The 144,179-nt window shown below is 33.7% G+C and overlaps 9 protein-coding genes, 3 long non-coding RNA genes and 1 pseudogene across 14 annotated transcripts in view; 8 read left to right on the top strand and 5 right to left on the bottom strand.

Moving 5' to 3' along the window:
* Positions 1 to 775, bottom strand: part of LOC115982506 — a 1,821-nt gene extending 1,046 nt beyond the window's left edge. Inside the window, exons 1-3 of the long non-coding RNA XR_004089640.1 lie at positions 662 to 775; positions 420 to 584; positions 102 to 277 (exon numbers count right to left, since the gene is read on the bottom strand). This is a non-coding gene — a long non-coding RNA (uncharacterized LOC115982506). The remainder of the gene's footprint in view (positions 1 to 101; positions 278 to 419; positions 585 to 661) is intronic.
* Positions 776 to 17,226: 16,451 nt separating this feature from the next.
* Positions 17,227 to 19,117, top strand: LOC115981429 (probable leucine-rich repeat receptor-like protein kinase At1g35710). Its single transcript, XM_031103563.1, has 2 exons — positions 17,227 to 19,065; positions 19,112 to 19,117. Exons 1-2 carry the CDS (start codon positions 17,227 to 17,229, stop codon positions 19,115 to 19,117), a joined length of 1,845 nt encoding a protein of 614 aa, XP_030959423.1.
* Positions 19,118 to 19,224: 107 nt separating this feature from the next.
* Positions 19,225 to 24,686, top strand: LOC115979750 (MDIS1-interacting receptor like kinase 2-like). Of its 3 annotated transcripts, XR_004089192.1 has the most exons (5): positions 19,225 to 20,902; positions 23,302 to 23,701; positions 23,808 to 23,915; positions 24,107 to 24,161; positions 24,378 to 24,686. XR_004089192.1 is itself a non-coding variant. In XM_031101812.1 (3 exons), exons 1-2 carry the CDS (start codon positions 19,444 to 19,446, stop codon positions 23,682 to 23,684), a joined length of 1,842 nt encoding a protein of 613 aa, XP_030957672.1. In that variant the 5' UTR covers positions 19,225 to 19,443; the 3' UTR covers positions 23,685 to 23,701; positions 23,808 to 24,686. The 3 variants fall into 3 exon arrangements, 1 of the variants encoding a protein (XP_030957672.1); XR_004089191.1 differs by having other exon boundaries at positions 24,107 to 24,686; XM_031101812.1 differs by having other exon boundaries at positions 23,808 to 24,686.
* Positions 24,687 to 56,670: 31,984 nt separating this feature from the next.
* LOC115978881 (protein root UVB sensitive 3-like) lies at positions 56,671 to 57,493 on the top strand. Its single transcript, XM_031100763.1, has 3 exons — positions 56,671 to 56,832; positions 57,150 to 57,190; positions 57,279 to 57,493. The coding sequence occupies exons 1-3, from the start codon at positions 56,720 to 56,722 to the stop codon at positions 57,476 to 57,478; spliced, it is 354 nt and encodes a 117-aa protein (XP_030956623.1). The 5' UTR covers positions 56,671 to 56,719; the 3' UTR covers positions 57,479 to 57,493.
* Positions 57,494 to 57,733: 240 nt separating this feature from the next.
* On the top strand, positions 57,734 to 58,523 carry LOC115982748. The gene is made up of 2 exons (XR_004089723.1): positions 57,734 to 57,825; positions 57,932 to 58,523. It is a non-coding gene; the product is annotated as an uncharacterized LOC115982748 (long non-coding RNA).
* A 3,347-nt stretch (positions 58,524 to 61,870) lies between these two features.
* LOC115979972 lies at positions 61,871 to 62,570 on the top strand. Its single transcript, XR_004089254.1, has 2 exons — positions 61,871 to 61,968; positions 62,277 to 62,570. It is a non-coding gene; the product is annotated as an uncharacterized LOC115979972 (long non-coding RNA).
* Positions 62,571 to 76,025: 13,455 nt separating this feature from the next.
* LOC115981428 (NAC domain containing protein 50-like) lies at positions 76,026 to 78,014 on the bottom strand. Its single transcript, XM_031103562.1, has 2 exons — positions 77,409 to 78,014; positions 76,026 to 76,085 (listed from the first exon to the last, which is right to left on the bottom strand). Exons 1-2 carry the CDS (start codon positions 78,012 to 78,014, stop codon positions 76,026 to 76,028), a joined length of 666 nt encoding a protein of 221 aa, XP_030959422.1.
* Positions 78,015 to 80,072: 2,058 nt separating this feature from the next.
* On the top strand, positions 80,073 to 84,972 carry LOC115978980 (probable disease resistance protein At5g66900). The gene is made up of 5 exons (XM_031100913.1): positions 80,073 to 81,309; positions 82,099 to 82,496; positions 82,913 to 83,274; positions 83,772 to 83,977; positions 84,070 to 84,972. Exons 1-5 carry the CDS (start codon positions 80,397 to 80,399, stop codon positions 84,906 to 84,908), a joined length of 2,718 nt encoding a protein of 905 aa, XP_030956773.1. The 5' UTR covers positions 80,073 to 80,396; the 3' UTR covers positions 84,909 to 84,972.
* A 1,456-nt stretch (positions 84,973 to 86,428) lies between these two features.
* On the bottom strand, positions 86,429 to 87,130 carry LOC115981427 (senescence-associated carboxylesterase 101-like). Its single transcript, XM_031103561.1, has one exon. The coding sequence runs from the start codon at positions 87,128 to 87,130 to the stop codon at positions 86,429 to 86,431; it is 702 nt and encodes a 233-aa protein (XP_030959421.1).
* A 31-nt stretch (positions 87,131 to 87,161) lies between these two features.
* LOC115978995 (senescence-associated carboxylesterase 101-like) lies at positions 87,162 to 90,969 on the bottom strand. The gene is made up of 4 exons (XM_031100935.1): positions 90,878 to 90,969; positions 90,329 to 90,725; positions 87,533 to 88,026; positions 87,162 to 87,253 (listed from the first exon to the last, which is right to left on the bottom strand). Exons 1-3 carry the CDS (start codon positions 90,892 to 90,894, stop codon positions 87,811 to 87,813), a joined length of 630 nt encoding a protein of 209 aa, XP_030956795.1. The 5' UTR covers positions 90,895 to 90,969; the 3' UTR covers positions 87,162 to 87,253; positions 87,533 to 87,810.
* A 7,415-nt stretch (positions 90,970 to 98,384) lies between these two features.
* Positions 98,385 to 100,947, bottom strand: LOC115981426 (annotated as a pseudogene).
* A 3,807-nt stretch (positions 100,948 to 104,754) lies between these two features.
* LOC115981425 (probable leucine-rich repeat receptor-like protein kinase At1g35710) lies at positions 104,755 to 105,600 on the top strand. The gene has a single exon (XM_031103559.1). It carries the CDS (start codon positions 104,755 to 104,757, stop codon positions 105,598 to 105,600), a length of 846 nt encoding a protein of 281 aa, XP_030959419.1.
* A 2,043-nt stretch (positions 105,601 to 107,643) lies between these two features.
* Positions 107,644 to 108,426, top strand: LOC115981424 (MDIS1-interacting receptor like kinase 2-like). The gene is made up of 2 exons (XM_031103558.1): positions 107,644 to 108,052; positions 108,134 to 108,426. The coding sequence occupies exons 1-2, from the start codon at positions 107,644 to 107,646 to the stop codon at positions 108,424 to 108,426; spliced, it is 702 nt and encodes a 233-aa protein (XP_030959418.1).
* The last annotated feature ends 35,753 nt before the right edge of the window (positions 108,427 to 144,179 follow it).

The following is a 144,179-nucleotide window of genomic DNA, read 5'->3' as shown; positions in this document are numbered from 1 at the left end:
ATAAGATATGCTTCAAAAGTAGATTCTATAAACACAAAAGAATAAAAAATGTTAATTGACAGACAAAATCAACCATGTGCAGATTTATAAAATACTCTTACTTCGTTTTCATCCATCAGAAGATTGGCAGTCTTGAGGTCCCTGTGGATTATATTTTTTTGGTGCAAATTTCTCATTCCCTTGGAAACATCAATTGCTACTTTGAGCAGAGATGGAAGCTTAAATACACCCCTATGTTTATGCAGAAAGTCGTATACACTCCCTCTAGAAATGAATTCTGATAAAACACAAACATTAAGAATAAAAAATTGAAATCAGTAAGCCAAGTCATCTTACAAATATTAATAAGAAATACTTGATACATTTTATAGAAGAAGAGGAGGTTTTGTGTGTCAATTTCATCAAGAAAAAGAGATCACCTATTAACACTGTCAATCATGAGCTCTAGAAGATAAAAAATGAGAGCCTTGATTATACATTCATAGATCTTAAAGATTCTCGTGGATTTACTAGTCACAATGCACAGGTTTGGAGGCTGTGTACATGCACCTATGAATTGCACGACATTCTTGTGATGGACTTTCCTGCAAACTAAGATATGTCATTACAAGAAAAGGAGGAAACTTCCAAAAGAAAGATGCAAGCAGAGACCAGAAACTACCTCAAAAATAGAAAGACAAGTCAAATACCATCCACTGAGACAATCTTCTACTTTTATCACTTCCTCAGGCTAAGCTCTCCCACACCTCCAAACTAGATTAAGGATTTTCTGTTCTTTTTATTTAAAAAACAAAAATTGTTTTAGCCCCAAGGGGGAAAGTAGAAATTTCAAATCAGGCTTTAGTAACCCTTCATATATATAGCCTACTAAAGGACTACAAGAGAACAGTTGATACAAAATCTTACAGTGCAATTGCTACAAAAGAATATGGTACAATACAAAAACATATAATAATAATAATAATAATAATAAATTGAATGTGCAGCACTCGCAAAACATAGGATACAAGGGAATATTTATTGACGCCTATAAACTTCATAGAATTGATAGGTCAGTCTTGCACACATAGAATTGATAGGTCTGGTCCTGAACGATTCAATGATGGGATCAGCCTAAGGGATTGGCTTAAACCTGGGCATAGTAAACTAAACAAAGCTGAAAGTGTGCTTATATTCATTTAGTACACTCATGTAGAACACTGAAAGTCTTTCCCTTAATAGAAAATAAAAAACCTAAAAGACAAGCACAACTAGACCAACATTCTAGTAATCACCGAAAAATATATATTAACTAACTAACTAAATTGATCAAAACCCAGAATCAAATTATGCATAAAAATCACAAATTTACAAACAAAAATACCCACAAGCTGAACATGCAAGCTGAGCGAGACATACCTTGTGAGAGGGAGATCGAGAGCGTGAGCAACAGCGCAAGAGGGAGACCGAGAGGGAGACGGCGACGGAGAATGAGGCAGATTGTGAGATTGAGAGGGAGAATGAGAGTATTTGCGAGATTGAGAGGAAGAATGAGAGTATTTGTGTGGAAATAGCTTTAGATTGAGAGAGGGAGATAGCAAGATTGAGAGGTTTCGTGTTTGTGGGTATGTTTTGCTCTGTTCTGGGTTGGGTATTGTGGGTAACAGATGGTTTCAGTGTGGGGTAATAGGAGACATGACTGAGCAGTACTCGAGCTTCATGAGCTCGGGTACCAAGTTTATTTTTTAAATTCAGATGCCAACGTCAGGTGCCACGCTGGAACAGAAAAATGGGGTACTCAAGCTCACCAAGCTCGAGTACCACAAAAAGTGGTACTTTCCTATATATTTCCCAAACAGTGTTTCGGGCCTAAATATTTCAAAAATTAATGCTAATGGGCCATTTTGGCCGAATTGAACTCCTCAACACTATGTTTCATCTTATGCAGATTCCAATTTGGAAAGGCGTGCGATTTCTATTCCATACCTCGTAAAGCCTTTTGGGTGAAGTAGCTTCTTGTGCTCCGATTGGCATTAAAATCAAACTGCTTTTGACGAAGATAAGGGGACTTATTAGGTGTTTCCTAACTGTTGAAATGGAAAGGGACAATCAAAAGCATCATAGCAGAGAGAAGAGCAATGACCAAACACAAGTGGCAGAGTCAATCTGGGCTAGCAAGGAGTTGTTGGAAGTGATTGAATCGGTGCCATATTGTGAACAATTCATCCATTGCTTTGAAGAGATGATGCCACGTGGCTTAGGAGGCAGTTAGTGATTGAGCTACACGTGTAATGCTTAGATAGGATCCTTCTTGTAACTGATTTTCCCTCCAAAATAGGGAGTTAGTTTTTCTGTTTTTCCTTTGCTTGCTTAGACAATGTATATATAGAATTAGGTGCTATATATTACTTAGTTGCTTGTATTCATTTTTCTCAAAATCAATAATATCTGAGAGTTGTATTTAGAGAAACTTCTACTAGAAGTTTTACATGGTATCAGAGCATAGAAGCTTGAAAAGCTCAACAATGGCGTCTCCTGAAGCAAGCAACCATTCTGATCCTTCTAATAATCAGTCTGCACAATCAGGCTTGAATTCTAACACTGAGTCTATCCCCTCCAATCCTTTCTTCCTCAGTTCTAGTGAGAATCCAGGCAATATTTTGGTTACTCAACCACTACTTGGAATGCAGAACTATCATTCTTCGTCTAGAGCAATGGTTTTAGCTCTCACTGCCAAGAAAAAATTGGATTTGTGAATGGCAAAATTTCAATGCCAGATCTTCATTCACCTCTATATGAGGATTGGCAAACTGCAACACCGTGGTTCTATCTTGGTTGATCAACTCAATGCACATAGATGTCTCCAGCAGCATTATGTACTGCAAAACAGCGAGAGATGTTGATTGAATTGAAGAACCTTTTCTCTCAGGGCAATGGTCCCAAGATCTACAATCTGCAGAGGGAGATCTCTCATATCTCTCAAAATTAGATGTCTGTCACATTTTATTTCACTAGATTCAAGAGGCTTTGGGATCAATTGCTCAATTATGAGCCTCTTCCAGAGTGTTCTTATGGAGCTATAAAGACTCTAAGTGCTTCACATGACAAAGCTTATGTCATGAGGTTCGTAATGGGACTCAATGAGAACTTTGAGACTATTCAAAGTCAGATTCTCATGTTTGAGCCTCTCCCTTCAATTAGAAAGGTGTATGCTTTGGTCCTTCAAGAGGAATCACACAAGAATCTTGGACATGGAAGTTCTTTTTCACCACAACCTGATTCAGTTGCCATGTATGCTAATTCTAAAGGCAATTATGTGAACAAAGAAAGCAACAAGAAGGAGAGACCCTTGTGCACTCATTGCAACACGCTTGGGCACACTATAGATAAGTGCTATAAATTGCATGGGTATCCACCTGGATACAAGCCCAAAGGAAGGTCAAATGCCAATGCAAATCAAGTTTCTTCTCAATTTTCTTCCAACCAAGGCATTGTTGTTGAGAATTCTTCAACTACATCTACTCAATATCCTATTTCTAAGGCTCAATGTGAGCATTTACTAGCTTTTCTTAGCACTGGAACAGGTCTTGGTGATGGTCATCATGCTGCCAATGTAAGCTTAGGTGATGGAGTTCCTGGTATGGTTTCTGGGGGATCTGGTGTCACTGCTACTGCTGGTATGGGCACATCTTGGGCACACCATAGATAAGTGCTATTGCCCCTATCATTAGTGCCTTTTCCACAATCACACATATTTTGTGTTTTGGTCGATATGAAAAGACGAGTGTTACGTCCACAACATTTTCAGAATAAATCATAGATGTTAAGTTGTTATTAGTTCAAATTTGAATTTACAACTTAAATTACTTTTTTGCCCAGCTTTAACAATCAATAACAACCTACCACTTAGAATTTGTTGTGAAAGTGTTATGAAAATATTGTAAACATAGCATTTCTTATATGAAAAGGGTGGTTAGAAAATAGAGGAAAATGTGATTATTTACTGCTAGGTAAAAGTCCCTAAATTTTATCAATATTTTTTTTTGGGTCCTTAAAACTTTAAAAAGTTCTTTTTTCATTCTAAAATTTTGTAAATAATTTTTTCAATAGTTTATAAACCAAAATAGGGATTGAAAAAAGAATTTTTTTAATAATTTAGGGATGAAAAACAACTTTCGGTAAATATTTTTCAAAATATGTTGGAGACAAAGTTCAATACAGTAGTACACTATTATTATTAAGAAAAACAAATCAAAAGGGGAAAGATGCCTAACTTTAGAATAATCAACCATTAATCAAAAGGAAAAGGTAAAATATTGTTCTCAAAAGGAAAAAGGGAGAAGACCGTACCTGAGAAGTGGAAGAATCTAGCTCAAAGGAAGAAAAATGCATAAAAAGAATAGTAGAATGGGAAAGAAGAAGAAGAAGAAGTTTGAAAAGCTTCCTTGGAAAACCAAAACCGCAGGAAGCTCAAGAGTTTTCTTGAAAAAAGTGCCACTACTAACCAATCAGAATGTGATACGTGGCCACGACACGCACAACTTCATCATGTCGCAATAAATGCAAAGAAAAAGGAATGTCAAAAGCCACGATTGACAAAATATGACCCTTCATATTCCTATGATTGTCATCACACATAATTATGATCACGGAATAAGGGGGTCGCTGATGAACCAAGTAATTCCTTTCGTCTAGACAACCCACACTAGACAAAGAAAAGCACCATTAAACGGACATTTAATTGGAAGCCGTTACACACCAATAAATTCAGGAGATATGGCTATTGGAGGAGACATCAGGTTGCCTCATTAAGTCACCAGAAGGCATTACGAGAGGGCATTCAAGCCACCATTGAATACCACCAACAACTAGAAGGGAAAAACCCTGTATAAACAAACACTAGACTCCTACAAAAGGTACACACACATATATTCTATTCTGATACAAAGAAAGGCTTGCATACCATCATTATCTTTGCTCATTTTTACTCTATCTTCATCTGATTTTATCAGGGCCGGTCCAAGATAATTTGAAGCATAAGGGGAAAATTTTAAAGAGGTTTTTTTATATCTAAATATCACTTAAATGATATTTATTTTATTTTTATAATATAATTTATTTTATTTCAAATCTATTTTTAATTCTTACTAATTAATAAGACTAATTCATCCAAAGTGAGCTAGTGATACTTATTATGTAGGTTTCACAAACTGACGAGTCATCAATAAATAAAAGTTATTCAAAACATTCATTTATTATATTGTTTGATCAGTTTGTAAGTTTTTTGTCGTAAAATTTGTATTAGCTATAAATATTACTATAAAAAGCTTACAAACTTATGTGACATTTTAAGAAAAGAATAAATGAATATTGAATTATTTATTGTGATTGGATATATCAATTTATAAGACCTATATGACAAAAAAAATGTGCAAGTTGCACACTCTTTTTTTTATTAAAAAAAAAAAAAAAACCTTACTAGCCCCATTCTAATTTGGGGGCCTTTCTATGTTAGGGGCCTTAGGCCATGGCCTAGGCCTAGGGCCTGCCCTGGACTTTATCATCGGAGGTTAGGTGGCTGGCACTACATCGGTGACCAATCGAGTAGAGTCCCATCTCCTGATCTTGTGCAGGGTTTCCTGAACTAACAACAACGCACTCCGTCTAGACGAATATAAGTAGCAGACGATTTTGGCATCATCAATAATCTTATTTTATTTTGCCCTAATAGGGGTATAGTAGAACTACCCTTGCGTATAACTTCTTATGTTACTTACATACTAATCATGCAATACAACAAGTTTGTCATTTGCGCAATTAGTGTGTCCTCTAATGCACGACCAAAGTCGGTGCTTTACTTTTTATACGTGAAAAGATGCCTTTAATTAAGGCACCGGAAGTTAAGTCAAGTCTCCTTCCTTTCCCCAAATGCACGGTCAGTTTAGTTGTCCTTCTCCACTAAAATACATTAGATGACCAAGAAAATCCTCCCCCAAAATACACGGCCAATTTGTCAAGAAAACAATTGAGAGCACACCAAACATCATAAAATAACTTCTTATTGACAAATGACAAGTAGAGGGACGAATTAAGGCAATGGAAATGACCCATGAGTGCCAATCATGCTTGAGAAGGTGCCAGTTAGTCCTTCTCCACTAATATACATTACATGACCAAGAAAGTCCTCCCCCAAAATACACGGCCAATTAGTCATATGCCCCTAAAGGCCAATTTGTCAAGAAAACAAAGTCTACTCTAGCCAATCAAGCTAGAGAAAATAAAATCAAAAGCATACAACAGATTAGTGCCTTTTCCACAATCACACGTACGTATTTTGTGTTTTGGTCAGTATGAAAAGACGAGTGTTACGTCCATAACATTTTCATAACAAATCATAGGTGGTAATTTTTTATTGGTTCTAATTTAAATCTATAACTTAAATTACTTTTTTGCTCACCTATAATAAATAATAACAATTTACCACTTAAGATTTGTTGTGAAAGTGTTATGAAAATATTGTAAACCTAGCATTTCTCGTATGAAAAGGGTGGTTTGAAAATATATAGAGAGGAAAATGTGATTATTTACTTCTGGGTAAAAGTCCCTAAATTTTATTAAAATTTCTTTTTTGGTCCTTAAACTTTAAAAAGTTCTTTTTTCATTCTAAAATTTTGTAAATAATTTTTTCAATAGTTTATAAACCAAAATAGGGATGAAAAAAATATTTTTTTTAATAATTTAGAAATGAAAAACAAACTTTCAGTAAATATTTTTCAGTATATGTTGGAGAAAAAGTTCAATACAGTAATACATTATTATTATTATATTATTATTATTATTTAAAGAATGATCTAACTATCTTTTACTTACAAAATCATTACTCAACTCTCTCAAAAAATGCTTCCAAATGTAGTTGATAAAGAGAGAGACTCATGTAAATGATGACGAACTTAAGGTGTATACATCAATCGTAATTAATCCGTGTCCCGTATGTGTATTCTACTAGTACTAGTTGTCTCCTTCTCCCCTCTGTGTGTGTGTTAAAATAATTAGTATTTTTTTAAAAAATAGTTGGTTAATCCCACATTAAAAAATGAGTATGAGTTAAAGAGGTTTAAAGTTTGTACTATGTATCCAAGAGTAAGACCCTTTTGGATATACACCACAGTTAGTTTTTTTAAAACTTTTTTCCTTCTACCCATGTATGTGAAAATACTTAGTATTCTAAAATAAAAAATAAAATAAAATAAAAAACTAGTACTAGTTGTCTAGTATCCACAAACATAGAGTTCTCACGTGCATGGTTATGTCATGTATTTCTATCAACAAAATGAATGTTGATAATGCTAAGGCCTTATTCGCATACTTCCCTTATTTTGTGGAAAACAATCAAAACATGATTAATTGCAATTATTTTATTTTATATAGAATCTAATATCTTATCTAATATTAGTGGAATTTTGTGCAGGGGCTATAGCAATAAGGCTATGAATGGATTGAATATTCAACTCCATTTAACACGCTCCATTGGCTCTTTCTTACACTTCAACTAACTCCTCAATTGTCTATGGAGAATTTGTAGTCTTATCTTATTACTTTAACTAACTCCTCAATTAAGTTACGGAGAATTTGCAGTCTCATCTTATTTTCATGGTTCAACAATTATAATCAATCATCCAATTAATGTTGACCTTAGTCCTGAATATTCAATTTTACACTACGTACGTTTATTTTGATGTAAATATTTCTTGAATGTATTTTCACTATTTTCAGGTATAATAATAATAATGAATTTTCAGTTAGCTATATTATATTTTGTGAAATTCATAGTAGATTTTGGTATTGCGGATTTGTTGTACTATGGATTTGAGTTATTAATGTTAAATTTTGTGAGATTATTGTTTGTAAAATGTTGGAATGGTGATTTTTTTTTCATGGATTTTTTTTTTTTTAATTTCAACATGAAAATATGATTTTTTAAAAAAGTTTCATATAAACAAAATATTTGAAAATATTTTTCAAGGCATTTTCAAATATGTAATTAAATCACTAGAAAAAAAAAAATTGTTTCCTTGAAAATATATATATTTTTAAAAAATTTTACTTTGAAATAAATTTCAATCTCAATAACAAATTATGATGCTTGAACAAGTCAGTCCTTCTCATTTCCCACTAATGCAGCATGACCCACTTAGTCATTCCCCATAACACACGGCCAGTTACTTGCACCCTAATGGTTAGTTAGTCAACAGAACAATTGAAAGCAAATCAACATAAATAATTAAGAAAGTAAAAAGGTAGAACAATTAAGTCAATTTTGCCTAGCCTTGCACTTCTTTTACTCTTCTCTCTTTCTTCACCTCTTCTATTTAGTTTCTTTTTCTCTAAATTTTAAAGTGGCCGAGGAAAAAGTGCAAAAAGAAGCAAAGAACACCTTTTGGATTTGGATTAGTTTTAAGCAGATCTCTTGTTATATTAATTTTCTATTATTGATCCATGAGATTTAAGAATTGTACAATTTGACCCCTATATCTCAATTCCATTAACTACAATTGACAGAAAATAATCATGTGTTGTGTAAATAGCTATCAGGGGAAGAACCAACTCGCCGTGTATTTGAGGGAAGGACTGACTTGGTCATACATTAGTGGGGAAGGACTAAATTGGCCGTGTATTTGGGTAAAGGAGACTTGACTCAGACTTGGTCATGCATTAGAGAGGACTAAATTGGCAGTGGCCTAAGAAATGGAAAGCAAGAATTATGCGCTACATCATCATTATGAGCTCTTTATTGAACTAACTGGCCGTGTCCTAATGTTCTAAAGTCATTTTCTAAAAATGTTAGACAAGAGAGTCATGATTATTAAACTCTTGGAGGGTCTATATTGTAATCATTGTACTCTAACTTATTCACCGATGGATTGATTCGGCTTAAAGGGCCGTGGAGATATTTTTTCGCTGAGCTCTTCTGTTTTTTCTTCGATAACACATCGCAGTGTTATCTTGTATTTGCATCTCTTCCCTTACTCCTTGTGTTTTATACTTAATTGTTAGTTATGTATGCCGATGCACTAGGTAATTGTCCCGGTTAATTGCACACTAACATACTCCTATCCTGCATCTAGTTGAGTAGACTAAAAGCAATTAAGCCATAATTTTAGAATTGGGGGTCTAAACTTGCTCTAGTATTTTTACTAACAAGCTTTCACACATTATACATTAATGACAAAAATAAGTGATTAAGTGGTTAACAAATACAAAACTAGAGCTCATAAAGTAATCTTTCTTTAATTTATTTTTTATTTTTTATTTTCTTATTTTTTTTCACTATTTCATTCTCCTCCTCTTTAACTGAGCTCAAACCCTCCTAAAAAAAATCGCTCACTTAGTTCTCTTATCTTCTTTCCATATAGCCCTTAAAGTTGGATAAAGGATATTTTGTATCCCACATACGTAATCGCCTTCTCATAGAGGGGTAAACCCAATAAGAGTGATATCCACTCCTATAAGATACATTTCATACTCTCTCCTTAAGTAGGGTCAAAACCCATATTTTCATCAACAACAGAAATTTGGTCGGAAGAATGAGTGTCCTAGAGCATTGATTAAGGTTGAATTTTATAATGTAATCTGTAAGGACGCGATTCGTGGCGGACCGTAACAGTGTCGGGTTCGCACGTAAAAAAGGCCCCTAACAATATCATTTGTAGAGCGTGGGTTTGGAAGGCTAGGCTTTGATCGACAGGCGGTGGGTTTTCGCGGTGTTCGTACGAGTTTAAGTTTTCCTTCACCCCTGGAGTCTTTCTCCTGGAGGTGGGCTGGGAGGCTCTGGTTTTTGGCCATTTTTCCCAACCCCCTCTATAGATTACTTACTCTTCCTTTTATACTAGCTCGCGTCCACTGTCCTTCGTCCACGCGTAGGGTTAAACTTTCTAAGATTGATACTTGTCCCATCAGTCCATACTCAAAGTCGTTAGGGATGGTTGTAAAAGCCAAAGAATGCGGCTCTGTCAGGTTCAGAGCATTAAATGGCAGTAACAGCAGCTTTCCCTTGATATTTTAGATCTTTCTTCCAAGTTTCAGTCCTATACCGTCTTTACCCTTATTTCTTTTTGGGGGGACTTTGGGTCTGCCGAGGACTGAGCTGTCCTCGGCGGTATCCAAAGGCTATTTTGTCGAGCTTGGGCCATAACCCTCCTCGGCTTGGGCCTCTGGATTCTCCCCGGGTAGATGGGCCTGGCCCATAGATCATTTGGGCCCCACAATAGCCCCTCAAAACCCGGCTGTCCAACCTCTTGGTTGGAAAAGGGGGTTTTGGTGATGTCCAACCTCGTCCTACGGCCCAATCAATTTGGCCTATTAATAATGCTGGCGGCTCTTCATCTGTCCAAGAAATGCACCGGTCTATGAGACGGTTTTTTGATTTCGCGCTTGACGCGTTCTTATCGTTTGGGTATCCAAAACGCGCTTTTAATGACCACTATTTACGAGACTACTTTAATTCGGCGGTTTGTTTTGATGGGGTGGAGAAACGGAACCGGCATGTTTGTGTTGGCAGATTCCTTTGGAGATCTGAACCTATTAAATGTCTCCCGCTCCACCCTCTGTATAAGAAGGAAGGGAGGAGGTTATTGTTTTTGTAAAGAATTCCTTTTCATCCTTCTGAGATTTGAAATACTTGGCCTCCCCTAGGGTTCATTTTTCCCACTGGTTCACAAACTAAATCGTGATACACTTTACCATAACAACGAGTGATGCAGGAGCCAAACCCCTCCCATAAACGCCATGTTCTAATAAAGCTCATTATGGCTCGATCGGGACAGGGATGGCGAAGACTCAAAATCAACCTCATCCTTCTTTCAGTCAAAATCCGAAGCAGGGACTCGTCACGTCAAACTTTTGGCGTGACCGAGTCGAGAACACCCATTATCAGTACCAACCGCTCTCCTATGAGCATACCTAGTATGGCTCCAGTGTGTTGGGAGTCAGAATCGAGGCAGGGACTAAGTGTCTCTACTTCTTCCTCTCTTCCTTCACTGGTGCTATCCTCCGTCTCCCTTTCTTAGTCTTCCCAGCACCAGTTCCATCCTGGTGCTTTCAATTCTCCCTCTTTTGCTCCTTTTTCTTTCTTTTCATCTCTTCTCTCTTCTTCTCCTCCTTCTTTACTCATGTCCTCCATCTTCTTCGTTCATCTCCTCCATCTTCTTCATTGATTTCTTCCTTACTATTTCCTTCTCCTTCATTTTTTTTTTTTTCAAAGAAGATTCTTATCGTAATATGAGCAGTATTGAGGCAGAGATTGGAGAGACTTTGAAGACGAGTTTAAAAGACGCCTGACAGTTTACTTATCTGTACTACGGATGTAATTAGTTGCTTAGGCAGTTCATATTTTGTATAGGCTCGTTTGAGCCCCTCTTTGTACGTTGTAATAATTTTTCGTATTTAATAAAAGTTGTTGTTATTTTATTTCGCATGTTTTGTCTCTATGCCTTCTTTTTTTTTTTTTTAAATTTATAAACGCTGTTCGGCACAATAATATAGCATCTAAATCAATGAAGACTAAGACCAAAATACTTGATAATAAAAAGATGTCGCCATAACTTTAATAGAAACGCTTGGCACAATAAGGCCGACCAGTGAAAAGTAATACTTACCCCGTGCTAGCCGAGGAGTAAAACGAAGGTTTGATGCCGTGTGAGGAATAACCATTTGAAGATATATCACCCACCAAATGAACAGCCTTCTTATACGACTAAATGCTGGGGCGTTTCACCACCTTCCTTCCAACTTTATTGGTTTTAACCTTTTAGGGTGTTTAAGCCGTGGATGAAGTGACCTGATGCTTTTATCAAGTAACCCATCTTACGAAATTCAAACTTTTTCTTATCCAAGTATTTGGTTTCCCCATTGGCTTGGGTCCGAGGACCATGCAAGGCCTTGGTTCTGTCCAGAACTTGTAATTTTTTCCTTTTTGTACTTGGTTTCCCCATAGGCTTGAGTCCGAGGACCATGCAAGGCCTTGGTTCTGTCCAAAACTTGTAATTTTTCCCTTTTTGTACTTGGTTTCCCCATAGGCTTGAGTCCGAGGACCATGCAAGGCCTTGGTTCTGTCCCTGGGCCCATATGCCGAACGGGCCTGGGCCGCGAATTTACTGGGCCCACAAATTAAGAGGTATTTCCGTAGTCTTTGATCACGCGGTACTTTTTGGCGTCCCAGTGTTCGAGGTGCGCCTTTTCGAGACTCCTTTAGCCTCAGGGTTGCAGACGACGTTGGAAATCGAGCCAGAGACGCTTTGTCTGTAGCGTTCCTTGGGACGCTGCGTGAATTAAATGCCACCGGTTTACTTCTGGGTATAAATGGGATAGAGGATCACTTCACTTGCACATGACCTCTCTTGTTCCCTTCAGAACCATATTTCTTCCATATCCGCGATCTCTCTTTCTAGTGCCACTGCCTCAAAGCAAGATGTTTGAGGCGTGGATGGGGATGAAAGGTCTCCGCACGCTCCAAAGGCACCGAATCCTCAAGGTGATATGGTATGGACAAGGATGGCACAGATTCAAGCCAGTCCTCCGTCTTGACAGGAGGAAGATGGTATTCCTCTTTCTTTTAGTCAAAATCCGAAGCAGGTTCTAGTCATGCCAGATTTTTGGTAGGTCAGAAAAAGGAATTTCCGCGATCAGCGCCGTCTGCCTTGTAGCAGGCAAATTTTTGCGGGGGCTCCCCAACTTCCGGCTCCCTGCACCTTTTCTGTAGATGGTGTTAGCCTGAGGTCAGGTTCCCTGCACCTTTTCTCCACCGGTGCAGGCCCCAAGTTGGGTTCTTTTGCTGCCTGAGATATGGGCGTGCAAAAGCATTGAGGAGGAATAAGGTCTCGAGGCAGTAGCCAACTTCTCCTCTGTGCTACCTCCTCGGCTTTATCTTCACTCTCTTATATTTTTCGTTACGTACGTAGTTAGCTTCAATGTAGGCTTTGTTTCAGCTTTTCATTGTATACTGTACTGTTCCTTTGTCTTAATAAAATATGTGTCTATTTCTCTATACATATCTTTCTTCCCCGTAACAACTACTTTATGCATGAATATTAAATATAAGCTTGCCCTTAATGATATTCCAGGCAGAAAAACGCCTTAACACAGATTCCTACTAGTTTAAACTTTCAAATATTATCAAGCATAACAAGGTTAATCATCAATAAATTGAACTCTTGGAACTAACCGGGATAACCGCTGAGCGCTGCGCGATGCATGCTAGAGCGATGTCCGAGAACGATAAACTCTAAGTAATTCGTCCGAGAGGGTAGCCGAGTAGCGAGGGACTTTGGTTGTGCTTTTGGGTAATACGCTGCGCCGTATCGCATCAACCCCTTTGATACTGGGGATCAGAGGGTAGACCGAGGAATCCGCGCAATCAAGGTATTAACCCATCCGTCAACGCGGAGTTCTTCTCGGATGTATTTTGAGGTTTATATGCCATTTTTTTTTTTTTTTTTTTTTTTTTTTTTTTTTTTTTTATAGTTGGTTCCTCATCCAGGTAGTTGATTTTCCCATAGGCTTGAGTCCGAGGACTATGCAATGCCTTGGTTCTGTCCAAAACCTAGTTTTCCTCATCAGGTAGTTGGTTTCCCCATCTTGAGTCCGTGGACATACAATGCCTTGGTTCTGTCCAAAACCTAGTTTTCCATCATCCAAGTAGTTGGTTTTCCCCATAGGCTTGAGTCCGTGGACCATACAATGCCTGGTTCTGTCCAAAACCTAGTTTTCCATCATCCAAGTAGTTGGTTTCCCAGGCTTGAGTCCGTGGACCATACAATGCCCTGGTTCTGTCCAAAAACCTAGTTTTCCATCATCCAAGTAGTTGGTTTCCCCATGGCTTGAGCCGTGGACCATACAATGCCCTGGTTCTGTCCAAAACTTAGTTTCCATCATCCAAGTAGTTGGTTTCCCCATAGGCTTGAGTCCGTGGACCATACAATGCCCTGGTTCTGTCCAAAACCTAGTTTTCCATCATCCAAGTAGTTGGTTTCCCCATAGGCTTGAGTCCGTGGACCATACAATGCCTGGTTCTGTCCAAAACCTAGTTTTCCATCATCCAAGTAGTTGGTTTCCCCATAGGCTTGAGTCCGTGGACCATACAATGCCCTGGTTCTGTCTAAAACCTAGTTTTCTCTTTGTGTGGGATCTTGGCTTTAGGGGAGTTAGCTCCTCAACCAAGCCCCTAGAGTTTATCCATACGATTAACGCTATCAAGTGCCTAGTTTGCTCTTTACGGGAGACCTTGGCTTTAAGGGAGTTAGCTCCTCAGCCAAGCCCCTAGTCAAGAAACGTAGCCCCTAGCAGAACTTTATACTAGAACTCTATAACCAACGGTTAGAAATAACGAAGAAACTCTATCGACCCACATCCTATACCAACACACAAGCCTTTCCCACAGACGGCGCCAATTGTAAGGACGCGATTCGTGGCGGACCGTAACAGTGTCGGGTTCGCACGTAAAAAGGCCCCTAACAATATCATTTGTAGAGCGTGGGTTTGGAAGGCTAGGCCTTGATCGACAGGCGGTGGGTTTTCGCGGTGTTCGTACGAGTTTAAGTTTTCCTTCACCCCTGGAGTCTTTCTCCTGGAGGTGGGCTGGGAGGCTCTGGTTTTTGGCCATTTTTCCCAACCCCCTCTATAGATTACTTACTTTTCCTTTTATACTAGCTCGCGTCCACTGTCCTTCGTCCACGCGTAGGGTTAAACTTTCCAAGATTGATACTTGTCCCATCAGTCCATACTCAAAGTCGTTAGGGATGGTTGTAAAAGCCAAATAATGCGGCTCTGTCAGGTTCAGAGTATTAAATGGCAGTAACAGCAGCTTTCCCTGGATATTTTAGATCTTTCTTCCAAGTTTCAGTCCTATACCGTCTTTACCCTTATTTCTTTTTGGGGGGACTTTGGGTCTGCCGAGGACTGAGCTGTCCTCGGCGGTATCCAAAGGCTATTTTGTCGAGCTTGGGCCATAGCCCTCCTCGGCTTGGGCCTCTGGATTCTCCCCGGGTAGATGGGCCTGGCCCATAGATCATTTGGGCCCCACATAATCGATTGATTTTTTATAAAGAGTTTAGCCATTTTGGTTTTAGTTTCAAGGACAAAGTGATGAGCAAGGAAAGAGTCCGTATAGGTTTTTTTTTTTTTTTTTTTTGTGGGGGGAGGGGGGGGGGGTGTTAGATTTTAGTATTTTACCATCAAGAGTGTTACATTTGCTTTGTTAAAAGGTTGGAAGTCTTGAATATTAGAATTTAAATATTTAGCACATTTTTTTCTTTTAAAAGAAATGAGCTCATAAAATTTTGGGGGCCAAAGCTTATAATATAAAAATTTTAATTATTTTCCTTTTGAAAAAAATTCAACTTATAAAATTTTCGTGGGCCACCTTCAGAACAAAAGTAGGAAGATGTCTTTGGCAAGAAAAACCAAGAACTAAAATGTTTTATCATTCAAGAAAGAAATATACTAAAATTAAAAACTAAATTAATAAATGAAAAATAAAGATAATATCTATTCAGTATTAACAAAATATAAAAATAAATAGATAAAAATATAAATAATCGTATCTTAATACATTTCAATTCAATCGTTCATGATATATTAAAAGGAACTCAAAATACTTTTTAATTATGATAATATTCTATGATAAATTTTTACCAAATTTTTACCAAATCAGGTTTTTGGGCACACCTATATTTTTGAATATGCTTTTAATCACATGACTTTAAGTTAATTTGAAGGTTCTCAATAGTCTTGCAATTCAACTAGTCTTTCTCGGTTTCAAAAAAAAAAAAACTAGTCTTTCTCAAAAGTCTTTTAATCATGGGCTCACGAATTGGGGTCAAGTGAGTATCCTCCAAAAGGATTTAACCAAAATTTTATCCAATTAAATATTCTATTCCCTTCTATAAAAATGGATGAAATGATAAAAAAAGTCTCCTTCACCCAAAAATGAGAATTCAACAATCTCATAAGACTTCTTTCTCACATATCCTATAGACCAAGTTAGTCTTTCAATTGAGTGGATTGAGGTGCAATTTATATAAAGTATTTACTTATTTTTCTTTACCTGATAGTTATCTTTCTAAGTAATAGGTGCACTTGAGAAGGTTGATAACTTGATATGATCCACATCATCTAGTTCTATTTTCTTTTTCTTTTCCTTTTTCGTTATTTTGTGGTGATGACAAGATTTGTGAGCTTTGGATTGTGTAAACCTAAAAATATATGTAAAATTTTACTTTTATTTTTGAGTATTTTGTTTCTTTATCATCTTATTTGTAATAAATGAAAATAAAGACTTTGTTATTATTATGTGAAAATACAATTCAACCAGTAATCAAAATTAACCCAACTCAAACCAATCAACTCAACCCGTTTACCAAGTCTACCACTTCACACGTGAGTCATTAAAAAAAATCAAATGCATATTGTAATGGACCCACATGTGAGATGGTAAGCTATTTTTTTAAAGTACTATGAATTTTCAGTGTGTCCCTAACTTAATCCGCATAATTATTGTGTTGTTTCTTTGCAAAATCTAGTTGAGAGAGAGAGAGAGAGAGAGAGAGTAATGTAAAATTGTAAATGATTGCCCCACTTTTAGTACGGTGATTATGGAAAAATAACAGAATCGTAACAAAAAAAATTCCAATATACGTCATAAAAAATTTATGATATTGAGTTTTGAGTATGTAAGTAATGGGTTAAAAACAAATTCCAATATACATAAAAAAAATAATTAAAAAAAATTGAATAAACTAATTATAAGGACTGAAATTTTCCTCCAATCCGCCAAAGGACACAGAGCAATGAAAGCTGCCAGATCTATCTATCTATCTACGGACTTTGATAGGTAATGTTAGCGCTGTTATCTTGTTTAAGGTGTAGTTCAGATTGAATATTCAGCATGAAGTCATTCATCCACTCCCATAGTCCCACACTCCCACCTATAAATTAATACCTCTTTATCCATTTCAACTCATTCATCCACTCCTTCCAACCTTACTTTATCCTTTCCTTCCTTCACCCTACATTATGACTTCCCTTTCAAACAAACCTCTCTTCAACCAATTCCTTTCATCTCTACTCTTCTTCCACCTTCTTCTCATCATCCTCCATTTTGTTTCCTCATCCACTGCTTCTGTTTCCTCCATATCTTCACCTTTTGCTCACTCTAACAGTAAGGTTAAGATAGCAGAGGAAACAAAGGAAGCGATGGCTCTTCTAAATTGGAAAACTAGCCTTAACAACAAAAGCCAGTCTCTCTTGTCCTCGTGGGTTGGAACCACTCCTTGCAATTGGGTCGGAATAAATTGCGACCACTCTGGAAGCGTCACCCATCTGAACCTTTCAAATTATGGTTTGAGAGGTACGCTTCACAATCTCAACTTTCAATCCCTCCCCCATTTACTCAGTCTTAACCTTTCTCACAACTCACTATCTGGAATCATTAACTCAAATATTTCTCACCTCTCCAAACTCTTTCTTCTTGACCTTTCTGGTAATCAATTCACTGGGAGAATTCCTTTTGAAATAGGCAAATTAACTAGCCTTCATGTCATTGACCTTTCTGCGAACCATATGACTGGCCTTATTCCTCAAGACTTAGGAGCATTAAGTTCTTTGAGTAAGCTTGATTTCTCATCTAACAATCTCACAGGTGTCATCCCGACTTTTCTTGGAAACCTAAGCAACCTAATTATTCTATATCTTCATATGAACCAGCTTTTTGGTTCTATCCCGCAAGAATTAGGAATGCTAAGTTCTCTAACCAACCTTGCGTTACAATCAAATAACCTCATAGGTGTCATCCCTGCCTCTCTTGGAAACTTGAGCAAATTGACAAATTTATATCTTTTTGAAAACCAACTTTCTGGTTCCATCCCTCAAGAATTAGGAATGCTAAGTTCTTTGACTGACCTTGAGTTATCAACAAACAAACTTACAGGTGTCATCCCTGCCTCTCTTGGAAAATTGAGCAAACTGGCAACTTTATATCTTTTTGAAAACCAACTTTCTGGTTCCATCCCTCAAGAATTAGGAATGCTAAGTTCTCTGATTGACCTTGATTTATCAACAAACAAACTTATAGGTGTCATCCCTGCCTCTCTTGGAAACTTGAGCAAACTGACAACTTTATATCTTTTTGAAAACCAACTTTCTGGTTCCATCCCTCAAGAATTAGGAATGTTAAGTTCTTTGACTGACCTTAAGTTATCAACAAACAATCTCACGGGTGTCATCCCTGCTTTTCTTGGAAACTTAAGCAACCTAACCACTTTATATCTTCATACGAATCAACTTTCTGGTTTCATCCCTCAAGAATTAGGAATGTTAAGTTCTCTGATTGACCTTGAGTTAACAACAAACAATCTTACAGGTGTCATCCCTGCCTCTCTTGGAAACTTGAGCAAACTGACAACTTTATATCTTTTTGAAAACCAACTTTCTGGTTCCATCCCTCAAGAATTAGGAATGCTAAGTTCTCTGACTGACCTTGAGTTATCAATAAACAATCTCATGGGTGTCATCCCTGCTTTTCTTGGAAACTTAAGCAACCTAAACACTTTATATCTTCATACAAATCCACTTTCTGGTTCCATTCCTCAAGAATTAGGAATGCTAACTTCTCTGATTTACCTTAAGTTAACAACAAACAATCTTACAGGTGTCATCCCTGCCTCTCTTGGAAACTTGAGCAAATTGACAACTTTATATCTTTTTGAAAACCAACTTTCTGGTTCCATCCCTCAAGAATTAGGAATGCTAAGTTCTCTGATTGACCTTGAGTTAGCAATAAACAATCTTACAGGTTTCATCCCTGCCTCTTTTGGAAACTTGAGTAAATTGACAACTTTATATCTTTCTAAAAACCAACTTTCTGGTTCCATCCCTCAAGAATTAGGAATGCTAAGTTCTCTGACTGACCTTGACTTATCAATAAACAATCTCACGGGTTTCATCCCTGCTTCATTTGGAAACTTAAGCAAACTAACCAGTATATATCTTCATACAAATCGACTTTCTGGTTCCTTCCCTCAAGAATTTGGAATTGTAAGTTCTCTGAGTGATCTTAAGTTATTGTTTTACAATTTCGTAGGTATAACTTTTTCTTCTATAGTAAGCTTAACTAAGCTCACTTATTTCAAATTGTTCACTAATAATTTAAGCAATCTCATTTCATTTGAACAGAACAATTTTACTCAATTGAAGGAGCTCCAAATATCTAGAAACCAATTTACTGGTCACTTGCCCGAAAATGTGTGTAGTGGTGGATTGCTTGAGAAATTCATCGCAAACAATAATCATTTTATTGGTTCAATACCAAAATCCTTGAGAAACTGCACAAGCCTCATTAGAGTTCGACTTAATGGAAATCAACTTTTTGGAAATATAGGAGAAAGTTTTGGGATATACCCACACTTAACATACATGGAGTTGAGTTATAATAAACTTTATGGTGAGCTTTCAGCTAATTGGGGGCAATGTCAAAACTTGACATGCCTGAAAATCTCTAACAATGACATTTCAGGTAGATTGCCTCCTGAGCTTGGAGAAGCAAGTCAATTACAAGTGCTCATCCTCTCCTCAAATAAGATACATGGGAAAATCCCCAACAAATTAGGTAAGTTGAAATTTTTGTTAGACCTTTATCTAGACAGTAACAAATTTTCTGGACAAGTTCCTTACAATTTCGAGATGCTATCAAATTTGGAGCAACTTAATCTCGCCAATAATAGTCTAAGTGGCCATATTCCTGACCTAGGGAAATGTAAAAAACTTTTTCTCTTGAATTTGAGCAACAATCACTTAAGAAAATATATCCCAATTCAAATTGGCAATTTGCAGTATCTCCAAAATCTTGATCTTAGCCAAAATTTTCTAACAGGAGAGATTCCACAACAACTTGGAGATTTGAAAATGTTAGAAATCTTGAATCTTTCCCACAATGCACTTTTTGGCAATATTCCATCCAGTTTTGATCAATTGTTAGGCTTGACATCCATTGACTTGTCCTACAATCTATTGTGGGGTCCTATTCCGAATACTAAAGCATTTTGTGAGGCATCAATAGAAGCATTTAGAAACAACAAGGGCTTGTGTGGCAATGCTACTGGTTTGAAGACTTGCCCCTTTGCAATTGGCCACAATCTTCATGTCAAAAAGGGGAAAAAAGTTACTACAATAATTTTAGCCCTTTTGGGCATTGTTTTTCTTATTTTTATCATTGTAGGAATTACAATCGGCGTTTTCTTTAGAAAGACGAAGACAAAAAATAATCCAAAAGAAGTAGGGCCTCAAAATATGTTTTCAATATGGAGTTATGATGGGAAAATGGTTTATGAAAACATTATTGAAGCAACAGAGGATTTCGATTACAAATATTGTGTTGGTGTGGGGGGGCATGGAATTGTTTATAAAGCTGATTTGCCAACAGGTCAAGTTGTTGCTGTAAAGAAATTTCATCCACTCTCAGAAGATAGTGTGGCCAATCTAAAATCTTTCACCAGTGAGATACATAGTCTAACCGAAATACGACACCGCAACATTGTAAAGCTTCATGGTTTTTGCTCACATCCACGACACTTGCTTTTAGTTTATCAATTCTTGGAAGGTGGGAGCTTGGAAAAGATACTAAACAATGATGAATTAGCACTGGAGTTTGACTGGCTAAAGAGGTTAAATGTTGTTAAAGGTGTGGCAAGTGCTCTGTCTTATATGCATCATGACTGCTCCAGTCCAATAATTCATCGTGATATATCAAGCAAGAATGTTCTACTAGATTCAGAATATGAATCTCATGTCTCTGACTTTGGCACAGCTAGGATTATGAGTTCTGACGCATCTTATTGGACTTCGTTTGCTGGTACCATTGGATACACTGCTCCAGGTATGTTATTTAAGTAATGTTGGCAACATTAAAATTTTCACAATTGCTAATATGACAAGTTATGATTGATGTAACATCACTTATACATATACTTTCTTCTTTTTTTCTTGCTTTAGATAAATTGATAATTAGGGGTGGTGGAATTTGAAATCTAGGTATTTCAATTGGAAACATCAGAAGATGCCAGTTTAGCTATAAGGCTTTTAGCTTTTACATAGACTTTCTAACACCGCTTTTTTTTAGTACTAATTATATATTTTAAATCACAAATTATGTAAAATATTGTGTCTCTAGTCGTATTCAAAGTTGTCAATATCGTACGATACATGGCATGTATTGTACGATGTGTATCGTATCGTGTACAAAAAATTATGTATCGTAAGTGCTCAAAAATTGTCCGATACATAGGTGTGTATTGCATAAATTGTATAGTATTAGTGAATCTTACGTACGATGTATAGACATGTGAGTTTAAAATGAGTTTTTTTTTGGGTTAAAATTTGTGGTTTTATTTGATTTAAACAAATTGTTAGACTTTTTTTTAACACAATTATTGAGAAAACAAGTTCTTAGACTTTGTTTAAACAAAAAATTATTGGGAAATTTAATTAAGTCTAATAAAATAACATGTCCATGAGGTTTTCCCCCTCTTCTCTTTCTCCGACAAAATTTGGACTATGCACATGACAATTTACTTTCATATTTGCAAATTCTTTTCTATGCAATGAATAATGTATTGAATAAAAATATAATTATTTTTTTTATTTTTTGTTATAAGTCTGAAAAGTTAGAATGCCAAGAAAAAAATATAAAGAAAAATTTATTAGAATAAAAAAAATATTGTAAATGTTGATAATAATGAAGAAAATGTCAATGAAGAAATAATTTTGCAAGATGATTAATATGATAATAACATTGACTTAGATGAAGTTGATTAGACAAGACGATGAAGAGAAATTATTATTTTGGCTCATATATCATGTACTGTCACTTCTGAGTTTAATTGAATGTGTATGTTATAAAGTTAATCTCTATATATTAAGAGGATTTAGAAAGTTAGTTATGACTTCAAAAAATGTCAAAAATGCCCCTAATCTAATAAGAAAATCATCATTTCTAAAAAATAAAAAGGGGTTAAAATTGTAATTCAACAAAATTAATAAACAAAACTACTAGAAAATTTTTTTTCCTAAAAAGTTTACTGCTTTTCAAAATCCTAAATTTTAACTTCTTACAAATCTCTTCACAAATTCAGATTTAAAAATTACATTGAACACAAAATAAAAAAGGTTCTCACTGCATGTGCGAAGCGCGTGTAATGAGGCTAGTTTGATTTATTTAGTTAGCTTTGTTAAATATTATTACATAAGTAATCATTAAATTTCTAAAAAAAAGTAATCACTAAATTGGTTATAAATTGAATATATTCCAAATTTATAATGAATATACATTTTATGTATGTATATCTATAATTTTTTTATGATTTTTTATATATGTATATCTATAATTTTTTTTTTTTTATAATTTTATTGAACATTCATGTATCTTACAATACACGACATAAAAAAATCAAAATTCGATTCATAATATAATTCACATTTTAATAACTATATATTCTTATTAATGTTATTTCAATCGGCATTGTTTGCCTTCAAAGAGGCCTTATTGAAATTCATTGCATGTATAGTTGTCACAATTTGAGCTAATAGGTTCGATTAATAATTATGTTTCAGAGGTTCAATTAATAATTAGAGTATTTTGCTTATTTATTGACGAAAAATGAATTTTTTGTAGCATCTTGATTGGCATTAAGGAATGGTAGTTGCAAACTACGATATTTTATACAGTCACTTCATTCTTTTTTAATTGTGATCATAATCACAATTACAATTAAAAAAAGGTAATGTTTAAATTTAGTTAAGATTTTAATCTATTTGACTAAGTCTTTTTTCCCTTTTTTTTTGGAATCCTTTTAGATGAAGTTAATTGTGCATAAATACCCCCAAATAATTCATGGTTAAAGAATCACATTTTACTTCGTGAAACTTTGTTTTCTCATTGTACAATTCTTTCAAACTGGATAATTATTTCTTATACGGCCTAGGTTCAATGCAAAGTTTTTAAGATGACATAGAGACCCGCACTTGCTCTCTCCAAAAATTTAAAAAGTATTACCCTTAGAAGTTGCCTTCCCCACCTAATTCCAAAATTCTAATATTTTTAATAGTTTAGTACTTCCAGCTTAACTTGTAGAGTTGTTTCTATATGAATATATATGTTAGTATATATTACAAATTTGTATAAACTTAAAGGAGTACATGTACCACAACCAAAAGATTGTGTGGTAAATTGAATTACTTGGTGAAAAGAAGAATTTAACTCTGATATTTTACTTTCAGAGCATGCATATACAATGGAAGTAAGTGAAAAGTGTGACGTTTACAGCTTTGGAGTAGTCGCTTTGGAAGTAATTATTGGAAGGCATCCGGGTGATTTGATCTCATCATTTCTATCATCATCATTTTCATTATCGTCCCATGATGTGCTACTAGAAGATATACTGGATCAACGTCTTGCACATCCTACAAATAGAGTTGCAGATAAGGTGGTTTTATTGGCAAAGATAGCATTAGCATGCTTACACACCAGTCCACAATCTCGTCCCACCATGCAACAAGTTTATCAGAAGCTATTAAATTGGAAATCTCCTTTCACAAAGCCTTTGCGCATGATCACATTAAGAGAGCTCATTGATCTCGGGAATTTGAATGAAGCTTCATAAGTGTTTACATATCTCATGTAAGATACTTTGCTTATATACATTCCATCCTCATGTAAAGTCTTTGATACTTATAAGGCCAATACTTCAAAAACCACAATTCGCATGACTACTCATCTTCGGCAGCTTCATTGTTCATCTTCGACCCATCCAAGCCTCCATCTTACTATCGGAGCCTCCATGCCTCTTGACCTATGCTCTTCAACCCAAATAGAAGTCGAGCTCTTTCTCAAGGTGTGTGAAACATAGTTGGTCAAGGTTAATCAGAACACTGGCTTTGAAATTATCATCGTATGTTCTTTGGGTTCCTTCTATTTTATTACAATTCTTATTGATTATGTTTAGTTGAGATTGCTATTTGAGATGTTGTATCAAGTTCTAAAGAATTAGTTCTTCTCAAGTGTCTCACTCTGCCAATGTCGTAGGTATCTTCACAGTTGCTTTCATTCTTTCTGACCACACAATTCATCGACAAGACAGGTATGAAAACATGCCAAAAGTAATTCGTTTATGCCTATGGCAATGTAAAATGGGATTCCGTACGTCTAGACAATTATGCATTGAAAGTTTCTTCCAATGAGAATGAAACTTTCAATGCATAATTACCTACTTTTATTGATTGAGATCCTTTTACAGCCCAGGTAGTTTTTTCTATATACATTTTAAGCTCAAGAATTGTAACAAGTTTTACAATAGATGTTTCAGGTGCAGGTGAACCAAGCCTGAGAAGATTGGAATACAAAAACACTAGGTAGGACCAGGTGCATGGAATTTGTATCCATGTTCATGAAAAAAGTTTTGCCTACTTAAAAACAAAAATTTGTATGAAACAATGGCTAGACTTGGACAAGCTATCAAGACAAACTTGAATGTCCTGGCTTTATTTATGAATGGGTGGTATGAAATTGTCAAAATTTTTCTTTTGTCCAAATAGTCTTAGAATTTGGATGACAGAATTTTAGGTGTGTAGAACTCTCACGTAACTGCCCAACAACTAGAAACATTTTTTTTAAGCTACTAAAGGATATTAAGAAGAAAAAAAAAAAATTAAATCCCATCTTTAAATGTAAATCTTTTACTTCTATCAATTCCTGCTATGATATTGTAGCTAGAAATTTATTCTAGATTTGGTTGTTGTATTAGTGTTTTTGACCTTGTGGAGTTTTTCTTCAATTGGTTTTTGTGGAGGCGGTCATAGATATTTTAAAGACAATGTTGAAGCTAGGATTAGATTACAAGGATGAAGTCCTGGGAGAAGAGGTGGATACTAAATAAACCATAATTTCAAAATTAATAAGTAGAGCATAATTGGATGCATTTTGCTTGTATTGGCATATTTGGAATTACTTTGGGATTATGTGCATGTTGTTCATTTGTTTGGCCTCTAATTTGGTTTTAAGATCATTTTTGAATGCATTTGGAGCCTATTGGCATATTTGGATATAACTTGAACTTGGGTCTTTTGGTTTGGCTTAGTTTTGATTTGTTATTTGAAACATTTGTGGCTTGAGAGAAGTCTCTACAAGGTGGACAAGAATTTGATTAAAATTGGTGATCTAAAAATTTCTCCATTGTGGAGAATGGTTGTAGAGTTTGGCAAAATTTATAATTTTTGTCTTTGAATTAAGGAGAAATTATTTAATAAACTTGTCTAAAAGATTGTATGGCGAAGATTTGTTAGATTTTGCGTTATATTCATATTTTGAATATTTGGGGTTTGCAATTTGAGATAACCAATAGGGGCTTTGATGAAGGTGACAAAGGATTTTTTGCTTTTCAGGTTTGATTGAATTCAAGTAAAGTTGGAGTTTTGTCAAATTTTGGCTTGACCATTCATGCGTGGCTTTAGTTTCACTTTGGTTTCCTCTTGATTAAATATATATCTGATGCTCTTTTATTTGGTTTGTGTGGCTAGTCTAACAATTTGGGTGTAGCAGAAATTGTACAGGAGTTGAGTGGCAAAATGCAAGTGTGAGAGACCTCTTTGAAGAGGGCTGTGTGAAGGAGGCCGTGCAGCAATTTTAGAGAAGCGAAAACTTCTCCTTGTTTTAGGCGCAGTCTCGAGCTTTGAATTCAGCCCTATGCTTTGTATTGAGAGAGAGTGCTTGTGTTAGGTTCTAAATATTTAGCATAAATGTTTAGATTCTAAATTTGTGTATGTTGGCAAATCGAGAACAAAAACATGTCTACTTTAGGTGTTAGACATTGTTCAAGATTATTCAAGTCAAGATTCAAGAACAGTTAAGTTGCAGAAAGAAGAGTGCAGATTCTTTGGAGCTTGACTGATCGAAAGTCATTTTCTGCGGATTTTAAATCAGGCCCAAAGCCTGTGAAAATGTTTAGGGTTTCAGTTCAACATTATAAGGTATAAAAGGAAAACTCTAACTATGTTTTAGAAGCTCTTGGAAGTCTTGTGAGTTACTCCTGTAAGATCTGAGAGGTTTCTGTAATCTTCTAATTCAATAAGCATCTACCAGAACGAGATCTACAATCAAGAACTGGTGGAAACAAGTTTCTGCATAAAGATCAACTATTGAAGGTGATCTAAAACTTTTGATTGGGTTCTCAAAGTCATAAACGGGGGTGTTTGTGTGCTGCAGATTCAAGATAGAAGAGTCTATGGATTCATAGTTGGACGTGGTTGTGTGAGTAAGTTCTACATGAGGTAGTTTTAGATTTTAGGGAGAAAGCTATTGTAAACTTTCATTCTATCATAGTGAATTTCTTTACCTTGAGGATAGTTAGGATAAATCCTCCTCAGGTTTTTTACCTTGAAACTATTGGTTTCATTGGTTTTCCTGGGTTATCATATTACTGTCTTCTTTACTTTTCCGCACTTAATAATATGATTGCATGAGTTTAACCTAGATTTGGAAAATCAATCTAGGTAACTACTTGGTTAATTAATTAGGTTAACGAAACTGATTTATAGGGGTCTAAACAAACAAACAAGTGGTATAAGAGCAGGTTCACTCTAATTAGATTAATGTCCTGAGTGAGATCCTTGATCCCTGCTATCATGGATAATTTTAAATGTCTTACTACTTTTGGCTGTGATAATTTGAATAAAAAAGACACTTACGACAACTCAAGTTTTTGTATAAAGTTTTGAAAAGAATTTATACTACAATTTTACCTTTTATTTAATAGTTTTTTTTTTTTAAATGGTTATTGGTATACCTTTGAATTATGGTTTTGCTTTTAAATAAGAATGATAATAACTTTGAATTTTTTTTAAAATAATTTATAGCTGTAGAAATATTAATGTTGTAAAGGCTTAGTAAAAAATTGAAAAAGGTTCCCAAAAAACATCCATAAGTTCCACACAATATTACTATTGACACTGGTTATAATTTATACAAATAACAATTTTATAATGTTTTACTGTACATAAGGATATGCACAAGAACTATCATTTGAATGCATATTAGGTGCCAAAAGTCTTATATCTCAACTAGCTTGCACTTCCTAATTGAGTGTCATAGATAATTTTCATAATAAAAGGATTTGGACATTATAAAAAAAATGTTCCTATATATCAGCAATTCCACAAATATATAATCTTCTTAAAATGTTTGGTACATGCAACTTAATGAAATTATAAAGCTAGAAAAATAGAGGGATAATAAAAAATTAATTAAAAAAAAATCCTAATCCACTTAAACCATTTCATGCCTTGGAGAAGTTTTATGGGGTAGCACCCATTTTTGGCACCAAGCATTCTGGCATATATCAGTCAAGTAGGAGGTTCCATTGATGGAACAATAGCAGAGGTGGCACTATGTAATCATTTCTCAACTGGATCATTTTGTAGTCTTTTTTAGACTTAGATTGAAACTTGAAAGTGGAAGATGTTATGTTTCCATTAGCATTTGCTTTCAAAATCTTATTTTGAACAAAATATCGTATCCCTGAAATGAAAAATATTTATTTAAAAAAACAAATGAAAAATATCAGAAAGATTTTTTCATAGTCATGGAGAAAGATTTGAAGCGTTTGGGGACCAAATCTTATATCCCTCATTTGCAGACCATGGGCAAACTAATGGGCCGGGTGTGACTAAATCATGTACGGATCAAAGCCCACTCCATGACTGCTTAATTAAAGACTAAACCGCCAAAGGGGCCCAAATCCAATTGACTCAGGTTTCTGCTATGATCGAACAGGTTGAACCCTATTCTCCCTATGGACCCAATCGGATTATCTCAGCAACACAGACTGCATTCTTTCCTTCCAGTTCCAGATACACTCATCCCGTGTAATGCTTTAATCGCTCTTAAAAAATCCTACGTTGTCACAGGACCCATTATCACTGCTAATGTTGTTTGTAATTGCTAGATTTCTTAAGTTCATATCATAGAATCCTTATCAATCCTACTTTGCTTTGCGAAATCAAGTTTCCTATACAGAAAAGCAAATTGATTATTAAAAGAAAAATCCATTTTCACTACAAAACTTACTTCATTATATAGATTTAAAAAGACCCATTAGTTAATAAAACAAAATTAAACCTCTAATTTCCATGTCAAAAAGAAAACCAATTTTGTTAATTTCGACCAAATTTCCAAATCATATCGTATTCCAACCGCAATTAGATAATTCCAACCACACAAAGCCAATCAATAACCCAAAAAAAAAAAAGATGACATTTTTAACCCAAAAAAAGGGTCCTTTGGACCAGGTGAGCCAAGAGACAATATCATTGCTGAATTTGTGTACAACCATGGAGTTATTCTGTAGCACCATTTGGAGTCCCCACCAGTGAGAGAGGACTAGGAATATCCCTTCCCTCAATATTGACAGACCCTCTGCTGACAAAGCTCTTCAAGGATCACCACGTAAATCCAATGGAGACTCTCTCAGCCAAAAACCCTAAACCTCAGCTTTCAGTTTGATTAGAATCATTCAGACTTGGCAAACAATCGGTTGGTCAGGTCAAGTCAATTATGATGTGAACCTCAATCGACACGCTTTAAGACCCAAAAAAAATATTGGAATACTTGCCCAAGAAAACTAAAATTCAGATTTTTGATAGAAACCCTGACCTAACATTTATAATCGAAATGCGAACCAAAGGTATAAGTGTAACACCTTGACCCAATGATTATAATTGAATCATGAAGCAAAGGTATAAAGTTTGAACGCCACAAGGAAGAATCCCTGATAAGTTCACAGTTCTTGAAGAACCAAAAGAAGAGCAAAGCCTCACCTTTTCTGATTTTTATTCAATCATTCCCCTATTACAATGAGTGCATGCTATATATAAGACATGACTAAAAATAGAAAATATAAAAAATGTACTAAATAATAAAACCCTAAATAAAAGTTGATTTGGTTTGAAATTAGTAGATCCAAAATAGGAAAAATAGCTAAAAACGTTGTAAATAATAAAAGTCCTAAATTAAGGTAGATTTGGTTTGAAATTATAAGCTCTAGAATAGAAAAAATGTCTATTAACTGATATGAAGCTGAAAAGTCAATCATCCATTAATCCACACCATAAATCACGCCCAATCAAACCAAATTAGCCCTCAATAGCTTAAATTAAATTTATTACACCTTCATCTTCCTTTGGGCCAAGCTTGGGATGTCCTACGCTAGAATCAACCCAAATCTCTTGAATCAGCCCATTAAGTGCTTCTTTGATCTTCTTGGATCTTGCTCTAGTAATAGGCCTAACTGGAACATGCAATGGATCCTTGAATGCTTGTTGATTCTTATCAAATTAGGTTGCAAGTAAAAAGGAATTGAGTTAAAAATGGTCAATTTAAACAGGTTCGAGCCAATTGGGTTGTTGGAGTGTTAGTCAGGCCAACCGGTATTTTCACATAAAAAAAAAAAAATTTAAATAACCATTTTTAGGGAGAATGAATTAAATCAATAAAGGAAAGGAATTTTACCTAATACCATTTGTATTTTTTTTTTTTTTTGATTAAGTACTTAATTATTATTATATTATTTGTGTTATTATTATACATGTAAAGGAAAAAAAAAAACAAACAAACAAAAAAAAAATATAAAGTTTTAAATATCCTTCCAACTCTAATAGTTTTGAGCATTATTAAAACTAGTGTGTAGCCTCGGGCATATGCACGGGTACAATTAAAAATTTTAGAAGATGTTTAAATTATACATGGTATTAGTTTACACTTTTTTTTAAACCATACATTTCCAAAATATGTAATAATTTATCATTTATATATATATATATACATTGTTAGGACATTTGTGGAACATGTTATGAACATATGTCATTTAGAATTGGCTTATCCTTTGACAAAATGCACTTTACTTGTATTTGGGTAGATCTAGGATGTGTTTAATACTTCAAGGAATAAGAATTCAAGTCCAAATATTAAAGCCGTGCAAATCTGTCCAAGAATCAAGTGAAGAAGTATTGTTCATTAAAGCTCGACAGATAGCTCGACAGCTATATATATCGAGAATTACGAAAATCAGTTTTTCAGATCTGTTTTTCACTCATATCCAAGCCATGTGTTTTGGTTTTCTTTTCTCATAACCCTAGACATATATAAGGATTATTTTAAGAGCCGTCTCACTTGATGCAAAGGTTTTATTCATGCATATTGTGACCAAAGACAATTTGCCCTAGTTCATCTTTCTCTTGAAGAAGCTGCTGTGTTTGTACGCCGTAGAGTTTTGTAACCAAGGAGCTTCTTGATCTTCATCGTCTAGATGAACTAAAAAACTTTGCAGCCAACATCCTTCTCAAGTTGGTGTGTTAGTCACGTACTTGGATCTGTGCATCAATTGGTTAGTCATGCACTGGGAGCCGTGTATTGAAAGGAGAAATTGTCACTACATTACAAGTGCAATTGTGTATTGGGATAAGGGTTCAACTGTAAGTTGGTATAAGGTACTGAGATTTCTTTACTTATAATTGCTTGTTTTGATAATAGTGGATTCTCGGGAGTGGTGACCTTAAATTCACCTGGTGGGGTTTTTGTCTCGAAGGTTTTTCCCATTCGTAAACAAATCACAGTGTCAAATTTATTTTCTGCTGCATTTAGTTATTTGGTGATTTGTTTGTGCTACCACGTGTATTGCATATTAATTGACTAAATTAATTCACTTGGCTAATTAATTGGTTAATTTACCTAAGAGATCAATACATTATTGGCCTATCAAGTGGTATCAGAGCGGACACACTGTGATTAGGGTTAATATTTGCTGTGTGATTCATTGACCCCTGTTTGTCATGGATAGAGGAAAATCTTTAATTATACCTCCTTTGTTTGATGGCACTAGCTATGTATACTGGAAAGTACGCGTGAGAGCTTTCTTGCAGTCTTTAGATGAAAAAGTGTGGCAAGCTGTGGAGATTTGTTGGACTAAACCAAAAGAAGCGCCGGTTGATTGGGATGATGCAAAGATCAAAGAGGCTAACTTCAACAGCAGAGCTTTGAATGCCCTATTCAGTGCGGTCACAAATGAGGAGTTTAAGAAGATATCTTTCACTGAAACTGCAAATGAAGCATGGACCATCCTCTAGACAACCTATGGAGGACCAAGGATGTTAAGGATTCAAAGTTTCAGAGGCTTACCACAAGATTTGAAGAGATTAAGATGGAGGAGGATGAGTCATTCGATGAGTTCTATGCCAAGCTCAAGGACCTAGTATGTGATGTCAGTGGCTTGAACTTATCCTAATCCTAGCTTGTTTTGGAGTGGCGTATAAGACTTGATGTCCTATTTCAAGTGCAACTATAATTCCTAATTGTTTTAGGACTCTTAAATTGATTCCCAACTGGCTTAGATATCCAAATCCAACTTGGAATCTGTTATTGTACACCACAGCTCAACATTAATTAGCCAATATAGTGGTATCCTACAACAACTCTAATACACAAGCAATGATCACCTAGCCGACTAACTCTATGTATAAATAGGACATAGGTGTTGCGGCAATTGAATAGAAAAGAGTGAAAATAGAGTGTGTGGGTGTGAGAAAAAGATGCTCTCCTTTGTTTGGTTCTTTGATATTTGTGGGTTGCAATTTGGAATAGTGAGAGAGGTTTGTTGCTGCTTGGTTCTACAATTTGGTGATTTGCTCTCTCTTGGTACATTGCAACTTTTGGATTTGTTTTGTGGCTCTCTCTTTGGTTTGTGCACCATTCGCATTTGGTATTTGGTATTTGTGAACCTTTGGTTTTGTATTTGTGAGAGAGAGTTATTTGGGTGTATTTGGGATTTGGGTTTGTGAGAGTGCCTCTACACCAATTTATATTATCCCAAATTTGTTATAGTGAAATTTGTTTGTTGTCGCCCGTGGATGTAGGCTATTGCCGAACCACGTAATTCCTGGTGTTTTGTGTCTATTTTCCATTTGGATTAATTTTCTTCGTTCCTATTGATTAGTTTGGAGATCTTTTTCAAGCCTAAAATATTTTCACAATCAATCTTGGTGATTTGAGCTTCCATTATTTTACAACATAGTAAACTCTGCAAAACAATGTGTGTTTTGTATACATTGGTACTTGTGTACCTTGAATGACCATTGAAACAAAGTTTTCTAAACTTTATATCTTTTGTAGCTTAAATGAACATCTCTATGCACAACTAAGCAAGTGAGCTTTGTGACTCGTGTTTATGATGAGTAAGATTAGGTAATCTTTTGTACTTAACACTCGTATCACTCTTTTTGACGGGAAGGACTAGAAAATCCTAAGAGAAAGGCATAAATAACAATCTCACCACTATTACCTGCCAATCATGAAATGACATTTGTATGCTCCGACATAGCAAAAGTGCAATGTCAATGACATCTGTATACTTTGGCATAGCAAAAGTGCAATGTCAAAAGCTTAACATAATTGTGTATTTCTTTTCTCTCTCTTATATGCTCATGCATGATATACTTAAAAGAAAAATATGCAAAGAAAAATAAAAGCAAAAAGAATCAAAATGTTTTATATATGATTGCAAGTGTGTCTCTAGGAGATGTGAGAGTTATAGGATGTACCTCGAAGGTGATAGTCACCATCAAGCAGTTATGATTGTGTGTGAGTTAAATACACATCCCAAACACCTACATGACAATGGTAGCAGCCTCTTAGATTTTTCTCTTTCCTTCTCTTACAAATGTTTTGTCAATCTCAGGTATTTTATTTTAGTAATGGTGAAATAGTACATTTATTTAATAATCCACAACATTATTGTGTCTCTTTATCTCTCCCCAAGGCCTTATCTGGTTAGTTATATTAATCCTTAATATTTTTTCTTTAGTTTTTAATATAACCTACCTACTATCCTCAAAACACACATTCTGTAGACCAAAAAATAATAAGTTCTAGGAGGCTTGCATGTAAAACACATGTAACAGTTCCTTAATTTTGCACCATTTCAAAAATTAAGTATCTAGGAACACAAAGTTATATTTAGAGTAAAGTCCTCGTAATGCGTTCAACAACTACAACAATAGATTTTCTTATATATTGTGAAATATAGTAATGTAATACTTACAATTGACTAATTTATCCAAAGGAGAAAAAAAGTAACTACACCAAAAATAACAATAATAATAAAAAGGCGAAAAGCACATTTTAGTCCCTACATTTTTAGGCGATTCCCATTTTAGTCCCTACATTTTATTTTTACCGCTTCTAGTCACTGTCCTTAAAAACGTTTCTCATTTTTGTCCCTGCCGTTACATCAGAGACAGAAAATGCACACGTGGTAAACGGCAGAATTCAAAAATATTAAAAAAAAATTATTTTATTTTAAAATAAAATAAAATTTTAGTTATTAATAATTTTAAAATAAAAATATTAAAAATTTTAGTTAAAAATATTTGTTCTTCATGTTCTTCCCTAAGAACATGATTGCCCAGAAATTTAAGAATTTCTTCTCTTTTTATTTCATTTTCTTAGCATCCAAACAAGCAAAAACATATACAAAATCATGATCAAACTCAGATACTCTAACACAATCAACTAACAACGATCTGAAAAAAAGAAAAGAAAAAAAGGAAGAACAACTGACAATGCCATCAGCCAAATGCATATCAATATTGCTCAACGAAAAAAAAAATTTAGCTTCCAAAATCCACACCATAAACCCTCAAATCACTTCACACTAAACCATGAACAAAAAATTCCAGAAACCCAATTCATTTGAATGACACAAGCCTCCTTCTATATCACCCACCCACCAAACTCAAAAACCCAATTTCCTTTTGGTTTACTGACATTTCCTGAGCTTTCTCGGCAACCAAACACCCAATAATGAACATAAAGAAAAATGAAAGAAGACCCACAAAAGAAAATTTGAAGGGGAATTTGATGAAAGCTTGAGAACCTTGAAGAATTTGCCGAAGCAGTGATGGATATGAAATCTCTTCCATGCCATTGAATCTTCTTCTTTTGCCGTTGTTGCTCTTGTTGTTGTTTGTGAAGAGGGAATTGTTGAAGATTCGTAAGGGAGCAAGTGGTAGCGAAACGATGGGTCGTTTTCGACCTCTGCTCTAAGTTCATCCCATTCGAAGTCCTTGGAGAAGTACTCTGCCTCTGCTGCCTCCATTTTTTTTCTACTTCTCCCCTTGTTTTTCACAAAGCAACCCCTTTTTATATTCTCATTAAGTTAGTATTATTTAGTTTAAAATTTTATTTTTCCAAAAATATAAATTAAGGACAACTGTTTGAAATTTTTTTTTGGATAGTTGTTAGTTGATTGTGCCATAGTATCTAAGTTTGATCATAGTTTTGTATATGTTTTTGCTTGTTTGGATGATAAGAAAATGAAATAAAAGAGAAAAAAATCTTGAATTTATGGGCAATCATGTTCTTGGGGGAAGAACATGAAGAACAAATATTTTTAACTAAAATTTTTAATATTTTTATTTTAAAATTATTAATAACTAAAATTTTATTTTATTTTAAAATAAAATAAAATATTTTTGATATTTTTTAATTCTGCCGTTTGCCACGTGTGCATTTTCCGTCTTTGATGTAACGGTAGGGACAAAAATGAGAAGCGTTTTTCAGGATAAGGACTAAAAGCGGTAAAAATAAAATGTAGGGACTAAAATAGGAATCACCTGAAAATGTAGGGACTAAAATGTGCTTTTCACCTAATAAAAATAGTAAGTAAGATGTTGCAATTGGGCCTTGGCTCAAGTGGTAGAGGGATGACTGATGAGATATCAGGTAGTACTTAGCTACAAATCTTGCTTAACAAACATATGTTGAGATGATGACCACTATTTTCCTTCCAACATTAGGTTTTTAGTTCCAAGCTACCACTTAGGATTCAAAGCAAATTCAAATTAGTAAATTACAAAATGCTTGACATGGGTTGAATAAGTTAGCTACAAAAGCTGGGACACCTGCAAGCATGTACGCCACACACACATATTGGTACAAACATATCTATTTATGAAATGTTCACATGTGAAGTCATTTAATCTTACCCATAGAAGATTGAAAGAAGCAATAAAAGATATTTCAAGATATACATTACACTATTAGCTTACTGCATTAACAAAACACATGATCTCCAAATTGCAAACAACACAAACTCCCAGGTCCAGCAACACATGAAATGCCCCCAACAAATTGGAAACTTTATATAGATGCAGCATCAAGGTAAAGAGTAGCATCTTCAATGTGCTCTGATATCCAAAGACAAAGGTGAATAAATAATATTAGAATAGATCAACTAAATGTTGGACAAAAGTAATCACATGTCAAGTGAATACCATCATTAAATTCAAAGCAATTGCAATATTGAACTCTACTTAGTGCCTCTCAAAGGCAAATACAAAGTAGGAACTTAAAAGTAGAAACGCATTCAAATACATGCATATTAAGAAAAAAGGAAACTACTTTTCAGCTAGACAAAAGCTATGTCAGTGATCAGGAAACTATCATTAGACTTGTGCTTATGCCTCTAGTAATAATGTGCCCAATAAGGATATCAAATTAAACACACATAGAGAACAATAAAGGCATCATCACTCTGGGATAAAATTTGTTAAGTTACAACTTATAAGGCATCAACTATTTCACAACCTTCACCAAATTCATTTTGGTCTTCAACTTTGTGGTGTCTTCAACTTGAAGCATATAAATTCATTTAGGTGATTTATAATTGGTCCTTGTCGCAAAAGACTAATCACTGTAGCCTAGGTGTCTCCTCTACTTTCCAAAGAAAATAACAAATGGACACTAAGAACTAAGAAGGCATCATCACAAACCTCTAACATATGCTTGTTAGATTTAAATCAGACTACATATATCCCAACTCTTTTTACAAAAATATTTTACATAGGCAATTCAAAGAACTATTTAAAAACTTGAGACCAAGAATAAAATAGCTTTCACCTAACGCTATACATAAAACGGGTTGACAAAATATTGCAAATCAATTTTCATATTGGTTATCTCTAAAACAAGGAACATGAATTGGTGTGTATCTTGCTTTTTAGACATTGAGCTTGAGTCCAAGCTAATGAGTGTCTATATAATCAGCTAAAGGGGGAAAGACCTTAGCTTTTCTAACTTGCCCATGCTTGCTCCTACTTTTTCACATAAAAGTACATTACATACCAGATCTTGTATATACTATCGGAAGAAATAAAAATGTCCACATAATAGACCTGCAAAATGGAAATTTTACAAAGTTAGATTCTACAAAAAGAAGAAAACATTCAAGTATTTTATCAAACAATTTTCGTGCATGTAATAAAAAGTTTGTTAGTTAAGTCCACCCTAGCAGCAACAATTTTTTTTTGAGATAAGGGGTTGATTTGCAGAGAGACAAACAAATTAAACTTTATAGAATAGAAAATAATCAAACCTTGAATTAGCAGGTGAAATCAATGTGACCAAAACATGCTCCAATTGAGTTAGGGAAAATAGCTGTGAGAAGGAGATAAAACGCTCCAGGCAGAATGGCATCGAATGAGTAAAATGCTTTGAGTGTGATATATAATTGGCTGAAAGGATAAGGGAAAGTGGCTGGATTGAAGGCCAAAAGACCAAATATTGAAATCTCTTAATGCTTCTTTGCATTTATCACTTCAAATAATCAATGAATTTGGACTGGAACTCAAAGAAGTCGAAGAGTGCTGTCTAAGGGCAAGGTCATTGCTTTCATTATACTTGGGGGAGACTAAGTTGGTGTGCACAATCAAATTGCAATTGTGCTCTTGGTGGTTATTCTCTAGTCATGCATGGATATCTTTTGTGATTTAAGTTGTGAATTACCTAATAGGAATGTGAGTTTCTAATCTTGCAGATCACCTATCACAAAACTTAACTACATTGACTTGCTAAACAAAATTACAAACAACCATACAACTGTAATTTTCTTTTGGTCTTCATATAATAACTTCGGAATATTGTTTATCATATTTTACAACAAAAAAGGCATTGAATGAGGTAAATAACATAATGACATATTACCCAATATTGTGGCTTCTTCAGTTTACTAAAGACATATTACCCAATATTGTGGCTTCTTCAGTTTGTGAATCCCTCTATTTATAAGCTTTTGCTATGGTGCTACTGTAACACCCCAACCCAATTGCATAATTAATTTTATGGGTTATATGCTTGTTATTATCTTAATTACTTTTAAGCGCATGAAGCTTTGATATTGTGATATTATAAAACATATATACTCTTTTAATGTTGAAGAAATAAGTTTTATTAAGGTAAGGATATATATGCAAAGTTATATTATTCTTTGGGCCTTTCTAAAAATATAAGCTTATAAGGGGTGAAAAGTATAATTGCCAAAAGTTGAAAAAGTGGGATTGTGATATTTTTCTCTTAACATTACACGTATCCCACCCCAAAAGTCTACTTCTCTTATCTTCTTGGCTGCATCAGATCAGACAGCTCCTTTTCTTCTTTCTCTCTTCCTTTTTCTTTGTTCTTGTTTTTTCTTCTCTCTTTGCTCTTACACGGCAGCCCTCCCTCTCTCACCAAAACATTATATCCCTCCCTAAAGAAGAAATTAAAAGGGTTAACACTAAAGTTTAAGCTTCAAAGTTTGTGAGTAAGTAATCAAAACTTCATTTGATTTTGGGTATGTTGATAGAGTAATTGTTTTGTTTATTTTCCCTTCTTTATCCTCTGTTATGATTTTAGAAGCTGAACTTGTGATTCTGTTTTAATAATTTGAAAGTTTGATGATATTGTGGTCTATTGAATGCTTATTAGGGTATATAAATATGTATTGTATAGGTATAAAAATACCCAAATGAAATGAAGGCCAATTGCTATTTGTTGATGATTTTAGTAAGAACATCCACTGAAGCTGTCACTGTGACAAATTTGGTGTTTACAACAAGAAAAATATGTATTAAATCATATTCTGTGAATTAGGATGCTAGGAGTAGTTTTTATGAATTCTAAGACACACATGGTTGTTATAGAAGTGGTCTCACAGAATTTGGATGAGTAGAAAAATAATGGTTCAATTTCTAAGTTGCATGAAATTCTGTCAAGACAGATTTGAGCATGCTGCCTTGTACGATTTTTAATAAATCATGGTTTTATTCTTTGACTCCGAAATTTTTATGGTATTTACTAGACATACAGGGGAGTAGCTTTGTAAAATTTCATGACATTTAGATATATTTGAATAGCCCATTCGTATTTTACAAATGGGGCTTTTGCTGTTGAAATGAGCAGTAATTAGTGTAGGATGGATTTAATTTTGAAGCTAGGGTGAATGTTTTGAGTTATAATTTAATATACTCATCTTTTGGTATGTTTGAATCATATATAAATTTTATGCCTTGGTTTCTCTATGGTTTGGGTACATAATGTGTTTGATGATTGTATCATGTGCTTTGGGGAACCTTGTGTGATGGGAAGTAAGGATTTTCATGAGTTTGAGAGTTAGTTTGTGATTGAGGTATAAGTTTATATACTTAGGAAGAGTTTGTCAGTAATAAGTTTTGGTTTTCATTTAGGTGGCGAGAACGAGAACACGGATACTTGAGCTCCTTTTGTACAACTCTCTCGCGTCTTTTGTTTTCAGATAAGGGATTTGTGACATGTGCTTTTGATAAGTATAAGCATTGTTAGAAGAGTATCATGCCTTCAAGCTTTTAATTAGAGTTATTACCTATAAGCATGATTTAAGTAAAATATGTGTTCGTGAGTTGTTCAATCTCATATACATGATAATTTTAGCCTATGAAGCACGAGTGCATTTCGGGACTCGGGTGCGGGTGCGGGTGCGGGACTCGGCAATTTTTGGAAAAGGTGGGTGCGGGTGCGGCGGGACTCGGCGATTAAAAAAATATTAAAAATATTTTTAATATATTACTAAGCATGCTTTTTTATATAATAATAATAATAGAAAACTCATATAATAATAATAATATTAATAATAGTATAGAAATAATAATAATAAAATAAATAGATAATAATAAGTAAAAAAAAAAAAAAAAAGGAAAAATGTGGCTCTCACGTTTGGTCAGAGAGGCACAAAAAACAAAGAAGAGTTTTAAGTGTTGTACTTATCAAAAAGAGAAACAGAAGTTATAGAACACTTCCAAAAAAAAAAAAAAAAAACAAAGAACAACTCAGTCCACCGGCGACAGAGAAAAACAGACGATGCAAAGAAGAACATGAAGAAGCAAAGATACAATTTCAGTCCACCGGCGACAGTGGCGTATCAATATCCAGTCCAGTCCAATCCACTGGTATTTTCGGTTTAAGTTTTTGTTTTTTTCCTTACCGGCCGATTTCCTTTTTCCGGCCGAAACACACCGATATTTGGCCGATACGATCTAATTCGGCCCGAATCGGCTCGAATCCGTCCGGTTCGGTGCAAATTGGCACACGTCGAAGTCGAATCGGCGCGAGTCAGGAAATCCACGTGGCACGACGCGGCACAAACGCGCGGTCTGTGGCGTCCCTCTTGCATCGCCGCGTCGGACACGGGTGTGCTGGGTCCGGAGCCTCGTTCGTGCATCCCAGATTTTAGCATATTGATGCTATTATTTATATCATGAACACAATATTTAAGAATGAAGTGGATATGCTACTGTTGTGAAACATTTATGTAAAAACAAAGTTATCAAAAAAATATAGTTTTCAGTTATTCCATTGTTATGATCTGAACTCAGCCAGTAGGGGTTATAGTACTGGTATTTCCATGGAGATTCTGATTGGCCATTAAAAGTGGGACTAGCTCCGCTGTACCCGCCCTTGTTGGTAACAGCCAACTTGTGGAGGATGTTAACTTATCCCCATGGTTGAAAATATGTATTATGATATGATTCCAGAATTACCTAGCATTGTGGGGAATGCTGGATGCCTGGCACTCTGTGCTGGAAGCCTTCCAAGGTTGTGGCAGACTTACAATTGGATTGACTAATATGTATTATAAATAAGCTATTAAGCTATTTGGAAATTATAAGAAAAGTATGATGATAAGTCTGATGAGAAGTTTATGATAAAGTGTTTTATTGTCTATTCAAAGATAAAATTATTGAATTATATTTAAGTTCCTTAATATGTCCTTTTATTATTATATGAAAGAAAAATGAAGTATTTTTATCTGAAAGTTCATAAATTATGTTAGGTTCTAAAGACTTAGGATTTATGTATTTAGAACTCTAATTTATATTGTTGGCAAACCGTGATCAAAATAATGTGTTTAGAAGTGTTTAAGTTTAGCTCAAATTTGTGCATCTATGTAAAGTTGGAATCGAGTTAAAGCAGGAAAGGATTATGCCTTTCGGCCTGGCTCGATTGATCGAAGCTCGGGCAGAATGTTTTTCTGCAAATTTTTCCAACTCAGCCCTAAGTGTTTTTAAAATGTTTTTAGGGTTTTTTATTTGTCCTAAGTATAAAAGACAAATCCTAGCCATGTTTTAGTATTGCTCATAATTGCGGTTTGTGTAAATCTCTTGTGAAATCTAGAAGAGCTTTCCTTTACACAAACTTAGGGTTTTCAAGGAGAAGATTTATCTACACCTTGATGATCAATTCAGTTGCTGCCATTGAAGCTTAAAGAAAACACAAGCGAGTGTGCTTGTATCTGGTGGTGAATCCAAGAAAGAAGGAGTCCGTGGATTCGGAGTTTGCACGTGGTCGTGTCAGTAAGTTCTACTAGTTGGTAGCAATAAGAAGTCAAGCGTGGGAGCTTGTAAGTCTTATTGTATGAACTTTGATTTTTTCAAGATAGTGGATTCAAGTTTACCTTGAAGATAGCTAGGTCAAATCCTCCCCAGGTTTTTACCGGTTTGGATTCCTGGGTGATTATATCTTGTGTTATTTATTTTTCGCTACTTTGGTTGATTTGATCTTTGTTATTGTGATAACCTAGACTTGTCAATTTGGACTAAGTAACAACTTGGCTAATTACCTAGGTTAAATCAATTGTTTTAAGGGGTCTAAAAACCATCAAGTTATTTTAAGAACAACGTGAATAGTATGAAGGCTATTTTATTAAAGCTGGCATATCCATAAAATATTTGATTTACATGCATTCTTATTAAAGGCCCATGGAGCTTAAAACCTTACTGGGTTTCGCAGCTCACCCTATTATATTTCAATGCACAGGTTCTTCCTGGAAGCAGCGAGAGTGTTAGAGGTGGCAAGGATTTCGTGTTTCTCGTTTGTTAGAATGTATAGTTAGTTTTTTTTATTTTTTTATTTTTATTTTTTATTTTTATTTATTTATTTTTTTTTTTTTTTGTATAGTAGTTTAGCTCTTGAGCACAGATGTAATTCGATACCATAGTTTAGCTAAACGTTTAGCTATGTAATATTTACACGAATACCTTAAGTTTCAGCCAAGTGGTAATTTTCCAAGTTCAAAGGAAATGAAATTTCAAGGTTTCCATCATTTTGTATATTGTGGCTTTTATGCAAGAAAATAAGCAGGAATTCAAGAAACAAATTCTTGATAAGCACCTTTAGTTTAGGTTGGTTCGTGTTAGTATTAAGGTAAACTTGATATTAACATGCCGGTCATGCTCTAAATCCTGAAGTACAGGATTGGGTCGTGACAGCTACCCATCATAAATCTCTTCCAAGATAGACCTTAAAAGTATAAGAAGATTAAGAAAACTAACACAAATAACTTCATATATTACACTATAATTTAGGTAAATCATATACTTCTATCATTCACAAATTTAGAAGAAAAAAATCTCAATTGAGTTAAGTACCATATAAAGCCTTAAATTTACTAAATTTTCTCACGTGACTACATGACAGATTCTCTACTTACTCCTCAACTTACTGAAAGTCTGAAATTTCATGGTATTTAAATATCAAAATGAATCCACAATTAGCAAAGTAATTAACAAACGTAATTGAAATTTGAAACAAACAAAAAAACAAAACTTTAGAACTGGTTGCAATTCCATTTACTATTGTTTAATTTTTTTTTTTACTCAGTACAAAACAGATTCCTAACTAACTTTCAAGAAGAAAAAAAAAAAAAAAAAAAAAAAACATTATAAACACCAAAACCAAAGCTTAGGAATCTCTTAGAAAATTAATCTTTGCCACAACCTAAAAATTAATCAACTTTGTACAAAGAACATTATACTTACAAATTTCACAATTTGTACTCATTAAAACCAAACATCAAAAACAACAAAATCAAGACTTAAAAGTCTTTTTTTTTTTAAATACCAACTAAAATCTACAAAGTAATAAACTTAGTATAAAGAAAGTTATACTATCAGATTTCAAAATCCCACAATTTCACTCACCCTTACCAAAAAAAAAGAAAAAAAAAAAGAGAAAAAGGTAAAAAAAGGTAAGAGGCCATTAAAAGTTTAAAACTGAGGTAGGATTTTCATATTGTGAAGGGTTTTCCTTGATTTTAACAAACAAAAAGGGTTATGAATCCAAATTCCTAAATTGACAGCATACCATAATGGAAAAGAAATTAGTACCTTTGCTTTGATTAGATTAGAGACTCTAGATTGTAGAAATATTCCACTTCATTTCTACAGAAAAAGAATTTGAATGATTTAAATCCAAAAGAGAAGAATTCAAACAAACCGATTACCAAAATAATTTTTTGAAAATAGTCACATATCATAATTCTGATTTTCTTAACCCTTCTTGTTGGAACGAAAATCCAACTACAATTGTAAAAGTTGAAAACATATAACAAAACTAATTTAACTTTATGTTTGGGGAAAAAAAGTCAGAGAAAGAATAGTAACCCATAAAAATTCAAAGGGAACTCTTTTTAGTCGGCTTCATACTCCTACTTCTTTGTTTGGAAAAATCAGAAATCAAAAAGGTCGGTTTAGCGTAACTGGAAACAAAGATTTGTTGAGGGGAACCGGCCCTTCTTTCTTGATCAGAATCTTTGGAAACAAAGATTGAAGCGGATCGAACAAAATCTGTCATAGAACTAATCTAAAATAGATAAAAATTGAATAGAAACTTGTTAAAAATTAGTCATATGCAATAGAAAATTTTAAGAACTTAAAACAATTATTTTTTCCTATAATTTTAACCTAACATGAAATCAAAACATGCATAAAAGGAAATAAGAATAAGACATGAAGAAACAATAATTGTAGTAAGTATATGACCAATTGACAATCAAAATCAAATTAAAGAAATCAAACTTCTTCAATCTCCCTCTCGCTCTCTAATGGAAGGAGATGTCTATTTTTTTTGTCCTCTAAATGGTATTTTAGAGTGTATTTTAGAGGGAAAAAGGTAAAAAAGGAAGACAGGTCTTGAATCAAAATCAATTCCATTAAATACCCAAACCTAAGACTATATCAACTCAAACGTTTAAAGCAATATTTAAAAAAAAAAAAATTACCAATAAAGGTTTCTGGTGGTCTAACCAAAAGATGTTAGATTTCTCTTGTTACCAACACTCTTTCCGAATAGCGAACTCACGTTCTCTCTTATTTCTCTGTCTTTGCCCTCTCCAAACCTAAATCATATATAACCCCAAATTTCAAAAATTCAAATCAAAACCTAATGTAACCCATATACCTAAATAAAAATCAATCCAACCAAATTTCTCAAAACTAATTCATATTTCATACCCAGATCTAAGGAAAAAAAAAAAAAAACCTTACCAGTGGTAGTTCTCTCTATGTTTGTATCTCAACTCCTACGTGCATTACCGGTGCCAATTCTGGTGGTATAAGTTTGGCAAGGAAACGAATGATGGCGGGAAAATGATGGTAATGGCTACCCATATGAACACTGTCTCCTTCTCATCTCTGTATCATAAGTTTTTTTTTTTTTTTTTTTTTTTCTCTCCTTCTCTATCTTTGTATCGCAAGCGTAACAGTATTTTAACCGGGTTTATTTTTTTTATATACTGAGAAAAACGGTGTTAAGATGGTGAAACATTATAATTTATCGCTTTTTAACTTATACGTGGCAGAATTTTATCTTTCATGTTAATAACTCATAGTTTGTATCAAAAAAAAAAAAAAAAAAACTTATAGTCAAAAAGCTTTTAATTAAAAATTTACAACTTGAAAGAAAGATAGATTCTAAGGAGCACCAAAAAGTATATATTTTAAATTTACACACTTCAGATTCAGAATTCACAAATGATATGAATTTTTTTGACCTTTTCTTTTACATTAGCTTTTTTGTGCAGGTTAGACTTAGTGTTAGTAACTTAGTCTTATAATTTAACTTAGCTTTAGACATATAGTAATATAGACGTGTAGTTGTAGATGCTTTTTCCTTTTGTATTTGTTTTCCTTTTAATTAATTTTTTTTAATAAATGGGGGTATACCATTGCCACTAGCGGCTACTAAATAGCTAGATAGTGCAAGTGGAGTGCTTTGTGCTTTTATGTCTATGTACCTAGCACCTTGGCATATAGTCTAAATATTTTGTATAAAAAAAAGTTAACCAAAAAAAAAAAAAGGTTGAGTCATAGGTTAGTAGGGTCGAGTTAGGTTGGCCAACAAAAAAACAGGCAGGTCATGGGTTGGCCTATTTTTTATTTAGGGAAAAAAAATTCGGGTTCAGATAGGGTTAAAAAATTTGGATTCGTATAGGATTAGAAAATTTCAGCCCGTTTTGCCATGTATAAGTTTGGTATTCACCATTCAATAACACAAAAAAGAAACAAAAAAAAAAAAATGTCGAATAAAATAAAATTCACACATATGGTTGGAAAAAGTTTCTTGGAAACTCTTCAAACTTTGCTAATGTTTTTTTTATTAAATGTGAATTTTGAAAATATAACTGTTGGATTGCATATTCTCATTGTATCCTAGATACTTGAAAATTTTCAAGAAGATTAAAAATCAATAACTATGTCATCAATCAAATATTTAAATTTCAAGTTTTATGATATAAAATTGTGCGTAAAAAATAAGTTTATTAATCAAATAGTAAATAAAATCCGATTTGAATGAAATTTTACTAACGTATTAAGAATATAAGGTATATGAAATCCTACGGTTAGGTTTTCAAAATTCACATCCCATGAAAATATTTAGAAGAAGTTTGAAGGGTTTTTCTTCAAAATAGTTTGGAGAGAAACTTTGTCTCATATGGTTATTAGTAGTTAAAAAGGTGACATGAATTTAGATAAAAATCAATAAAGAGTAAAAACTTATCAATTCAACAGTTGTAAAAAAAAAATTAGAGGATTAGATCAACAATTAGTGGATCAGATAAAGAATTATAAGATTTTTTTTACTAAATAGATCATAATAGTATTAACTAATCACAAATACATTTATTACAAAATAGCTCAAGTTTATCAAAAGTGAGCAAAGGTTCCACCATAGACAGTGGTTCATTCAAAATATAGAAGTCTATTAATTGTACGGTGCCAATTTTAGCTTAACTATTGGCACATCTATTTGCTTCTTTGAATGTATGAGTCATGGTAGAGTTAAGGAAAGCCCTTAGCAGGTTCCTACAGTCAGATAAGAAGGGTTCCAACATAAGGTTAATAGTTGATGGACTCGTAAACATATGAACAAGAACTTCAGCATCCATTTTTGCATTAACGTTAATAAATACCAACTACAGAGATAAAATAAGGTCATTTTTAAGGCCCAGAGTTCTGCCTTAATACTAGAAGTGGTCCCTAAATTTCTAATGAATCCCAATATCCAATCACTTGCACTATTACGAAGAACACCACCTCCACAAGCCTTTTTGCAGCTCCCCATGACTAATCCATCTATATTGATCTTCACCCATCTTGGCATGGGTTTGCTCCATTTCACTTGTACCTGGGTTCTTGGGAGGTTTGATAGAACTATTTGTTGCAATTTCATAAAACTCTGCTCCTTTTTCATACAATGGGAGTGGATGTTTTTCTCAATCAGCCCTTATGTTACCTTCAAATTTATTCTTGTGAAGCCAAACAAGTTAGATAGCTATAAACTATAAAGTCGAATCATAAGATCTCACCTTACAAAAAAATTGATGTAAGAAAAATATGATATACGTTTAATAATAATTTGTATTGAGCAATTTGTAATAACATTTGTTCTTCAAATTTAAATCATCATATCTAAACGCAACCATTGCTTCTTTTAAAAATAATGGTTTACTAGTCAATTAATATTCGTATAATGCATTGAAAAGTTTAGCAAAATATGATTTTTCTTTCCATTTTCTTTTAATATTTAAATATAGAATTTGATAATAATATTTATTCATAAATATTTATACAATTATGTTTGTATATATTTATTATTTAATCATCTATTCTATTATTTAAATTAAGGGCAAAACTTAGATATAGTACCTTATGTACTATTCCTTAGATACTCATTGTTGAGGTCCAAAAAATCACAGCACCCAAGCCCAAAGAAATAAACACAAAGGGCCATGGAAAATGAAAAGAGATGGTAAGCCCAAAAGGCTTGAAGCCCAAAAAACATAAAGAAAAAGACAAGCCCGGAAGCTTATGAGAAAAGAAAGAAGAAAAATTGGAAAAATTACGAGTGTAAAAAGAAAACTGAGTCGGGATCCTCAGAGGCTGCCAAAGGCTCAGGATCCCCATGGCGTGTTGCACAATCAAGAGAGGATTAAGACAGCTTAAAGGAAAAGCCAAAAAAACACAAGAAACAGAGGACAGATATGTCCTTCTTAGGTACCAAAGATCCAGCAAGAAAAGAAGAAAACCTAGAGTGACCTCTCACAGCGCAAGTGGACGGTACCTTGAGGAACCAGAATGAAGGGCTATGAAAAGAGGAGTAGCAGCAAAGGACTTTCGAACCAGCAGAGTGGGATTTTGCCCATTTGAGAAAAAATGTAAAGAAGAAGGATGGCCAAGAGCTGAACCGTAAGGACCGTGACATCAGTGCACTCCGAAATAGATAGTCAACCATGGACTTTCGGGGAAACAACACTAAAAGGAAGAAAAGAATAAGGAACAGGGAAAACTGAACCTCCTGGGCAATGGGCACAAAAACAGGCTCTGGTACCCAGGGGCGAAACAGGGGAATCAATAGTTCCCCGGGACTCCAAAATAACACTATAAATAGGGGGGAAGGATCGTGAAGAAAAATAGAGAAAATTTACAATAGAATCATTGAGAAAGTTCTGTCGAGAAAAAAACTCAGAGAAATTAGTAAATTATCTCCCGATAAACCAGAAACAGCCAATATAGCACATACTCGGATTCAAAAAGAATCAATCTTTGAAAATCTTAGAGGCTTGAATAGATATCTAAAACTGTAATTTTTGAGCTTACTTGAACCTTGTATTACGTCTTAGTGAGCACACTGTAATCATAATAAAGAACATTCAATGAAGTATTTCTTATTAATTTGAGGATCCCTAACCATTACTTTGTACATTTACTGTTTGATTTGCATCACTTTTGCTGTTTTGATTGTTGTCCAATACAAATATCCTCGTTTACTAGTTTATGTGTATTGTAGGAAGTATGCCATGTGCACCACTTGATTCTTAAACAGCTAGCCCTTTAGCTGCGGTGAATCAAAGCCCAGTCCACCAAATTACAATCATTTGGCCCAGGATCTTTGGGCCTGTGTGCTAAAGAAAAAAAGCACTCTCACACTCATCTTAAATTTCAAAAATAACTCAGCTAATTAATAGGAGTTAACATCGTCTCTTTATTTTTTTTCTTCTTTTTTTTCACCGTCTCTTTCAATGAGAAAACCTGATAGCTTCTCAGACTTGAAACTTCTCACGCACAATCTCAGAAGTCAGAACTCAAAAGAATCTGATGGCAATTATGCTTCTAAAACCCAAACTCTTAGAGTTCTAATAAAAATCAAGCAAAGAATGGCAAAGGGATTGGCTCGTGAGCATCACATCGACAACAAACTCAAATTTTTCACGCTCAATCTCAGAACCCAATGGCTTCTTTAAATCAACAATCCTTTACCAATATTTGGCAAGTGTTAACGAAATCATTTAATTAGACAGGTGTCTGTAGCTTAAAAGGGGTACTTAATGAACAGTACATAAGGTATTATATCTGAGTTTCCCTTAAATTAAACATGACATTACAATATTTTAATGGAGGTTATAAAACATAGGGTGTAAATATTTAAGCTTTCAAAAACTTGTATGTCAAAATTAACAGAATACAACAAGAGTCAAAACTTTTGACTTTATGTGTGTGTTTGGCAAAAATTATTTTTGTCAACTTATTTTACTATTCAACTTATTTTTGTTACTATTCATGAGTCTCACTACACTTTTTAGTACTATTCATGGGTCCTAATGTACTATTTCAGCTAACTTTTATCTTTATTTACAGTATTTTTAGCAAAAAGTTTTCGGTTTTAGTAAAATAAACGGATCCCAAACAGATCCAATATATAATTATAAATTATAAATTATACATGGAACACAAATTATGAATAAATATTAAGTTCAAAAAAGAAAGAAAGAAAAAAAAAGCATTCACATTTAGTAATGTACAATTTATCTATTTTGGCTCTCTAAAAAAATTCTACTTAACTAACTATTATAATACACTACATCTCAAATTCCGTTCCTTTACCACTCTAAACGTTCTTTCTTTTTTATATGTTTATATTCGCCATTCAACTGGAGCAAGTTTAATACGGCATATTGGTTTGGTAGAACTATTTGTTGCAATTGCATAAAACTCTGCTCCTTTTTTTATACAATGGGAGTGGATGTTGTTCTCAATTAGCCCTTATGTTACGCGACCATAATGTTTTGTTGCCTTCAAATTTATTCTTGTGAAGCCAAATAAGCTAGATAGCTTGTGGGAACGAAATCTTCTAGGGAATTTGCTGATACTTGAAAGTAGCGGGGGATTTATAGATGGAGGAAGCCCAAAAAACATCCTGTTTAGGTCCATTGATAACCAGTGCTCCCCAAACTCTTTCGGCCTCATAAGATCTTACCTTACAGAAATAATAATGTAAGAAAATATGGTGTATGTTTATTAATAATTTGTATTGAGCAATTTGTAAAACATTTTTTCTTCAAATTTAAATAATATCCAAGCGCAACTGTTGCTTCTTTAAAAAAAAAAAAAAAAAGAGTTATTAGTGAATACTGTGTAATGTATTGAAAATTTCAACAAAATAAGATTTTTATTTCTATTTTACTTTTAATATTTAAATATAAAATTTGATAATTTTGATAGTTATTTATAGATATTTATATGATTGTGATTTTATATATTTATTATTTTATTATTTAAATTAAAAATGACAATATTTTAATGGAAAGTATAAATATATAAGTTTTTATAGAAATTGGTATAGAATTTAAAGTTTTAAACTCAATCAAAAAAGGACAGAATTTGGCATGAAACATGTTTAGAGTCTTGGGCTCCAACTACCAGTAGGATAGAGTTTTTCAAGTTTCTCATCTTTTACTGTAACTATCAAATTATTATAATAAAAAATAATGCCAAGAGCCTTATTCTTGAAGTAGAATTGTGCTTTGGTTCGCAACTTTGCATGCATCCTCTATTTTGTGGAAAACAATCAAAACATGATCAATTTCAATTATTTTATTTTATTCAGAATCTAATAATCTATCTAATATTAGTGGAATTTTTTTTTTTTTTTTGGCTAAATAAAAAGAGGGGGTGACCATTGTGACTCACCCCCCTTAAGTGTGACCATAGGGGTACCCCCACTAAGAAATGTTGAATTGAGTCATAACTACTGTGATTTGGGGTGATCACAGGCCTCACCCTAGCACCTTGAAAGAGCTGGTAATCAAGGACTCACCCCACTTGAATTAGGGACCACAAATTTGATTCACAGATTCCAACCACCAAGCCAGCCCTTTCGGGGCAATATTAGTGGAATTTTGTGTAGGGGCAATAGTAATGAGGCTATGAATGGATTGTATATTCAGCTCCATTCAACATGCTCTACTAACTCTTTCTTACACTTAACTAACTCCTCAATTGTCTATGGAGAATTTGCAGTCATATCTTTCTTTTCTTTTTCTTTTTTTGACAGCAAAGATAGAATTTTTATTGGATCAAGTAATATAGTACAAGTAACACCAGGCCAACGTAATACAGGAGTTAAAATATTGGCTTGGCATGAGTATGCATGTAAGAAGCCGTTGGGCAAAATAACAAAACTGTGCATACAAACAAAACAACTACTACCACTGGTTTACATATTCTATTCATTGGCAGAGCCTTTGGTAGTCTTGTAGCAGTGTCATTGCCCCTCGGAGAATGTTGCTGGGGTGGGTTTGTTTTCTGTCAAAAATGTACCTATTTCGTGCATTCCATATAGCCCATGAAACTATAGCCCACACTTCCATTTCGTTCTTCGTCAACACGGGCGTCAGTTCTCGCACCATACTGTAGAAATCCTCTGCAAATGAGCTTCGTTTCTGCAACATCCCTTCCACCAACGCCCAGACATTTCTAGCCATGGGGCATCCCCAAAAGAGCGTGAGCCACCGTCTCATCATGTTGCTGACAGATTGCACATGCCGGGTCCAGTGGGATCTTCTTTCGACATAGATTCGTGCGGGTTGGGAGTATGTCAAAGCACGCCCGCCAGACAAAAGTTTTAACTTTGGGGGTACCTGTAGCTGCCAAATACGGTTCCACAACCTTTTATCCCGTTGTGCCGAAGAATGCTCCACCTGTTCCGTTTGCCTCATGCTTATTGCTACTCGATAGGCCGATTTAACCGAGAATACGCCCTTCTTGCCTTGGATGGTGTAAATGAGTTCACCACCAGCTTTTAATTAAGTTTCAAGCATAGCATGACAGTAGCAGTATACTAAAGTTGGTTTTGCTCAATTCATTTGGAGCTGGAGTACAACTTGGAAATTGGATATTACCTTGATTTTGCTTTTGGACATTTTTTTGTGTCAAGTAAATTAAGCTATCCACTCATTGTATTACTTTAGTGGCAAGGAATTTATAATGATTTTTACCTTGTATCTTGTTGACTATCAAAATATTTGTATTTAATTTGTAGCTCACTCTTGGGTGAAGGACATATTTTGGTTCCATGCTGTTAATTTGTTACTTATTGTGGGTTTGGTATATTTTGGAAACCGGAGTTTCATGCCAGGTCGTTACGGGCATTAGAATCTCTATACACAGGCAAAACTTAGGAACACTTATTTAAATGTTGTACCCTAAGTTCTTCAATAAAATCCAATCAAGTAACTGCATTGGCCAGTGCAGTACAAATGATGTTGCATTTGTAGGGAATTTAACCAAAAATTCCTAACCTGTGAGAAACAAAACAAATAGAGAAAACACACACCAAAGAAAACAATCACACGCACAAGACAATATTTACGTGATTCGGCAATTTGCCTACGTCCACGGAGTTGTAGGGATTTCACTATTATCAGGGAAAATACAATAGTGCACCAGAACACTCTCAAGAAACCCAAATCCCAATTACACCCTAGCACTCTCTCACAGAAAAAATAAGAATAGAAGCTAGTTGCCTCTCTTTTCTCTATTTTCTCTCATGCGGCTGCTCACTAGGTCAATTGGAATTTTTTCTCTATAATCTCATAGTTGCTCTTTTTTTTTTCTCAAAACCTAATATATATATTTATATATATATATATATATATATATGTCAAAGTCGGCTAGAGCATTCCTTTTACAGCTAGGATTCTATCAACTTACGTTGACTTGGGCTTGGCAATTCAAGTCACACACACAGCCCATTTCAACAAATCTCCACCTTGGCTTGAATTGATCAAGCTACACGAGCAAACTCCTCCATCGCCTCCACCTTAGCCCTTAAGGGCTCACAAGCTGCAAACATCAACCACAATCCTCCATAACACAATCCCTCATCCCTGCAACTCATCCTCCTATCCTCAAGCTAGAAGACCAATTGAAGTTGCGCACAGCTTCAACTTCTCAATAGTGACACCCTTAGTCAACATGTCTGTCGGGTTCTTAGATCCACAAATCTTCTCAAGCATTACCAGCTTATCTTCAACAAGGTAACGAATAAAGTGGTATTTTGTCTGTATGTGCTTCGACTTTGAATGAAAAGCTGAGTTTTTGGCAAGAAAGATTGCACTCTGACTGTCACTGTGTAGAATGCCCATCTCCTGCTTCTTACCCAATTTATCTAAGAAACCATGTAGCCAAATCATCTCCTTTCCAGCTTCAGTTGCTGCAACATATTCAGCTTCTGTAGTAGACAAAGTAACAATCTTCTGTAGATTTGAAGCCCATGAAATTGCTGTACCACCCAGAGTAAAAACAAACCCAGCAGTACTCTTTCTACTATCAATATCACCAGCAAAATCAGCATCTACATAACCTTGTAGTTTCAAACTTGCACCTGTGAAACAAAGACATGTATCTGATGAACCCTTCAGATATCTCAGAATCCACTTGATTGTCTCCCAATACTGCTTTCCAGGCCTACTCATGAATCTGCTCACAACTCCCACTGCATGTGCAATGTCTGGCCTTGTACACACCATAGCATACATCAAGCTGTCAATAGCTGAGGCATAGGGAACCTTGCTCATGTGGTCCCTTTCTTCTTCTGTCTTCGGTGATTGTTCTTTGCTTAGTTTGAAATGACTACCCAAGGGTGTGTTCGCTGGTTTAACTTCATTCATGTTGAACCTGCTGAGAACTTTCTTCACATACTCTGACTGTGAAAGCTTCAATGTACCATTAGCCTTGTCTCTAATGATTCTCATACCAAGGATTTGCTTTGCAGCTCCCAAATCCTTCATTGCAAACTGTTTAGACAATTGCTTCTTTAGATTATTAATCTCCTCAATGCTAAAACCTGCAATAAGCATATCATCCACATACAACAGTAATATGATGTAAGAATTGTCAAAAAACTTAACATAGCAACAGTGATCAGCTTCACATCTCTTAAACCCAATTCTGTGCATAAAACTGTCAAATTTATTGTACCACTGTCTAGGAGCTTGTTTTAGGCCATACAAGCTCTTTCTCAGTTTGCAGACTAAATTCTCTTGTCCTTGAGCAATGAACCCTTCTGGCTGAATCATGTAAATGTCTTCCTCCAAGTCACTATGAAGGAATGCTGTCTTCACATCTAACTGCTCAAGATGTAAGTTTTCTGCAACCACCATTCCCAGTACTAGTCTAATTGTTGACATCTTCACAACTGGAGAAAATATCTCTGTGTAGTCAATGCCTTCCTTCTACTGGAACCCTTTAACAACTAATCTGGCCTTGTAACGTTTGCTACCATCATGCTCATTTTTTATTCTGTATACCCACTTGTTGTGCAAAGCCTTCTTTCCTACTAGCAATTCAATCAGTTCCCATGTCTGATTCCCCAACAAGGAATCCATCTCATCCTTCATGGCTAACTCCCACTTGCTTGAATTCTCATCTTGCAAGGCTTCATCATAACACTCTAGCTCACCACCATCAGTCAACAGGAGATAATTTAGAGTGGGTGAATAATGCTGTGGAGGTCTAATGTTTCTGGAAGATCTGCGGACTTCAGCTACATGTGTACTCAGATCTACTTGTGAATTTACATTCTCCTTATCTTCTTCACCCCTTTTCTGGGCAGTACCTTCAATCAATTCATCTAAGTTGACAAACTCAGATTTCTTTTGATCTACCCCTGTAACATCTGACACTACAGTTGATCTGTCCTTATACATAACCTGTTCATTAAATATCACATTTCTACTTCTAATGATTTTCCTGTTTTGTTCATCCCAAAACCTATAGCCAAATTTCTCATCACCATAGCCAATGAAAAAACATATTTTAGACTTTGCATCAAGTTTACTACGAGTATCAGAATCAATATGAATATAAGAAACACAACCAAAAACTTTTAAGTGTGAAAACTTTACCTCTTTACCGCTCCAAACCTCCTCAGGAAGTCTGAACTCCATGGGAATTGAAGGTCCTTGGTTTATCAGGTAAGTTGCAGCGCTAATAACATCAGCCCAAAAAGTTTTTGGTAGTCCAGCATGCAACCTCATACTCCTAGCACGCTCATTGAGAGTTCTGTTCATGCGCTCAGCCACACCATTCTGCTGTGGTATCCTAGGAATGGTCTTCTCTATCCTAATTCCCTGTGCAGCACAATACTCATTGAACCCTCCATCTATGTACTCTCCTTCATTATCTGACCTTAAACATTTTACTTTCAAACATGTTTCTGTCTCAACCATGGCCTTCCACTTCTTAAAGGTTTCAAATACATCGGATTTATTTTTCAGAAAATAAACCCATACTTTTCTGCTTGAGTCATCAATGAAAGTGATGTAGTACCTTGAACTTCCAAGGGATGCAACTGGAGAAGGCCCCCACAAATCAGTGTGTACTAACTCCAATTTTTCAGCCTTCGGTGTCCTGCCAGTTTTTAAGAAACTCACCTTTTTTTGCTTTCCTAAGATGCAACTTTCACACATGTCAAAATCAATGGACTTCAATTCTGGTAGTTTTCCTTTTGACATCAGCATCTTCATCCCTTTCTCACTCATGTGACCAAGTCTGCAGTACCATAGGCTTGTATCAGTATTTGCATCAGCAACTGCAATTGTGTCTCTTAGACTTGAGGTCATGTACAGAGTACCGGTTTTCTTTCCACGAGCCAATACCCTAGCTCCCTTTGTAACCTTCCAAGTACCACCAACAAATAGTATTGCATGCCCTTCATCATCAAGTTGTCCAACAGAAATCAGATTCCTCCTTAGGTCAGGAATATGTCAAACCTTCTCCAGTAACCAAACAGATCCATTAGGCAACAATATCTGAACATCTCCCATACCCACAACATCCAAGGCTGAACCATTAGCCAAATGCACCTTACCAAAATCACCTGCAACATAATTCTGTATGATTTCTCGGTGTGGAGTGGTATGAAACGAAGCTCCTGAATCCAAAACCCAATCATCAAGTGGACTGTCTACTGTAAGAAGTAATGCATTCTGTACCTCTTCTGTTACAGCATTAGCAGAATCATCTTCATTCTTCTTCTTAGGACTTTTGCATTGATTCCTAAAGTGACCTGTTTTCCCACAATTCCAGCATTGTACTTGTTGGCCTGATCTAGATTTACTTCTGTTCCGATTAGAATTTCTGGATTTTGATCTGCCCCGATTTGAATTTATGTTATTACCTCTGCCTCTTGTCTCAAGGTTTAGGGTAGAACCAGATCCTGAGGATTCAACCTGCATCTCTTCTGTGAATCTCCTCAGCCAGAATTAAATCTCGTATATCATTGTACTTGAGTTTTTCCTTTCCTGTAGAATTGCTTACTGCCATCCTCATTGCCTCCTAACTGTTTGGCAAAGAAGCCAAGACGATCAGAGCACAAATCTCATCATCAAAATCAATTTCTACAAACGACAATTGATTTGTGATAGTATTAAATTCATTCAGATGTTGTGCTACTGATGCATTTTCTACGATTTTCAGATTAAACAGTTTCTTCATCAAGTGCACCTTATTGTTTGCTGACGACTTTTCATACATACCAGACAAAGCCTTCATCAGATCTGCTGTGGTCTTCTCCTTTACAACATTGTGTGCAACAGACCTAGACAGAGTTAACCTGATAACTCCTAGTACCTGTCTGTCAAGAAGAGCCCATTCCTCAGCCTTTATAACCTCAGGTTTTGTCTCCAAAAGAGACAGATGCAATTTCCTCCCATAGAGATAATCTTCAATCTGCATCCTCCAATACGCGAAGTCTGTGCCATCAAACTTTTCTATTCCAGACGCCTTTCCTGCTTCCTCTGCCATTGCTCCCACTCAAACCTAACCCTAGGCTCTGATACCAGTTGTAGGGAATTTAACCAAAAATTCCTAACCTGTGAGAAACAAAACAAATAGAGAAAACACACGCCAAAGAAAACAATCACACGCACAAGACAATATTTACGTGGTTCGACAATTTGCCTACGTTCACGGAGTTGCAGGGATTTCACTATTATCATGGAAAATACAATAGTGCACAAGAACACTCTCAAGAAACCCAAATCCCAATTACACCCTAGCACTCTCTCACAGAAAAAATAAGAATAGAAGCTGGCTGCCTCTCTTTTCTCTATTTTCTCTCATGCGGCTGCTCACTAGGTTAATTGGAATTTTTTCTCTATAATCTCACAGTTGCTCTTTTTTTTTTCTCAAAACCTAATATATATATATATATTTATATATATATATATATATATATGTCAAAGTCGGTTGGAGCATTCCTTTTACAACTAGGATTCTATCAACTTACGTTGACTTGGGCTTGGCAATTCAAGTCACACACACAGCCCATTTCAACAGCATTCCCATCAACCCTGGGGGAAATAAAATGCTCTCTTTTGAAGTTCCACATCAACACATTTGTTATTCAATTAACTGATTTTTATTTTTTCGTTTTGTGTTGACAAAATCCATGTGCTATGTCACAAGAGTACAAGTGCAATATCATTTCTTTTAGTTTTAATACAAGCTCTCCATCTGCTTTTTTTCCTGATGCTTGATTTAAATTTCTTACGGTCTTCATTTTCCAACCCAAAGTTTTGGGATTGAGGGCTTGTTATTGTAAAGCCTTCATCTTCTGTTTCAATGGGATTTTAACACCGACATCTGAATTCTTTTTCCAGTTCTCTCACCCGAAACAGTCTCTAAAATGGAACATGTGTTGTCCATATGGACCACTTCATTGAGCTCAAGGAGTGTTAAATCAATGCACATGCAAGTACATTTAGGTGTGAGGGTATCTTCACTTAATCACCTGGAACTGTAAGTTTCAAAATTCATAAGTCTATGAAATTCACATTGAGGCTCCTTTAGACTCTGGGTTTCCTTTTCCATCTAGAACTATTTGTTGTTTAAAGAGAAGTGATGCTCTGATGGCAGTTGTGCAACAACTTGTTTGGGAAGGCATCTCAATCATCAAATTACTGCTTTGCATATCTCAAAGCATTCCCCATTCAAGAAGACCATGGCTTTACTCAATATATATAATAAAAAAGCAATGAGCTAGCTCCTATAATCATTGCTCTCATAATTTCATAATGTCATACAAAATTGACAAGTTGGGTAATATTTTTTAATAGGATGGACGTGTTGCATTCTGCAGGATCTCATTACAAGAAAGGTTGAGCTCTAATCAATACTTGTCCTATTATACAAATTAATTTTTTATTATAATCTCTAGCTCATTATTTGTTCTTTGGTCTTTACAGCAAAGTACTTGCTAGTGGAGAAGAAGGGAATCATCAGTGCTATTCTGCACAAAGATTCGACATCTAAAGATGTCTTAAAATCATTTTTTCACGCACTAGTTGTGGCAAACCTTACAGATAAAAATAAGCCTGCGCAATTGGAAAGCCAATCATGGATGGATAAACAGTATGAAGTTTTTATTCCAAAGGTACGTCTTTGATGTTTTTCCTTTCCTTGTGATAAGTTGCATATTTGCATTTTCACTGATCCAACAACATGATGTGTTATGCCCAGCTGGATGAAGAGCAAATACATCATGATATGAGGGGGCAACTGGAGCACTTAAAATACCATCCTTTTCTATAATAATAGAAATCCATCTCCACTAATGGCTGGGATATCCAATACACTACTAATCTTTCCAGGTCTGTCACCCATTGTGCTGATGCATAAGATCAAGAGTTATTGTGTATTCTCCATATGCTGGAGAGCATGCATGCTATTTTTCATTTAATGGAAACACTGAAGAAATTAAAAAGGAGCTGAACTCATGAAAATAATTTTACTGTGAGAATTTAGAAGCACAAAAAATGTTATATTATATTCTTACTTCCCTTTATTTTTTGTCTCCCAAATGACATACAAGTTTATTCTTTCTTTCATTTTTTTGCAGCTAAGGTCTTCAGGTTGGAAAACGGAACGTCTTCTATCGCTTTCTATTATGTGGAAGACAAATTGGATCTGTGGACCTTTGGATGCAAAGATTGACTAGGTAATTTCTAGTCTATCGCATAAAAAAATGGTGATAAGAGGTGAAACTGGTACAACTTGCTATGACACGAGGCCATTGATCGGATCTTGGTGAATTAGAGTAGAGAGAACAGTTAGGTGACAGAATCTTAACAGAAGAACATAACTACCAATGAAGGGTCTAGTGAGATTCTGGCAGGCTAAGGATCTACCCCAAGCCTTTAGGCAAAAAGGGACCTTTTTTATAACCATTACATTATATTTCTCAAGAAGTTGCATACAACATTGACCTTAATTCTTACCATTTTTTTTAGACAAAGGTTTCAACACCTCTAACAGATAAAGCTTTACTTGCAACATGCCTTGGATGGTGTAAATGAGTTCACCACCAGCTTTTAATTAAGTTTCAAGCATAGCATGACAGTAGTCGTATACTGAAGTTGGTTTTGCTCCATTCATTTGGAGCTGGAATACAACTTGGAAATTGGATATTACCTTGATTCTGCTTTTGGACATTTTTTGTGTCAAGTAAATTAAGCTATCCACTCATTGTATTATTTTAGTGGCAAGGAATTTTTAATAATTTTTACCTTATATCTTGTTGACTTTCAAAATATTTGTATTTAATTTGGTACTTATTCTGGGTTTGTTTAATTGTTTTGGGATTAGATCTCCTTGTGCATGGATATTTTGGAATCCAAATTTTCATATCAGGTTGTTACGGGCATTAGAATCTCTACACATAGGCAAAACTTAGGTACCGTTATTTAAATGTTGTACCTTACGTTCTTCAATAAAACTCAATCAAGTAACTGCATTGGCCAATGCAGTACAAATGATGCTGCATTCCCATCAATCCTCGGCGAAATAAAATGCTCTCTTTTTGAAGTTCCACATCAACATTCTCTAAGTACATGTATTTCTTAGTAGTACATTTCAGACTTGATAATAGTTGTATTTAACACATTTGTTATTCAATTAACCGTTTACATTTATTTTGTTCAAAGCATTACATTAAATTAATATTTAATGCATTACTTTTACACCTTCAAATTTGGGGAAATTGTCAATTTTGTTCTCTAAAATTCTAATTTTGTCAATTTCTTTTTTCGAGTTTACAATTGTTATCAGTATGGTACTTCCATACATGAATTTTAAAACATTGCAGTTAACCCTCTCTAAAAAAGTTTTTTTTTTTTTTTTTCTTCTTCTTTCTTTCTTATTACAATTGTAATACTAAAAATAGTCACTAACTTAAATTTTTTTTTTTTTTTTTTAAATCTATGAATTTTCGTCACAAATAAAAAGTGGAATTGTAAGCTCATACAAATATATCCCAAGTTAAAGAACCCGACAAAATTTATTTATTTGTTTGATAGATATTATGGGAAATACACTTTCTGCAGACGTGTCCTCCCCAACTGCCAATGCCACAAAGTCAAATTATCAAAACATGTATTATTTTCCCGCAAAATTTGAGAATACCAGTAGTAATTTTTTTTTTTTTTTTTAGAGAAAGAAAGTGTTTTTCGGAGAGAAAAAGTAAGAGAATGGAGACATATAGTTGAAGTTGAGAGAGTAAGGCAAAGCTTAAGAGAGAGATAGGGGAGTCAAAGATTTAGGAAATTCTACATTAATCAAATTTATAACAGAATATTGATAATGTACATCATGTGCAAAAAAAAAAAAAGGCAAAAACCAAAATGTCATTTTGGAGGCTGTGATCAATCACAAAGACAGGAACTTTTTAAATAAGGAATGTAAAAGGATTAATGAGGAGGGAATATTTGTTTATGAGATGCGAGTATGTAACTATATCATAAAAAAAAAAATGATTATAATAAATAAATAAAAGATATGGGTTTGTGTAATTGACTGAATTGGGAAAAATGGACAGAAGTGGACGAGTTGGACGGAATAGAATAGAATAGACCGAATTAAACCAACATAGACTGAATAGAACCGAATGGACTGAATAGTATCAAAGTGGACTGAATAAGAACAAATGGACCGAATAAGGACAAATGGACTAAATAGGACCAAAGTAGACCGAATAGGATTGAAGTGGGCAGAATAGACCAAATAGCACCAAAGTGGACTGAATAGAACCAATGTGAACCAAATAGGACTGAATGGGACCAAATAAGATCAAATGGACCGAATTAGACCCAAGTGGACTAAATAGGACTGAACTACACGATAGAAATATAAGAAAATATATTTTATCAATTATGTAGTTTGTTTGTGTTTGTTAGAAAATAATCACATCATTTAAGAAGGGTTTGTGACTAAAACTTATAAATCTCATTTACTATTGTCATTTTTCACTTAAGAAAAAAATAAATCGTTAATTTTTTTGCACATCAAGTGGATTTGCAACTAGTAACTATTAAAACACTAACGTTAACGCTCTCTCAAAGAGACAGTTTTTTTTTTTTTTTTTTAAATTGTAAATACTATAGTTAAACTTTTAAAAAATAAATCTATGAGTTTTATTGAAAAAAAAAAGTGGAATTATAAGTTCATACAAATATATCCCAAGTTAAAGAACCTGACAAAAAAAATTATTTGTTCAATACGATAGGATGGGAAATACACTTTGTCCATACATGTCTTATCTAATTGCCAAGGATAAAGTTTGGTAACAAACTTAATTGTAACTTAATACTATAACTCTACTCAATATATTTTTATTAGATATAAATTTTAACAAATTTACCATTGCTTTACATTTTCTTCTTATATACTCGTTACTTATAAAATTTCAAGAATCAAAGATCAATAACTATGTCATCAATTAAATGTTTAAATTTTAAACTTTTGTTGTCTAAAATTATGTATAACAAATAATTTTATGGATCAAATAGTAAATAATATCTTATTGGCACAAAATTTGACGTGTGAGTTAACAACATAAAAAACATGCAATTTAAAATTTTAAAATATGTAGTCATATTAATTTTTTTAATGGATTCATAACCTTAGGCCACAAGGTCAAACTATCAAACTATTTATTATTTGCATGCAAAAGCTTTTGTGTTTAATGACACCAGATTTTTTGTAATATGAAAAGTTAAAAAAAAAATTCTAGAGCCCTATAGTGTCATTTTTAAGGACCTATAGTGGCGTTTTATAACCCGATTTCATGGATATTGGGTTATAAAATGCCATTATAGGTCCTTAAAAACGTCACTATAGGGTTTAACTTGATTTTAAAAAAGTTGAGTTTCAAAAGAGGGGCATTTCCCTAATTAGTTTGGGAAAAGGGGCATAAAACTATATAATTTGGGTGAAAAGTGCATAAGGCAATTTTGTCCTAGCCTTATGCCACAAAGTCAAATGATCAAACTATTTATTAATTTGCATGCAAAAGCTTCTGTGTTTAATGACACCAGATTTTTTGTAATATGAAAGTTAAAAGTTCAGATTTGCAGTTAATTAAGACACTTTGCATCAACGATCAATAGTTATATTATCAATCAAATGTTTAAATTTTAAACTTTTATTGTCTAAAATTATGTATAACAAATAATTTTATGGATCAAATAGTAAATAATATCTGATTGGCACAAAATTTAACATGTGTATTAACAGCATAAAAAACATATAATTTAAAATTTTAAAATATGTAACCATATTAATTTTTTTAATGGTTTCATAACCTTAGGCCACAAAGTCAAACTATCAAAATATTTATTATTTGCATGCAAATGCTTCTGTGTTTAATGACACGAGATTTTTTGAGATTTCAATTGGATTTGTTGCAATATGAAAAGTTAAAAGTTCAGATTTGCATTTAATTAAGACACTTTGCCAGCCTGTCATCACCTATATAACATATGGCATAGTTTATCCCTATTTCAGGCAGTAAATTGATTAATCAAACATCCCAAAACTCAAACATGGAAAGAGCTTCATTCAAGTTGGCTTTGTTGATGGCAATCTTGGCTTTTGCATATGGTATGCTTTTTCTCTTAAATTTTGGAACCTACACAAGTGCAATTTTATTTTTATATTTGCATAAGACAATTGTACCTGCCAAGAGAAATTCTCTATCTTGGTAGACTAACTCATTGCAATAACTAATTTATTTATCTATTTTGTAATCTTTTACAATTATGGAATAATATTTATCATAATATAATGTTGGAGGCAAATCCTATCTTATCTTTAAAAAATAATAATAATTTGGAGGCAGCTGGAGGTTATCTAATTATTTTTCTTAACTATGAGTGATATACATTGAATGGTTTAAAACTTGTTGGCAGGTTTTCCATTGGGAGGTGAAGCAAGAAAAACACCCACAATGCATTGTGGACCAAAGGGTGACTGCAATGGTTCATGTCCATCTCATTGCCAATCATGCACTTGCCAACAACCTTGGTGTGTTTGCTCTCACTACAAGCAACAGTTCCTGAACAAAGCCATTTTTGGACAAATGGTTGAGCTAGAACAAGAGCCATCACATTAAATCAATGATGCATATATAGGGTATACCATAAATAAAACATGTAACATGTCAGACAGCCCAATTATGTAATAGACTATCTTGCCTTTATAATGCATTTATTATTTGTGTTTTCATTTTTTTTTTTCCTTTTGGAGTTTTATAATTCATCAACTAAATTTACTACACATCCACACACAATTTAAGGTATTATAATTTCCCCCCACTGAAATCCCTATCGTTCATGTCAAGACCCACATGGTTGTGGCTATGACACCAAATTTTCACAACCTTATAATGTGCTATCCAAATTTATTTTATTCCCCAAAAGGACTAGTTCCAAATTTCCAATTAGACTTTCTCTAATTGCTTAAACTGATCCAGTACACGTTCAATATGGAACTTGGTACATGCCTCCATAATGCCTTCATAATCCCAACTTTACACAAATCACACACTGGAAAATTTCAATCACATTCTAATGCATAAAACCAGATCACAATACTAATTAAGATAGCTGTGTATAAAACTAAGAACGATCTTTCACAGGTTGGCTTATCTTAAGATGTTATTACATCAACAACAACAACTAAGTCTCAGTCCCAAAATTTTAGGGTCGGCTAAAATGTATTCTTGAATCACCAACATGGTGGCACAATTTCCTCATCATACTCAGCAGAACAGATCATCAGCTACATTTTGTTGAATCTCTTTTTTGGTGATTGACATTTATCTTTCCTGAACTGTCTCATTCCTTTGAAGAATGGATCAACATGTATCTTTCTTTTAACAGTCATACTACGCAGCTGTGGGGGATATGGCAGCAGGAAAAGTGCGCAGTTTCAAGTAATGGTGTTGCGATTTGAACAGCGAAAAACACCCCACATGAAGAAACTGCCATCTAGTTCTGTTGCAAAATTTACAAACAACATCATCAAATGTCAACATTAAATAAATAACTTTTCATAGAATAAATTCACAAACAGACTATTCAGCCATGGCAAGCTGTCTCGCATACTCTCAATACATTGATTTAAGGGCTGATTACACTGCCTAAAAGCAAGAGACTCTAAGCACTATACATGCCAAGAGTATGTCCAATTTCCATCCCATGATTTGGTACTGATTAACTTTATTCATTCTACATGATTTAATATGACCTCAAAACCTCACAAAATACTAATTAAGGAGCTTGTTCTAACCTAACATTTTTGGGTCCTTGTAACTTCAACTTTTGATTGTTTGCCAACATGTAAGCTTTGAATTATATGGCTGTACACAAATTATGTCCCAGACAGAAAAAAAAAATGTAAAAAAAGAAGAAGGAAGAAATAAGAATTTCTCCTAAAAGCAACAGCTATGACAATGTATAGTAGCTAATTTGGAAACTTTCATCCATTGAGGTTCTATTAGTTGCAATCAAATATAATCCTATGGACACTAACAACTCTGCCTAGCCCTTAAGGAAAATTTTCCTCTAAAATGAAACAGGAAAGAGAGTCTAGATGAGGTATTAATTCCAAGTATGTTATTTAAGAATTTCCAATGAAACAAGCCGCACTAAATTTTTTGTTAAGTCTCACATCAGAAAATATCATGAATAAAAAGTATGCCCTCATAATCAGAGAGACTAGAAGTATAGTCAGCTGAAACAATACTGACAACTCAGGAGTTCCACAGAACAAACAATATATCCAGTAATATAATCAATAATGGTTTCCATCCGGAACTGACTAAGAAACTCAACCATCCATATGACTCATAAATTTCCTCCTTTACATTATTATTGTACTGGTCTTCCATTCACCCCTATCAATTTCTGCCAAGTCTATTAACTTCTGTGATAAAATCACTCTAAGTAATGAAACATAACTGCAAACAACCTTGTTATAAACTGAAAGCAAGAAAAATAAGACTTGCTAACTCACTTTGGGAATTTTTGTGCAACAAGCTAGATGGAAAAACAAGTAACTCCACACGTCCCATGAGACTCTTCAGTGCCATATCATTCTGTTCTATGAACTTCAAAAGGGAAGAGTATTTCTTTCTCGACCTACAACCAAAAAATCCTCTAAGGTAATGTGACAAACTATTATATAAATTCAAATTAAGCTTTAAAAGAAGAAGAAGAAGAGAGGAACCAAAAAAACCTTTCAAATTTTCCAGGGTAAAAGTACAAAGCTACATCATTCCCATCAGGAAAATTGGTCCAGAAATTCTCTGGCCATAGATCACAACGAGGGTGCAATTTAAACTGCAGAACTCCAGCAATCTGTTTTGAAAATTCATAAGCTTTACGAGAAACTTTTACTGGAGGATGAGCCAAAAATCCCTCATAAAATCCAGCATTGAGGGCAAAATCAAGAACCTCAAAGCAGCCCCTACAAAAACCAAATAAAGAAACTTAAGTGGAATAAAGTAATTGAGGCAACAGCACATACCATGAATACCACAGTTTCCCAAAAAAATCCCCCCCCCCCCCACTCGGCGCCAACCAATAGTCAGTATATACAAATAAATATACACATGTGAGTGTGTGTGCGTGTGTATATTACAGTGGTTTTGAACATTAAAGATTTTGTAAATTTGAATGAGGTTCTAAAGCAGAAAAAATAATCTAAGAGGAACCCCCATTTACAAGTATCAGGAAAAAGGGAAATTCACAAGTAGGTGAGAGGTCCATTCAGTGAGAAGGAGCAGCTTGTCAAGGTTAATGGTGTTGAAAAAGGTCATAGCTGACCTTACAAATGGAAACTTGCATTTGAATTCAAATTCTGTTATTGAATAGACTTTACCAAGAATAGACAAGATTATGGCATTGACCTTATTGGAAAAATGAAATTTTATTTTTTCACATATACATTGTCAAAAAAAGCAACTTGCAAGCACAATCAATATCTTATAAGTAAGTTGGTAACACAGGGTTTGAATTTCATAAACTGCTTAATAATGCTCTCCAATTTTTAATGGCCTCTCGTTCAAATTCCTAAGCAATTCCATCATTGGGCTTGTCCATGGTCTTACTCTGCCTGTATAGAGTGGAAGAGTATATTTGCCCCTTCCTACCAAAAAAGAAGACTCACCATCTAAAGTTCCATCTTTCAAAAATACACATCAAGTTACAACAATTAACAAAGCTCACCATCTAATGGGCCATATATAGTAGAACAAGTTTATAAAGTATCAGTATTTTTATTCTTATTTTAAGTCTATAAACTATCGGTCAAACAAGCTTTTTCGTTTTTGGTTGAGCAAAGGTATATAACATCAGCCAAACTTCCCTGCACTTACTGAGAGTGTAAAAATGTAGATAATTTGAATTAATCCATAAATTTTAAGGTCCAAATCCTATCAATTTCCAAGATGTTCTCCATTCAACTCATCTCATAAATTATGCACCACAGCACAAAGTTGAGTTTATTGATTACATGGAGAGAATCACTGCATTCAAACACATCCTTTTTTTCAACTCAGATCCAAAACCAAAAATAGTGGCATTTTCTAGCAACAACATAATCGAGGCAGTCTCCATAAATATTCTAATTAAGAATCAAAATAGATTCTAAAGACAAAAAAAGTGCGTGGTAGTGTATGTCTCCGGGCCATAAAATGGTTTAGCTTCCTTTCAACTACAACATTGCAAAATGGGTTGCTGATGCACAACACAGCCATAAATAAATGCAATCTAAGTAAAAGTGTGTGTGTGTGTGTGTGAGACAAGATAGAAATTCACTCTGATGACTCCATATTGTCAAGGCTTCAGTGAACAGTATCCAAGGGAATCCATCATTCTGAGAACTTTAAGGACAAGAACTATGGACTGCGATTTATCAAATTAAAAAAAAAAAAAAAAAAAAGAATGAATGATTGAGTGATGATTAAACTACGATATATAGCAGCACTAGTCAATGTAAAAGGAGCATTAATTTTGTAGACTCGTCTAATTTAATACCAGTCAATTATGATGAAGAAACAACTATCCCCTTATTCTCAGTATTCATTTAATAGATATTTTAGAAAAAAAGATAAGGATATCACAGCATGAGGGAATAGTTACTCACTTCCAAACAATTTCTAAAGAAGGTCCATTTGGAGGATATTTCCAATAGTTTGACATAATCATTGGTGAATTTCTTTCTTGAATCTCAAGATTACTGGGAGCAGCACCTGTGGAAAGGGTACCACCTACATAAATATGCATTAGTTAATTGTATAAGCAAGGTCTTTGTGCAACTTATCAAGCATATTGCTGCATTGTGTAACAATACATTGAGATTATGGTAAAAGACACAAATGTACAATTGACATGTTCAGTTGCAATTCTTGCTGTTTAGGCCTAATAAAACCACTATTATTTGGTTTTCTATCTACAGAAGGGGGATTCTAAATTATATGAATTTGGTTTACCATTTACAGCAGAAGCAACTGGTTTTCCAGGTCTATCTTCCAGTCCAATAGTTTTTAGCCGTTTAGCAGTAGAACCAAAACGTGTATTTTTTGTCAGCGGGTGACACTTAGAAGTGACATTCTGAGCCCCAGTAATAGTCCTCTTGGATACAGAAACAGATGGAGTACCCCAATTACTGTGGTTAACCTGTCTTGTTTTGGTGCCAGGTATAAAACTGATGGCTTCTTCAGCTGGAAGAAACTTTACTTTTGCCTTTTCAATGGCTTTTTGCACTTCAGGATGAACTTGCATGTTTTTGTCTCTGTTCAATATGCTAGGTCCTGAAGAACATAGAGCATTAGATTTGACATTTTCTTGATTGACCATGGTACAGGAGTTTAACATTGGATTCTTAAGCATCTATTTGGATGGGCGTATTTTCATCTTGAAACTTAGTGATCACATTTTCAAGTTACAGCTGTACTTTAACACAATAAACAAAATAGCTCATCCAAACACAAACATGTTATTCTTTGAACCAGATCATGGTGAAACCATTCTACTAATTGATTAGCATTCTTCAAAAACCACAGGCTTGGAACTTTCTTGGGTAGAGTTTTCATGGAATATTCTAAAGCGAAACGAAAAATTATGAATATTGTTTTTTCAATAACAGAAGACTCCAAACGTCAATGGATTATATAAAGAGATGGCAAGAAGAAGAAAAAATTGCATTATAACAACCATCTAGTGGCATTCTTAATTGAAGTACACCAAGCAATCAACTCTACCCTGTGCTGAGACTAATCGTATATATTAATTGCAGGAAAAAAAAAAAAAAAAAGAATTCTACTTAAGAAACCTTGTTCTTAATAAAGTCATATTAAACAATCAACTCTAACCTATCAAGGGCAAACCCTGTGATGTCCAAACTGGTATAGGACATATGCATGCACAGTTTACTACAAGTGTTCAATATGTTAAAAAAAAAACTACTTACACTAAAAGGTTAAGTTAGTTGAGATCGGTGCAACATTTGTATTTATCGCGTCATGTGTGGCTTGCACATAGACGTTGATATCAGATGGAACCACATGTTATAAGGGATGTTTGAATGCGTCTCGTAGAAATAAATGTGCAAACAGCATTATTCTGTACAAGCTAAAGCTAGCAAACAATGGTAAAAAATTGCATTTAACACACTGATATCTACAACGGATAAGTGTGCTATATATATTGAATAGGGATAGAATAAGGATGGAAAGATGGATGAAACAAGACAAGCATCTAGGGGTCAGCCCTAAGGGATTATTCCCTGTAATGACTTGTGTGCAGGATGGATGGACTACACACACCTGGGAGAATCGTCAGGTGCTCCAAGAGCTTTGGACATCAATGTAAACAAAAAATGACAAGCAGGGACAGAAATGAAAAATGAATATATATCAGAGAAGATAGTGGGAAAATATTTGAGGAGAGGAAATAGAAATCGAGTTCAAAAGGTTTTGTCATTTGCAGTGAAATCCCCTGGCAGGGGCTGTGAGAAGCACTTGCAAGCAGCTAGACTAAGACAACAAGAACATCACTCTAGGCAATGAGAAATAAATCAAAACAAGTCGGTGAACTTAAGAGAGAAACTTTACACAATTGTCAATGTAAGTAAAGAAAAAAATTATTATCAAAATTTCAGAAAATATAACAAGAAATACATTCCCTGTAAAAGATTGTAATGATGTAAAAAGGTATCTCCATAGAACATGTAAGAAAAGACAGAAACCAAAAAGAATATATTCACTTCATCTAGAAAAAACCAAAATAACAAAAAAAATCCAATAAGGTTTTTCTTAAATTAGCTAATCCCTCTAAAGCTTTTAAAGGGAAAACATCTAGCAACCTAATAGGAGGACAAAGATAGTTAACAAACCTTTAGCTTTAAAATATTTTTCTGCTAATATCAATAATTTAAATTCTTGTTTGGCCATTCTGACTTTGGACTCTTTAAAAATGCATCTAGTTCATAACTTACATCAAAAGAAATTTCACCTAAGGGATAGATAATGGAAATCCCTTATTTTATAAAGGTGGAGCACTATCAGAAGAGAAACTATAATGTACGCTACATTCCGTTGTTTTCCTCAAGACATTACACAACTTGTTTTTAGAACATTAAAATAATCTGTTAGACATCAATTGCATAAAAATTGAAAGGAAAATAAAGATTTGTATGACATGGTTATTAACATTCATCTAAAATGTCAGATAGATCTTAAAGTATATCAAAGAATTAGATATAAAACAACAAGAATCCATTCCATTTTAAAACCTAGATTTTAATAGTGGGATCAATTTCCTTTGCAGAAACTTCCGACAAAAAAATGATGGACATATTTCAAACCAAAGCGTAATATAGTAAAAAAAAAAAAAAAATCAATAAACCTTTAAGGAAGGCATACAGTTTAAGTTCATAAACTCAAAACCTCAAAAGAACTTAAAGCTATGACTTTGAGAGTAATTATTCATCAAAATTTGTTTTCTAATAATTGTTTAGGCACACAGTGCTTCCTCAATGCAAACATAGGGAGACATAAAAGTGGTTCTCATTGATGTTGCATAGCCTAATGAAACTTTTATTTTGGTGTCTGTGCTCCTCCACTAAAGGGTGCAATAGACACCAAATGGGATGGATAAATCACACACATAAAGGAGAATGAAATAAACACACCAGCGATAAGGCACTGCATGTAGATCAAATGAAAATACCAGAGCACCTACCCATTTCATATTAAACCTGAATATCAAGTATCAACAAAAAAGGGATGTCGGACTACGGAAGAGATATCAATGATTTTTGCCATGGTCATATACGCGCAATCCATTACAATTCTCATAAAGTGTATGGTAAGTTTCAGCTACTTTTGGAAATCTTAATCAGATATATTGTGTGCATGTGCGTGTTCATGTGTGTATTTAATAAGATGGTATTGAAATAATTTGTTGAACCGTACATAGAAACTAATAATGTTATTACCCATAAGGGCAAGAATTGTCTCAAGCTTTATGATTTCTGTTTATTAGTTACGCATCATCTACGTCAAATTAATAGAAAACCAGGTGTTTAAATTAGATGGAAGTACAAAGAGTCGAGTTCAAAGTCGTTTGAAATAATTAGAGGGAAATGGTGCTATTTAAATGATGACTGAAAGAACATTTGAAAAACAAAGATTGAATATTGATAAATCATCATGCCATTTTAAGCGCTGAGGAGAAAAAAGAAATGCAATGAATTGATATCTAATTAAAAGCTGAGTCAGACAGCTGTTTGAAGATTCCAAGTTTTACTAGACAACCAGATGAGCCATACAGACCAGGGGATTGATGAGAATAATTTTTTTAATATAGAACTTTAAAAATATAATCCCATATTTCATTCTTCAAGATACCTTATAATAATCGATGAATACATGAAGGAGACATCTGAATGCTGTACAGAATTTGTGAAGATTTGGTGTCTGTCATGCTTCATATATGTATGACGTGTAATTCATTCATCTACAACTATTAATGCCATATTTCCAGTCACAATTAAGCACTTCATGACATAAAGCGTTTTCCAATATTCCAGCTAGAAATCCCAGCACTCACTTTGCACCAAAACATAGCAGTCACCTAATAACCATATGATTTGCAGGACACTTCTATTTGATATCAGCATATCAGATGCTTATATACATGATACCCATCTCCGCCCTTATTTTGACACTCATTTTAAGACTTACTAAAAAAATTACTTTCATTCACTGCAGAAATGGTTATAATTTTTTTGCCAAGAAACTAATATATAACTGTGATAATTTTTTCAAGAACATGCTAACACATTATACATACATGTTGACAGATAACAACACACACACACACATAGAGTTTGTGCCTAGATTTTACAAAAATGTTATTTTAGTGTCCAATCACTCCCATATCAAGACAAAACACTAGTGTTTGCTTCCATTATTCTTACATAAGTTTTTTTTTTTTTTTTAATAACTTTTTTGTACTATTTTGCATGAAAGTAACACTCCCAACACATTATTCTTTTGATGATTCAATTGTGATAACAAGTGGGGGAGGGAGATTCGAACCTTGGTTCACCTCATAAAGGAGACCAAGTGCGGGGATAATAATGCGTAAGTGTATATATTACACAAAGAAATAAGCATATACACACACGCACATGCGAGCACAGACGCATATATATATATATATATGTAACCCACCTTTGCAACCCGGTTACTATTCACCGAACAGTACCCGTACCAGCAAAGCTGTAGAGAACCTGAGCCAAACAGTAATTCCCGTTGAGCCAGGAGAGCGTTAGGATATGAGCGAAAAGATTCGTGTACGTCAACATAGGGATAAGCGGCAGTAAGTAGTAACAGTATTCATCGAAGGCATCAGTCTTTTTGAACACCCTGTTTTAGATCTAAAGTTAGATCTAGGATTTTGGAGATATAGGTAATTAGGATATAATTGTTTAAATTAAGCTTTGATTCAGAATGATGAATAAGATGTTTAAAAGGAGTGATTCATCATATATATATATATATAAGTAAAAACATTTGTTTACAAGCAATAACAAATGATGATGAGCATTCGATTAACTTAAAGAATTACAAAAAAAATTATGCACAAAATTTAAGTGATTTTATGAAATCTAGACTGGTGTTACTATTTGTAAGACACCACACATGGAAACAATCCAAGAGTTCGAATTAGCAATGATTCCAATTGATTCTTTGAACTGTCTATACCTTCAAAAGTACAGTTATTTTGCTCCTTCTACATTACCCACGTCAAACATAACAGGAAATAGATCAAGGTATCCAATGAATGCAAATAAGAATTTTAATAAAACAAGGAGTTCGTATGTACACTTGAGTGTGTATAAAATCTCTCCTAAAGATTACAAGAAAAAAAATATAACTCCTTAACAAAATATAGAAAATAAGACGCATGGATGCAGGTAAAAAAAAAAAAACACTCATTTTTGTGTCAAAATTGATACACAATACTCATGCTCAAGTCCACAAACCATGATTGATAGTTTACAAAGATCATTTTTCTTTACAGGTAAACAAGTCAAACACATGTACGAGATTAAACAATGACCCCAACCTCCACCACTTAATAAAAGGGAAGGAGATGCCTTTTGATCCAAAGACCATTGCCTAACATGATGATGATCATGACAATCGTATTAAGAAGAGTAAATTATAAGGTAGTCATATGCTGCACCACCAAAGTTCCAACCAGTAGCAAAAGTACCCTCCTATGATATTTATTACAGCCCATGAAAAAGATCAAGTAACTAAATTACCAAAGGAAAAATTTTCAAGTATGAAATCCTCACATATATGCTACAATTTTTAGGCAGACAATCGAGGAAAACTATGAACCTAAACATGCAATGAAAACTATATAGTTCGACAGTCAAATTATGAAACCCAAAACCATAGACTATTGTGATTATTGTCATCAAATGTAAGAGTGAAATCACGACTAATTAAGGTAGGACATCTTTCTTATGAATTTTGAAGAGAAAAGATTTATATGTCAAATCGTTATATGTAAAAAAAAATGCTTTCTCTTTCTTTCTTCCTTCCTTTTTTCCTTTCTTTTATTGTTGTCATATAAGGCTACATTGCAAAATCTTGCATAAAACTAAAAGGAAGAGAGAGAATGAAGCAAGAAAGAACTATAGGAAAAATTGACTGATTCTACCCACTTGCCTTATGGCATGGTGGTGTGCAACACTGCAACTCCCTCATGGTCGAGAAGAAACTTTTCATGCATCCCTGAGGCAGCCTAAGAAGTGTGATGCAAGCCTATTCTACGAGGTCACATGGGATTGCAATTCAAATAATAATAACAATAACAACAACGATACAATACAATGAGTATAGAACACCCGTACTCCTTTCATCCCCTTTTTGCTCAAATTCTCCTTTTGGTTGTACCAAAATATTATCAGTTTTGAATACAAAGTAAATAGCTTTTCACTTTCAAAATTATCCCCAAATCAGAAATCCTCTTCTCCTTAGCTCCACATTTTGATCAAATGATAGGGTAACACTGGAAAAAGTTGAATGGGTAAACGTGAATGTACTAGTGGCAATCTGCTTATAATGTTGACTTATATAGCAGACTTGTACAATTACCACAACTCTCCAAATTGTCAATAATGCAGTTTTCAATTATACTTGCATTATTAACTTTAAACTTTATTTTTTCTGATTAGTGAGTTTTTGGCCCAAGGCAGAAGTTTTAGTGCTGCACAGTGTAAGGCTAGCTGGCTGCAATTTACCATATACGGTCAGAAAGAAATACGAGGTTCCATGGTGACCAATACATAACCGAGGACCATCATCTTTGCTATAAAATGGAAAGTTCGAGCTCGTATGGCAGCTACTCAATATCACAACATAAAGTCATGTAATGTGTAATATGCAGCCCTTAAAAAGGATAAATGAAGCTTTGTCATATAGGGTAAAAAAACATACAAGATCTATTTAAAAAAAAACCAGCCACGGGTGCAAATGACTTCGTGTATTTAATCATGATCAAACATTTCCAAATCCTACGTACAAAATTTGGATAAGAGAACAAAGAAACAGGCTAACCATGTCTCCAAACTTGTGTGCAAAATCTCTCCATGTCTTTCTTGAATGTAGGCAAACATCAGGTGATTCATACAGAGCTATTCAGGAATTCCATAGAAGATCTAAAGAGTATGATAGGATGGCCCTCTTGAACATCAGTATCGTCTCCACGCGATGCGATAATTGCATGGGCAATTACTCAATACTCATAGGATCAAGAATCAATATAAAAAATTTACAAGATGTGAAGCCCATGATGCAAGAAATGTAATGCTTTTGTTTTCTAGAGAGAGAGAGAGGGAATTCACAGCTCAATCTAAACTCAAAACTGAAATTTACTAAAAATCTATCTTTTATAACAATGCATGTATATGGATATTTGTAGCCTAAGAGTTAATTATAAGTGATGACATCATCCACAACTAACCCACATTTATCACTTGCTACTAACATATTTATCACAGGCAAGATTTAGTAAAGCACAAAGCTTCTATTTCTAACAACTTCCTAAAATCTAGCATATGCATGTGCCACTAACTAATTTTTCCTTCAATTTTCAAATACTACAACAAACTTGGCACATGTGGCACTTGTGCCATGTCACCTCCCCCTCATGCCATGTCACCATGCCACATCATCAAAATCAAACATGTTATGCATTTGATTCCTGCATCAGTCCAAGTCATTACACACACCTCATGCCATGTCACCATTCCACATCATCAAAATCATACATGTTATGCATTTGATTTTCGCATCAGTCCACATCATTACACACAAAAAAATAAAAAAATAAATACTTTCCTTAAGTTCCTAATTGCTCTTTTTGATAAGAAGTGTTCTTCTGCACAGCATGGTTTAAAGTGGGACACAATGGATCACATAGTCAGTGGGTCATATAAGATTTTATAAAGAAGAAACCGTCACTGCTACAAAATTTTAGTTTTTATAAATGGTGGAAACATATTAAGAGACTAAACCTAAACTGATGAGTCTATAGCTTAATAAGTGGTGTGAGTTATTTAAAAAAAAAAAAAACCTTCTGTAAGAAGAAACCAAGGAAACTGCTCAAATTAAATCAAACCAATCAAAATTGGAGCAGAGCAATTTATTTGTTTCACCCAGAATAGGCTAAATCAGCTGGCAACCCAGCACACCAGCAATCTATGGGATTTGAGGTAACACATGTTCCAAACTTCAACTTCCCTGTTTTTCCTCCTTCCCTACTGACTTTTTCAACTTAGCAATCTCCTAAATTAGTAGAATTTTGTGTCAAAATATTTTCCCCAAAATTTCCTCAGTAAATTAACACCTCCATGCCATCCAAGAGACCTACATAGCATTATTTAGTGACAACCACGTTCACCATAACCAACTCAATGCCATCACAGCATATAATTCAAATTAAATCACATAAAAGAAACACATATCAGAAGAAACCTTACACCTTTGTACTCTTTATTTATTAGCACATTGGTGAAAAAATTAGTAAAACTTTACGATGCCCATAATTTTATACTAAAATGTCCAACAGAACATCTGGAGTCACTTAAATGCTACTACTGGACAGATCAAGGATGCAGATGTGAAATCCATGCTAGACATCAAATCAATAATGCAATATTTCCCCAAAGCTTCTATTCAGCTATCCCAACTTTAAATCATCCAAAGCCCAAACGTGAAACAAAAAAAAACAAAAAAAAAATTCTCTTTTCATGAAACACAAGTACTACAGAGGAAAACTTTTCTTGAGTCCAAACTAACCAAATAGGTTGTTCCAAAACTTGAATACTTGGTACTACTGAATATATGAACATCCTTGATCAATTACGCCAACATTGTCTATTTATAGTGAGTTCAAACACAATTATCACAACACTGTCATGTTTTGAGACATCCATTAAAATAGACATGTATTGTTTCGATTAATAGAACTACTAACAAAACTTCACACATTCAGCAACCTAATAAACTTGTTTAACTGAGTACTTAAGCTAGTGTTTGCTACAGTCTACATGACTTTCTTTGAAGGCTTTGGACCACTTCAAATTAAGTAAATTAAAAGATAAAAGGATAAAAGAATAAATAAAGCATCCAAAAAAAAATATATAAACAAGCTCAAAGAGGTAATTTAATGACAAACCACTTGCTTTAAAAGCCATGCCAAGCCATGATGCATTGCCCAAACAATATTAGTACAAATCCAGGAAGCCCTGATTGAGTTCCACCAGCTGTCTAGTGACTGAGTTTACTTGTATGGATATAAGGAATGTAAGCTAAAGTGATCAGTAATTTCTGTGATACATTTCATGTGAAATAAGAAATTCCACATACACACACACACACAATCAAAAAAGAGAGAGATATCCTAACAGATACAAAAGAAATTTCTTGGTTCATATTGCTGTCATCTTTCAACCTACCTATTTTTCTCATATTGCTTTTGTACATAGAGTTTCTGATTTCGCATCAGGTTAGAGTGTTCACCAATATCATTCATATCAACATCATCAGCCATCTCATCAGGAGATCTTCAATGGTTATTCCTCCATTTTCCACTATATGACAGCCGGCAAACAACATACTCATTGGACTGCAATTAAATATGTAAATTAGAAATAATCAAGTCAGCAAAAGTTGGATTGAAATCCCCTGGTATAGAGTACTGCATCATGGACATAGAGTTCTTAAAATCTTGAGCATTCATTAATAAACAAGTATAGGATTTAGAACCCTTGAAAATTATTAATGTGCTATAATTCTGAGAATTTCTTCCATGATATATAGGTGTCAAAAAAAGGCTAAAGGAGGAAGAAGCTAACACAGAACAAAATTAAAGAATGATAAGGTACTGGAAAATAATAACTCTAAAATTATTACATCATATATATGAAATTTTTTTAGACTTCCACAAAACTATAACAAATTAACAAAGTAAATTACAATCCACACTGCCCTCTCCCCCCCCCCCCCCCCCCCCCCCCCCCCCCCCCCACCCTACCAAAAAAATAGAAGCAATTTCAATTTGTCCATACGCATTTAATTGTATCAATTTCATCCTAAAACTATTAAAATGGGTGAACTTTAATTGTGTCAAATTTGTCATTATACATTCAATTGTGTCCATTTCATCTTATTCTTTTCAAATTAGCTCAACTTTAATTGCGTTAATTTTGTCCATTACATTTTAAAATCAAGTCAACTTCTAAAGATAAAATGGACTTAATCTATTTTCATGCATAATATATAGTTCATTGAAATAAATGTAGTAAACAGTAAAAATGACTTAATCTTGCAAGTTTGGTAGGTAATATAAAATTCATTAAAATAAATGCAAGAACAGTAAAATTGACTTATTAATCTTGAAAATGGAGCCACAAAATAAACATAATTAATAGCTGAACAACCTTGATTTGAAAAATAAATAACGAAATAGATATGAAATTATACAAAATTGAAACCAAAATCATAGTTATTTCAATATTGACTTAATCCTTTTTTTTTTTTTTTTTAAGTAATACAACAAAATTCATTAAAATAAATTAGTCATTTCAAATTTTTCCATCATACATTTAATTGTACCAATTTCACCCCTAAACTTTAAAATTAGAACAAATTTACTATTGTGTCAATTTTGACTTTATCTTTTTCTGATAAGGAATATAAAATTCATTATTAAAAAAAATTTCAAGAACAGTAATGTTGATAGTTGAGCATAAAATTAACACAATTAATAGTTAAGCGACATCGATTTCAAACTTATAAAAACAAAACAAAAACAATAAAATTATACACAATCTTTTCTTTATTCATTAATCTTGATAACATGCATTAACCAAAATTAAAAAATTTTAGGAATTGAAAAGAAAGAAAGAAAGAAAGAAAGAAAGAATAGGCAAAAACTAACTATACTCACATCTTGATTTGGAGGGTTCAAGTCTTTGTACTCAATCAAATTCCATTTACCATTTCGTCCCGACTTCGAGGACGACGAAGAAGACGACTTCGACGACTTGTCATCGTTGTTTTCATAGGTAAACCTACTTTTCTCAACCCCTACTAGGCCCGGAGTCTTCAACTGATGTTCCTTTTTCCACGTACCCGAACCCGAACCCACCCTTCTGTCAATGCGTCTGCCATTGTTATAGGTCTTGAGCTTCGTGAAGAAATACAGTTCTCTAACAACGCGTGATCCATCCACGGCGGAAAACATGTCCCAGATTTCCCAAGGCTCTTTCTTGCCGTACAAGTCACACTCCTTGACAGCGTTGAAAGGGGTTGGTTTTCCGAGATTCCTGTTGCGGAGGAAGTGAGTGACAAGCTCGTCGTCCGTGGGGTTGAACCTGAAACCTACAGGGAGTTCGTTCTCCATTATCATGTCCTCGATCTTCTTCTTCTTCTTCTTGCTGGCCACAGGCACAGTAATAGCCATTGATGAACGTGTTTGAGTCTTTCTCTGTGTCTCTCTATGATCTGATGATGAAGAATGAGTGTCTCTCTCTGTCTCTTCTCTGTCAGCCATTGTTTGGTTTCTTTAGGGTTTGGGGGGAAATGCGAAGAGTGTTTTGAAAGTTTTTGAGTTTTGAAGGTTTTGTATGTGGCGGGAGTTTTTGGGCTGGGCTGAGAGGGTTTGAGCTTATTATGGGCCTTTATTCACTCATTTCTTTTCTTTCCATGTCTTTTTCTTTCGTTTTGTTTTAGATGGAGAATCAAATTCTAAATTTCGTTTCATTAACACCATTAGCATTCGCATTGGGCAAGGTAAATGGTATATGTTAAAGAATTTTGCCATCAAAGCAAAAAAACAAGCCAACATTCAGTTTTGTATCTGTCTTATATCCTAAAAAAGTTTAGAATTGTGTTACAATATCATCACAAATTTGTAATGGTATTATAGTGCGATTGTAAAAGGAAATAATATTTTTTTTATTCATTCCTCTCTACTCTCACTTTTTGTCTCACATCTCAATCTCCACTTCTCTCTCCGTTTCTCATTTCTGACTTTTATTTATGTTTTGAAATATATTATTTTATTATATAAATATATTATTTTAATGTGTTTTATCATAAAATAAAAATTAAGATATTAGGTATATTGTAAAATAATATAATATAATAAATAAAATAATTTTTTAAGATGGTAACTTTTAGGTTAGTAAAGACAACCTTTCCTTTACCACAATCGTCCTCCTTTACAGTGTTCTCAAAATATTAAACAACCGTCCATTTGGGTACCCAAAAAAAAAAAAAAAAAAAAAAACCGTCCATTTATTCGTACAAGTAATCACAGGTTTAACCCCCAAGTATATATATATATATATATAAAAGAAGCGGATTTTTTTAGAAAATAACAATAAAATTCAAACAATATCATTAGTTAGGAAACGTTTGAAACTAATTTGGAATATAACAACTCGAGTTCAGAGGGGACGATTTGTACGCTATAAAATCGAATATGGTTTACTTGATTTTCCTATTTTGCACTGTCCTCAAGGTGGGTCTGATATGCCAGAAATCGAGTTCGTAGGAGTCGATTTGTAAGACTAGAAAACGAGATTAATGAACTCGGTTTGTATTCTTGCAAACCGAGTTTATTGAAGTAAATTTTGATACGGATAAATCGAGTTCAATGAACTCGTTTTGTAAGACTGGAAAACGAGTTCAATGAACTCGGTTTCCATTCTTGCAAACCGAGTTCATTGAACTCGGTTTGTTTAAAAAAAAAAACACCCTCCTTGTACGTGTCAACCATCACAGGCCACTCACGCACTCAAAAAAACCAAACACACACAAAGCACTTCAGCAGAATTAGCACACACCAAACACACACAAAAAAAAACTAAGTTCAAACTCTCATTCCCTCTCACTCTCAGTCTCTGCCAACTCTCAGTGAGTGACACCGAGTTCAGTGAACTCGTTTTTCAAGCTTAGAAACCGAGTCCATTGGACTCGGTTACGCTAATGCAGTACAAGTGTTAAATTTCAACCTTCTGATTTCATTTTTTCTTCCCTGCACCTTATGATTTCATTTTTTCTTGTTCTTGAGTCTTCTGATCAATTGCAATTCATTTTTTCTTGTGAATTGAGTGTTGGAACGACTGGTTTTGTCAATTTTTCCTTACACCTTCTGATTCTTGAGTCAGGAACGAGTGGTTTTGCAGACAAAGAAACCGAGTTCAAAGGAGTCGGTTTCTAAGCCTGAAAAACAAGTTCATTGAACTCGGTTTTCAAGCCTGGAAATCGAGTTCAACGCTGTCGGTTTCCAAGCCTGGAAACCGAGTTCATTAAACTCATTTTTCAGGCTTAGAAACCGACAGCGTTGAACTTGATTTCTGCCTACGTGGCCACTCCGCCAATTGAGAGCTGCTGGTAAATGATAAAATAAAAAACCCAGAAATCGACCCTGCTTAACTCGAATTGCTAGAAATCAAAATAGTTTAAAACGTTTCCTAACTAATGATATTGTTTGGGTTTTGTTGTTATTTTCTAAAAAATCCCTAAAAAGAAGCCTCCAACCAAGTACTGAAAGGTGAAGTACCACGGTCAACGACAAAAAGTGCTTACTCGGAAACTCCAGAAAATATCTTACTCGTTACTCATACTGGACGGCTTGACAACAGCCACTCGTAAACAGAATGAAGCATAAATTCTTCTTCTTCTTCTTCTTTTTTTTCTCACATTGTTTTGCATCAAAGCTGAGAGAAGAACAAATTGAAGAGCTTTGAGATCAAAGCTAGCTTCTTGATCGATCGTTCTCTCTGCACTTTCATTTGTTTGAATGAAAATCTAATTCATCCAGGCAAAAAAATTGGTGTCCATTCCTTTTTGTTGTTGTTGTTGTTGGTATAGTTCGGTAGATAGTTCTGGTATTGTATTTCTTTCTTAATTGAGGTTCCAAAAAGATATGCCAGATCTTGCTGCAGAGGGTGCTGTGGGGGCAGCTTTTGGAGTGGGATTTGGTAGTTTGCATGATGCAGTTAAGCACGTGGTAGGCCGAATCATCATGTTCAAGTCGGAACTCAAACGCTTAGAATCCACGCTAGATGGCGTTGCAGCAAAGGTCCGAGAAATAAAAGAATTAAGCCAAGCTCTTAATTTCCCAGAAGAGGAAACAAAGAGCTTGATCGAACAAATGAAGAAGGGCACGGAGCTGGTTGACAAGTGCTCCAAAATCAAGATTTGGAACTACTGTTTCAAAGCCTATTCTTATTCGAGCAAACTGTCCAAGTTAAACGAGGATATTGAAAAGTTCTGTCAGGTTAATTTGATAGTGCAGAACACAAGGAATGGGTTGGAGACATTGAGCTTGGTGATTCAGAACACAGAGATTGGGTTGGAGACTTTGACGGGGGTGAATCAGAACACAAGGGTTGGGCTGGATACTTTGGCCGAGGTGAATCACAACACGAGGATTGGGTTGGAGGCCTTGACTGAGTTAAATCAGAACACGACGATTGGGTTGGAGACTCTGGCGGATGTGAATTACAACACGAGGATTGGGTTGGAGACATTGGCTGAGGTGAATCACAACAAAAGGATTGGATGGAAGACATTGACGGAGGTGAATGAGAACAAAAGGACTTTGGATCTTGTTTTGAAGCATGTGGAGAGTCAGAATTCGGACATGAAGAAGAAATATGGGTTTTCGTGTGCGGTTCCTAAGCTCAGGGATTATATTGTTGGGTTTGATTTGCATTTGAAGGAGTTGAAGAGGGAGCTGTTGAAGGAAGAGGTGTCTGTGCTTATAGTGACTGCTCTTGGAGGTTGCGGGAAGACCACATTGGTCAAAATGCTTGGTTGGGATGAGGAAATTATAGGTACTTTTTTTCAAATGAAAATATGTCTAGTGAATACAATTTTTTTTTTTTTTTCATTTTTGTTTTTCCAACTACTAACATGTCTTGATCTGATTGGTTGGTACTTTTATGTTACATAATAAAAGTGATCGACACTAATGAATCCATTTTGAATTATTATGAAAATGTTGTGTTCGTAACATTTTTCTTTAAAGGAACATGAGCAATACTTTCATTTTAGTTATATATATAATGATAGTATTAGTATGTGGATACTCTATAGTAAAAGTAAATGGTTAGGTCATTTAAAAACAAAATAGATAGAGAACTTTATTGATGAATCTTTAAATGTACAATTGCTTGATTATTTTATGTTTAACCATAATTGGAACAAATGGAAATACTTTATTCAAACAGAAGATTCCAATTTATGCAAGTGAATTGAACTATGTTTTGAAACAAATATTTGGGCCATTAGGTAAGATGTAGTACGACATTGCTAATTGTATTCATTCTTTTGTTTTAGTCCTTTCTCAAAAGCCATAGCAGTGCTTTTGGCATATTTCATCCTTTAGAATTACTGCCTTGAGAAGAGTAGTGATAAAGAAAAGATAAGGATAAAAAAAAAAATGAATTTTCTTATATTCATAATTGGTGTAGTTTTCTAGAAAATTGCTTTTGCTCACTTCTTAACCTGTGTTGGGAATGGGAATTTTGTTTATTTCACTTCATTATGCATGTAGACGTATAATGTTATTAGACATGAACTATGCCTTGGTGGCAGCTTTCTAACTACATTGTGTTGGATAGGCAAATATATGGGCAATATATTTTTTGTCAACGTTTCAAAAACTCCCAACCTGAAGGTCATTGTACAAAACCTATTTAGTTATATTGGTGATGAGTACCTTGAGTTTCAAAGTGATGAAGATGCAATCAACCAGCTGGAGCAACTGCTGAATCAAATTGGTCAACCCATATTGTTGATCTTGGATGATGTCTGGCCTGAATCTGAATCCCTTATTGATAAGTTCAAGTTTAATATTCCAAATTACAAGATTGTGGTGACTTCAAGAAAAGCATTTTCAAGATTTAAGTTTACATTTAAATTAAATCCATTAGATCAAGAAGATGCGATGAGACTTTTTTGTCACTCAGCATCAATGCAAGATCGGAGCTCTTACATACTAGAAGAAGATATGGAAAAGGTACTTTGTCAGTATATATATAAAAGAAATATGGTTAATTTTGTTTGTACATTTGCCTTTTGGGTTAAGGTGTGCATATGACCAAAGATATACATTCTATTTTTGGGTTGATGGATCCATATACCATATATACTTGCCCAAATCATGTTTTCATACTTGCACATGCATTATATTTAAGCTTGTTTGTTTTGTTTCCGGCAAACCAGTTGTCCCCAAAATCCTTTTTTTTGAGAAAGAATTGTCCCCAAAACTTGAGTGAAGACAAGGGAAAAGAAAGAAAAAAAGTCATACAAAAGGCAATTTTCACATTTCCAAACAAACAGTGGTTTAGCGTTTGGACAAAAAACAGTCTTGACCAATATTACCCTTGTAACCTATGGACAAGAACTAATTTTATTTGGTTCCTTGAATTGCAGATAGTGAGATACTGTGGGGGGTTGCCAATAGCCCTTGAAGTGATTGGTGGTTCACTCTGTGGGCAGCCTGTAGAGGTTTGGCAAAGTGAAGTAATGGGATGGTCTGAAGGTCATTCTATTTTTGACTCTGATAATGAGGTGCTTGCTTGTCTCCAAAAATGTCTAGACTTTTCTGCTGACAAGATCATCCTCAAAGAGTATTTCATGGACCTAGGTTCATTTCCTGAAGACCAAAGTATCCCTGCTACTGCCCTCATTGATATTTGGACAGAATTACATGAACCAAGCAAGAATGATGTCCATGCTATTGCTAATTTGCATGAACTCAACAGTCGGAATTTGGCTAGTCTTGTAATGAAAAGGTTTGTTCAGACTTCTGATTTCTAAAGTGTGATTTTCTTGTAGGATAAGTTCTTCATTTGATCATTTCTAGTCGCTATTTGTGATGTGATATCTCTATACATGACCTAAGGCCCAAAATATTGCATTATGTCTTCTAGCTTGATCAACTTCTGGCCACAATTGATAATATATATATATATATACACACCAAGGATGCTAAAGGTGATTACTTAAAAGAGAAAAAAGGAATTTTATATCAAACGATAAACAATAAGGGGTCCAATTACTCTGCCCAATAAAAGAGGGGAATTTCAACTTTTAGTAGTCTATACATTTTTGCTGCTTATCTTATAGCCATTTGATTTTAATTGGTACAGATAGAAACTGATTGTCTCAATCCATGTCTTTGTTATCGAATCCACAACTAAGTTCAATTGCCATAGAATGTATATTTTTCTTATGTGAGGACTGAAGCATTTGAATCTCTTATAAGCTTATACTTTTGGTCATTCACCAGGAAAGATGCAGAAGAGGTCAGTTACTATTACAATGAAGAATTTGTCACCCAACATGATCTTCTTAGGGAGCTGGCTATCCAATTGAGCAGCCAGAAGCCAATAATAGAAAGGACAAGACTGATTGTGGACATCAGGGAAAACAATCTACCAGACTGGTGGATGAAACCACAACATATCAATGCACGCTTATTATCTATCTCTACTGGTTGGTACATTTTTCTCTCTAACAAAGGCACACACACAGTAACCTACTAACGAGTATCTTGTCACACCATATGGAATTTTTTTTTTTTGCAGATGGGGAGTTTTCGTCAAGTTGGTGCAACATTCAAGCACCTGAAGTTGAGGCTTTAATTCTGAATCTTCGAACAAGGAATTACACCTTACCTGAGTTTGTGAAGATTATGGATAAACTCAAGGTTATAATTGTCACTAATTATGATTTCTTTCCTGCTGAATTAAGTAATTTTCAGCTACTCAGTTCTCTCCACCATCTAAAGAGAATTAGATTAGAGAAGGTTTCAATTTCTTCCCTTTGCAATACCCTTGTACAATTGAGGAGTTTGAAGAAATTATCTTTGTTTATGTGCAATATTGGTCAAACTTTTGGGAATTCTACTATACAAGTTTCAGATTCATTTCCAATTCTAATGGAGATAAACATTGACTATTGCAATGATTTGGTGGAATTGCCTGCATGGTTGTGTGAGTTTCTCCACCTAAAAAAACTCAACATCACCAATTGTCATAAGTTGTCTGAATTGCCTGAAGAAATCGGAAAGTTGGTGAATTTAGAAGTGCTAAGGCTTAGGTCTTGTACCGAATTGTCAGAGTTGCCAGAGTCAATCAGAAGCCTCCATAAGTTACGCATTCTTGACATATCTGACTGCATAAGTATTATCAAGTTGCCACAACACATCGGTGAGTTGCATAAATTGAAAGAGTTACACATGAAAGAGTGCCTAAGATTGCGTAAGCAGTTGCCGTCATCAATTACTGAGCTCAAGGAGTTGAGGCTTGTGGTATGTGATGAAGAGAGGGCCAAGTTATGGGAGCCTTTTGAGGAATTCTTCTCCAATTTAAAGGTAATTGTGGCTAAGAAAGATATCAACTTGAAGTGGCTTACCAAATCATGATTCTGAGACCTATTTCTTTTTGAAATTTTTTGTAAATTTCATCATTTTAGATTGTTCTCTTCCATTCTTTGTTTCTGTTTTCTTTTTTTCTTCTGTAATGATTATGAAACAAGTAGCTTAGTAGACCAAAACAAGAATATATTTTTAAGAGTTGCAGTTTTACATATGATAATGTACCCTTTAAAAGTATTGAGAAAATTTAGGGCTGAGGGTCGTGAATGTGATTGTTTTCGTTGTGTATGGTGAAATGGAAAAAGAACTTGTAAACAATGTGACATTGAATTTTTTTAGTTCTTTTATATATATATATAAATAAATAAATAAATAAATAAATAAATAAAACCCCTTGATGGTTTTGTAAAGCGCAAGATGAAAGAGTGTTTTTTTTTTTTTAATTAATCGTTTAATACATTAAAATAAAATATTCTTATTGGGTGAAATTGTTTGTTAATATGGCTAATCCTAATATATGATATTGAGCTTTTCAAAAAATAAATTATACAATATATTCCAAAGATACTACCTAATTAAACTAGTTTAGACTAGGGGTGACAAAATTGAACACGACTCGCTAATCCGACATGACACAATATGAAATTAGTAGATTATGGATTGAGGCTTAATGTGTTTGTGTCATATTTGAGTTGATATGACTGACCTATTAAATAAACGGGTTGGGTTAGTGTCCATCACATGAAACCCGTTTGACCCGTTTAAATAAATGACATTTTACCAATATACCCTTCAAACCCTAGGTATATAAACTTATTAGTTGTTGTGATTTATTTTCTTTGACATATTATAATTGATTATTTGTGACATTGAGATATGCTTTAGTTTTGAATAATTATTTGTGATGCCGTTACTCGTTAGTTCTGAAATTTATATTATAAATATTTATTTATTTGATTTTTCATAATTCATATCAATTTGGTTAGTACTAAAATTAGTTTTTTTTTTTTTCTTCATTTTGATAAAATCTGATAAACAGGTCGACATGACTAACCCGTTTAATAAATGGGTTGTGTTAAGGTTGAGGAATTTTGACCCGTTTAATAAACATGTCGGGTTAGAGTTGACCTATATAATCGAATACTTATGAGTTGACACGACACAAACTCGACCCATGAACACGAATCACCACCTCTAGCTTAGACCCCAAATTTATCGAATTACGAACACGAGAAAAGCCTCACACGGCTTGTAACTTCAAGTTTGTGAATCCATTTCAGTTGCAGAAGGATTGTGGGGGTGAAATTAAGACTCTAGGGTTTGGCAAAACATGAATGGTCTTGTTGAGGAGAATTATGCTCATCCAAAATGTGCTCACATACATCCAAGTATCCAACCCAAAAATGGCAAAAGCAAGACATGAAAATTTTATAAAAATAATAAAAAAGTTGAAAAGATGATTTTCTTTAATTTACAATCTATTAGGGAATGGCTTCAAAATACCATAAATGTTTGAAGGGAAGTGCACACATAATTATTGAAATATGTGATCAAAATCATATAAACCTTCAGGGAATCACCAAGCGGCCCTTAGCGTACTTGTCATAATTCTCTTCATTATTCATTAAGCTAGTGAGATGTGAATGATAAAAAGTTCCCTTAATCTCTCTATAGTCTCTCCACCATGTCATGAAGCTGCTCCCAGGTAAGAAAATCTCAGAAGATACTGCATAATTTTTCATCAAACCGTATACATAGTTTTCAAACTCAATCAATTTGTTTCTTTCTTTCTCCATATCATTTGATTCTCCGCTACTCAGCAATTTGCATGAAATGCGAGCCTCCTCAACATGTGCCCAAAAGCAAGAATCCTTTGTCAGACTTGACGCCACATTCTGTTTCTTCAATTCATTTGGACCACTTGAAGGTTTCTCTGTTTCTTTCAGCAATTGCTCTAATATTATGTAACGTTTTGACCTTCCTTGATTTATGTAGTCTTGTTTGCCTGCCTTGTAGTAATCAGCTATGTCCAGTGGTTCAATCATCCTTCGGTAATTTGTTCCCCCAAAGAGTGAACGGGTACGAAGGGAGGCACCTACTGTCTGAGGCCTTTTCTCTGCTTGATCAACCATTTCTTCCCAGTAACATGTGAGGCATCTCATATACTCTACCACCTTAATATCACTTGTATCAAGTTTATTCTTGTATCTATCATAGTATCCAACTCTCTTGTCTTTAGACACCTTCTTATACTGTTCTAGATAGGCCATATACACTTTAATGTCATTCAACCCCCTGGTGGGATCAAAAGCCTACTAGTTTAAAATTGCCATAATTTTTGCCTGTTTTTCTATCTTTGTAATGATAATGTTGATGTCAACGTTCTGTTGTTGCTGCAATATATAACTTGTAAAAATGAGTTGGGCTAGAAGGGGAGTTTTGAGACATCACAAGGACAAAGACAAAGATTTCAAATTGTAGTAATGTTTATCCATGTAAGAAACAGTAAAGGCTTTGGTTAGTTATTAATACTTAATTCGTAAGTATTTCATTCATTACATTATTCTATTTAGTGTATTGCCTAGGTGTAACATTATCTGTACCATACAATGACATAGCTCAAATAAGCATTCTAATTATATATGATCCAAAAAGAGTTGTAACTGAGTTACCTGTGATTGCACCAGTCCGATTGCTACTAGTTGTGTAATAATGCCTGCCCATAATGGTGTTGTAGTCCAATCAATTAAGGATCCTTCACAAATGTTCCATAGGACTCAAAAACTTCATTAGGATCTTGATTTTCAAGAGTTCCTCAATTGGTTGCCGTCAACAACTCCAAAATGGTTTGATGGCCCTCAAAACAAGAAAAACCCAACTTTGAACAGAAGAGAAATGTGCCAAAAGGCTGGTAACCGTTAATTAAGACTCTGGGAACTAGATCCTGGTTTTAAACTACATGCAAAAAGCGAGAGTTCCATGCTGCATATTTAGATATGGCTTCTTGCAAATTCTCATCACCAATAAGGGGTGAACCAAAAGTGATGCGAAGTGGACCTTTGGTTTTTGAAAAATTGAATTTTTCTAGCAGTGATAAGGTGAACAAAGTAGCAACAGATCCTCCCAAAGAGTTTCCAGTGATAATTAATGGTTTGGAATTGTCAATCTGCATTATGATATGAATCTTACAGTGTTAACAACTAGTCTTGTGACATTCTCAAAGTTAAATAAAAATTACATAACATATTGTACACGTTGTTAAATGTTATTATGCATGCCATGGTAACTATGAATGTTAGTCACCAACTCCGTGTGATTCAAAGGAAATATAGACATACATTAATTATGTCAAAACTAATAAATATGAATTCCTAATGTATTCGAAGTATATAGCTTCAGCTCAGTGATGCATTATCTAAACCTAATATTACTACCAAATTAAGTTTGCATAAATTAATATTAAAATCTTCATACTAATAAGAAATGCAACTTTTGAAATTAATCTTACAATAGCAAGTGGGGAGCTACTTGGAATGGTAGACAATTGTAGTAAAGATTTTACTCCTTTGAACCATATTGCACGAAAACTTACAATCTGACTAACATGTGAAAATAAGCTTGGAGATATTACCTTATTTGATTTGTTCCATTTGACGTAATCTTACAAATGCTCCAACTAAACTATATTTAATTTGGATATGATTCTCACAAAAACAAAAACCCCGCCCTAATTTGATTTACAATGTCAACTTGATTTACTATAGAATCTATTAGATTAAAGACAGCATAATACAATATAAAAAGAGATAAAATGTAAATATAAATTAAATTATGATGTCAAAAGTCATGAGTATGCAAAGTCAAAGAATATACTATTCAATAATAATTAATCATTCTTAATGGTTGACACCAAGAATGGAGAGGTGAATTGATTTACAATTTCAAAAGCCATGAGTATACTGAGTCAAGAATGAGACCATTGACATGGAAGAGAGCGAGTCAGAGAGAGAGAGAGAGAGAGATATGAAAGAAACCCATTAGACAATGAACAAATCAAAGTAAGACTACAGACCAAGTCAATCAAAATGAACAAAACTTACAATTTCAACGAACCTAATTAAGCACAAATATCATAATTTAATATAAAAAAACACAATTATAAAATAAAAAATAAAAATAAAAAATCTTGAAATTGAGAATGCTAGAAGTCGAAAGCTTATGACATTGGAATTCTCTCTAGAACTGATATGTAAATGATTATACTCTATCTTGTTGACCTTTAAAAATCAAACTTTTAAAAAAGACATCATTAATTTAGGAGGATTGATAAAAGGCATAAGTTCCAAAAATTATCCTTTTTAATTTAAAAACATATAGTACAAAACAAAAGGACAAAAATCAGTATGCTGTTCTACCCAAAAAAAAAAAAAAAATCAGTATGTTGGAACATACTATAAATTATAAGATAGTGGACAGATAAAATTTAAGTAGGAAAATAGTTTTTTCTTTTTTAAGAGAAAATTACAATACGCTGCTAACTCCGCAGTTCGAACCCTTTTCCCTTAAACTCTCATAACTCAAATCTTGCTCTTCCTAAACTTCCAAGCACTTTGTGCATGGCAATGTGTCAATTCTACTACAAGGTCTTTGACAATGAGAGAAATAATTTTAAATATTGTATCATGATATTTCATAATATCTTGGAATGGATAATGAAAAATGATATCAATATATATCTTAAAATTGTGTCAAGAAATACCAACAAAAAAATTTCAAATGCAAAAAGACCCCATTGGTTGGGTTTAGGTTGAGCTATCAATTTTGTATTATTTTGATTTTTGACTGGAAGTTTGAAAATTGTCCAAATAAACCCCTTTATTTGATTTTTGTTAACTATAATTAATTAAAAAAAGGGTTATATAGCGTGCACATGACCACTTAACACATCAATAACACAAAATTGGTCCCCCCCCGCCCCCCACCCCCACTTAATATATTGGGTTACGGATCAATATATTGGAAAAATACGGAAATCTATGAGAAAAATCGGAGTATTAAATAAATAATTAATAATCAAATATCAATCAATCCTCACGAAAAAAAAAAAAAAATAGTGGTTGACATCTCAAATATTCACGAGATATTATTTTTGTCATACCGATTATCACTTATCTGACATCATATCAAGGATATTTTTTAAAATTTAAATGTTGATAATTATTATTAACTAATAACAATAATAGTACTTGACAAATGAGTACTACCGTGTACCAACAACTCTGTTTCTAAAATCAATGAATAAAAAAAAGTAGCTCGTATCAGGCAGTTGGTTTCTTATAACCTACGGTTGAATTAGAGACTTAACTGCTTGATCTTTTGCCAAGTTTACAAGTTCTATGACCAAAACTAAAAATTAATAATAATAAATAATTAAATAAAAAAAGATTTTTCAGAGTATAGAGAGGTACCTCAAATTTCGGGAGCGCATCAAAAATGGATTTAAAAAGCTGAAATGCAGTTTCGTTAATGGAGAAACTTGGGTCATCTTTGGGTTTGTTTTTTTGATTATCTGGGTCTTTGGGTCTGGGGCACAGGAAATCAAAGAAAGGAAAAGACCACTTAAAAGTTGAAGATGAAACTAAATTTCCTCCTCCACGACACTGAACAGAGTCTTTGCTACTAGAGGGCCAGGTGAAAAACGCTATAATGGTATAGTTTGGTAGCTCATAAACTTTGAATCTCACGAAGGAAGATGGTCCTTCATTCCGACTGATTTCTGTGTATAGACTCCAAATTGCAGTCCATGCATCGTGCAAGATATCAAGGATCACCACGAAATTTGCCAACTCTAAACCACTGCTATACCTGCCATCATGACATGAATCATAGGAAAAATAAGCTAACAAATGATGATGCATCGAATTTATTGGTCAAGAAACAAAGTTGAAAGGAAGAGGGAAAGAGCGAAGGAAAACAAAGACAAAAAAAATAAGGAAAGAAGAAATGATTTGCGTTACAATTGAGTTTTGCTCATCCTCTCGATCTATTGCTTTGTTAGATCTGCTTTAGGAAAAGATCAGCCACAGGACTAGTTGTGCAACACTCTTTGCTAGTTATGACAATGATGAGAATGAAAGCCAATGTTAATCCATGGTCTCAGGACAGAAACTTCGTAGGAAAGAACTAAAAAGCATCACAAGACTTCAAGTCAATGTCTGTATTCTACCTATCGAATATTTATTTATATATTCCTCATCATTCTCGAACTTGCTCTGGCCCATTACCCTTTATTTCTTCCGGCTTTTAAAATACCATACCATATTTTTTTTAAATTTTTTTTAGGGAAAGGTAAGGACTAAAAGACCATACTTTTTTTTTTTTTTTTTTGTTTCAAGGCAAAATTGTAAAATTGACCCTTTAATTTTCATATTTTTTTTCATTTCAGTTCTCTAATTTTCAGTTTTATTAATTCAGTCTTCTAATTTTCAATTTTTGTCAATTCAGGGATCCGTTACAACTCAGTTATAGCTGCCGTTAAAACCACTAAAACAGCACCGTTTTGCATTTTTTTTTTTAAATTCGGAATTAAAAGAAACAAGAAAAATCTGGAAAAAGAAAAAAAAAACAGAAAAAAGAAAAAAGAAGAAAACATTAAGGGGAACGATGTCGTTCCCCTTCCCCTAAATCAAAACAAAACAAAGGACCCAAAACAATTTAATCCTTATAACATCAATTCAAAGCAAGAATCCTGTTTAACTATCTGGGAATTGTATACAATGAATGAAAAAAAATAAAATCTACAACAAGCAATAGAATAACATAGAACTCGTTCCCGCTTTTCTTTTCTTTTTTTTGGTGAAAGAGACGATTACATAAACTAAGAAAGAACTACAGAAGCAGGACACAGCCTGTTAAAACCCAGACCAATAGTGTCTTGTTCAAAGAAAACAGAAGCGTCCACAGGCGGACTATCAAAAATTCTAAAATCTAAGTCTTGATTAGCACCTAACCTTGCAAGAGCATCAGCACATTGATTCGACTGGCGGAAGCAGTGTCTAAATTGCACCTACTGGAACTTAATGATCAGCATCCTACAATCATCCAAAATGGGAGAGATTACATCATTTACATAACCCGACTTGCAAAAAATTTCCACAATGGATTTAGCATCCATTTCAACAATAAGAGAGGGGATGTTCAGATTACTACACATGAATAACCCATCCCTTAAGCCCCATAATTCAGCCACAAAGCTATTTGTGGTCCCTATATGCCTTGAAAATCCGGAAATCCATTCCCCATGACTGTCACACACAACTCCACCACAACCAGCCAACCCCGTACTGCCTGAAGCACACCCATCCGTATTAAGCTTAATCCATCCCTCAGGAGGCTTCTCCCACCGACAAGTGACTACCACCCTTGGCACGAGACACCTTGGAGAGCTAACACAGTACATGAACTCAGTGCACATATTCTCAATTTCATAAGAAAGCTTCAGACTCTGAGCTTTGCCAGAGAACACCGCCTGGTTTCTGCTTTTCCAGAACATCCAAACTGCAAAAGAAAAGAGGATACTCCAATGATTTCTACCATACATCACCCTGCTGCCCCTACTCCCATTCACACTTAGCCACTCTTGAAGGTTACTGCCCCAAAAGGATTGATTCATGTAACTAACTCCCAATTGCAACCAAATAGCTCTAACCCGAGCACAATCTCGAAGAGCATGCAGAACCGACTCCCTTTCTTCTTGACAAATAGGACAAAGATCATCATTACCAAAACCCCTCCTAGCCAGGTAGCCCTTGACACCAATGCTATCATGCATCCATCTCCAAATAAAAGTTTTTATTCTAGGTAAGGTGTTCAGCTTCCAAATCCACCCCATAGATAAGGCAGGCACCAGATTAGAGTTATCAACTAAATTATAAGCACTTTTAATATCAAAACCACCTCTAGTACTACCTGCCCAAACTATCCTGTCAGCCCCTCTACTTGTGATCGACACAGGAGTGGCTTGAATCAAATTTTTTATTTCCACAGGCAGCACAAAAGGAATACGATCCCAATCCCAGCCCGAATCAGACAAAACATCCTTAACCTCAAGTAATTCAGCTTCACGGGGCAGAGGGCCTAGGATCCTATGACGAATGGGACCCCCTTTGATCCAATTCCCAAACCAGAAACTTTGATTGCTGTCTCTTCCCACCAGCCACATACTACCTTTGTTGAAAACCTCCCTTCCTCTCTTTATAGCAGACCAAACCTGAGAGCACGGAAGACGGTCAGCGTTAATAGCACTTGCTCTCCTACCAGTATAGTATTTCTGCTTCAAAACCCTTGTCCAAAGCATGTCTTGCTCTGTATGCAATCTCCAATTCAACTTTGCAAGGAGTGCAGTATTCCTCCCTCTTGCCGTTTGAAGACCAAGGCCTCCTTCCTCCTTAGTTCTAGTGACTTTTTGCCAACTAACCCAGTGCATCTTTTTTTGATTCTCCATAGTACCCCACAAAAAATTTCGGTTCACCCTATCTATACCATCCAAAACTCTACCCGGAAGGGCAGCACACTGCATCACATAGGAAGGAATAGCCACTAAAGATGCTTGGATAAGCACCGAACGCCCCGCCAATGAGAGCAAATTTGTTTTCCAACCCGCTAGTTTTTGTTTTACTCTATCAAGAATAAAATTGTACTCTCGAGAGGACATACCCGGTTGTCTAATGGGAATACCCAAATATTTTCCTAGGTAGGAAGTAGGGGCAAAACCCAGAATATCACAGAAGGCCTCCCTATCATCCAAATCAACATTGGAAGAAAATAAAACTCTCGACTTAGCTTCACTGACTGTTTGCCCAGACATCTTGCAAAACTCATCTAGAACATCTCTGATGGCACAGCAATTAATATTATCTGATTTAGCAAAGAACACCAAATCATCCGCAAACATCAAGTGGGAGACTGAAGGGCCTCTTTGAGAAACTTTGATCGGCTTCCAAAGCTTGGTGCTACATTTTTCCTCAATTAGCTGCCCAAGAAAATCCATGCATAGAATGAAGAGATAGGGAGAAAGAGGATCCCCTTGCCTTAGCCCTCTAGACGGGTATATCGGATCCAACGCTTCCCCGTTAAAAACAATCGAAGTAGAGACCGTCATCACACAACTCATGATGGTTTCAATCAGATCGGTAGGCATATTGACTCTAATAAGCATATCTCGAATGAAACTCCACTCCAATTTATCATACGCCTTCTCAAGATCAATCTTTAAAGCCATATAACTTCCCCTTTTTTTTGCCGAGGGAATGGATGACCTCTTGAGCTATTATGGCATTATCAATACCCTTTCTCCCTGGAATGAATGCCGATTGGCACGGAGCATTGAGCTTGTCCAAATGCGGTCTCAACCTGGAAACAATAATCTTCGACACAATTTTATACACCGTGTTACACAAGCTGATGGGTCTGTAGTTGCTGAGTGTCTCCGGGCCTTGAATCTTAGGAATGAGTGCAATATGTGTAGTATTAAGATAATCCGGAACTCTCCTATCAGCAAAAACTTTTTTAACTTCATTAATAACTGAACTACCTACAGTTGGCCAGAACCTTTGAAAAAACCCCGCATGAAGCCCATCCGGCCCAGGAGCCTTAAAGGCTTTTAAAGACCATAATGCAGCCTTTATTTCCTCCTCCGACACCTCTCCATTAATACAATCTTTTTCCTCCTCCGAAAGTCTAGTCTGCCAAGGAGAAATCCTAGGGGGAAGGGCCGGAACACTAGAGAAGGAAGTAGTATAAATATCACAGTACCCATTCTTCACAAAATCTTTGACATCGAACAAATGGTGTGCAATATTTTCAGTTTAACCATGAAACAAATTCTGGAAACAAAAAGAGACAGACCCAGAACACAATAGTCAATACCATGCTTTGGTTTGGCTACTGAGAAGAAAAGACAAAAACTTCAATGGAGTCCATTACTTGCCTTAGTTGATTGCGTGGAGGCTGATTTGGGTCCTTTGTTTTGTTTTGATTCAGGGGAAGGGGAACGGCGTTAATGTTTTTTTTTTTTTTTTAGAATTAAAAAAAATGCAAAATGGCGCCGTTCTAGTGGTTCTAATGGCAGCAATAACTGAGTTGTAACAAAACCCTGAATTGACAAAAATTGAAAGTTAGAAGAATGAATTGACAAAATTGAAAATTAGAGGACTGAAATGAAAAGGTGAAAGTTAGAGGGTTGGTTTTGCATTTTTACCTTTTGGTGACTTGAGTTGAGTTTGTAGTTAACTCAGATTTTGTTAGGTTACAGTGATGGTAAACCATAATTTATATCATTTTAGCAAGTTGACGAATAATAAGTCTAATAGCAATCACACATGAGCTGGTTATTAGTTAATACCAACACTTATCTATCAATTACATCTTATTATTTGCTATTTATTTAAGCAAATCGTTAAAAAAAAAAAAAAAAAGAAGTTATGTTCATGGACCTATACGTTTCTGTATTATAGTTATTTTATTTTGTTTTATTTTTATTTATTTTTTAATGTACGTGATTCACATGGCCACCCTTTGTTGTATACAAATTCTAGTTTAATGAAATAAGAAAAATTGAAGATGATCACTGTTTTCCAATTTTTATAGTGAAGAAAAGAAGTAGGGGCAGGGTGAACCTAGATTTAAGAGAGTCCATAATCTTTCATTCTCTCATTAATGGAGCTTAATTGGTATGAAAAAAATAGAGAGAAAATAGTATGAATAAGTAATTTTGACATTTTCACTCCAACATCTTTTCTTTTTTTTAATAATCGGTCACTCCTCCAATTTATTAAGAACAAATTAATTTAGACAATGATGTATTAAGAATTTAACACCACACACGAATTTTTTTTTCCTTTTACTTTTTTCCCCCTCTCTTAAGTCTTAACCAAAAACTTCAAATTGAAAATAAAAAATCTATATTTCTCTCTTTTTCACATCTTCCTTGAACCCTACCTCTGCCTTGCCCAGTACAAGAGTCAAGTAGCACTCAATCTTAAAATTTAGAACTTGTGAACTAGAAAGTTCTTAAAGTAGTGACTTTTTATTTTTATTTTTATTTATATATATAGGAAAGTAGTGAGTCTAGTGACTTTGATTGTGTAGAAAAGCAGCGACTTGTTGAAAACGAAATAACAATTGAATTTCTTCTGTCTTTTTCCTTTTATGTGGCATGAAACCCAAATGAGATGTCCGATTCTTTTTATTAGAAAAGCCAAATTTATGGCAATTTCGTCACTTTCACCCGCCACTTGCACCTCACATAATTTCCACCATTTTTCTTCCGAGATAGTGATAGTGTGTGTGATACCTAGGAATGGCAACAAGCGGTTATCCTATTCCTTGCCCCCGCTCCACTTCTGCTTTGGGACGGTTTTTTCTTCTGCCCCACCCATCTTGCCATGCACACTCAATTTTTATATATATAATTTATTAAAAGCTTACTTTGAGTATATTAAATTAAAACTCATAAAACATTAAAAAACAATTCTAACATAATAAAACATTCTCAAAGCATAACAATATAACAATTTAAGTAATAATAAATACAAAAACAATTCGAATGTAGAAATGCAACAATTAAAAAAAATATGAACAAAGTTAAAGTAAATATTAAAACATAAAAGTATAAATTTAATAATACAATATAAAAAAAATCATAAATTTAAAGTTAGAATTCTAAAAATACTTATATGTCTTATAAAAAACCTATAATTTTTTTTAATTATTTAAATATAAACGGGGCGGGTGTGAGGGAAAAATGTTAACTCTCATCCCCGCCTTATTTGTTATGTGGGGTAGGTAAAACCCGTCCATTAAGGATGAGTGAGGCGGATACTCACATGTATTGGTTTAAATTGTCATCCCACATATATCTCTTTTATACCAAATGTCTTTAACCAAAAAAAAAAAAAAAAAAAATTTGAACAAAAGCATGTTATTTACAAAACTACTATAAGATATAGGGCTATAAATGAGCCGAGCCAAATATTAAAAGTTCAGACTTGTTCATTTAATTTTATTTCGAACACAAGTTGAGCTCGAACTCATCATCAAACAAGATTACACGTCCAAGTTTAATTCATTTACTTGCTGTAAATTTAAGATTGTTCATGAACTACTTGATTAACTTATTATTTTTCTATATATAGTAAAACCATAACTAACATGTCTTACTCCTCCATAAATTTTTGATTTTTTACTACAAATGCATGGTTTATGTTATGAATAAACCATAAATAATTGACAAACTTATATAACCCAATTATAAATCTATATAAATCTATATAAATATATTTTCAGAAAAGTATACATATAAATATATAGTATTATATATAGTTAATTTGAGTCATAATGTTTTCAAGCTTGTTTATGAACGCGTTATTATGTTTAAGCTTAACTTGTTCAATAATCAAGTTTAAAGTTGGGCTTGAGCTTGGTTTGTTTAATAAATAAACAACATAAACAGACTTTTTCTTGAGCAAAGCTCTATTTGTTCATAAATAGCTTGATTCATTTATAGTACTAATAAGATATTTCTTAGACATACACCTAATAGAAATCTCTCTTATTGGAGGGGGCAAAAAAGTAGAAGGAAGAATATAGCGTTAACCAGCTCACAAGTTTTGTTGTCATACTAATTTGGCTTTTGTAAAATTCAATGTTTTCTTATTTTTACTCCTATTTTTTTTAATAGATACAATAAAATTTTAATCTATGACATCTATTTTATGATAATTATCCTTTATTATTAAGCCAAGATACCAGTTATTTTTTTGTATAAGCGGGGTTCAAATTCTAAATTCTTATGCAACGATAAAAAACTTTATTCAACTATCTATAACTTACTTTATTTTTACCATTTAATAAAAAGAAATTCAGATAATGATATATAAAGATTCAACTTAAGAAATTTTATTTTTCCCTTTCACTTTTTCTTTTATCCCCATAACCAAAACCTTGTAACGAAAATATAATTTTTCCTATTTTTTCCACATCCTCCCCCGACCTAACTATATTACAAATTGCATTATATAAACCCTATCATTAATGTATCAATTGAACTGCTCCTTTCACTCTCAAAATCCTATTTGTGACTTTTGTTGGAAAATGTAGAAATATTAGCAAATCATGAACGGTCTTGTTGGGGAGAATTATGCTCACTATTTCAATGGTATAGAGTGGCCTTTCCTTGCTGAGAGGGAAGAATAAACAAAGCCAACTATTCCTTTGATAATGATGAGTAAAACTGTTTTCATCTACTCACATCCAAGTATCGAACCCCAAAATAGTAAAGAAAGACAAAAAATTTTATTATACAAAAATTTAAAAAGTTGAAAAGATGATGTCCTTAATTTACAATTTATTGGGTAATGACTTCGAAATACCACACATGTTTGAAGGGAAGTGCACACATAGATATTGAAATATGCAAATCTCTGTCATACAAAATTTAAAGGAAACTCTAGGGAGCCATTGTTGTCATACAAAATTGAAATATGCCTCATAATTGTTGTCATTCTTCAATAAGTTAGTGAGACTAGAGCTATAAGAAGCTCCCGTAATATCTCTATACTCTCCCCACCATTTCATGAAGCTGCTCCCAAGTAAGAAAATCTTGGAAGATATTGCACAATTTTTCATCAAATCAAATACATACTTTTCAAACTCAATTAGTTCTTTCTTTGCAAAGTCTTTCTCCTCATCACTTGATTCTCCGCTACACAGCAATTTGCATGAAATGAGAGCCTCCTCAACATGTGCCCAAAAGCAAGAATCCTCTGTCAGACTTGACGCCACATTCTGTTTCTTCAATTCATTTGGAACACTTGAAGGCTACTCAATTTCTTTCAGCCACTGCTCCAATTGTATGTATTGTTTTGACCTTCCTTTATTTAAGTAGTCTTTTAGGCCCTTGTTGTAGTATTCAGCAATGTCTAGTGGCTCAATCATCCTTCGGTAATTTGTTGCCTCGAAGAGTGAACAGGTACGAAGGGAGTGGCCTACTATTTGGGGCCTTTTCTCTACTTGATCAACCATTTCTTCCCAATAACATGCGAGGAATTTTTTAAACTTTAACAGATCGATATCAATCATAGTCATTCCAATATGGTTTTCAAGCTTATATCTGTCATAGTATCCAATTCCTTTGTCTTTAGACAACTTCTTATACTGTTCTAGATAAGCCATATATACTTTTATTTCATTCAACCCCCTGGTGGGATCAAAAGCCTGCTTGTTTAAAATTGCCATCTCTTTTTCCCATTTTTCTGTCTTTGCAATGATAATGTTGATATCAACGTTCTGCAGTGGCTGCAATAACTTGTAAAAATGAGCTGGGCTAGAAGGGAAGTTTTGAAAGATCACAAGGACAAAGACAGACTTCAAATTGTAGTAATTTTTACTCATGTAAGAAACATTAGAGGCTTTGGTTAGTTGTTAATACTTAATCAGTAAGCATTTCATTCATTACATTATTCTATTTCATGTATTGTCTAGGTGTAACGTATTTGTACCATACAAATGACATAGCTCAAATAAGCATTCTAATTATATACGATTCAAAAAGAATTGTAATTGAGTTACCTGTGATTGCACCAGTCCAATTGCTGCTAGTTTTGTAATAATGCCTGCCCGTAATGGTGGTGTAGTCCAATCAATTAATGACTCATGATCGGTAGTATCCTTGCAAAGTACCTTACGATTGAGATGCTCCACAAATGTTCCATAGGTTTCAAAAACCTTATTAGGATCTTGATTTTCAGGACTCCCTATATAGGCTGTCATCAACAACTCCAAAATGGTTTGGGGGTCCTCAAAACAAGAACAACCCAACACCGAACACAAGAGAAATGTTCCAAAAGGCTTGTAATCATTAATTAAGACTCTAGGAACTGGATCCTGGTTAGAAACCACACGCAAAAAGCAAGAGTTCCATGCTGCATATTTAGATATGGTTTCCTGCAGGCCTTCATCACCAATAAGGGGTGAACCAAAAGTGATGCAAAGTGGGCGTTTGGTGGTTGAAAAATTGAATTTTTCTAGCAATGATATGGTGAAGAAAGTGGCAACAGATCCTCTCAAAGAGTTTCCGGTGATAATTAATGGTTTGAAATTGTCAATCTACATTATGATATGAATCTTACAATGTTTATAACTGGCCAAGTCACATTCTCATGGTTCAATAATAGAAAAATATTCGGCATGCATATTGTACACATTGTTAAATGTTATTATGCCAACTATGAATATTGGTCACTAACCCGTATTGGAAATATAAACATACAATTATGCCAAAATTAATAAAATTAACTTCCTAATGAATTCAAAATCTATGAGAGTTTAAAATTTTATAACTTCAGCTTAATTATACATTATCTAAAACTAATATTATTATCGAATTTACTTTGCATAGATCAATGTTAACATCTTCATACTAATAAGTGCAACTTTTGAAATTAATCTGTCAATAGCAAGTGGAGAGTGCTTTTAGGCAAGAGTATAAATTGCTTAACTTGTTAGGAGTGAATGTTCCTAGATTACTTGGCAACTAGTTCTAATGGGTGGAATCAGTTATCCGAAAGTTTTAGTGGATAAAAGTGAGTCCAAAAAGGACTCATATTTATAAAAATTACCTTCCATATTGTAGGAAAACTTACAATCTGACCAAGATGTGAAAATAAAAAAATTAAGCTTGTGTTCTAATTTGATTATTTAGAGATATATGTCCTTTAAGGTTTTATTTTATTTGATTTTATAAGGTTGAATTTTATCAACCATCTTGTTGGCTTTATTCCGTGCCAAATTTACTTGTATTTTAGCAATTAGTAACCCTGTATTTAGGTGGGAATCATGTAAGGGTAGTGTGTGAGAGAACGTGAAGAAATGCTCAAGATTGTGCAAAGAAGCAAGGACTCGCGATTGGATCTCACGGGTAGCTCACGGCTTGCAAGTTGCCAGAAATTGCACATGCACCAAGCATGCAAAGAAGTTGAACCGTCATGCCAGCTGTAGCACTATAGGACAAAAAGTCCAATTTGGCCATTCAGTTACCTTGCGGCTGGAACTTGCGGCTCAGTTAAGTTGCAAGGCCAAGTCGCCAGCCAGCTCTATTTTGAAAACCTGACTCTTCGCCTTCCACTCTCACCCTAGTATATATACCCCTTATTCCCACGAAATGTAAAGAGCTTCTAGAAAGAATATTGAGAGAGAAATCCTAGAGAAAAACAAGATTGACTCATCCACAATCTTTACATAGAGACTCTTCAAATTCCTCTACTCTCACCCTCTCCATTGTTAAATTCTTGAGAGGTTCTTGACCAAATCTTTTTCTTACCATACCCACATCTGTGAGAAGGCTTTTTGGTGTTTTGGGAAGCAGTTAGGAAGGGACCAATGGTTACTGGTTGATGCTATGGGCTATAGCGAAATCCAGTAAGCTAGAAAAGACAAAGGTTCGGCGTAACCTCATTGGAGCAAAAAACTTGGAGGGCTTAGGTACACTGGGTAGATTAGGCTTGGAGGGTCTATTGCTGTTCATGTATCCCAACTACATTTTCTAGTGGATTATTGACCGCTTGGAGGGCGGTGGAGAGGCTTTACGCTGAGAGTTTCGGTTTCCTCTTCGATAACACATCGTGTGTTGTCCTTGTGTTTGCATCTCTCTTCCCTTAATCTTTGCCATTTAATTAATTTTTGCTGTGAATGTGATTTTATTTGGTCTAAGATTGTTTATCAATTCTGTTATATGTTTATGTTCATATTCCGCACATTAATTGTTTGATAATAAGCTTGAATTGATAATTTGTAAATTGCGGGTTTAAACGTTCAAGGTGTTTTATACACTAATTGAACATTCAGATTTTTTCCATTTTCCCTATTCTAATAAACACTTCAACTGAATATAATTTTTTTTAAAAATAAAATAAAAACTCCAACTAAACCAATTGGGATATGGAAAATTGTAAAATCAAACAAGTTTCTCAAACCCATAATATAACTATATTAAAGTGGAAACTTAAGTTAAAATATCTGGACTCCAATTTTGTGCCAAATATCTTTTTAAATTTTCCAATAATTTGATGCCAAGTGTCATTCTATTGTTTAATAATTTAATGTCAAGTGTCTTTAGATATTAATTAATGTACTCTAATTTCTTGCAGAATTTTCCTAAAAAAAAATTATTGCAAAATGTCTTTTTAATTTTGTGTCAATTATATATAAATGCATATTCACGTATCTAATTCTTAGAAAATATAGAAAGACTCTCTCTCTGTCTCTCTCTCTCTCTCTCTCTCTCTCTCTCTCTCTCTCTCTCTCTCTCTCTCTCTATATATATATATATATATGTAACAGTCATTCTGAACAGTTAACAGTACCAACATGCATGGAAGGAAGAAATAAACTGATTTACAAAATAAAAGTCAAGAGTTTACATACACAGTTAAGAATATATTTGATAGTAATTGGCAACATCATCAACCATTGACACCACTAAAATGGAAGAGTGAGATATGTAATAATGATACTGATAAGCCTATAAAAAATTAAAATGGAAATCTCTCTATTAAATAAAAAGGATAAGTTTCATTAAAAAAAATCATTTGGATGGCGCTAGGTGCATAACTATGGCTCAACCCCTTCTTTTTTCATTAAAAAAAAGAAAAGAAAAAAAGAAGATAAGTTATACAAAACAAAAAGGTCAAAAGTTAGTGTTTTGGAACAGGACAATACTATACAAAATATTTTTCCAGAATAGATTTCATAAATGTATAAATGTTAAGTTATCATTGATTCTTATTAAGACCACCACTAATACCATTTTTTTTTTTTTTTTTGTCTACCTTTTAAAATTTGTCTCCTCAATGATTATGAAAAAAGATTGTGATAAAATGGTAGTAGTGCTATGAACATAACTCTTTTATTTATTTATTTATTTATTTTCACAATAAATTTCGTAATTGTTGAGTTAGTCAACGGTGAGTAGTAAAGAAAAAAATGATGAGTTCATGAATTTCAAATGTGTCCATCACTTGCAATCACCCACTCAACAATTATGAAATTTGTTGGAAAAGAATATGTGATTGTAGTCTAGACACATTGTTTGGAGCATCTTGTAATGTGTGGTTTAGATATGAAAAGTGATATCAATATCTAGAAAATTGGGCTGAGAATACGAACAGAAATACGTGAAAGATTGCAAAATGATTTGTTTATTTAATTTTTTTTAAAAGACTGAAATATATTAGGTTTACGGATCAAAACATCGGAAAATACCAGAAATTTTAAAAAAACTATAATAATCAAATATCATACTTTTTTTTTTTCTTTTAATATAATGATATCTCAACACGAGTTATTATTTTTGTCATACCAATTCAACTAGATATCATTTCAAGGATAGATATTTAATTTAAATCCTTGATAGTAATAATAATAAATGGGTTAAAAATGTGACAAAATGAATGTGTAGAACCTTTGAAACATTTGGATTTCTATATTGAAAGCATGCAATTTTAATAAGTATTTGGAATTTACAAGAGTGAGTCATTTTTTTAATTATTTATTTTTTCTTTGTAGATAGTATGATACATTTGATTAATCTAATTTATTATTATTTGTAAAGTCAAAGGTAAACATTGTTCACATATTTATTTTCTCCCCTTTTTTTTTTCATTATCATTATTTCTTCCTTTTCTTCAGTTAAGTTTCTTTGTTAAGAAAACATTTAAAGATAAAAAGTAACCAAAAAAATAAGAAGTCTATACAATATAAGTTGCTTTTGCAGGTGAAATAATTCTTCATCACACTTCTAGGTTTTTTTGTGATAGAAAAATGTAGTAATCCCAAATTATAATTAATGCAAATTATTAACTTTTTCTTAAAAAAATAGAAGAGCCTCTGAGAAGCATGCGATAATTATGGAATATTAGCTTCTGAGCACGCGCTCACGCGCATGCTTAGAGGCTCTTCTATTTTTTTGGCAAAAATTAAAAATTTGCATCCATTATAAATTAGGATTACTACATTTTCCAGTCACCAAAATACCTAGGGGGAGTGATGAGTGTTATGCGTTTGTACCAAATATTAAAATTATTAACCTGTCTCCACGCATAACACTCATCACACCCCTATCTTTTTTTGTGATTGGAAAATGTATTCTAATTTATAATGGATGCAAATTATTAATCTTTACCAAAAAAATAGAAGAACCTCTGAGCAGGCGCCTGAGCGCATCACGCGCCTGCTCAAAGGCTAGTATTCTTTAATGGTTTATCTATGCTAATTTAATGTTTGTGTACTCTTGAATTAGTTAATCACTTAAATTCGGTGTTAATTATTAGTTTAGCTTAAATGCCATTAGTTTTATTTTTGAAATTTGGTGTCTAAACCATTACAATAATTAAAATTTGGTAAAATTTCAGTCGAGAAAATTGAAAATTCTTTCCAATAATGGAAAATTATTATGCCGGGGTGCTTCTTCTAACAGGAGTGGGCCCCTGTGTAGGACCCATGAGTAGGGTCCAAATCACTTGTGAGGGTAAGGAGGACTCCACCGGGTGGAAAGAAGGGCGCCCAAAACACTTGTGAGGGTGGTGAGGACTCCACCAGGTGGAAAGAATAATTTCTCGTGAAGAACAGTCAAATTCAATGATCATTTTTGTTTCAAACCATCTATTTTCCATTAACTAGGAGAAATGTTTAGTATTTGACAAAACAGAACAATGAAAATTGATTAACAGAACAGCATCCAGATGTTTAGACCTATAAATTGCGTGTAAGAAATTATTGGGGCACCATAGACATAGTAAGATAGAGTTCTGAATCAGCTTGCAAGTTGTAAAACATAACCATGCCAATGTCTAGCTTGAAAAAAGTAGTTTACCTCGTTTCTCTGGTCGTGTTGGCCATGTTACATTCCTCATTTAATGCTGCTTCTCTTTTTGTGACTGAAGAGATAGAGGCAGATGCTCTTCTCAATTGGAAAGTCAGTCTTCAAAACGAAACCCAATCACACCTGACTTCGTGGACTCTCCTTCACAATGCAACCAATTCTTCCAGCAATCAAAATACAAGCTCAATCCCATGCAGTTGGTCCGGCATTACATGCAACCAAGTACGAAGTGTTATTTCATTAGACCTGACTAACTCAGGCTTGAAAGGTACGCTCCATGAATTTTCATTCTTGTCTCTCCCCAACCTCGCATATGTTTATCTCAGCATGAATGAACTCTTTGGCACAATTCCTATTGAAATTAGTGGCCTTTCCAAACTCATATATCTTGACCTGTCCTTTAATAAGTTATCAAGGGAAATCCCACCACAGATTAGGCTGCTAACCAATCTTGAGGCCTTGCACCTTGGTGAAAATCAGTTAAATGGTTCAGTTCCCTTGGAAATAGGTCATTTAAAGTCACTCGTTTACCTTTCTTTGCATGCCAATGATCTCCATGGCTGCATTCCTAATTCACTAGGTAATTTAATCAACTTGGCTTATTTGTACCTCCGTAATAATCAACCTTCTTGCTCCATTCCTTCAGAAATTGGAAACCTCTCCAATTTAATTGATGTTGACATGAAAAACAACAGTCTAACAGGTCCCATTCCTTCTAGCATTGGAAACCTAGAGCAGCTGACATGGTTGTATATATATCAAAATCAAATCTCTGGCTCCATCCCTCTAGAAATAGGGAATTGAAGTCTCACACTAGAAAGCACGGATGCGGCTGGGAGGGTGCTGCACCCGAGTCCGATGCGGGACGCGGCGTCCTACGCAGTTGACCGTGCGTCGGTGCCGCGTTTTTTTTTTTTTTTTTTTTTTTTTTTTTTTTTTTTTTTTTTTTTTTCGGATTCGCGCCGACGCGGCTCGATTCGCGTCGAATCGGGCTAATTGGGCCAGAATCGGGCCGTATCGGCCATATCGGGTTGTATCAGCCGGCGACCGATACGGCCGATACAGCCGAAATAGGCCAGAAATTGGCCTTGAAACTCGCCGATGCAGCCGAAATTCTGACCTTAGATGTGTTTCTTGCCTTCTTCTTTCTTTGTTTTGTGAATAAAGGTATATTAATGTGTTTTTTAAGAATATTTTAATAGTAAGAATATATAGAAAATATAAATAAAAATATTTTTAGTAATTTTTTAATCGCCGAGTCCCCCGCACCCGCACCCTACTTTTTCAAAAATTGCCAAGTTCCGCACCTGCACCTGCACCCTAGTCCCGAAACGCACTCGTGCTTCATAGGTCTCTCAACTCTTTACGTCTTCAAACAAATAATCTTTCTGGCCCAATTCCCTCATCGTTAGGGCTCTCAGCAACCTAACCTTCTTACATCTATTCAACAATCAACTTTCTAGCACCATCCCTAAAGAATTAGGAAACTTGAAGTCTATAACCAGTCTTCAACTAGGCAGAAATCATTTAAATGGCACTGTTCCAGTTTCCTTGGGTAATTTGAGTCACTTGGAACTTTTATTCCTCAAGAGATAGGAAACTTGATGAAGTTGGTTGTGCTGCAACTCGATACAAACCACGTCACTGGCTTATTGCCACAAAACTTATGTCAAAGTGGATCTCTTAGAAACTTTACTGCATATGACAATCATCTCATAGGTCCAATACCGAAAACCTTGAGAAACTGCGTGAGCTTAAATAGAGTCCGCCTTGAAAGAAACCAACTCCTTGGAAATATATCTGAAGATTTTGGTGCCTATAGTAAACTGAAGTTCATGGACCTAAGTTACAATAGATTTTACGGTGAAATCTCACACAATTGGAGCAAGTGCCCATAACTAACCACCCTACGTATTACTGGGAACAATATTACTGGTGGCATACCTCTTGTAATTGGAGATTCAATTCAACTCCAATTACTTGATCTTTCTTTTAATAAGTTAGTTGGGGAGCTTTCAGAAGAATTTGGAAAGTTGACTTCCTTGTTGGAATTGATGTTGAATGGAAATCAACTTTCAGGGGATATACCTCTGGAGCTTAGGTTGTTAACAAATCTTGAGTATTTGGATCTATCCACCAACAAATTCACCAACTCAATCCCCAAAAATGTGGGGACCCTTTTGAAACTAAATTACTTGAATATGAGCAACAACAAATTTAGCCAAGGCATTCCAGTTGAGTTGTGTCATTTACCACATTTGTCACAGCTAGATTTAAGTTATAACTTGCTCGAAAGAGAGATACCTTCACAAATCCACAAATTGCAAAGTTTGGAGGTAGTGAATGTCTCCCATAATAAACTCTCTGGTTTCATTCTGATTGCATTTGAAAAAATGCGTGGGCTGTCAGATGTTGACATATCCTTCAATGAGTTGGAGGGTCCTCTTCCCAATAGCAAAGCTTCAAAATGCACCCATAGAAGCATTAAGACATAATAAGGGATTGCGGGGAAATGTTACCGGATTGCAACCCTGTGGTAGGAAAACATATTTCAAAAAAGGAACACAAAATCATTTTCCCTCTTCTAGGCGCACTTTCACTTGTATTGGTATTCCTCATAATTTTCATTGTTTTACAAAGAAAAAGGAGAGATCCATAGAAAAACCGAGCAAACGGCATGGACAGGGAAGAAGTGTTTACAATATCCTATTTTGATGGAAATCATAGACACAACCGAGGGATTTGATGCTAAGTTTTGCATTGGGAAGGGAGGAAATGGAATTGTCTATAAAGCCAAGCTAAAATCAGGAGTCATAGTTGCAGTGAAGAAACTTAGATCCTTGTGTGATGGTGAGATTACAGAAAGAGTTCTTAAATAAGATAAGGGCATTAACAGAAATTTGGCATCGAAATATTGTAAAATTGCATGGCTTTTGTTCACATTCACAATTCTCAATTTTGATTTACGAGTACCTTGAAAGGGGTAGCTTGGCCACAATTTTGAGCGATGATGGAGGAGCTAAAGAATTGGATTGGAGCAAGAGAGTGAATATCGTCAAAGGTGTGACGCACGCTTTGTCTTATTTGCACCATGATTGCTCACCACCAATTGTTCACAGGGACATATCAAGCAAAAATATTTTACTGGATTCAGAGTATAAGGCTCATGTTTCAGACTTTGGCACAGCTAAGCTTCTTAATCAAGACTCATCCAATTGGACTTCATTTGCTGGCACATATGGATATATTGCACTAGGTAATAGACTTAATTTTTTTTTAATCAACGTAGAAGATACAGCATATGAACATGTTGACATGATATTCTGTTTGTTTTCAGAGTTTGCTTATACGATGAAGATAACTGAGAAGTGCAACGTGTTTAGCTTTGGAGTTTTGGCTATTGAAGTGATCCAAGGAAGGCATTCTGGTGAAACCATCTCCACTCTATCTGCTTCATCTGTGGGAGAGAATTTATTGCTGAACGATTTGTTAGATATACGTCTTCTGCCTCCCACTCTTGAGGTTGAGAATCAATTGATACTCATCGTAAAGTTGGCAATTGCATGCTTGAATGCTAATCCAGAATCTAGACCAACCGTGCACATGGTCTCTCAAGTGTTATCAAGATGAACTGCACTTTCCTAGAGCCATCCACAGTCTAACTAGGACAAGAAAGGATATGAATTATATATGACACTATATTCTGTCAAATTTATGTTGTTGAAGGAAATTGTTTGTTTCAGATTATGTAATGCCTAGAGTACTACTAGAACTTTAATTGCAAGTACTATAAATTGCTTTGGGTAACACAGATTTCAGGGCACTGAGATGATACGTGTTTGATTGGTTATTTTGGTATGCATTATAAAGATTCCAAATGTAAAATAGATATTAGGGACGTATTATTGTGATCTTGGGTTTTAGCCATTCATATTCCAACTGAGGCGTATTAAAGGTAATGAGAAAATTCTTAGTTATGGTTTGCACTTTGTATGACCCTGTTGTCAAAATCAGATACTTGGATGCAAAATCAGTATCCCTTCTAGGCTAATTGTCAATAAATGATGGTAACAATTCTTGTCTACCAGATGCCATTAGAGAAGCAAAAAATGTTTTTAAAAGAGCCACTGTCCAAGAAACTTGCTGAGTAATTTTATTGGTTAGCCGAAATAAAATAAATCAAGGTGCTGTTATTATATAGACTTTTAGAAACAGAGCAAGAGAGATTAAGCAAAAACAGAAAACTGAATTTAACAATCTTCCTAACTACCAATTAGGGACTGACACGCATGTGAATCAAGGACTTAAAGGATCACGTGATCTGCACATGTATAAAATATTACACTTACTTATTCCTTGTGGTAGAAAACATGATTGAGCCTAACAATTCATCTTCTTCATGTTTTCTTTAAATCCATGGTTTAGTTGCTGGTTAGCTAGATTTCTAACAAATGTACAGTGGATAACGAACTTTATTAGATCAAAATTGAAATGACCCTCAGCATACACAATTTGAAAATAAAACAAAGAAGATGTTGAGGCTGTGCACATCAATCTTCCTAATCCTGACAGTCATTTTAGTTGGTAGACTCTTGTGTCCTCCAAAGTCCAAACTACCCCCCAAAAAAAATGATAGCAAAGCAAAATGTTATGGCTAGCTATTAAATAAAATAGTTAAAAGGCAATTGGACACTTCCAAAGACTAATAAATAAAAACACGGTTACAAAGACCAATAAGTTAGTAACAACAAAAATAATGTTGTTAACACAATAAAAATGCAACAACAAAAAATTTGAGTTTGGTTAAATTGTTAATAGAGTAATGGACATAATAAAAATTAAAGTATTAAGAAAAATTCTTTTTAATAGTGTAATGTTATAAATACAACAAAAATATTGAAACAACAAAAATTAAATTTGAGCTGAATTTTCATTTCAATAAAAGGAAATGGTAAAACTTTATATATGTGTGTGTGTGTGCACGCGCTCTTTTTGTAATACTATTTTTTTTTTTTTTGATAATCCGTAATACCAATATGTTTAAGTTTTCTACTTATAAGATTTTGTATAATTTAAGTCGGTTAATAGCTAACTCTAGAAAAATTTCACAGAGCCACCACTATGTGTACATAAAATTCTGGACATGTTTTGGAATAAACACTTTCCTTGAATTATTTTTTTGGTTAAAAATTATTTTCCATAAAAAATAAAATTAATTTTTTAATTTAAAAAAATATTTTTAATATTATCTATCTATAGATTTAGCCAAAAAAAATTTCCTATAGATGTGATAATTTATTTATTTTAAATGATAAAATTTTCCATACCAATAACTTTTTTTAAAATTTTTTGAATCTCGGATTTCAAATATTGAGAGTCGTTTGTTATCGTTGTTTAAATAACAGTTTTTAGTGTTTAAATAACATTACACGTATTTTCACATACTTTTTCATCTACATGTATTTTCAAAAAATATAAACAATATTACTAGAACAACATTACCCCACGGGCCTGAATATTCAACCACAAAGACTGAAGTTAACTAGAATCTTAATTACAGAACTACCCTCAGATATATTTTCGTTCTCAATTGAATTCACTGACTTATCAGTCGCTCTCTCTCTCTCTCTAGATTTCTGAGTTGTTCGCTACAATATTCACGTTATCTCTTCCCAGTCACTCCAGCACTCATCGGTAAGCTTTGAATCTCGGGTTTGGTTCCTCTCTTTAGTTACTCAAAAGTTTTCTTTTGCTTTCCTTCATTTTCTTCGTTACTAAACAGTTTACATCTTCTAATTTTGTTTGATTTTATCTTTTCTATTTTTGATTGCCTGAACTTTTTTTGGTAATTTAAATATGTGAAAGTAATTAGTAGATGTTAACTTTCTTTCACATTTCCAAAATTTATAGATAAGTAAATGCATTGCAAGGTATGAGTTTGCTTGTTTGAGATTCAATTGCAAGGTTTATTAGATTAATCTTTCTTCTTGTTGGCGTTATTGTTTTAGTTTCTCATGAGGTATATTTTTGTGAATAAGTTGCTTTGATTGGGCTTTTAAGAAGATGTGATGCATTCATTAATTCAGCCACATGGTTGAATTTAATTGGGACCTAAGGTACAGAACTTTTGTCGCTGCCTGTTTGAAATTTTGAGCATTCCATGGTTGAATGTATGGATCAAATTTTAGATAATACTATATACTAAAAATGGGTAGAGGGGTGAGGTTCTTGGTTCAAAACTATAACTGGGTACATGTGTAATTTACCAATAAAGAAAGAGTTTCGAAAACTCTTCTTGTTCCATAATTTTCGTATGCATGGAAATTTCTCCAATGGTGTGATTATTAAAATAGATTAACAGTTCATCTAATCGAGTTTGAAGTGTACTCATATATTCTAACTATCAATGTCTGCAATTAGTGATTTTTATGATTAGGCAGCATTAAGTCTGTGCCCTATTGCTATATTTCTATCTGTTAATAATTTCATTGGCCAAATCGTGTGAGAACATTTTCTTTGTTGATGTTTAATATGCGATTATTCTCATTTCTTGAGCTTTTTTGAGAGGATCTTCAGGGGCTTTTACTTTTGGGTGTAATTTACTTCATATATGGAACCATTTGCACATTCATCTTTTTGTTGTTTCTTCTCTAAAGGCTTTGCATATTTTCAAGCATTTGTTGCTTACGAAGTCTGAGCAGAATTTTTTACTAGGTTGTGTTTTGGTTGGAAGCTGATGGAAGGGTTCAGAACTGAAGCTCACATAATTTAGAATTTAATTCACTAGATATGCCTAAATTTGTTTGCTATCGGGAAAAATAAATACTGCCTTATTTCAGTGTCTGCTAATACTAAATTACTTCATCATAGTTTAAATTTTAGCTAAATTTCTATTTATGTGAATATTTTTAAAAAATCTCCTTCTTGTTCCATCCAATCAAGCTATTTTCCTTCTGAAGTCATTACCTTTGACCCAGTGGCAGAGCCACATGTATCCTTGGGGGGCCTTGGCCCCTCCAAAATTTTTAATTTTTTTTACAATTTAAGTATATTTTATAAATATATAAAGGTTATATGAAAAAAAATTAGGAGTTCCCCCCCCAAAAAAGAAAGCATTGATCAAATAATTTAGTAATTTTTCCTAAAAAAAGAGAGTTTAGAGTTGATATACAATTGCAATAGAATGAAATAGTTAGATAGTAAGTTTTGTGAGTAAATAGTGGAAGTGTGGAACCCCTAATTTTTAGCTCAATTTCAATTCCAATTAATACTTTCAAATCATTCAACATTGATAATATATGCAATTTGGTTGAAATTTCCTATTCTCAAGATTCCATCAAGAAATAAAAAAGCTCATATGATACTTCAATTATAACATTATGATATTGATTTGTCAAACATGGATGAAGTTTTGCAAACAATTTATATATTTTATATTTACCCACACATATATTGTGTGGATTTTTAGGGGAGTGTCTATTTTTTATTTGAGTTTATCTTGACAAAATATATAGTTCGGCCCCCCAACTCAAGATTCCTAACTCCGCCACTGCTTTGACCAGTGGGTACCTTTCATGGTGGAAAGAAAGAGATGCAAGAATCCAGATATCAGAAGCCAAATTTCACCCTTAGCACAGGTCCAACGTGGGATAGGTGTGTTGCTATTTATACCTTAAAATTTTGGTGTATATGTTGTCTGCATATTCCTATATATTTGTGTGTAATGTCAAATGTCTGGTGGATGATATTAAACTTTGCTTGAAACATTTATTGACTGGATGCTGGAACCCGCCTGTGCTCTTGGATCGTGATAGGAAATTTGTTTTGATTACTTGAAATGCATTTCATGGTGACTTTTGGAGGTAATGAAATAATTTTATCTTTTGTGGTGTGAAGCTGTCTATTATTGAGTTGACATTAGTGCTTATGTGATTGTTTGTTCAAGTGCTCTCGTGACCACTAATGTGCTTCTTCTTGTAGATTTTATTGATTCCCTGAGATTTTTGTTTTTTGATAATAATTGATTCCCTGAGATTCTAAATTTAGCAATAGGTACCCTATAATTTCAAATCCTTATAAAAAGACTCGTATGATCTAATCATGCAAAAGTTATTTCAATTTTAAGTTGCTGGCCTTATACAGAATTAAGTTGCTAAATAGTTGGTTATATTCCCTTTCAGCACTAAAGTTTAAATGGTTGTCGAACAGTTGTTTCTTAATAGTTTCTGCAGGCTGGAGCTTAAAGGAAATAAATTTCCTTGAGGAATTTCTGGAATTCAAGGGGAAACAAGAAGACACCATGCTTTGAGAAATATCAGAAAATCAAAAGTTAGTTGCCTGACCATCCAAAAGACAAGCATGTTTGGATCTCCCATTTTTTTGCAAGTTTTGCTTACTTTTTGCACAGTTATGTTGGAGTACTGAAAATCTGGTATTTTTAAGGAAGGAACCAGAGTCTCATAGCTCATAGTTAAGGTTAGATATCTGGTTGGCCAATTTCTGCACGTGCCTTAGCCCTAAAATCATTTTTTCTTTTTTAATAATTCAATAACCAAAATAAAAAAAGATTTTTGTTATTGAATTATAAAAAAAAGAAGAATAGATAATTCAATTTCTGTATGTGCCTTAGCCCTAAAATCATATTAACAGTTACTACCTGTTCCTGTGTGATTAAAAAGTAAAAAATAAGCTGTGGGATGCAGTATCAAGAAATAAAGATTGCTACTCAGGCCATCTCATTCAATGGGTCTTCCACTTATTAAAAAAATGCTAAATGATATGTAGATAAAAACACTGAGTGTTGTACACTTTGCTACATTTATGGAGTAGTTTGCATTTTCCAACGAGGCTAATGAAGGCCAATGAGCTTTAGCTCAGATGGCATGTCCTCCCCTTATAAAAGAAGGGTGGAGGGTGAGTTTACGTGTTCAATTAGTTCAATACCCACCAGGTGCTTGCATAATTTACCAATAATTTTTTTAAACAAGATTAACAGGTTTTTGCAGTCATTATTGTTGTAAAGGTTATCAAAAGACTAAGCAAATGACTGTATATTCCCCGAATTTTGCCAATCACTAGTTGTCTGAAGGAATACACAGTGGTGAGTTAATGCCCTTTAATAAGTGAGGCCTTATTCTTCTCTTATATATATGCATGCATGCACACACATACATCTCTTAGATGCTGTTTCATCTATCTCTCTCCTATGGTTTCTCTAAGATTCATACGACTTACTTAACGCTCCAAGTTCTGTATTCTCCCCAGGATTATCGGAGTGAAGGGACTTCAGCTTCAGAGTGGAGATCGAGTACTGAGGTTCTCTTTCAGCCAGATAATCCAAGTAAAGTCCGAAAATTCAAGCCCTCTTCAGTTGTTTCTTTGACATTGAAACCTTAGCATTTCTTTGGATGGAAAAGGTGAATTTCTTTTGTCACCTTTGAATTCCTTTCTTGTTGTAACATATCGATTATTGGTTATGCTACGCGGGTATATTGTATAAATTGTAGTGAAGATTAAATTTAAGTTCAATAGAACATGCAGGAAAGAAATATAAAGAATTGGCTTATAATACTATACAGATTGCACCGAGCAAACAAACTTGAATTAATAGAGAATTGTAATGATTTTGGATTGTACTTGGATTTTTTTTTTTTAATAAATGTGGGGATCATTCGGTTGATAGGCCCATAGGATTCAGAATTGGTTGAGGATTGTTGGGCCAGTGGCCCATCCGAGGTCGTGCACCCGTCCGAGGACGCCATGCTCCTCGGCAGTACGCGTCCGAGGACGATCGCGTCCGAAGACGATCAGGACGTGGTATCACCACGATCAGATCTCAGAAGTAGGTCATCCCAAGGGGTAGGGTAGCCGACTAAAGATGAAAGAGATAAGGCCAACAAATATCTGAAACTATAGCTGCCTCCGCATTAATGACCTATCAACCAACTCTCTGGCCGCATTAATGTGGAGGTGATACCTGAGCAGTAGGGAAGCAGCCTTACAGCTGCCCGTAGGAAGTTCCAGGAGGCGCCAGATGGGACAGAAAGAAATCCCCCGGGCACAATCTACACGTGTTCGGTGAAGATGGATCGCGAAGGAGAGTATATAAACTAAAAGAGGAACATGAAGAAGGGGATCGAGAGGAAAAGGAGAACACACATAAAACTGAAGAGAAAGAAGTAAGAAGAAAGGGAGAGAGAGTAACACTAGGGACTTAAGAAAAGACGTTGATTATACCAACAAAAGAGAAGGAAAACATGGTATGGGCTTGAGAGAAAATCTTGGAGGTAGATACCACAGTTAATCTAGCTCTTTACACCCACGCTCTACAAATCATATTGTCTGGGCCTTTTACGTACGAACCCAATACTGTTTAGGTTCGTCACCAAATCGTGTCCTTACAATAAATATTGTTCATCTTTTATTGTACATATTTAATATTCAAGATTTAATATATTTTGCCTATTTTAATAGGATTCAAAATAAGAAATTTGCTTAAAGATAAAGGTGATCCCCATTGATAAAAAGATAAGAGTTGCTTGAGATGGCTTGATTATGTGCAAAATAGAATAATTAATTCACTAGTGAGGAAAAGTGAGTTGATTTTAAGAATAATAAAAGAGGGCAGATAAAGACTTAAAATAGTATTAGTAAAAATAATATAAAAATCAATTAATGAGGTGATAAAGTATAACTTCAGGGAGAATACAATGGTTAAAAAGAATACATATGACCGATTTTTGATCATTCTGTTGAGGTTTTTATGTAAATAAAAAATAGACCAATAGAGAAATTCATGTTTCAAATATGGATTGCTTTAGTATAATTAAAAATGTATAAGCGGTTTTCAAGTAAATATATGGGATATGTAGGATGGAGATGGCCAGATGGCATTGAAGCTTGGAACAACAACAAATCCAACCTTGTTTCATTACATATCCCCATTTTCGTTTGTTCAGCAACAACATATTTGATCAATTGAGTGTGTGTTTGGAAAAAATTATTTTTGCCAGTTTATTTTATTATTCAGCTTATTTTTGTTACTATTCATGGAATAAGAGAGTGAATATCATTGAAGGTGTGGCTCACGCTTTGTCTTACATGCACCATGATTGCTCACCACCAGTTGTTCATAGGGACATATCAAGCAAAAATATTTTGTTGATCTTTCAATATGAGGCTCATGTATCAAACTTTGACATAGCTAAGCTTCTTAATCAAGACTCATCCAATTGGACATCACTTACAAGCACATATGGTTATGTTGCACCAGGTAATACACTTCATTTTTTAATTAACATAGAACATAGAGCATATTAACACATTGGCATAATATATATTTTGTTTGTTTGTAGAGCTTGCTTATACAATGAAGATAACTGAGAAATGTGATGTTTATAGCTTTGGAGTTTTGGCTATAGAAGTGATCAAAAGAAGACATCCTAGTGAAATGATCCCCATTCTATCTACTTCAATTGTGGGGGAGAATTTTTTTTTAAACGATTTGTTAGACATGCACCTTCCACCTCCCACACTTTAGGTTCAGAGTCAACTGATAGTCATCATAAAGCTGGCAATTACATGTTTGCATTCTAATCCAGAATGTAGACCAACTATGCACATGGTTTCGCAACTTTTATCAACCCCAAATGCACTTCCCTAGGGCCACATTGTCTCACTAGGATAGGCAAGGATATACTGAATTATTTGGAATGCTATATAATCTGTCAAATTTATTCTGCTAAACGCAATTGCTAGTTTAAGATTATGTAATGCCTAGGGTATACTACTAGTATTAGATGTTTAATTGCCAGTATTAATAACGTGCTTCAGGAAACACAGATTTTAGGGCACTGTGATTATATATATGTTTGATTGGCTATTTTGGAATGCATTAAGATTTCAATTTTCAAATGAAGTGAAATAGAGATTAGGGACGTATATTATGCTTTTTGTTTTTATTCATTCACTCTTATATATTCCAACTGAGTCGTATTTAAAAATTAAAAAAAGAAAAAAAAAAGTAATGGGAAATTTCTAGTTATAGTTTGCGCTTTGTATAGCCCTGTGTTCAAAATCAGATATTTGGATGCAAAACTCAGTATCCCCTCAAGGCCAATTGTCAATAAATGTCTGCAAGATGTCATTAGAGAAACCAAAAAACTGTTGTTAAAAGAGCAATGGTGCAAGAAACTTGCCGAGTAATTTTATTGATTGGTCGAAATAAAATACATCAAGGTGCTCAGATTATATACACTTAGAAACCGAGCAAGAGAGATTAAGCAAAAACAGAAAAAACTAAACTAACAACCTTCCTAACCGTTATACAGTATAACGGAAATAACTAACCCCGCTAACTTCCAATAAGGAACTGACACGCATGTGTATCAAGGACTTGAAAATCACGGATCTACACATGTATAAAATATTACACTAATACGACTTGTAGTAAAAAACAAACATTATTGAGCCTAAGCTACATGTCGCACAACTGCACAATTCATCTTCTTCAGTGGTTTAGTTGCTATATGATTTCTAATATATGTACAGTAGATAACAAACTTTATAGTAACAAAATTAGACCGAAGTTGAAATGAACAATTAAGGCAACACTTAGCTAGAGGGACCTTACATTTGCTGAATGTATGCCTATCGCATGAAGGTGACGGAAATAGTTAAACTATATATTAGTAGGACTTTAATGTGAATAAAGTCTTACGAATAATAATAATGATAAAAGTGGATGGTTAAAATAACTATTTTTTTAATTAAAAAAAATCCTTTGATTTTTATTCATACTAAATGAAATATCATACAAAACAAGGACTGTAATCAGGAATATCTTCAAGTGAAACTTGTAAATATGAAACAAAGAATAAAAATAAAAATAACCCTCCTAGCTAGAGCATGAGCAACGGCATTGCCATTGCATTTTACATGAGAAAAAGTGGAGTAACATCTCTGATACCATCCCCCAAGGTGTGCCTTCAAGCACATGATTGTCGGGTGCAAAAATTGGATCGTTTTGCTGTAATTTGAAGCTTGAGCTTTTAGATTAATTGGTTTTCCTATATGTTAATTTGGAGTTCATGTGCGTAAATATTTTTCTTCAAATTCATATTTGTTTGAATTTTTTAGCACTTTTTCCCTAATCTAGAGGCTCTGACAACTAATTCTAAGCTAGAATTCTATAAATAGTGAATTTGGGAAATCTTGTGAATTCCTTTTATATGGTGTGACAAATCTGAGAGAGAGAGAGAGAGAGAGAGAGAACATCCCAAAAAAATCAATTTATTGGAAGCTGGTAACCCATAATGTAAGCCAATTACTATGCACATGCGGATTCTCAACTGAACCCCAAATGCACTTTCCTAGTGCCACAGTCTCTCACAAGGACAAGCAAGGATATAGTGAATTGTTGGGAATGCAATATAATCTGTTAAATTTATGCTGCTGAAGGCAATTGTTTGTTTAAGGTTATATAATGCCTAGAGTACCACTAGATCTTTAAATGCAAGTATTAATAAATTGCTGCTGGTAACACAGGGCACTGTACATGTTTGATTGGTTGTTTTAGAATGCATTATAAAGATTTCAAATGTTAAATAAATATTAGGGACGTATTACTATTATAGTGATCTTCGGTTTTAGTCATTTAATATTCCAACTGATTTAGTTAAGGCGCATTTAAAATTAAAATAAGAAAAAAAATCGGGAAGATTTTAGTTTTAATATGCTCTGTATATCGCTATTGTGAAAAGGATCACATATTTGGATGCAGATCAAGCCCTTCCAGGCCAATGATGGTAACATTTATTGTTTGCAAGATTTCATTTAGGAATTCAAGCAATCCAGTACTTTTTTTATTTATTTGAACACACGAACATAAAAGTAGTATATAAAGTTTTTTAAATAGAATTATAATATATTACATAGTCAAATTACCACTACAGAAGGGTCTAACCTTTGTAATAATAGCCTAGAGTTATAAGGACTGAAACTCTAACACACACAACCAGTACCTAGAAATACATTTCACCCTAAAAATATTAGAGGTTAAATTTAATAATGATGTGGTTTAAACACCCATTTTTACACCCACTAATCAAATGGTGCCACCTCAGTTTTTTAAACTTGATTTCACTTAAAAGATTATAGCCTAACCCACATGATTACTATACCCTTAAATATATTCAAATATTAATTTTATAAAAAAGAAATGTTCTCCGGTCTCCTTGTCTTCTTCTCTATTATGCCCACCACATCTCTTGCACCATCATCACCAAACCACACTCGCTCCCACCGCAACCACCGCCATTGACTCTCAAGTGCTCTCCAATTGCCGCTTCTCTATGGAAAACCCAAAAAGATTACTTCTTCAACTCCCTCTCTTCACCTTCACTTTTTAGTTTCCATGAATACCTTTTCTCTTGATTGGTCAACTTTTTTCCTTTAGAAGCTCAAATCCTCCATCTTTTTCTTTCAAATTTTGTGTACCTTAACTAGGTTCTTTCAATTTTGATCTGGGTATCAAGATTTTTGATGTCAAGTTCAACTAAATAAAGTCAGTTGCTTTCTTGTGTGTGTGAAATTTCTCTTCTTTTGTTTGGTTATAAGATTTGTTCTTGGGCTGGGATGAACGACATCATTGACGGTGGCAGCTCCTTACTACGGTGAAGTCTCCAGCTGTCTAGATCCAAAATTTTTGTTTTATCTATGTTTTATTATTATTTAATATTGGAATATATTTAAGGGTATAGCAATCATGTGTGTTAGGCTGTAATCTTTTAAGTGAAATCAAGTTTAAAAAACAGAGGTGGCACCATTTGATTAGTTGGTGTAAAAAAAAAGTGTTTACACCACGTCCTTATTGAATTTAATCTCAAAATAATAATAAGTGACAAAGATAACATATATTATTTGAATAAATTTACTAATATGCCCTTGCTAGTTATTATATATATATATATATATATATATATATATATATATAAAAGATAGAAAATATAGTAATTATAAAGGATAAATTAGTATATTCCATGTAAAAAAACTCTACGTTGCCCTCATTTGAATCCAAACACAGGGTCAGGGTGAAATTGAATTAAAAGTAAAACTTCACCATTCTCATGCACCCTCTAAGTCTTTTGACTTGACTTATCCTATCTTTTATAGAGTAATGTTGCAGGTTTTTTTTTTTAATTTTTTTTTAATTTTTTTTAACAAATAAGGGTATTCAGATCTCTTTGAGTATCTGACTAATTTTTTGAGCATGTGCAGTCTCCCCGTCCTACACATACTAGGTTATTATAGGGAGGAATCTCATGGGAGTGGCCCCCAGATGTTGGCAAGAGATTTTGAACCCAGAATCTCATAGATATATATATATATATATATATATATATATATATATATATATATATATATCATGAGGCTTTAGGAACTACTAAGTCAACCCCTTGGAGTTATAATTTTCATAACAGTTGAATTGACAAAATTTTCACTAGTTATTGTATGACCTACACTGACTAATTTTTTTGCATGCTAATAATAACTTAATATTTTGACGATTCATTAAATTTTTTTTATTTTTATTTTTAATTCTAGATAAATTGTTGATAGTTGTCCCAAAAATTGAAATATCAATACCCATTTGGTAATGTTGTTATAGTAATAACGTTGTTTAAGTGTTATGAAAATACGTGTAGATAAAAAAATATTGTGGAAAACGTGTTATGTTGTTTAAACAACGAAAATTGTTATTTAAATAATACAACCTAACAGGCCTTAGTCTTTTGAAACACGTGTTTTTGCAGAGAGGAAATTAGCTTCTAATTTTCCATGCGAATCCGAGCAGAGAGTCAAGGTGAAGCAGAATTTACATAAAAGTTAAAATTGAATCAATTTCCTAGACATGGTAACTTCCAAGTTCCAAGTCTTACTTTTCATCACGTTCAAATGTCCAATGTCCCACATTCAAAGCTTTTTTCTAATTTTTTTTTTTTTTTTTTGTAAGTATACCAACTAAATGTCTAGGTAATTTGTGAGTCATTTGGAATAATTGCAAATGCACCAATTTTTCCAGCCAACCTCTTACCAAATGTTCCACATTCAAAGCTTTTCTCTAATTTTTATTGTGTCTAGGAGAAAAGATAACTAAGAGGAAACATAAAAGTCTTTTTTTTGGAAGAAAAACTTCCAATTTTGACTTGATTTTTTGTACACATAGTTAGAAAAATCCAATCTTAAAGTATGTAATTTGATTGGTAATTTGAAAAGGTTTTTCTCCAAACTAGTTTGGAGATACACTCTTCAAACTCCTCCTATATCTTTTTATTAGATGTAAATTTTCAAAAATTAACGTTAGATATGATGTTTTTATTATATCTTTTATGCTTGCAAAATTTCAAAAAAATTAAAGATCGATAGCTATATCATCAATCAAACTTTTTAATTTCAATTTTTTGTGATATAAAATTATACATAAAAAATGGATTTAATAATCAAATAGTAAATAATATTCAATTTAAACAAAATTTGGTATGTGCATGTTAAGAACATAAAGAAAATGCAATGCAATCCAATAGTTAGATTTTCAAAATTCGCATCCAATAAAGAGATATATGAGGAATTTGAAAGGTTTCTCTCCAAGCTATTTTGGAGAGAAACCTTGTCCTTGGTATTTTAGGGTTCGGTTAATGAGTACTCTTAAGGCATTTATTAATAGTTCATTTTAGGAAATTAACAAAGTTTTGTTTCAAACTTGGTTGTAAACTAAGACTACAACTTCCATTTAAAAAAATTAACATGACTATATATTTTGAATATCTAACAATTGATTAAATGTTTTTTATATTCTTAACACACATGTCAAATTTTGTGATAATCAAATATTATCTACTATATGATCTATAAACTTATTTTTAATATATAATTTTAGACTACAAAAGTTTGCAATGTAAACAATTAATTGATGGCATAATTATTGATCTTTTGGAAAGTTTGCAAACATGGAGAATATAAGAAGAAAATAAAAGTATAGAACCCAATGACGAATTTGTCACATCCAATAAAAAGATATTGAGTGAAGTTGTACTCTTAGGGTACGTCCTAGTTTGTAGCCAAACTTTATTCTTAGGAAAGTTCTAATATCACTTTTATAGAAAATATAAAAATCTATTAAAAAATCAATTAGGTTTTTCTTTTCTCCTAAAAAGTTTATAAAATTACTTACTAAACCAATTCCTTTAGGGCTTTCATTAACTTTTCTCATTTAGAATAATTGCAATTGCACTAATTCCTCAAGTCAGGCACCTCTTATCAAATGTCCCACATTCAAAGCTTTTCTCTAATTTTTCTCGTGATTACTAACTAATGGTATGTTTGGTTGGAATGATTTTGGGAAAGATGGAAAAAGATGAGAGGAAAATAAGAGAGAAAATAGTTGGGAAATGTGTTTGGTTGGAAGGTGGAGGGAAAGAGAGAACTAGTGGGGACCAACTATTTTCTCTTTGGGTCCACCAAATTACAATCTCTCCAAAATAGAGAGAAAACAAGAGAGAAAACTTTTGTGCATGTGAAAAGAATATTTGGTCTTTGGTGCTTCGCTACTCGTTCTTCCTTTTTTTTTTCCTTCTTCGCTCCACCTACTTCCTTTATTCACTTTGGACTTCTTTTCATCTTCTTTTATTTTTTGTTTTTTAGTTAGCTCCTACTTTCCTTTCTACGCTTCTATCTTCTTCTCTTTTTTCTTCACTTCCTTTTTTTTTTTTTTTTTTTTTTAAAATTTATTCACTCGCTTCTGCATCCTCTCTTCGCTTCTATCTCTTCTTCTTCTTCTTTTTTTTTTTCTTTTTATTTATTTATTTATAATATGGATGCCTCTTTTTTCTTTTTTGAATTGAAGGATATGTTTCAGCTATTTGGAATATGGTTGTAGTTAATTGATATGTGATAGTCATACTTATCTTTTTTAAAAATGGGAATGGATTGGACCATGAACCGAATACTAATCTAGTCTGGTTCATATAGAAACCAAAAATATTAAATTAAATTAAATTTAAAATAATAAAAAAAAGGGGGTAAGATTTAACCGGTTTTGAAGAATAGGTGAGGATGATAGGAACATGCTGTTTTTTAACAAATCACTGTTTTTTTAGATTGGACAATAAGGGAACGTGGACTCAGCAATGGCAGTAGTGGAGGCACTACACGAAGGAGCGTGGACCAAGTGTTACACCTCTTTGACAACAACAAGAACTAGCGGTTGTAGAGAGGTTCTACGTTAACTACTAGTTCTAGTTGATAGTTGAGAGAGTCTTTCACTAAGACAAAGTGAACAAACACCTGGTGATTATTTGTGTTTGGTTTTTGGTGCTTCTTGCACTACTTAACATTAGGCTTTGGCCTACCCCCATTACCTCTTTTGATTTCCTTAGGCTTTGCCGTTTGGGTCTTTGATCATTGTCTCACTATGTGGTTGTGTTGGTGAATATTATAAATGATAATTATTAGTTTACTTGGCTATATATTTGTGATAATTTGAAAACAACTTATTTAGTTAATTGTTAAAATATATATATATATATATATATATATATATGAAAATATGCTAAAATACACTTATACTTTAAAAGAATTTGATAAAATAAGAAAAAGTGAAAAAAAAAGAAAAAGAAAAAAAAAAAAGAGAGGTTTTAATCAACTATATATAAAAGTTAAAAGCTAAAAAGCTAAATCTTAAAGGTAATGTCAAATGGACAAATGCTAGCCACTTTCTCTCAAAGTGAAATGCTAGCCACATTTTTACATACAATATACTATTCATGGAATAGTTTTCTTATTTCAAATATATATATATATATATATATATTGGAGGTTTCTATGATAGTTCATGTGAGCTTCTTTGTTTGCTCTTAAAATTTTATTTTTTGAGAGTCGGGAGATTTTGAAAGTTGAAAGGAAGGACTAAATGCATTGTGACGAGTGGAGAGATGGTGTGGGGTCCAAGCTTTATGTGGGGCTGGCGGCGTAAAAAACCTAGGTAGGTCACACCAAAAAAATGAAAGGTAAGCATTGAACTAGTTCTCTCTTAGCGCGCAATAAACGATGTCATGGTGAACCTCGTTTATCAGAAAAGGAAGAAATTCAAATTTGAGAACAAGAACGACGTCAGAATAATATCATGGGGTTAGTGTACCTTTACTCGTGTGTTTGTGGACCACCGAACAATGGCGGCTTTAAGAATTTTTCTTAGAATAATCATTAAGAAATTTTAATTATGGAGAATTTAATATAATAAAGAACTTAAATATATCGATATTATCAAATAAAATACACAGTTACATGATGTTTTGTAATTTTCTTTTATTAAAAAAAATGAAAAACAAAAAAGTATTTATGAAAGATATATAAAGTGATGAAAATAGAGAATGCTGAAATGAGAGTAATAAAGTGAGAGAGTCTAAAATAATGATAAATTAAAAAGAGAAAAAATGGAGAGAGAGAGAGAGAGAGAGAGAGAGAGAGAGAGAGAGAGAGTAATGCATGATACCTATTGTGACTGTGAGCTAAGCCACAGAGAAAAACTTACAAGGCTGCCTACAACATTTCCCTTGGTATTGTTTTTTAAGAAAAAGGGAATTAAATATTATTCTTATGGAGTGAGCTGAACAAGAACAAATCTAAATAATTAGAGTTTATTTTAATGGTCTTTTTGTGGAATATTTTTCTCATTTGCTATTATTTAATCAAATCTTGTTGTTGTTTGGATTATGTTTGCTAATATTTGGGCTAAATTTTAGAATTGTGTTAAGGAGACGACAACTAAGTTATTAATTCTCAAGTTTGGCACTCAAGTTTTTTTTTATAAGATAGACAAAACATATATATATATATATATATATATATATATATTCTTTGCAAGTCAAGGTGTTCCCCTATCTTACGTTAAAAACTGAGCATGGTTATTGGTCAAAGGGAAGCTGGTATCCACTTCCTCTTTTCTTTTTCTTTTTCGTTTTTTTTTTTTTTTGTTAGAAAAAAAATCATTAGTTAATTAATAGGATTTTGGATCATTTTAAATTAGAATTGGTTCCTAAAGACCAATGAAATTGCACATATCCTGGGCAATGGCAATGGGACAATACACTACACTTCCATTTTTTACGTATATTATTATTATTATTATTATTATACTTTTTTGCTCCTTATAACATCTTCCTTCGTTGAGGTATTGCGAAATAATAACACCACCTCTATATATCTTTCTAAAACGACACTCCCTCTTAAGAAATTTTATTTTATTTAATTAATTAATTTATTTTAATAATTTGATAGTTCAATGATTTAAATCATAAATGTTTTCAATCAAGAATATCAAAATATGCCAATTAATCTATAAGACTTTTGGCTTTCTTAAGAAATTTCAAAGATTTAGAAAGTTAACAACAACGTGATTTGGGTGTCCCAAATTATCCGGGGAAGGAAAATAAAAAGACCATGCATATAATATACAAAAAACGGTAAGACACATTTCAAAACTGTGAAAGGCAAGACGCAAACAATATGAGGATATGAGTTGTTACAAGCAATATCAATATATTATTCATAAGATTAACTTACCCTTGTGTTTCAAAAAAAAAAAAAAAAAAAAAAAAAAAAAAAAAAAAAAAAACTTGTGATAATATCTAAAAACTTTGTTTTTGTTTTTGTTTTTTTTTTAATCATTTAAATTTACTCCAAAAAAATATGTTGACTATATGCAAGTATGGCTTCTAGAAGCCATACTTGCATATAGTCAACATATATATATATATATATATATATATATTTGTTTATTAAATTTCCTTATACTAACATACTAAATTCTTTGCATTATTTATTTTTTTGTTTATTAAATTTCCGTATACTAACATACTAAATTTCGATGATATGGGTCAATTGTGACTTAGCATGCTTTGAAGTATGAATATAAAGACTTGTTGGGTCAAAATATGATTAAAAAAAATGACAGAACTAGAACTTAGTATGATGAAATATGAGTATGAATGTTTAGCAAGAAGATGGAAAATATGGTGACCGTAATTCTTTGCATGAAATGCATATTATGTGTAGATGACATGAAATCATGAATGGATACTACCAGGGTGGTTGGTCTAGTGGTTATGGGCTCACTTCTAAGAGTTTGGGAGGTTGTGGTCCCAAATTCGAATCCCACAATGGAAAACTCTTGGGAAATAACTTCATTCTCTCGGCTCATGCTTATTAGTGTCCTTAATGGAACTAGGTGTCTAGTTATGACTCATTCGGATCCCCTGCTCCTGCAAGCCTGAGCCAAGTGGGTAGAGTATCACTATGGTCACGCCCAGGTGAAAGACGCCAACTCAAGTCGCCCCTCTCTACTTATATTTTGTTCATCAAAAAAATAAAAGAATGGATGAAATGTATGAACATGCATAACATAATATACGGTCATTAAATTCTAAAAGACTTATTTTTTAGTTGGATGGATTATGTGTCTAACATCTTCCCATTCGATAACCTAGCTTCAATTGTTGCTTATATTTGGGGTTCATAAGCTAAGTAATTTTCCATGTAATTTTTTATTTTTCTGAATTGTAACTAAGTTTATTAATTTTCGTATTTATTAAATTAATTGGAAACTACATTTTTAAAACCCTCAATTTAAGGAGAATGGCATTATTCGTTAACTATTTTGAGGACCGGTACCTGTTAGACCCTTCACCCTTAGGTTTTGGTTCTCGATCGCAACAGTGTACTCTGATCTATGCGCCCTATTTAATCAACTTTTTATGTATATTGTGTAATTGTGTTAAAAAAATGAAAATGATGATACGTTTAGACACACTCAAACCATTAATTCAAAGTTGATTTTCTTTATATATGATTTATTCAAAACCAATCTAAACCAGTTTTTACCCCCTCAAAAAAAAAAAAAAAAAAAAAAAAAAAAAAAAAAAAAAAAAATCTAAACCAGTTTCTCTATTATCAAACCTTGTCTTTTGAAGAAAAATATTGACTCTACCGTACCGTTGGTGTTTAAGAAAGATCTTATAAGAATAACGTGTGATTCCTTCAAGCCAAAAAAAAAAAAATTCGACAAGAAGAAGAAAGAAGAAGAATAACGTGTTTGACTTCCATTGAATTGACTTGGATCGAATAGACAGTGCTGTCCTATTTAGACTATATATATAACAGAAGTAATGATGTGTTAATTATTCGTGTCTCTTGTAGCTAGCAAAAATGGATGCCAAGACTTCCATCAGGGTTATCATCATTCGGATGCTTATTATCGTTTTGTTTCTCTCATCTACGTACACGATGGTGGTTGCCGAACCCAACAATGTCGTCCCACGAGCAAGTCCCTTGTTTTCCCATGGTTGCATGCAATATCTTTGTAAACGTTTTATACTCATGCACAGTTAGGTTTTATATTCATGCAATATCTTTGTTATGTTTGCAGAGAAAAACAGTATCCTGCGAGGAAATATTGTCCAAATGAAAATTGGTGGGAAATCCGGGCCAAAACCTTCCGCGCCTGACCACACAGGTTGTCAAATCTGCAACAAAAGTTGATCTATATCATTCAATCGAATGAAGAAAATAAAATTGTGACGTTAATGGTATATAGATTGTCTTTTTTTTATGTACTATACTTGTAATATAGGATGGAAATAATGGAAATCAATAAGCTAGTCCAATAGTGTCCCGTGTTTTGGTCCATATGTCAACATGGAAAGCTTGTAATAATTACTACGTAATGTGAGACTTTGATGTGGAAATCTCCTTTAACAAAGCTATTCAGTAATAAAAAGTTTAGTGTATAATAGAAGGTTTTAAATATTTGAGATTAAGATTTGACTACATTTCCTCACTCGTGAATTTCCATTGTTCATACTTGAAATTCATTTTGCTTTTCTTCATTTTCATTGGATATGGGTTCATACGTGATATTCCATTTGCCTTTTTTTCTTTTTCATTAGATATGGGGGAAGTGTTCATACTTGAATTCATTTTGCTTATTTTGAGGATCTCCCTTCACGAATGAGAGAGAATTAAGTGCATGTTTGGTACAATGAATGAGAATTGCAACATGAATAATAATATTTATTGCTGGGAATAAAATATATCGTAATTGAAAGACTAAACATACACACACGTTGGTTTATATATATATATATATATATATATATATATATATTTATAAGTACATGTTTGGTACATTGAATGAGAATTGCAACATGAATATTAATCTTTATTACTGGAAATAAAATTTGTTGTAATTGAAAGACTAAACATACACTCACGTTTGGTTATATATATAATGGTTGGAAAAGATGAATCAATTGAAAGAACATATTTTGTTTTTTGATTTTCTTGAAAACCATTATGTTTCAAAAGATGAGGCTTCAAAACAACATTTAAATGTGATTAAAAAATCAAATTTTGTTAAAATTAATAAAACCATTATTCGGTCTAGTCATCCTCCTCTTGAGCCAATTTTGATAACTACTAAGAAGGATGAAGTGACAAAAGAGGAAGTGAAGGCCTCTCCTTTCAAAATTGCTGATGATAAAACTCCCATTGTTAGTCTTATTGAACAAAACAATTTTATTAATGAATCTTTGCATGTTATTGGTCAACAGCTTGACCGTATTGAAGAAAAAATTGTTGAAAAAACTGTTTCTGTTGAAAAACCTGTTGTTTCTATCAAGACTGAGAAACCTTTGATTAATCTACCCAGTCATGATAAAAATTTCAAGTTCAAAACCTCCCAATCTAAAACTCTTGAAATTGTTGAAAAAATGCTTTTTGATTTAACAGTTAAAACTGAGGGTACTTCTCGAAGTACAGCCTGCATTATTTCAAGAAATGGAAAAGAAATTGTTTCTGATGGAAGTACAGATTCTGATACCGTATCTTCTGTTTCTGCAAAAAAGATTTTTGATGATGATTTACCAGAAATTAAAAGATTTGTTGGAAATTCCAAACCTATGTTTCTTACAAAAAATTGGTATTCAAAACCTACTCCTCCTGATATGTAGTTTGAAGAAAGACCTTTTCAAACTCAGCTTTTTGTTTCTGTTGATAAGATTTATGAATGGAATATTGATGGTCTGTTTGAACAAGAAATCATTAATCAAATGGGTCATATGTCTATTTCGAAATTGCTTATGTTAATAACCATAATCTTGATCACCCTGAAATTATTGACCTTCTTGCTACTGGTTTTTCTGGTACTCTTTGCGAATGGTGGGATTCATATCTGACAGAAGACTCCAGAGAATCTATTAAACATGCTATTAAAAAGAATGATGAAGGTTTGCCTATTTTTGATGAAAGTATTGGTCGAGGTATTTCTGATGGTGTCAAAACCTTGATTTATACTATTATCAAACATTTTGTTGGTACTCCATCTAATATTTCATCTCGAATTTCTGATTTGCTAAATAATTTGAGATGTCCTACTATGTCTGATTACAGATGGTACCAAGATGTTTTCCTTTCCAAAGTAATGCATCGGAAAGACTGTTTCGAGCCTTATTGGAAAGAAAAGTTTATTGACGGTCTGCCTCCTATCTTTGCTCATAAGGTAAAACAAGAGTTAATTGGTAAAAATGATTCTATTGATTATGATAATTTAACTTATGGTGATATTTTAAGCACTATTAAAAAACTTGGCATTAATATGTGCAATGATGAAAAACTGTTAAAACACCAATTGAAAAATAAAAGAAAAGCTAAATATGAAATGGGTAATTTCTGTGAACAATATGGTTTGCCCCTTATTGCTTCTTCTAGGCAAAAGGGAAAAAAAATGATAAAAGTCACAAAAATTACAGCCATAAAAAACATAAAAGATACAGAACCAACTTTGTTAAACCTAATGATTTTTATGCTAAATAGAAACATGTTAAACAAAGATCAGGTAAAGGTAAATGTTTTAACTGTGGAAAAACTGGACATTTTAGTAAAGATTGTAAACAAAAACCTGGTAAGTTAAAAAATAAGTTTAATATGTTAAACATTGATGATAAAGAGCAAGAATAATTATTCAGAATCCTTGAATCAAACAATTCGTCTGATTCCTTGGAAGATGATTTTTCTTCTTCTTTTGCTTCTTGCTATCAATCTACTACCGATTCTCCTAATATTAAAATTGGTTGCCGAGATTCTTGTTGCAATGTTATTAAATCTGTTAAAACCCTCACTAAAAGTGAAGAGAATAAAAAAGTAATAATTCAACTGATAAATCAAATTCAAAATCCTGAATTACAAAAAGAATATTTGGATAAGTTCAAGAAAAATTTGGTAAAAAATGAAACTGATAAAAAACTAAAATCAACTATAAGCTTTGAAGAAACTTTGGAAGGATTTAATAAAAAGAAATCCAAAGATTTAACTGTTAATGATTTACAGCATGAAATTAATATTGTTAAACAAGCGATAAACGAGTTAAAACATGATTTTAAAAATATTAAAAGTGAAAACAATAATCTTAAACAAGAACTGATAATGTTAAAAGTTGATAAAAACCTTGAAAAACAACAATCTGATAAATCTGATAGTGAACCTGATGAGCACCAAGATGGAGATGAATCCAGTCAACAGGCTCTTCTTTCTGATAAAGGTATTCCTGATAGTTTCACTGATTCTCAACTTGCTCTTGTTAATAAAATACTTCCTCCAAAATGGTTTACAAAAGTTAAAATTGTTGTTTCTCCTAATTATCATTTCACTGTTATTGCTATGATTGATTCTGGTGCTGACATGAACTGTATCCAAGAAGAACTGATTCCTTCAAAATATTTTGAAAGATCTACTGAAAGTTTGGTTTCTGCTAATGGTTCTCAGATGAAAATTAAATATGAATTGAATAATGCTCATATTTGTCATGATAATGTCTGTTTCAAGATTCCTTCTGTTCTTGTTAAAAACATGACTGATAAGGTGATTCTTGGTTTACCTTTTATAAATGCTTTGTATCATTTTCTTGTTGAACATGATGGAATTATTACTGATCCTTTTGGACAGAAAGTTAAGTTCAAATTTGCTTCAAAGTTTGCAATTGACACTGATGCTACTTCAAACATGATTCATGCTAAAATTAAAAATCTCAACTTCCTTCAGCAAGAAGTTAAACACAAGAGAATTGCTGAACAAATTTCTGATACATTGTTGCAATCCATACTTGTTAACATCTTGATTGATGATGTTTGCTTTGATGCACTTAATGCTTTTTGGCGTGAGAAAATACCAATTGATAATCTGTCCTATGATGAAGATTTTCCTATTAATGTGCCAATTCAAGACCTAATGATAGGTTCTTATCATTATGTTGCAGATGATTTTAGAGGTAATATTTATTGTACCAAAAAGTTAAATACTATCAATTATCCTAACATTATCAATACTTCTTTGCAGGAATCGAACAATGATGCGTGGATAAATACCACTAATAAGTGGGATAATAGTAATATTTATACTAATACCACTAGTAAGTGGATTATTATGGCTCCCTTGGCAGAGAGGAAAAACAAGGGAAAAGCTCCTGTATAGGACTATTCTCAAAACAAAAGGCTCCCAGCGGGACAACCTTTTAAAATGCATGAAGGCGCATCTTCTGGGGTAAAACCCAGTGGATCAACATCCCTTCAAGGAGATGTCCTGGCAGAGGTGACATACTCTAATGGTGATATGGTAATTGCTTTACAGGAAGTTTTGTCTCGAAATTTACAATTCCACAATGGAATCTAATCAGAGTTACCAGATTCTATTAAACTCATTCTTGATAACCTTCAATTTGCTTTTACCAGAAACCACAATAATGTTTTCCAGAAAACCCTCAGAGCCCTTGAAATCCACCTTGTTAACCTTACTGCTCAAAATGAGGCTTATAAGAGCCACCATGATAACCTTATTTCAGAAAATAACCTTGTTTCAGATAATAACCCTGTTTTAGAAAATAACATTGTTGCAGAATATGAGGCTCTTGGAAGCTGTCTTAAAGCTCTTAAAGCCTACATTAGTTAACTCTTTGGCAAAGAGGAAATTCATTCAATGGATAATGAGACTATAATAGGCACTGATTACGCTAGATTGAGTCTTAAGACCCAATCCCTATTAAGAAGTGTTGTTGCCAACTTGCCAACGGATATACAATTACGTATTCTGGGAAGCAAGGCTATGTTTAGGTTTGTTGACCTATGGTTCAAATATTTCAAGAAACTTGTTACAGCCACTATTCCTATTCCTGATGAATTAGATGAAGGTGATAATGTCTTTATTCAGCTTGATTGGGAAGAACACTTTAGGAGTACTCTCAGAGTGTATGAAAAGAAACACCCATTTCCTGGCCTCCTGATAAATTATGATGATAGTTCATATATTGCTGCTGATTCAGATGATGATGATGACAGGGACCCTAATTGGCTTTCTCAAATGTTTGAATATGGCTTTATTAGGTTCATAAAATTAACAACCCATTATCAAGCCAGCCAACTCCCACATATTATTCAAGATGCTATTAAAGGATTTAACAGTCCTTTTGTTTCCATCAGATGTTGGAGTACATTGCCAAAATGGGAAAGAGATAACTGGATAAACATCCAACCCTCAAAGCATCTCATTCTCATTAATGGTCACACTCACCAAGGGCAATGGTTTGAAGGAAATTCTCAATTGTCCTTTGATGATCCTTTTGCTCTTGCAGAATGTTGGAGAAATTGTTTTAATAACCAAATTATTAATGTTGCTCGGAATTTATGGAAAAATTATCATTTCATGGGAAGCACAGATAGGATTTCTATCTTTGGTCCCAGACCATATTCTGATGCCATTGCTCATTTACGGATTGCTGATTATTGTAATCCAAGAAGCCTTCTCATCCTGGGAAAAACTTCAACATTTGAGTCGATTTTATATTGTGGATTCTTTAATCAGTATGCTATTTACCATGAGCATGAATGTGACTCTCTACAAGGTCCTTTTGATCCTTTTGACGGTTATCCATCTGATGCTCCTTCCACTGATTGATGAGTTTTATTCCTAAGGTTACTACTATTTCAAGATTGCTGCTACTCTCCCCTATTTGTCTAGCTTGCACAAAGGCCAAAATACTTTAATGTCTTTGATGAATATGTTGCTGAAAATCCGGAACTGTTTCAAGATACCCCAGATTTGGCGGAAGATTTTTTATTCTCCTATTTGTTTGGCCTGCACAATGGCCAAAACATTTCAATATTGACCACTGCTAAAAGCCTGTTTCCCACCAATAAGATGCTTTTGAAGATTCCCAATACTAGTGCTCATTTAAAGACAAAAATGCCAAAGCTCCTGAAGAATAGTGCTTATGGTTTCTTTTGACACATATAATGCTTATTGGTTTCTTTTGACAACTAAAGACACCATAATGTGGCCTTGTCCCTAAAATTGTAGGTCTTTTGCTGCTCTCTACGGAGGATTCTTCATGATTCCCACAATCTTGAGTCAAAAAGAAGAGAAATTATCTTTTACTATTCATCTGTCACTGTTTACCCGACATTGTTCATCCGTTACTATTCACCTGTTACTATTCATGACACTGTTCACTCCGAATTTGCCTATTTAAGGGGGGTTGTCCCTTATGTTTGGACAAGCTTTTTACTACAAAATTTTCTTCCCTTAGAACTTCTCTCCTTTAGAAGCCTTCTTAGAGAGAAAATTCCTTGTTTCTTCTTCTACTACTACCTTGTTCACTACAAACCTTGTTACTCTACAAACCTTGTAACTAGGACTAGTTCAAGCTTTGTAACTGTTAACTTGTACTGTTGAGATCTTGTATTAACTACTACTACTGCTGTAAGTGTTTTGTACTACTTTCAATAACAAGTATTTTCAGTTTTATGTTCATTACTCTACTTGTTGCTACCGCCACCTTGGACGGATTACCGCCATAACGGACGGTTCTAAATTGCTTTCATTTACTTTCAATTATTTTCATATATACTACTTGGCTGGTTCTACCGCCTTATTATTGTTCTAACTTCTTTATTTACATTACTTTCAATATTATATTACAATTACCGCCATAACGGATGGTTTTAAATTGCTTTCATTTACTTTGAATTATTTTCATATATACTGCTTGGCTGGTTCTACCGTCTTATTATTGTTCTAACTTCTTTATTTACATTACTTTCAATATTATATTACTGTGCTTCCGTCTCTTCCCTTCTGCTATGCGTCCCCTTCCCCCTATATATATATATAATTTTATTACTGTTATGTGCATATGGAAAGTTTGTATATTTGAAAATATATTAATTTTAGAAATTATTACACCTACTAAGGAATAAGTATTACAATTTTCTTATAAATGAATAATTATTCCTTATTTTAAAAAATAGCTATTCATAAAAACTGATTATTTATGTAATAAAAAACACAACAAAATTACAAAATAATTAAACTATAGGAATAACTATTACATTACAATGTTTATTATAGTTTACAAAACATGCCCTTCGAGTCTCAACGTACCCCTCTCCTCAATGGCTACTTAGGCATTACTCCTTTTGTTAAAGATATTTGGTTATTTAGTTTAATATTGTATTAGCCCAAGAGGCCCAATTTAGCATATAGTATTTCTAGATCTAACCCTAGACTCTTCTACTCTTTATAAATCCTACTAAGGATCTGTGTATTTTATACTCCACTCATATATTAAAGATGTAGCTGTCAAGGACTTTACACCAAGTCATTTTTGTGTGTTCCTTGTGTTACTCTTTTATACCTCCGCTTTCTCTGTCTCTGACAATTTATTAATACCTTTATTTTCTCAATTTATTTTGAAGAATCAAATTAGATATATAAACTTTATGTATTTAGATTAATTTCTAACTTTGATTGTTATTATACATAGTTAATTGAGATTATGGAAAAACATAAGCATAGTAATAAGTTCATAGTGAATTCTAAACAAACTCATATCGAGGTAGGTTTTTTAAATCTTCGTATGGATTGAATTCAAGACTATTAGGAATGAAAGCATGTAGCAGTTTCAAAATGAGAAGAGGGGGAAAAAACATTGAATAACTTAAACTAGGTATGAAAACATAATGAACTATAAATTACATTTATATTATATTTTTTTTGACAATTATATTAGTTTACAATTGTTTATTTATCTTGTTGTTAATATCAATTAATATTTTCTAAATTAATTTTCCATTTAATCTTGTTGTAAAAATGTGCTCCCTCCTAGATCGAGGGTTTTACATGGAGTCGCCACTTATTTAATTTAAAAAGGAAAAACAAGAAAACCTTTAATGAAAAATACTTCTGTTGTATTAATGTATATGACAATTTACATCGAATTTCGTAACAAAAATTTACAATGCTTTTTGTCCTAGGTACAATCTAAAAAAAGTAAATTACATTGCTTTGTTTCCTAGTTACATTCTAAAAAAGGTAAAATTGTATATACAAAAAACATTGTTTAGAACCCTTGATCTTGGTTCAGAGGCTAATTTACGAGATGGGAAGGGATTAAGCACCCATCTCGCCCGGTAAAACCGGTCTCCTAGGTTAAGGTGGCCAATGTCATGTCATGTCAAATAAATACAAAGAATATGTCATATAAACATGTGATTTGCAAGAAGTGTAAATAAATATATGCTAGAGGAATTTGACATGAAGAGAAAAAAATAAAATAAAATAAAACTTGTTAGATAACAAAAAAATGAAGGTAATGGCATGTTCATCCAAGAGATCAATATAAATAAAGAATTCCTAGCCTAGACATGTTCATCTAAGCATGTGAGGGAAAACAAAATTGTCATGTGATTTGACATCAACATAATTGCAAAGAGAAGCAAATAAAAATAAAACCTTTAAGCATATTTGATCATCCAAGCAATTATGAAGAGAAGTAAAAAGAAAAACCCTAGACATGTTTATCTAGGCAAAATCAAAATACTTTGACATGTTTGTTGAAGCATTTAAAAATGTAAAACAACTACCTAGACATGTTCATCTAAGTATTAAAGAGAAAGTTGTGTTTTAGCCTAGAAGTGCTCATCTAAGCATTCAAAAGAAAATTGTGTATTGGCCTAGAAATGTTCATCTAAGCATGTAAGAGAAAACCAATAAGACATAGGCATGTTCATCCAAGCATAGCATAAAAGAAGTGAATAATGATTTGTAAGCATTTATTCTAGCATGTATACAGAATTAAAAAAAGTTAACTACTTACTAGCATAAATTAAGAGGGGAAATGATCACCTAAAGGGCTAGGGAGAAAGTAAGGAAGTACTCAACTACAACCAAAGTAAGAACAATGGTTGCTCAATAGCTTTTTTTTCTGCTTTCTCACTAGCTCTCTAGAGGGAATTCGGGGTCCAGAGAATGGAAGAGGTCTTCTCTATTTATAGGGGAAGGGATGACTTAGATTTAAAGCTAAGTTATTAGCTTTCTCCTGAAGCTAAGGGAGGAGATAACCTGTTTAAATGAGCTGGGACGGATTTGGTGTTGATCCCCATTCAAATTTTGAAATGATGCTGCACCTGCTTCGTATTTTGGCTCTAATTTTCCGCTCAAAATTCCAATTGATTCAAGATGGGTGTTTTTTGAAAGGAAATTCAATTATCTACAACTTTTTCAGAAATAGAGAAAGCCAAATTTCAACGTTATCCATGCCAAAAATGTGTTTCAAATTGCTGCTGAAAATAGTAACGTCTTTTGAGCATTTTTGAATTTTTTCATAGGCTGTATTTGTTTCTTTACCCAATTTATTTTTCAAAAATATTTCTTCTGAAACAAAGGGAAAGGATAAGTCTATTAGATAGGCTTGACCAGATTTGATGTTGAATTCATTTGAAATTTTGAGAGAAAATTGAAGATAATGCTGAATTTGTGTTATCTTCTGCACCTGTTTCGTTTGTTGGCCATAACTTGCTGCTCAAAATTCCAATTGATTTGGGATTGATGTTTTTTGAAAGGAAATTTAATTCTCTACAGCTTTTATAGAAATAGAGAAATCCAAATTTCAATGTTTTTTCTGACCAAAAATGCGATTCAAGTAGCTGCTGAAGATAATGACGTTTTTTGAGCATTTTTTTTTTTTTTTGAATTTTTCATGGATCATATCTCTGGAATTTTTTCAAAAGAGCAGATAAGATGCCATAAAGAAAAACATTTTTTATTATTTTCTTTAAAAAATGAAATCCAATCAAAAATCACACTTGATTAATTTTAAATTAATTCTTGTGAAAACCAATCAAAATTAAGTGTTTAGAATAGGACGCGATCAGGCCCATGGTGTAGGCAAGCCATGATCATTGAAAATTGTTTGTATGATAACTTTTGATCAGGTGGTCCGATCAAAACCCATGACATACCATTATGATCGTTAGAACATCAAGATTTGTTTTGTATCACAAATCTAAAGATCTACCGGTTGGTTAAATACAAGTTATAAAATTGGGTGTCTACACTTGTCCCCCTAAATTGAAATCCTAACTCCTTCATTGCTTATAGTATTAGTTTGATTTTTCTCTATTTTTTTGGGAACCAAACAATGCTTAATTAAAAGGAACAGAAAGAGAAGCAAGGAGAAAATATCAATACATTGAAAATCTCCAACCATGCTTTAATTTTCTACCACTTTCTTGGCACCAGACACACAACACACTAAGAGAGAGAGAGAGAGAGAGAGAGAGAGAGAGAGAGAGGTATCCCACAAAATAACCATTGAAAAAACCCACCCTATTCAGTTAATGAGATGATGACCAAGATTCATACATATAATAGAACACAAGAACAAAGATCAAGATTCAAAACATAATTTGAAAACGACCCCTTTTTCGTTCTAACAAGGAGATAATCAAAATAAATTGGATATATTTTGTAAAGTCCAAGTTTTGTTGGCTTTATTCTATAGCAAATTTACTTGTAATTCTGCTTATATTTGGATGTATTTTTGGGGGATTGCATGTATTTGGGTACTTACTTGAGCCTTAGTTAAAGTTGGTCAAAGTTGCTAAGTATGGAATTCACAACCTGCATGCAACCAGTCCATGACTTGTATTGCCCACAAGTTACGCAAGTGGATAAAAAAAAAAAAAAATAAAAAAAAGGCATCTTTTTTATGTATGTTGCGGCCTACTCACAACTTCCCCAACTCACACCAAGGTCACAACTCACTTGATGGTAAAATTCTAATTCTTATTCTTACCTTCAGCCAGCTCTTTTTTTTGTCCAAAATGGTTTATAAGAATTAGAATATCAACAACATACTAACTTATTCATAGAATGGTTGTATTTGTGCTTACTTATTTTCTTTTTACTGCAACTATGTTGTAAATACCTAATTTTGTACCCCTTACGACTTGAGCCCTCATTCCCCGATGACGAGATCACTAGGAGGTCTAGGACTGGTCTAGGGCCTAATCATATAAAGTTTTTAGCTTGGAGGACATTTTGGCAAAAGAAAAACCTATAGGAACCTTAATTTAGTATGCACGTTCATGTTAGTAAGTATGCGTATGCATACTTCAGGCATGCGCACGCATTTTTGTGTATGCACGCACATGTAGGGTTTCTAATGACCTATATAGAAAGCTTTTAATATAAAAATCGTGCAAAGTTAATCCCACATCGGCTGGAAAAGATCCCTGCACCCCTCTCTGATCACTATAAAAGGCCCCAAAGGCTCTTTTTCCAAAACACATCAAATTCACTAGAAAATAGTTAATCAAAGAGGGAGTTTTTATTCTAAAATATCCTTAAGTTAAAGTTTACTTGGTTGGTACCTATTCTAGTCTTGACATTAGAGTTTTATGCTTACTAACTATGCGTACCCAAATTCTACTATATGGATCGGGCTTAGAATTGGGCTCACAATCTACTTGTATAATGGGCCTAGTATTTCCTACTATGGGTAGTTCCACCTCAAATCACTCTATAGCTTCCCTTAATCCTAGTGAGTACCCTTACTCTCCTCTTTGTGTTACTCACTCCTGGGTTTCACTTGTACACTCCTCTCTCTCTCTTCTTCCTTTCTTCTTTTCCTCCCCAGGATTGCCAACCCCTATTTCTCATTCTCTTCTCCTCTTTATAGTTTCATGTTGATGGAGGCATCATGATTATTCTCTCAGCTCACTCGTGTGGGTGGGGTCCAATCTAATTATTCCTGATGAAAATGCGTTCTGATCGAAACAGTGGCAATGGCATCGAAACTGACTCCAGCCTCCAGAAGTCCACCCGGTAGCGATATCCCCTAAGGCAATACCGGGCTGCCGAGAACTTGGGTACCCCCAAGCACTCGCACTCCTGACCAAGTTAAAGTTGATCGGCAGGGGTTCGCTTTTGACAAGTTCGATATAGGATGGACTCATTGTTGTTTTTGGGCTCAGATTGGGCCTTATAGTGTCTGAATCAAGGCCATAGGTGCAACGAGGACAGGGTCATGTACTGTACCACAAGGTTAGGGCCCAAGGCCCAATGGGCTTGGGGCCCTGCCCCGTATAGTACCACAAGGCTAGGGCCTAAGGAACAATGGGCCTGGGGCCCTGCCCCGTACACTAACCTTCTAGTTTTTGTCTTGATAGATTGGCTGAGGGGAATGGTCAAATTAAAACTTCAAAAGTTCTTGTGTTTGAGGTAAAGGTCTGACCTTGTCTCTTACATTTGGTTTGTTTATTTTTTTGTTTACGACTTTAATATCTATGTTTTATAGTTAGGTTTTATTGCTTCCATCGTTAGAAGTATGCTATGTTAATCTCTGTTTCATTTTATCTGCTATTTTGAGACTGTGCTTGCTTGATGCATGCGTACGCATACTTCATGTATTCTCTCGCATGTTCATGCCTAGAAAGCCAAATTTTAGGGTTTTGATGTTCTTGTTGCTTTGCTTTGTTTCAAATACATATTTGGAGTCTACTTAACTTAGATTTCATAAGTTTAAGTTTAGAGTCAATAGAATAACATGATTTATTTGTTAGATTGATAATTAGGTTTATATGCTTTGATGAACAACATGAACATGCATAGATCATATGAACACGCATTCATGTATAGATGATGTGATGCAAAGAGGTAAGTGAGGGTAAGTCATGCATATGAGTATGAACATGCATCTTTTAATATGAGGGTTTGTTTCCTTGACAATTGAGGATTTGAATGCAATGCTTGAATGGTTGAATGTGCAAGATTAAATGTTTTGTGCATGTGGTTATGCTTACTGCCTTGTTGATGTTATTGTCATGTGATATGTTTACTGCCCTTAGTTATATGAAGCATGAGATGCTAGATGAATGGTAGGGTATGCCATGCCTAGATGTATATTAGGACGTGTGGATGTCATGTTATGTTTAAGTTTGAAGGGATACATGTTGTTGATGATTGATTCTTAAAGATGTTGCCATATAAGTGAATACTAGGTTGGTTGGTAGATGCATATTAGAGGACTCTTTGATGGAATTAGGATGTGAAACACAATGACTAGAGGTTGACCCACAGATTGGGTGAGGTTGGGTGCCTAACACCTTCCCATCTCCATACCTAAACTTTGGACACGTGCTCTAGTAAGATTGGTACTTCACATAAGGGCACTATATATATAGTTCCTAGACCTAATCTAGGTGGCAAATCCATTTTCATCCTTCGCCCAGTCCACTCAACTGAGGGGTACTCCCAAACATAAGTGGTAACGCATGACCAGTGCAACATTCTGAGTGCTCACTGTGGGCGCTTGTGCCCAAATATGCAGTGAGTTTTTTTTTTTTTTGACAGAATGAAGTGAGTACTTTCAGTAATGAATAATACCAACACTATCTTTCACAATAAAAAGAAAGAAGATCTTTGAAATGATTTTTTTTTTTTTTTTTACAATGAAGAATAAATACTACAAAACTTTAGTACAAAATCAATCATAGGTCATTTTTGGGATTTAAAAAAATAAATCGTTACATTTTATAAATGATTTGATTTGAAATGTATAACAACTAATTTTTTTTGTTTTTATTTTCTTTATATTGAATAGAATGTAATTTATTTTTCATAATTTAATTCATTCCTTTTATATTAAGTTTCCAATAGAGACAATAGGACTTTTTTAATTTTTATATGTAGATACAATAAGATTTGAACCTATGAAATCTATTCTATGCCTATTTTATGACTATTGATCTTTACATTAGGCTCAAAAACCAATTGATTCTTTGTGCAGGCAAGATTCAAACTTAAGTCTCTTATGAGATGGCAATAGATTTTACCAATGGTTGATGTTGAGCTAATTGAAACCCACAATATTAGGTTTATGATAAATAAAAAATTATGTTAATATTCTATATTGAAAAATTGAGTCACATAATCTATAATCTATAATCTATAATCGCTATGAGCCTTGTAACTCTACTAGTTGGCACCTCCCACTGTTTCCAATGAAGACATTTAGAGCAAGTTTGGTACATTAAATAAGGATTGCGACAAGAATGATAATCTTTATTACTAGGAATAAAATGTGTTGTAATGGAATAATTAAGCATATTCATAAGTTTGGTTATGAATTGTAACATTACAATAAAAGTAAAGATATCTATTTTAGGAAATATTTTACTCATACAATTATATTTCCTATAAAATATTATTTTTTAAATTAGAGAGAGAGATGAGTTATTTTTCGTATGATTTCTTATTTTCATAATTTTTATGTGCTTATGGAGAGTTTATTTATTTGAAAATATATTAATTTTAAGAATTATTACACCTACTAAGAAATAGCTATTACAACCTTTTAAGGAGGAATGTAAAAAAAAAAAAAAAAAAATTGTATATCTAGCATTTTTCAATAGATATTCATAAGTAATGACTATTCCCTATAATATAAATATAACTAAATTACAGAAAAGCTAAATCATATGAATAACAATTTTACATTACATTGTATATCACAGTCTACCAACATACCTTAGGATTCAAATCCGCCACCCCAACTATTGATGTATCAAAAAAGAGGATAAATTTTACGAGATGAAATTTATAATCTACTCACAATTTTAAATACCATTACTCTCATATGTATTTTTTTTAATTGAAGTTAAATTTTTTTTCCATAATTAAATCTTTCATTTAAATCCTTTATGTCATTTTTTTAAATAGTAGAATATACAAACATAATCCTAGTAAATGCCTAATGATATCCATATATAAACACAATCATGATAAGTGTCTATTAATGACTACCATAATTATCATATTTCATATTTACACCAAAAAAATAAAAAGAAAGAAAAATAATCATATTATGTTAAACTTTTGCAAGTATTGATTCGTTAGACATGTTTTCTATGACATCATGAATAATTTAGAAGAATAATGCTATAGCCACAAACTATTTTACAACAATTTTACAAAATGTTGATGTGACCAACCTCTTATTAGTTTTCGTCTAGGCCCACAATTAATATCACTTTTTTATTTACCAATAATCACTCACCACATCAGTAGTTTGTAAATTTTTTTGTAAAATAGTTTGTATCTTTAGCATTATTCAATTTAGAAATGGGATTATTTTCTTAAGTAAATATATAACGTGATTAAATTTGATAGACCTTAATGATCACTCACCATTATAAGTGGGATGGTATTTCCCCATGCACACAAAGTGTTTGGGGGGTTAGGGCCTAGGGGATTAGTTCGAGCTATAGAGTCAAAGTAACGGCCAAAAAATTAGAAACAAAAATCAAGATGGATACAAATCCTTTATCTCAATTTTTTTATTCTACTTTATGATCCATCAAGACTATACTTGATGTGTAAATTTAGACATGCTCGTTTGAATATATTTTTCAATGTTCAACATGCATAGAATTGCAACTTTTCCACCAAATAAAAAGAAAAATGCTCCTCAATTTCCTTCCTAGGTGTATTTTCTATTTATTGTGCTTGGAACTTACATTCCTATGCACGAAGTTCCTATGAATGAAGTGCTTGAGGACTAAGGGGGGATTAGTTTGAGCTGTAGAGTCAAAGTAATGGCCACAAAATTAGAAGAAAAAAAATCAAGACCAATAAAAATCATTTGTCTCACTTTTTATGTTTTACTTTATGCTCCATCAGGACTATACTTGACACATGAATTTAGGTGTGCTTGTTTGAATACATTTTTTTCAATGTTCAAAGGGCATAAAATTGCAACTTTTCCACCAAAGAAAAAGAAAAGGTGCTCCTCAATTTCTTTCCCCATATTATCTATTTATTGTGCTTGGAATTTATATTCATGGATTTTTTTTTTTTTTTTTTTTTTTTTACTTTTTCTTGACTGAAAAAATGGAAAATTCTTTTCACTTGAATAGTCAAAGTTATCATGCATAAAGTAACACCAAAAAGTTAGATAGAAATCAGGACGATTACAAATGCTTTGTCTCACTTTTTGTATTCTATTTTATGCTCCATCAAGTCTATACTTAATGCATAAATTTAGACGCGCTAGTTTGAATTAAGGGATTCAATTTCGTATTGGAGACTGTTTCAATTTAACTAGGGGAATGAAATATTTCAGTATCGGTTGATACCAATGTACCGTTTCAAGTTTACCGCTAATTATATATTTCTCAACATAAATATAAATATCTATACATATATATATATATATATATATATATATATATATTTGTATTATTTATGTAAGTATGAATTTATTAATTTTTATGTTTATCAACATAAAATTTAAAGTCTATATATTTTATAAGCCTACATATTAGCTTAAGTATATTAACCAATATATTAGATTAAATAAATAAAAAATTAATAATTTATTAAAAAATTTTATTATTTTTATTATACTAGCTGAAATGCCAATACCGGCCGGTACAGACCGATTTAGGCTGGTACAACCTAGTGTTTTTTTCGGTATGTTTTGAAGGAGTACCGGTACAATATTGACTTCCTTGGTTTGAATGCATTTTTTTCAATGTTCAAAGTACATGTAATTGCTCCCTTAAAAAAAAATTTAAAATTTTTTAGGTACATGTAGACACCACATTTTGTACCCTTAATTTACGACTTGGGCCCCCATTCCCCAATGATACTAAAATTCTAAGACCCAAAGTTGGTTTAGGGCCTAACATATTCTAAATTGATTTGAAAAATGTTAAAATGGAAAATATAACTTGTTATAAACTGCCCGAAAAAACCGACTTATAAAAAATGAACTACCCAAACTGTTGGGAATTTAGAGGAGTAATATAATGACATAACAAAATGATCCAGTAGACAAACATAAAATTTGATTGACTTGGAGGCACAATTGAATGTTATCGTTAGACAATATTTGCCCCCACACAAGAATTGCTCAAGGGTTACTATAAATTTATCCCCAGGAT

Source organism: Quercus lobata, chromosome 3, assembly GCF_001633185.2.
Source record: "Quercus lobata isolate SW786 chromosome 3, ValleyOak3.0 Primary Assembly, whole genome shotgun sequence".
Taxonomy (NCBI): Eukaryota; Viridiplantae; Streptophyta; class Magnoliopsida; order Fagales; family Fagaceae; genus Quercus; species Quercus lobata.
The sequence above is the reverse complement of the archived record's forward strand: the minus strand, read 5'-3'. Positions and strand labels throughout refer to the sequence as shown.

Excerpts from the sequence above, each read along its gene's own strand:
- LOC115981424 (XM_031103558.1), top strand. The coding sequence starts at position 107,644 with ATGGTGAGATTACAGAAAGAGTTCTTAAATAAGATAAGGGCATTAACA. Across the intron at positions 108,053-108,133 it reads ATATGGATATATTGCACTAG|AGTTTGCTTATACGATGAAG; the intron begins GTAATAGACTTA and ends GTTTGTTTTCAG.
- LOC115981429 (XM_031103563.1), top strand. The coding sequence starts at position 17,227 with ATGGCTCTTCTAAATTGGAAAACTAGCCTTAACAACAAAAGCCAGTCT.
- LOC115978881 (XM_031100763.1), top strand. The coding sequence starts at position 56,720 with ATGGAACATGTGTTGTCCATATGGACCACTTCATTGAGCTCAAGGAGT. Across the intron at positions 56,833-57,149 it reads TCACTTAATCACCTGGAACT|GATGGACGTGTTGCATTCTG; the intron begins GTAAGTTTCAAA and ends ATTTTTTAATAG. Across the intron at positions 57,191-57,278 it reads AGGATCTCATTACAAGAAAG|CAAAGTACTTGCTAGTGGAG; the intron begins GTTGAGCTCTAA and ends TGGTCTTTACAG.
- LOC115979750 (XM_031101812.1), top strand. The coding sequence starts at position 19,444 with ATGGAGTTGAGTTATAATAAACTTTATGGTGAGCTTTCAGCTAATTGG. Across the intron at positions 20,903-23,301 it reads CATTGGATACACTGCTCCAG|AGCATGCATATACAATGGAA; the intron begins GTATGTTATTTA and ends TTTTACTTTCAG.
- LOC115981427 (XM_031103561.1), bottom strand. The coding sequence starts at position 87,130 with ATGGCCTATCTAGAACAGTATAAGAAGGTGTCTAAAGACAAGAGAGTT.
- LOC115978980 (XM_031100913.1), top strand. The coding sequence starts at position 80,397 with ATGCCAGATCTTGCTGCAGAGGGTGCTGTGGGGGCAGCTTTTGGAGTG. Across the intron at positions 82,497-82,912 it reads TAGAAGAAGATATGGAAAAG|ATAGTGAGATACTGTGGGGG; the intron begins GTACTTTGTCAG and ends CTTGAATTGCAG. Across the intron at positions 83,275-83,771 it reads GCTAGTCTTGTAATGAAAAG|GAAAGATGCAGAAGAGGTCA; the intron begins GTTTGTTCAGAC and ends GTCATTCACCAG.
- LOC115981425 (XM_031103559.1), top strand. The coding sequence starts at position 104,755 with ATGCCAATGTCTAGCTTGAAAAAAGTAGTTTACCTCGTTTCTCTGGTC.
- LOC115981428 (XM_031103562.1), bottom strand. The coding sequence starts at position 78,014 with ATGGCTGACAGAGAAGAGACAGAGAGAGACACTCATTCTTCATCATCA. Across the intron at positions 76,086-77,408 it reads TGAACCCTCCAAATCAAGAT|TCCAATGAGTATGTTGTTTG; the intron begins GTGAGTATAGTT and ends ATTTAATTGCAG.
- LOC115978995 (XM_031100935.1), bottom strand. Across the intron at positions 88,027-90,328 it reads ATGCGCTCCCGAAATTTGAG|ATTGACAATTCCAAACCATT; the intron begins GTACCTCTCTAT and ends ATCATAATGCAG.